The 144,179-nt window shown below is 44.3% G+C and overlaps 1 protein-coding gene across 2 annotated transcripts; it reads right to left on the bottom strand.

Moving 5' to 3' along the window:
- Positions 1-25,213: 25,213 nt before the first annotated feature.
- FBXL16 (F-box and leucine rich repeat protein 16) lies at positions 25,214-97,657 on the bottom strand. 2 transcript variants are annotated; one of them, XM_066576736.1, is made up of 6 exons: positions 97,128-97,657; positions 40,787-41,485; positions 30,754-31,262; positions 28,992-29,076; positions 27,117-27,180; positions 25,214-26,992 (listed from the first exon to the last, which is right to left on the bottom strand). In XM_066576736.1, the coding sequence occupies exons 2-6, from the start codon at positions 41,471-41,473 to the stop codon at positions 26,844-26,846; spliced, it is 1,494 nt and encodes a 497-aa protein (XP_066432833.1). In that variant the 5' UTR covers positions 41,474-41,485; positions 97,128-97,657; the 3' UTR covers positions 25,214-26,843. The 2 variants fall into 2 exon arrangements, with proteins under 2 accessions (XP_066432833.1, XP_066432834.1); XM_066576737.1 differs by lacking the exon at positions 28,992-29,076 and having other exon boundaries at positions 26,906-26,992.
- Between the last annotated feature and the right edge of the window lie 46,522 nt (positions 97,658-144,179).

Below are 144,179 nucleotides of genomic sequence, written 5' to 3'. Positions count from 1 at the left end.
TATCTATTATCTATCTATCTCATATCTATCTATCTAATATCTATCATCTATCTCATATCTATCTATCTATCTCATATCTATCCCATATCTATCTATCTATCTATCTATCTATCTATCTATCTATCTATCTATCTATCTATCTCATATCTATCTCATCTATCTATCTATCACATATCTATCTATCTATCTATCTTATATCTATCTATCTATCTATCTATCTATCTATCTATCTATCACATATCTATCTAATATCTATCTATCTATCTATCACATATCTATCTAATATCTATCTATCTAATATCTATCATCTATCTATCTCATATCTATCTATCTATCTCATATCTATCTATCTATCTATCTATCTATCATCTATCTGGCAGCACTTAAGCGGACATGATATCACGTTCATGTGAAGATAGCGGTGAAGGACTATGCATCAATGTTGTTGGTCAGTATGCACTGCCAGCTATGTATGTGGACATACAAAATTACATACAATATAACAATAAAAAGTTTTAAAAGTCTTTAAAAAAATCGTAAAAAAAATTTCCTTCTTTACCATGTAAAAAAAAAGTTAAAAAAATCATATATGTGGTATCTTTGCATTCGTGATGATCCAGAAAAAAATATAGAAAAAACATGGCGCAAATAGCTGTTTTTGCCTTTCTCACCTTACAGAAAACAGGATAGAAATTGATCAAAACGTCGCATGAATCAACAAATGGGACTATTAAAAAGTACAAGTCATCCTAAAGAGAAAATAACCCTTTCACAGCAGCGCTGACAAATAAAGAAAAATGTTAGGGATCTTTGCATGCAGCGATAAACAGAAAATACACTCTTTTATATGTTGAGGGAACAGTAATAATAAAAAGCCGTCATATTGTTCGCTGGTGCCGCAGATACATCGCTGACTCGTTTACACCAGAAATCCTTCAGTTTTTCACCCTCGCTGTATAAATGAGAATGACTGAATGATCGCTGTTTAAAACCAACGATTAGTGAACGAGGAGCCAACGAGTGTTTATGTCTGCATGAAAGGACCAACCAATAGAGATGAGCGAGCACGCTCGGATAAAGCAGTTACTTGAGCGAGCATTGCACTTCTCGAGTAACTGCTTACTGGTCCGAGCAGGCTCGGGGGGCGGCGGGGGTGACCTGGACTCGGCTGCGTGCGTCCCTCTGGGAGGGAGCGTGGTAAATGCCAACGTGACAAGCCAGCATCTTGCCCTATCAGCCCCTCAGAGTATGCCATGTGTCCGGGGTCACCCTACGGGATGCTGCATATGGTAGATTGACCCTGAAATGTGAGGTGATGACTGGGCATTGGAGGGAGGGTGAGGGGGGCTCCATGATACATGTTGTGACTATTATTTGAGAAGGGTTGATGGTGGTGGTCCGAGGTCTCCCGTCTGTTCTCGCACATCATCGTTGGAAGATCCTGTTTTTTATCTTCTGATATTATCTCTTTGTGAAGAATTACGCCTCCCGGAGTCGGAAGAGTTTAGTTTCTGAGTCTTCTTAGTTCAAGGATGGACCTTTACGTTCTGCCGGTCAAACCAGTTTATCTGGGTGCAGCACCAGTATACGACTGCGGGAAGGGAGGGGGATAAGCGGTCAGAGGTGAAAGGTCTATACAGGATTCAGTCAATGGAGGGGATAGTTGCCTCCATAACACTGCCTACCACAATCATTGCCCCCACAACACTCCCAGCTATAATCACTACCCTATAATACTGCCAACCACTGTCACTGCCGCCATAACACTGCCAACCACAATCACTATCCCCATAACACTGCCAACCACAGTCACTGACCCCACAACACTGCCAGCTATAATCACTACCCTATAATACTGCCAACCACTGTCACTGCCGCTATAACACTGCCTACCACAATCATTGCCCCCACAACACTCCCAGCTATAATCATTACCATATAATACTGCCAACCACTGTCACTGCCGCCATAACACTGCCAACCACAATCACTATCCCCATAACACTGCCAACCACAGTCACTGACCCCACAACACTGCCAGCTATAATCACTACCCTATAATACTGCCAACCATAATCACTACCCCCATAACACTGCCAGCTGCATTCACTGCCCCTATAACATTGCCAACCACAGTCACTGCCAACTACGATCATTGTCCCCATAACACTGCCAATCACAGTTCATTTGTTCATACATATTCTGCATGCGCATTTTGGTTGCGACAAAAAATTTGAACATGTTCTATTTTTCTGCATATTTGCGCACCGAATGTTCCCATAGAAATCAATGGAGATGTGCAGTAAGCAAGGAGATGTGTAATACACTGCGTAATTGCACAGGTAAAAGAACACGCATACGACCTGCATCCACAGAGCGACCACTGCTCCTGTGTACAGCACTGAGGCAGTCATCTAGCGGTAGTCCGTGGGACGCCTGTCGGGCGCCTATATGCTTGACAGTTGTCCTGTGTAAAAGGACCTTATGGCACAATTATAGGCAACTGGAATGCAACCCTAACTGTACGTAAAATGTCACATTTCAGTGAAAAGACCCCCGTGTACCCCTGTCTGCTGCTCTCCTGACCCTGCAGATGACCCCCATCCTGAGAGTCCCTGCTATTTTGGGAAGGCTTCCTGGGTGGTATCCTGTATATAGAGACTTCCAAAGGCATCGGAAGGAGACAGAAGATGTTTCCTTCTATCACCTGCTGTCTGTAATGAAGGGTCAGTGGTCCCCGGATTATTCTGGTTGCCAGATTGGAGTCAGGAAGGAATTTTTTTTCCCTTGAATCATGAAAGCAGGTAAGAAGAAAAGAGTTTGGTACCGTGTTAGCCAGTAGACCAAAATGGGATTGTTCTCAGCAAGAGAAACCAAGTGATCTTGTAGATATGATACCTTTTAATGGCCAACAAAAAGAAATTACGTAATAGAAAGCTCTCTGACCGAATTTAGTATTGCTTTAAGTGCAAATTAATCCCACTGTGTCCGTGCCTTGTCATATGTATGTCTGTATATATATGCATGCCTCTTCGGATCTATTCCATTATGCCTGAGGAAGGATCCTGAGTAGAGATGAGCGAGTATACTCGCTAAAGGCAATTGCTCGAGACTGAAGGTTCGGGTACCCTAATATATCATGTAACTATGTGCTCTCCAATATCTATCTATCTATCTATCTATCTATCTATCTATCTATCTATCTATCTAATATCTATCATTCTATCTATCACATATCTATCTATGTATCACATATCTATCTATCTCATATCTATCTATCTATCTATCTCATATCTATCTATCTATCTCATATCTATCTATCTATCTATCTATCATTCTATCTATCCCATATCTATCTATCTCATATCTATCCCATATCTATCTATCTATCCCATATCTATCTATCTATTTATCTATCTATCTATCTATCTATCTATCTATCTATCTATCTATCTATCCCATATCTATCTATCTATCTATCCCATATCTATCTATCTATCCCATATCTATCTATCTATCTATCTATCTATCTATCTATCTATCTATCTATCTATCTATCTATCTATCTATCTATCTCATATCTATCTATCATTCTATCTATCACATATCTATCTATCTATCTATCTCCCCCATTGGGACATACAGATTAGCTGTCCTTATAAGCAGTGATTTATGTTGGTGGCCGTGGCTGCCAGGGCCCGGTGCCATATAACATAAATAGCTTATTAAATGCCTGTAGAATGACTGCTGCACTCGCTTCCTTTGGGGTGATGACAGCTGAGAGAAACCATAGTGTGAATCCACTTCCTAAAATAAAGCCATTAAGGGGCACATGATACCCCTGGCAGGTGTGTGCCCGCTGAGTAAACAGCAGAGAAGGGGATGGCCATTACCTAAGACCGAAGAAGAGAATGCCTGCTTTCTGGTTGTCAGTTGTCTATGTTCCTGCAGATCTCAGTGTCCCCTTTATTAGAGATATGTTCTGCCCTTTCCTGATTGCTTCTTCTCTCTACGGATCAGTTTAGGTGTGAATCCACATTAGATGGGAAGATCCAGTGATTTGAGTGACCCCCAACGAGGCCCGGTCATCGGTGCTAGACTAGCCGGGGCTGGCATGTCACTGCCAACCGCGGAGGGTTTTCGGTGTGGAGAGTATACAGTGAATGGCATGATCAAGGAAAACATCCAGCAAAATGGGATTCTGGGGTGAGAAACAACTCATCACCGAAAGGGGTCAAAGGAAGATGTCAAGAATCATTCCAACAGGTTCCGTACAGTCAGGAGCAGCCGTATACAATGCTGGGGCTCCAGCGAACATGTCCGAATGTAGAACTCATCGTTTCCTAGCACTGATGGGCTATAACAGCAGACGACCAGTTCCAGCATCATTGTGCATAAGAGACAGAAATTCGAGACTCCGGGGGGCCAAAGAGTGCACAAATTATATCACTGAGCAGCGGAAAAACACCTCTTGGTCAGATGGGTCCAGATTTCTGTTGCACCGTGCTGGTGTGGGGGGGGGAGGGGGTCAGAATTTGGCGCAAGCAGCACAAATTGATAACCCCTTCCTGTCAGCTGGTCAGAACATGTCAGCACCTCCATCTAATCTGCAGCAACTACAAGAAGCTTCCTGTCCGCAGGGGCCGGTATTCCTGCAGAACGATTTCATCACCTCGTCGAATCTATGCCACAATGAGCTTCTGCAGCTCCAAAGAACTCCAATGCACCACTAGATGGGGGTCTCTAATAAAGAGGCCAATCATTGTTTGTTCTAATGTAAGTTCTTCAGTCGTCAACGTCTGTCCATGGGGGCCAAGTTATGAAAACTTTCATTTTACAAGATCACCATCAGAAATGAAAGCTGCCCTGTGATTGGTTGTTACGGGCAACAAAGACAGTTTTCACATTGATGACAACCAATATGGCCGCCATTACAGCTTCTACAGGGTTTGTCAGACAGCTTTTCCAGAAGTAGACCAGTCATAGCAGATGAGGCTGGTTACTGCTACTAAGTAACTGCACCGGATGGTGGGATACGTTTGACCCCCTTTGGACATTCGTCTGTGTAGATGGCAGCTTTGATCTTATCTGTGGGGTGATTGTGATCTGGGTGTGTAGGAGGGGAAGGGTCTCTATCTCTCCATTGATCTTAACCCCATCCATGCTTCCAACATAGAGACTGTCCTTGAGAACTGAGACGCCTTTGTTAGCATCTTAAGATATACTGATGTAGAGGGACGGCTGGGGAGTAATAAAATCTCGGCACATCTACGATCTACGATCCAAGTGTGATGTGTAGACGACTGGTCAGAGCAGTCTTGTGAGGTGTTCTTGGTACGTAGTGGTTGGTACCTACCAAAGGTGGTCAAAGGAAAGACAACCAATGACCAGGTACAGGGTCATTGATGTGTGTGGGGTGAAGCTCACCCGTCGGGTCCGATCCCACTGTAGGACATATTACTGCTAAGGTTTCTGCTACAAGGATACAGAGGTGTCACACGGAATATCGCAACTCACCGTATATGACGTTGGCTAGCTGCAGACAGGTCAGAGTACCCATGTGACCCTTGAATACTGCCAGTATGAAGTGCATGATCATCAGAACTGAGCTATGGAGTAATGGAAGAAGATGCCTGGTCTGATTAATCGCATTTACATCATGTGGACGGTCAGGTGCATCACTTACCTGTAGGAGAGATGGCACCAGGATGGGCAGAAGACAAGCTGGTGGAGACACAGATGGGAAATGTTTTGCTGCGTACTTGAGTCCTGGCATCATGTGGATGTGACACGTAGCACCTACCTGACATTACACAGACAAGTACCCTGTTCCTGGTGCAGCAGGCAAGGAGCTGGGCCCACGGCCAAGGAGATGGCGGGGATAGAGATGTCACTTGTCACGGTGGCTCTACCTTCCCCTACCCCGTAAGGGATGAACGAGACCTGTCTAGGCCACTGTTTATGGGGAGACCTCAGAAATACAATGAACCGAGCTGCGGTTCAGAACTTACAGTTCGATGTCTCGCGACGCCACCGTTCCTTCCTCTGCGGTGAAGCCGAATGATGGAATGATAGTCCACACACATAGAGTATAGTTGAAAATAAAGCCAGGAATGGTCAGCAATGTTGCTTTACTTGAAACGCCAACACTAAACAGTTCAACAGTACATAGGTCAGAGCAAAACACTGATGCAGGCAAAGTTGGTGGTGAGGCAAAACCAAGGATGAATATTGGGCCCACAGTCCTAGTTATCTGTGCAGCTCCGCTCCTGGAAAACGCACTCCTTACTCCTCCGGACTTTCAGCCTGTCAACACTCACACTTTCAGCCGCTCTCAGCGTTGCATGGCGATCCCCTCTCCTCTGCTTAGTGGGAAGAACTCCTGGGGGTAGTAGTCCCAGGGCAACTCTCGGGAAATTGCTCAGCCTCTTTCATTATCCACGCACCGACCGATCAGCATCTCTCTCTCTTGCATTCTTGCTAACTGCTCAGTCTTGCTGGACTAGAGTTGACTCTTTTGCATTCCACCTTGCAAACACATATATGCAGCATGGTCACATTATGGAGTGACCCTAGTGACTTTGGGCCATTATAATGGTAGCGGTGTTTCCTAATGGAGGTGCCCATCGCAGCGGGATGACTGATCCATCAACCATCGGACGTATCAGAATTTTTTACTATGAAACGTAATTTTGCCCGTTCCTAAGTAGACCCCACAATGACCACTGCGCCCTCCTTTCCAGGACCCACAGGAGTTGTCGCCCAACATTCCCAGTCTGCTGAGTGGTATATCAGTTCCCACACCCCATCATAGTTTGGTAGACTTACCGCTCGGGGGTCTGGGAGAGCTGGGTAATATCCTCCAGCGGAGCGGCCGCCGAGGGTTGTTGCCACGGTCCGGGGCTCTGAATAGAATCCATATTTCTTTTCCCAGCTCCCCCATCTCTAAATAAACACAAATACGTGGAACGAATCTTCAGGATGAATGTGATGTTTCAATCCGGCTTGTCAGCTGCCGCCAGCGCTAATATGGAGGGAGAAGCCTGGCGCAGTATTGTGTGCAGACAACGCCGCCAGTAATTACCTCTTATAATGACTTTGTCTTACAGCGGGGCCCTAATGATATAAGCTTGTGGAACTAATGGCTGCATATGGGACCTGCCACTGGCGGAGCGGGCACCGGGGGATTATCAGACAGAGGCAGCAGGGGGGCCGCACTGACAGACTGGACGAGGGGGGGGGGGGGCGTCCATCAATGGGGGGTTATACAGAGACAGACCCCTCCTTATACACATGGCTACTCAGTAACAGTCATTTAATATGATACAGGAACAATACCAGAGACTAGCGGCACAAAGGGGACCCTACCTGGTCACATGGTATATTAAAGGGATGCTTCACCTTAAGGGTGCATCCCCACATAGCAAGTACCGGCTTACGGCTGTGATTCCACCCAGCCGTGGTTACCAATGGAAGCGTGATCTTGTTGATGAGGTCAGCAGGATGGTACAGTTATTGGCAGCTACGGCTCGGTCGGAGTCTCAACCACAAGCCGCTACCTCTTACGTGGGAATGTACCCTAAAAATAAAGTAATGGAATTGCACGGTGAGCGATTGTGTAATGTAATGTCATTAGAACTGGTTTCTTTAGGCTGGGTTCACACGGGGCAGATTTGCCGTGGAAATTCCGTGCAGAATTTCGCTGCGGCAAATCCGCATGCGGCCGCTAATCCCAGGATTAGCCAGCCATGTGGACGAGATTTCTCAGAAATCTCGCCCACACGGGACGGCAAATCCGCTGCGGCCAAGCCGGCAGAAGCCGCCACTGCGGTGCGGATTTGCCGACCGCAGCATGTCCATTTTTATTTTCTGCTGCGGACGCGCTCTCCTCTATGGGAGCACCGTCCGCAGCGGAAGAGAGAGCGGCCGGGATTTTGCTTCAAAGCCGCCGCAGGTTTTGCAGCGGCAGTTCTCCTGGCGGAAAATTTCACGGTTTTTCGCTGCGGCCAAACCGCAGGATTTCCACCGAGAATCCACCCTGTGAGAACCCAGCCTTACAAGCAGGAACGATGCAATAATAACCCTGCAGGACCCGTCACCGATTGACATCTTTCCTAGGCTCATGCGAGGCATTGTTGGCGATGATGTGGGATCATCAGAAGCACTCTTATCAGTCTTCTGCTATTGAACTCCAGTCGACACAAGGTCCTCCACATGGTCATGGTGGAAATTTGTCTAACTTCCCCGCTGTTGTCCTGTTGGGTCAGTTGGTTCACTGTGGAATGTCGTTGCTGAGATACCAGACGTACCACCCAACACTCACCTCTTTGATCAACCACACATGACCTGCCGATGTGTGATCCTCTGTTGGATGTCAGTCCATGGTTCATCCATTCTTGGTATACTCTTGATAGAATGGCCAACAGGTGCCACTGTTTCAGAAATACTGGCACTACATCTCCGGGCACCAACAATCTGTCCGCAGTCAAAGTCACACCAGTCACCACATTTACCCATGACTGCCAAATGTCAGCACATTATACGAGAAGACATCATGACATGCCCATCACGTTGTCCAACATTACCGATCACAGGATGCCACGCGCCAGCTGTTCCTAATGCAGTGATCGTTCACCTCTATACTGTTAGTGAACAAGGTGCACAATACAAAGACCAATACTATCAGTGATGCCACCATACAAGGCCCAAATTGTAGTGCCACACCGTTACCACTGCATAATATTACCCCAGTGTTACTGAATAGACCTCACCGGCTCTATTAGTGCCCCTGCTGTGTGGTCCGGTGCCCTCAAATACTGTTCTTCAGACATAATGTTGTCATAGCTACAGTCAACCCCCTAAAATAGTACCACACAGGCAGTACCCCTAAGAGCAATAGTTGGAGATGATTATGAGCTAACTGGAGCCTCTGTGGGGGAAGGGAACTGACAACCGCCCTGAGCCTATTCCAGCTACAGAAAAAGGTTGTCAACCTATCGTACGGACTACATTAGTGCGCCACTTTTTACTGCAGGATCAGTTTTCCTTTAACCCTTAGGGCTCCTTTAGACCAGCATATGTGCAATTGTGCACACGATGAATGAGGTAGATTTGTGCGCATATAGGTGCATTTTCATGCACGTTTTGCGCACACAGGGCAGGGTTTTTTGCACATGGGACACAACCATGCCCCGATTTGAAAGGCTATTTAGCCTAAAGAGCTTTAGACGTATTCTTTTCCCTACAGTTTTGCACTGTATTTCATGGATCCCATTGCGTATTGCGCGCTCATTTGCGCCCCCCCCCCCCCCCCATAGACTTCTATGGGGACCCTTGAGGTGCAAAAAAAAAAGGAAATGTGTATGATGACAGTTTTGGATGCAGAACTCCTGTTTCTCCTTGTGGAGACATCCGAAGTGGTGTAGGGAGATTTATAGGCCATGCAATGCTCTCTGGGAAATAAGGTATGCAAATAGGAATGGTACAATTCCTCTGCAGCGCCACCTATTGGAAGGTAGCTTTCCTCTAAGTCATTGTCTAACCTTTTGCTGGATTTGTCAGCATTCTGCACATGAAATTGACGACCATCTTTACGCCATTTATTTGCGGTTTACAGTACAACATATCACGGCGTCCCATATACACCCTGAGTTCCATATTACATCACATCGGCGCAACTGGATCTAGTTTTTTCCACCACTATGATGGACACGACACAAACATATTTATACGAGAGCTGTAAAAGTCTGTATTGTGACCGTGACCCGGGCGGTCAGCCATCTCATTGTGATCAGGTCTCGGGGTGAAGTCTACGATACAATAAAATGGCTGCTGATCTGATTGGAGCCTGCGCCCCATTCATACATCCTCGTCAGTCAAGCCGCAGTGAATGGAGCTCGTTGCTCTCCTTTCATGTGCTGGTCTGTGAGTCTCTGCATATCTGGAGGATGACGTTATCCGCAGGAAAGACAAGAGGGGAGCGGAGGAGGGGGCGCCGGGGGTCGGTTACCATCACGCTGTCTCTTTAGTGATGGAATCTCAATTACATTCACATGGGGATTGTTCAAATATTGACCCCCCCGCCCCGTCCCGCAGTGTGAACGTCTGAGCGTGAAGCTTCACATATAGGAAATATCCCTCATTATTCCGAGATTTGCCCCCACCATAGTCCTTCCAGTCAGGAATCTCAGAGTATGCAAATGACGCCGCGCCAAATATGTTATAATGAGACACTTCCCATTGGTCTGTCTGCTACGGACCTAGACGGTGGTTGTGGGGTCATTCTGAGAGTCACTTTGAGGTAGTGACTCCAGATCGATTCTCTAAGATGGTCATCTGCTTTAGACGGTTCCTCTTCGGGGTCTTTTACACGGGACGATTATCGGCGGGAACGTGAACGCAAACGTTTGATTGCCTGATAATCGGCCGCTGCTGAGACTCGTTCGCCGGGTGATCGCATCTTTTATGCGCACAAAGAGTCATCGTTGTGGCCAGCGCATTCCACCATATTTACACGCGCAATATTTGTGTATGCAATATGCAAAGAATAGAACCCATAGATGTCAATGGGTTTGCAGTTATTTCCTTTTTTTGGCGTGCGCATGCAAAAAAATAGGACCTGCTCTAATTTGTACGCATTTGCGCACCAAAGGTCCCCATAGAGGTTTATGGCAGGAGCGCAAATGCACGCACAAAACGAAAACAACTGCGCAACGCAATTCCGTAAAAAACACGAAACATCTTGAACTTATTACACGGAATATCCATTTAAATCAGGGCGTGAGTGCGTAGCGCATATGAACAGGCCCTGCGAGCGCAAAAAATACAATGCGCACACATGCGCACAAACCGACCTTGTTCATAGTGTAAATACGTTGCGCCGCAGTGTGTGCATTTGCGCATATGTTCGTTTGAAAAGGCCTTAAACGCCATTTTATGTGGGCCAATGCAGGTAATTGAGGGGCGTCAGACACGATGATTGGACCTCGTTTACATGACCTCCTACGCGGGCCAAAACAGGCTCTCGGGAAACGGCCATTGTTCATATGATCGTTTATTCCCCATTCACCTCCGTCGCTGTCGGCGGCCCGTCTCCCAATCTACAATGATGGATTTTTCGGGCTGCACAAAACATGCGATCAGATGACGAAACAAGTATTTTCTCATCTGCCGGCTGATCACATGGGGCAGTGATAGGGTGAAGGAGTGGTCTAACGAAGGCTGGTTCATGACTATTTGCCCATGGTGAAGGGCGTTAAAGGGGGTGTCACTGAGCGGCTGGTGCCGGTTACTTTTGCGTCTAGGGTTCAATTCCAGGCTGCCGTCACAATGTTGCTTGCCGGCGTATTCATGTTTCATTCGGTCCTGGACATCAAGGGTTTAACCTCTACCTCCTGCTGTTCAGCTGAAGGGCTGGCTGGGATGATTGACAGTTTAGTCAGCCAGTCAGCAAAGTTACATCAGCCCCATCAGGACTCTTTATCAGTTTTGTACTCTCTGCGTATCTCTCAGATTGTCTCTTTGTCTGTGTCCTGCACTGTACATCCAATCCTTTCGTAGTTCCTGGCCTAGATGTTGGACCTTGTCATGTGCAAGCAGTAGGGTCGCCCTTCTCAGGGTGGGTGCTTCAGCAGGGGGTTCCATTCTGTCCTATACTTTGTTCTTTCCCATCACCTGTCTAGTTCTGCATCTAACAACCCTTACTCCTCCACCTACATCAGTATTCGTTGGCAGTCCAGGAGAGATATGACATGGGCAATGTGCTGCCAACAATGATGATACTCTATAGGGACAAACGATGGTGTGAATGATTGTTAGTCCCCTAGTAGTCTGAATCGGCCTATGTGAAGACCAGGCAGACGAGTGCCATTCTTGTTTATTGGCGCTTATCATCACCGGCAGATCTTCTGATATAAAAGGACTCTTAGGTGGTCGTTCAGTGATGGTCAGTATGAAATGATGACACTAAGACACCTGCTAGCAGTGAGGTTACTTAGATGTGGTCCTTCTGAGATAATTATTTTAGAGGGAATGTCTATGTGATTTTTTTTTAACTCAATTAAAATCTGTTCAAACAATAAAACCAGTGGTCCTTACCCAATCTCTGCATGATGGTGATCAGTGCTGCAGCCCTATCGGTCTTTGTTTTGGAGCAGCTGCCACCTGACTGCTACAGCCAATCAGAGGCTGCAGCGGTCAGGTACTGTTCTCCTGGTATCACGAACCAGATGCTGGGAGCCATGATGTCAGGAGAAAGGCACCTGACCGCTGCATGCTAATTGGCTGCAGAAGTCAGGTGGTAGCTGTTCCAAAACAAAGAGTGGGAGGACCGCGGGGCTGCAGCGCTGGGGAAGAGGACGGCTAAGTGCCGCTGCTTTTATTATTTTAACTAATTTAAATTGAGTTTTTACCAAATACATATGAAACCCGAACATCCCCTTTAAAACCGTAGAATTCAAAATAAGGGCTTGTTAACATAAGCATATTTGCACAGCGTAATAAGCGCATAATTTTTGAGCCTGCAGTAGACAGCGAGCTTTTCTTCATGTGATGCTCGACTGCTGGAAAAAATATGCAGCATGTCCTATTTTGGAGTTTATTACGCACCTCAATAGGCCATTGAAGCAAATAGGCCACACATATAAGTAGTGCATACACCAGAAACTTGCGTATTCACTGCGTCTTTGCGTGGCAAATACATGGGTCTTTCTACGTATTTTTTTGCGTGTGCAAATATGCAGTGTATTTACACATACAAAAACCTGCAGGAACGGGCAGAATACGTGGGTGGAAGCGGTTTTCGATCCTGTAAATATGTGGACGGGCCGTGGATTCCACGGGAAAGCAGGAGTTTACAAAGAAAAAACTCCACTGCGCATATGCGGCGGCGCGACAGCTGATGCTTCATCACACATCGGCAGGGAAGAAAATGAAGATCGGACGGGTCAGTAGAAGACCTGCATGCGGAATCCGATCCGCCCGTGGACATGAGGCCATACTGTTCCTCTTTTCACCAAGGGCCACATCAGCATTATGGTTGCCAACAAAGAGCTGTTTATAAGGGCTCATTTACACGCGATTGTGTAAACACGCAGGTAATATGCGTGTGTATTCACGGCATATTTACACATAGGGCAGGAGAAATCTATGGGACCTTTTTCATTTTTTTTGCACAGAAAAGCAAGAAGATTCCAATAGACCGTGCGTATGCACAGTATTGGTCTGCGAAAACGTGGCGTATTTAACGGACCAAAGCTACATACGCCCGTGTGAATGAGCCCTAGATGTTAGTATTCCTTAACATGGCTATGAAGCTCTCAGCACTATGATGGAGTTTCCCCACCTCCAACTCTTTAGTATTGACCTTGCAGGATGGCTAGGTTGCCCGGGTAGGGCTGTCAGAGCTGCCCCACTACCCGTGGGAGGTGTAGAGGTGCACGCTGGAGCTCAGAATCCAAGATGGCACCTGCGTCCTGTGCTGGAGCCACCCCTTCTGCCAAACAGTGGCTGCGTCCTCCAGGGAAAGTGGGGAGACGGTACTTCTGCGTCTGGACCTTGAGGGTCACATAAAATGATGTTTCGGGTCGGTTTTGGCCTGTGGGCCTTAAGTTTGACACGTGCTCTAAGATGTTCACTTTGACAGGGTCAAGATAAAACAATTACTCCAAGACAATTGCTCTGTGATAGTCACAATGTAGAAGTCACTTTTAGGTGGTTGCTCAGAGATGGTCATTCTGAGACCAAACGCTCGTTCATTGGGTGATCGAATCCTTTATGCACCACAAAACATTGTCATTGTTGGTGGCACCTCAACCTATGTGAACTGTCCAACAGTGATGAAGCTCTGTGGGTGATGAATGATTGTTCGTCCCCCATAGAGTCTAAATTGGCCGGTGTAGAAGCCCGGTAGACAAGTACCAATGTTGTTCATTGGCGCTCTTCTTCTGTCCCGAATTGCATTGTGTAAAAGGGCCCTTAGATGGTTTGACTTGAACCGTTGCTCTAGGATAGCCAAAGTAAGATGGTTGCACTGAGATGTTTTGGCTGAGATTGTCAAGCTACATGGAGACAATTGCTCCGACATATTCATGATGGGATGGACTCTCTCAGATGGTCAGAGATGGTTGCACCGTGACGGTCACTTGAAGACAGTTGCTCTGAGATGGTTGCTCTTAAATTGGTCATGCACATTAAATTTTGCTCAACCTCAAGGTGACCAATGACTTGTCCTTGGGATCATTCGTATGATCGATCCCACCAGCAACATGCCAGGCAAATCTGACCCACGAGGGATGCTGTTTAACCCTTTAGTGGCGAGCTTATTTTTTGCCGTAAAGGACCCAAGGTTTTTCATTGTTGCATTGCAAGATCCATAATTCGTTTACCTAACCATATGAGGGCTGGCTTTTTTGGGGACAATTTGTATATTTTAATAGCCCCGCTCTGGGGTCCATATAATGTGTTGTAGACCTTTTATTACATTTTTTGTGTGGAGATGGACACCCCCCCCCCCCCCTAGAAATTCTGCCATTGTTTTTGGGTTTTGTTTTTACGATGTTCACCGTTTGGTAAAAATAACGTGATAACTTTCTGCGATTCCAAGGTTATAGAGATTTTTTATATTTTTTTTACTACTTATGCACAATAAAAAATGTGTTGTTAGGAAAAACAATTGAATCTGCATCGTTGCATTCTAGGGGCGGCTTCAGACGACCATATACGCAATGGCGCACGCCTCAGCACAATGTATTTGCACAGTGAAGGAGGTTTGATGAGGTCGATTTGCGTGCGTATCGGCACATAGCGTTGTACATTGTGCGCCACATGGCCTGTTTACACGCACAAGATCCTCCGAGCCGTGATTAAAAAGGCTATTTAGCCTAAGGAGGTCCAGATGTGTTCTTTTTTATCATATAATTGTGTAGCATATTGCGCATTTGCACGCATATTGACCGCGCACCTCCCATAGACGTCTATAGGGCCCGTGGTGTGCAAGTACGCAGGAAAATAGAGCAGCTCATATTTTTTTGCGCATACCAGAATGAGATTTAACCCATTGAAATCAATGGGTTCTATTCCTTGCATATTGCGCAGGCAAATTGTGTGCGCACAAATACGGTCGTCTGAAGAAGCCCGAAGATTCGTAGCATTTTAATTTTCCCGGCAGCAGAGCTCTGGGGGCTTGTTTTTTGCAGGAAGAGTTGTAGTTTTTACTGGCTTTTTATTGAGTTTTTTGGGGGGCAAACAAAAGAAGAAGAGCGATTGTGGAATGACCCTTTTTGATCATTGTTTCGGTCATTCCGAATGCACTAATACCGGTTAGGTGTTACTCTTTTACATTTTTTTATTCATTTCATCCATTTAGCCCAGTGATGGTGAACCTTTTAGAGTCCGAGTGCCCAAACTGCAACCCAAAACCTACTTATTTACCACAAAGTGCCAACATATCAGGCGGGGCTTATCACCACGTATGATTTTACCCCCGTCGTTCTAAAAAGGACAGGGCCGCTTCAAACTAAACAGGGTGCAGATTTTAACTGCTTTTTGGATGCGGAAATACTGCAGAATGTCCTCAGCGGAAATTTCGGTGGAAAATTCTGCAGCATTTCCACATCCAAAAAGCAGTCAGAATCTGCACCCTGTCTATTTTGAAACAGCCCTGCCCATTTCTGCCACATGTAAACATACCCCAGCAATAATAGCGACACCCCCAGCGGTCCCCCAGCAGTGATAATGCCCCCCCCCCTCTCCCAGCAGTACCCCAGCATTGATAATCCCCCCCCCCCCCCCCAGCGGTCCCTTAGCAGTGCTAATGCCCTCCCCCAGCGGTCCCACAGCAGTGATAATGCCCCCCCCAGCAGTCCCACAGCAGTGATAATGCCCGCCCCCGGGACCCACATACTTACCCCTCCTCCTCGTTGTAGCGCCGCTCCTCTTCTGCCCAATTGCTGGTGCACACTGACGTCACTGTGCTGCTTGATGCCTCCTCCCCCTGCTCTCGCGGAACCAAGTAGGAGACGTCAGTGTGCACCGGGATCAGTGCAGATAGCAACGCTGATGGCAGCGTGCTGATGAGTGAATGCCGACAGGGGAGCCGTGACCCCCGCAGGCATTCACTAATGTTGTGAGCGGCCGATGGTGACGCGTGCCAGCAGGGAGGGCTCTGCGTGCCGCCTCTGGCACGGGTGCCATAGGCTCGCCACCACTGATTTAGCCCCTTAACTCCCCAGGAGGAACAGTTACATCAGGGGGGTTCGGGGTTTGTATGGAGGGGGATCAGGAGTCGGTCCCGCTCCCTACAATGTGGGTGCCTACTGTATCTGACAGCTGACATCCGCCCATAACTGTTGCGATCAGTGTGAACGCTGATTGCGGCTGTTAACACTTTAAATGCTGCTGTCAGTTCTGTACTGTACTGCGCTCCATGATCGCAAGTTCAAGTCCCTTCGGTGGACTAAAAAATGAGTAAAAACAGTTTTATTAATTATTAGGAAAAAAAGGTATTAAAAGTTAAGAAAAAAACCCTTTTCCATATTTATAATAAAAACAGCAAAAAAAAAAGCACATTTGGTATTACTGCATCCATAGAGGTTTAATCTATAAAAGCAACACGTTATTTACCCCGCACCGTAAACGTTGTAAAAAAATGTACGCAATGTTAAAATTGCGCTTTTTTTGGTCACCCTGTCTCTAAGTAAAAAATGCAATGAAAAGAGATACAAAAGACATATCTACTCCATAATGGTACCAATAGAAACTACAGGACGACCCTGTGCCCGGCCGGCGTCCGCACGTACTTCTTCACTTCTGTACTATGGATGGTCCACACAGCTCACCATCAGACATGCGCAGTATAGATTTTTTTAAATTCCTTCTGTTCCCGTGTCATTGCCTAGTGATGATGTGTAATCTGCAACCTTTCCGCAATATCCTTGTGATAGGGCCACGGGTCGGGTGGCTTCCATTGACCTCAATTGAAGCCATCTGCTCGGAATCTGTTCAAAAATGGAGCATGCTGTGATTAGAGTGCTCAGGGGATCGTTCTGACCGCCTATATTCACTGTAAACAGGAGACGTTCATAGACTGAGTGGCTCCTGTTCACACCAAGCGACAGTAGCTGAAACAGAACGGCTAGCAACAAGTGTGCGACTTCTCACTGAGTGCCCCGTTCGTTGCCGTGGCGACTATTCGCCTGTGTAAGGGTATCTTTACGGTTAAACAGCCAGGATCTGAGGTTTCTCTGCTCCTGGCTGTTAGAGCAGGAGCCGGGCTGTCAGTAGTTTCATGGCTGTTAATGAGGGCAGTAAAAAGGTGTATTTGCTGTCACTGAAGGGTTAAAAAGCGGGGAAAAAACTATGCTTGTGCAAAGTGGCAAGTGATCGGCTGAATATGGCCACAGCTTGATGAGTCACATTGTGGAGTTCGCTGCCCGTCTTCCGCTTGTTCGCAGGGCTGTTATAAAATGATGGTCGCCTGAAGTCGGCCATTGTGGGGGAGTTTAATCCCCTGTTAGGGCACTTTTAGAGGGTTGCAGAGATGTGATCGATGAGTCTATATCCTCCTGGTAACCATCTAATATCGAATACAGCGCCCCTCCCCCGCAGCGCATTACGCAAATTTAGCTCATGAGATTATTAAAAAGGTTTAGAGCCCAAATCCAGAATTTGTGGATTATCGGACAACAGAGTCCAGAAATCTCTAATGGCCCCCCTAACAGTGAATTATACGACATTGGAGACATCCCAGGATTTGGCGCCGCTTCTCCCCCTGATATTGATTTTCCTTCACACCAAGATGCATTAAGTGCTTTACTGCTGGTCATCAAGGTGATTTAACGGACGCCCCGGGGTCAGTCCAGAGAGGTGAAAGGTCAGGCTTCATTTAGACTCAGGGCCCATCCTCCCCGGGGAGCACGGTTGCCGTGGTGACACACAATATGAGACAGGACAAGATGGCTGACTGGTCACTGCAGCTGTGTCCGGCCGCCCCACAATGCTGCACTGACCCAGAACAGCCAAACACAGCTGTGGCGGGGGAGGGGGGAATGCGGATAATGACCCCCTCGAAGACTAATAGCTAATCCCTGCTGATCCTCCTCTGTCCACTGCAGGGCAGCAGATAACTGACCCCAGGGATGGGCGGCATACACAGGGCAGATATCTGGTATAATCTCCATATTCCTCCGCTCCCCATATAATATTCTGTTCTCCTAGGACCGGCGGGCGCTATCTACCTCAGGGAGGATATTCCACGGATGTACTTGTGGTGTAAGCGTCACGCGGTCATGTGATCACGCTAATAATCTGTATATATCACTCTGTAAGAGCACAGTAAATGTACGGCTCGGCGGAGACCCCAGATATAGGGGCTGCAGGTGATTATAGCCTCTGTGCCCCCTCTATACACAGACATGGCGGCAGGAGGTCGCAGCCAGACGTGATCCTGCGCCACGTGACGTGCGCATTATATATATATATATATGATAAACGCACGTACGGATGACTTCACCTGTGCATATAAATATATATATATACTGTATATGCGAATATTTGCTGAGCCCTCATGTGGTAGTAGAGTGCGGGACTGCGTGGAACATGGCTGGCGTCCGATAGACCCTCACAAGGGTTAAAGGACTCTGCCACCATGTTTTTGCAGCCATCACTGAGAGCGGTATAAGGGCTTATACACACAGGCAGGATTTCACCGGCCGCGATGTACGAATGCGTGATATGCGGTGAATGGAGTCGATGAAAGTATATAGATTCTCATTGATCCATTCACATTGGGGTGTAGATACGTGTGTGAAAAATATCCAGTATGCGCTATTTCACCGCGTATCACGCAGCGTGAGCCCTAAACTTTTCTATGGGCAGCGTATGCAACGCTGTTGATGCGCAATACATTGTATACGGGCGACGATTCATACGCAATCTGTATGAGACAGAGCGGGGAATTAAAAAAAAGAAGCCAGACTGCGCCTGTCCATGTGCGTGAGATATGCGGGCATGCGTGGTACACTTACTGCCATACACTCATCGCCAATCTACAGGCTGGTGATCCATACAGCATTATATGCGTGCGGCCGTGTGAATGAGCCCCCAGATAGTGCCGGTCACCATGATTTCTCCCAAATTCCTGCACAGATCCACCCAGCAGGCATATCAATATAATCCGTGTGCCTGTCACTACCCTGTGCTGCCCTCAGAGGGGGCTATAAGATGGTGACAGGTTCCCTTTAAGTAAGTGTATGTGCATGTATGTACTTTGTATGTATATTTATGTATGTCTGTGTATTTAATTGCATGTGTATAAGTAGGATTGTATGTGTATGTATGATGTGTTATGTATAGAGATGAGTGAGTATACTCGCTCATCTCTAGTTACGTATGATTGTGCATATATCTGTGTAGGTATGTATATATGGTTGCAGGTATGCATGTGTTTTGTATGGCAGTATGTGTGTTTTTGTATATTTTGTATGTATATGTATGATATGTACGGTTGTATGTGTATCTCGTATATGTGTGCATGTATGATTGCAGGTATGCATGTGTTATGTAGCTATGACTGTATGTATATGCATGTGTCTGTATGTATGATTGCATGTGTATAGATGTATAATTACATGTGTATGATTGCGTGTGTATATATGTATAATTACACGTGTATGTGCGGTATGTATCTGTACATATATGTGTATATTAATGTGTGTGTATGAGCTCTCTCACACAAGCATTTTTACCGTATATTACCTGCGCGGGTTTTCACGCATAATACACGGTAATTTTACATTATTTTCAGTGGCGCCTCTCACATACAACAATGCGAGTATAAAATAGAACGTGCCATGCACTATCTTGGGGTGTATTACATGCAGATACATGCCAAGACGATGTCATCACGCGATGCATTGCGTACTGCTGCGCGGCAGATACACCCACAGCACCCAGGAGAGAACGCTTGCATGAGAGATCCCTATGTATGATTGTATACTCCTATATATGCAGGTCTATGATGCTATATGTATATGTCTACTTGTGAATCTCCCCTTCCCCTACACCCCCCTACACCACCGCCGGCGCCATCACTTTATCCGTCTCCACATTTCCAGTTCTGAATCCTGTAAGAAGCCAGATAAGACTCTTCCTGCAGGATGGAGCATCTTCCTGGCACCTCTGGGGTTAATAATGAGGTCCCCTTCCTGGGACTGAGTCCATTCTGAAGTCTTTCCCACCATCAGCCTTTCCCAGTGTAAACTCATCTCCTCCAGCACAGCAGACAGTGCAACAGCTGAGCGCAGCAGGCTCCTGACGACCTGGGGCCGCCAGGAGGAGGCAAGGCGACCTCTACTGGACACAGCTTGTACATGGAAACCACACCACCTGCTGGTCACTCAGGGGAATCACATGATTTTTTTTTTTTAGAACTTCTTGCTAAATGTGTGTAGTGGCCCGGAACAATAGGGCCCCTCAGAAATGCATGCTATATGTAGTCTGTATTGTCTTGTATATTGTGTTTGAATGTTGTATGATTCAGCAAAATGTGTATTGGTGTTTGCAGGAATGAAAGGGTTAAAGTCTGCAAATGAGCTGTCTCTGTCTGGAAATGTATCGTTTTATGTTGTGAGTTTGTGGTCACCTGACCATGCTTTATATTAATGTTTGCAGAATGGGAGTAAAGGGGAGTGCAAGTTAGTTAGCAAGTGAGTTAGTAAGGAGTGCGAGTCAGTCTATGCAAGGTGCAGCGAAGAAAAGTCTGTCTGGAGTTCTGCAGAGGAGGGCATGAGCGAGTCTGCCATGTTTTAGGAGAAACCGTGCCTTACCTTACTGAGGCCCAGAATGGAAGAGGCCGAGAGGATGGCCTGATGGCTGCTTGAGGACTACTACCCTCAGGAGTTCACAGCCTGGAGAGAGAGAGGAAAGAGAGGAGTTGCCAGCCAAAACAGAGTGCAAAGGGACTTGTGAGTGTATACCGATAGAGAGCTGAAGAGCTTTAATTGTTGCTGGATGTAAAGTGTTTATGGACTGTTTTACTAAGTTTGTTCCGTAAACAAGCTTTGCCGCCCGTTCCCGGTTCTGCTCCTTAAAAGTTATCCCTGTGACTGGACTGTTTTCTTAACAACATTGTCTAGATCCACCGCAGCAGATGGAACGTTGGCGTCACACGTGACAAAAGACTCAAGGTAAACCAATTGGGTTGCCCCCCATTTAATAGCCTGCCTTCAGTTCCTTGGTTGGGTCCCCTTGCTACCTTCATGGTGGGAGACGGTAGAGCCCCGTGACAAGGCCCAAACTCTACCCCGCTGTCTCCTAGACTGAGGACCCACTCCTCAAACGCTGCATGTGGACTATAGTACTGTACATAGGCAAGGGCGTAGCTAAAGGCTCATGGGCCCTGGTGCAAAAGTTTATCTTGGGGCCCCTTAACTTCTCTTAATGCAGAGGTGTAAGTTGAAGCTCCTGGTCCCCAATTGAAAACCTGTAACAGGGTCCCCAACTATAACGCTTTATTCATAGTATTAGGCTTCCTCTATGGAGAAGAGAGGCCTTATGGGCCCCCTAAGGCTCCTGGGCCTGGGTGCAATCACACCCTCTATAGTTACACCAGTGTACATAGGCAAAACTAATCTGTCACGCTAATGCACCTTCTCGAATGGGAGTACTCTCGCACCCTCTAATACTCCCATCGCAAGCATTAGTTATATACACAAATGACATACCAAACAGTCCTCTAATAATATTGCCACATACTGTTCAAATACCCCCAAACAGTATGCAAGAAATAACACCAGATAACCGTGCCATACAATCCAAAAATAATAGTGCCATATATGTATATGGACCCTGAACAATACTCCTATTCAGTCCAAATAATGGCACCAAACAGTGACAAAACAACAATACCACGCTCACCAGAGAAGACAGTGTCAACCAACACAATAGCTTTTTCTTCGCACTAATTAAAAGCTTCCTGCCTAGAGATTCTTCACATAAACACCCACCACCTGAGCAAACAACATATACAATTTTTACATAGCTAATGAGGAAAATAGTGAGGATGTCACACGATTATCTTTATGTGTAAACGCTCAACATTTGAAAGCAAAAAAGTCATTGAGTCGTTCATTCGTTCAAACGACAATCGTTGAGTGTAAATGGGCCTTTAGACTTTTTGAACGAGCCTTGTAACAATGACTGGGAATTGTAAGCCAAAGCCTCTGAAGGACCCTCACTAGCCAAGCCAGAAACCTACTACACACTGATGAGGGGCAGTCACCCCGACACAGCTGTCTGTGTATGGTATTCTGGCTTTGGCTCACAATTCCCAGTTATTGTTATAAGGCTTGTTCAAACAGTCTAACACTGACTTGCAGGAATGCTGCCTTCCAATAGGTGGCGCTGCAGAGGTATTGTTCCATCTTCTCTATTTGCAACCAGCTCCTAGATAACACTACCATGCAATTTCTATATAATAGTGCCATATGGAACCTGAATAAGAGTGGCACATAGTTCCCAGATAATACCACTATACACTGCAGTGCTTAAATAATAGCACCAAACAGTCCACAAGAGAATGCCATAGTCACCAAACAACACCGGCATACTATCCCACAATGCAAATCCGTTCATGTGCAGGCGGTCTTAGGATATAAGCCAAACCAGAGTCTTCTCCATCCTTAGTCATATTACAAGGCCAATAGGGGGCGCTGTAGAGGCATTATACCATCTTCCATTTGCACAACAAATTTCCCAGGGAGCATTGCATGGCCTATAAATCTCCCTATGTCTACTTAGCACTCTCCTCAAGGAGAAACAGTACCCCTTCCAACTTAAATAATACAGACATACAGTCCTGTCATAATAGTACCGCAGTTCCCAATTTATACTGCCATTTAATCCTTATACTATCCCAGAAGTCTTCAAAAAAATACTTCTGCAATGTCATGCAGTGCTCAAATAATAGTTCATAAAGACAACCAAAAAATACTGCTGCGGCCCCGAAATATTAGTACCATATAGTCTTCAGATTATACCGCCATGTACAGTGCTGTGCAAACATTTTAGGCAAGTGTGGAAAAAATGCTGCAAAATAAGAATGCTTTCAAAAATAGAAGCGTCAACAGTTTTTTTTTTCTGCCAATTAACAAGATGCAAAATGAAAGAACAAAATAGGAATGTAAATCACATCAATGCTTGGGGTGACCGCACTTTACCTTCACAACAGCACCAATTCTTCTAGGTGCACTCCCACAACATCAGGGATTTTGTATGATTATAGTCAGGTGTATGATTAACCAATTGAACCAAATAGGTGATAATGATCATCACTTTCATATGTAGGCTGAAATACAGTCATTAACTGAAACTGAAACAGCTGTGCAGGAGGCTTAAAAATGGGTGAGGAACAGCCAAACACTGCTACAAAGGTGAGGTTGTGGAAGACAGTTTCATGTCACAGGTCATACACCATGATAAGACTGAGCACAGCCACACGATACAAGATAGTTATACTGCATCAGCAAGGTCTCTCCCTGGTAAAGATTTCACAGCAGACCGGGGGTCTCAGGTTGTGCTGTTCTAGTCCTTTTGAAGAAGTACAAAAAGGCGGGCAACATTGAGAAACATAGACGCAGCAGTCGGCCAAGGAAACTTAGTGCATCATGCTTACATCCCTTCGAAACTACAAGATGTTCAGCAGTGCCATCAGCTCAAAACTGGCAGAAACCAGGACTCAGGTACTCCCAACTACTGTTCAGAGAAGTCTGTCCCCCACTCCGATCTCATCACTATCCAGTCTGTCTGGGACTACATAAAGAGCCAGAAGGACTGGAGCGAGCCGTCATCCACAGAAGATCTGTGCTAAGTCCTCCAAGATCTCTGGAACAACCTCCCTGCCGAGTTCCCTCAAAAATCTTGTGCAATTGTACCTACCGTGTTTTCCCGAAAATAAAACAGTGTCTTATATTAATTTTTGTTCAAAAAGGTTTAAAGGGGTTCTGACATGAATAATGTTTTTATGCTTTAGCAGCCATTGTTCCCTGGTCTGCCTAATGGACCCAGGGAACCCATGGTTTAATGGCTGCTAAAGCATAAAAAGATAATGCTTACCTTTTCTTCTGTTGTTGTTGACATCGGGGGGTCATCTCCCGGCAGGCGCTGCTCCTCCTCTTCTGTCTGCACGAGCCGCGCCGCTCCGGGATCGCGCGCATGCGCAGTGGAGAGGTGCCCTCTGACAGGAGTCAGGACAGGCTGCGTCTCCACTGCGCATGCGCAGCACTCCGGAGTTCAGCCGGTCGGACGGGCCGCCCACAGCAAGCACTGCTTGTGACGTGCTTGCTGTGGCGGTCCGTCCGTTGACCTCGGAAGTGCCTGACGGACGGACCAGAGCAGGAAGCGGTCTTTTTGACCGCTCCTGCTCTGCTTTAAAGGCACAGAAGAAGATGCCGGCTGGAGGGGACATGCCTGGCGATCGGGCCAGGCCAGGCAAGGTGAGTACAATTTTTTTTTTTTTGATGTCAGAACCCCTTTAACTTTTTTTACATGTATAGCTGCCTGGACACTATTTAAATTGACTTTTTAAATTAGCTGTTAGCAGGGCTTAATTTTGGAGTAGGGCTTATATTTCAAGCATCCTCAAAAAGCCTGAAAAATCATTTTGCATCCTCAAAAATTCTGGAAAATCATGCTATGTCTTATTTTCAGGGTATGTCTTATTTTCAGGGAAACAGGGTAGAAGAACTGATGCTGCTGTGGAGGTAAAGGGCGGTCACACAAAGTATTGATGGGTTTTACATTTCTCTTTTGTTCAGTCACTTTGTATTTTGTTAAATGACCAAAAACTATTAACACTATTAATGCATTTTTACAGCATTTTTTCCACACTTGCCTAAAACTTTTTGCCCAATAAAGTCTACCAATAAGCGACGGTCAAAGGGATGGACTCCTCTTGTCTGATATTGCTGAGTGGCTTAGAACATTGCAGGTGGCACAGAGCCCCATTAAGGGTGCGTTCACACGTTGTTGATTTGCGGTGGACTTTGTTGCAGATTTTGGTGTAGATTGGTGGATTTCACTCTTTCAAATGAATTCAAATTTTTTACTACCTTTGAAATCAATAGAATAAGCGAATGAATTGATCAGACGGAGACGAGCGGTCATGTTCCTCTGGATGAGAACTTGGAATTCTTATATATTTTAATATATTTAAAGCATGGTGAAAAAACAGCACGAGATTGTTCCATAGACAGTGCTCTCCAGAAATGAGAAGAGTCCGAAGAAGAGACAGCAGGAAAGAAACATGCAGGGGATGGGCCAGAACATGGGACACGCATACATAGAGACATGTGTCATATGGGATATGAGAAAGAGAGAGGTGAAGAGAAGATGAGAGGGGTGATACCTAGATAGAAAGAGACCCTGTGGATGAACAGAGACAGTACGAGACGGCGAGAGAGAACAGAAAAGGAATATCTGATTGTATGTTAACCCCTGAAGCTTCCTTTTTACTATCACGTCATCCAAGTGACATCTCACAGTTCTCGTGAACTCAGAACAAAGGTGTCAAAAAGCAGAAATGTCATAAGAAAAAAAAACACCGCACTGCTTCTCCCTGGTCTTCTGGGGGGGCAGGTCATGGAGGGAAGAGATGAACAATAATGTCCTCCATATTGATGAAAGCAGTGAATCGAGCAACAGCATCAATGTACAGGCACTAGGGCAAGCCGGGAAGATGTACGAGGGATGGAACCCCTCCCGATCCACGCAAAAGGTTTATACAAAGCCTGATGTCCCTCTGGTCAGTGTCACCACATTATACAGACTACCCTACATGTCCGGTGGCCATGAGATCAATCCAAAGGCGGCACAATGACTACAGAATGCCAACCAACATCTTCTCCTGTGTGGTCATACTGCAGGTAATCAACTCAACATAATGGACCTTTTGCGGTCCTCCATCATTTTATTTCTAATGCCATGGCCAAATCGAAGGATTCTCTAGATGTGCCGCCACCACCACAACTGCCGCTGGACACTCATGGCTACAAAACCATCTTGAGGGTGGTTCCTCTAGGACAAGATATCGAAACGTTGAGCGAGAAGTAGCAACAAGCAGATGTTGGAAACATCCATACTATATATAGAGAGACCGGAGATCAACAAAATGTAAAAAAAAAAAATGGCGACGCGAGATTGTGGGACAGGATGGATCTTTCCAACTACTCCATCTGAATGAGAACCATAAAACCGAGTTAGGACATTTCAACAGGCCATAGGCCATAGGCCATAAAGAACCTTTCCATCATGATAAGAAACCCTGTGCCCCTGCAGAAACTCTTCATGTCGCCGGTTATCTTTGATCTTTCCAATGTTAAGATACAAAAAAAAATCCAGAACCAATTAATATCCACGAGTAAAGGACCAAAAATAATCATCTTCGAAAGCATTAGGAACCAAACTATGGAGGACCACCACTGGAACTGGAAGCAACACTCCACAATGTGCTGTACTCCACCTCACACCATAGAATCCTTGCAGAGAGAACGTCGATGGGGTTTTTTCGAATGGGAGCCGGCTCTACTTGTTGTGAGTATCAATCCACGACAGAGAAGACAAGAGATGAGGCGTGGGAAATAATACAACCCTGACTTCGGGACATGGAATGAGGTCTTCACAAACCGGAGTGTGAAATATCTCCCAGGATCTTGCTCTCTTTTTGCTTTGTCAGCAAATCAATGACTTGGGAGTCAAACACCCACAGTCAAAGTCTCCGATCGGATGGTCAGTGCTGGGAATGGTTTCGGAGGATACGGCTCGAATATTTTTGAACTCTTGGCTCCTGCTGGCTACTCGATCACCACGCAACGAGGCAGGTGCTGGGAGAAGTATTTGAAGAGCTCAGGAGTGGCACCGGGACAGTTGGTTAGTTCCAGTTCTTCCAGGTCTTGAAGTTGAACGAGACCCGAAAGACCGGTGGTGGTGAGTAGAGGACAACCTGGTGGAAGACATGACGAATGGTGAGAATCTTCAAAGAAATTGCTATTAGGCAAGTAGAACAACCACAAACATCCAGTCTTCTACACTGGGACAACCAATAGGGTGATAGATTATAAACTCACCGGCCAGTGATAAGAGACGTAAACTTTTCATTCCCAGGAGATGCTTCAGACCGAAATCTTGTACCTGCAACAAAAGTTAAGACTTTAGTACTCATGATTGTCTTAAGGCCTTTTACATGGGCCGGTGGTCATCAAGGAATGGTCGTAAGGACCTTTGTTCACCTGATCATTGATTGCCCCATGTAAACAGAGCAGTGATCAGCCAATGACAATTGTACGCTTGTTCGACAGCTGATCGCATCTTTCGCGCAGCCTGAAAATGTATCATTTTCAACGCCAGTGCAAACAAGTCATGTGCCGCCGACAGCAATGGTACCCAATGAGGAAGGAAAGACCATATGAATGATCGTACATCCCCATCGAGTCTGAATCCGTGTGTGTGAAGGGACTGTAAATGAGCACCACTATAGATGACTGGTGCTTATCCAACGCCGGATTTCAGTCCGTGTAAAACCGCCTTCAGTGCTTATTAACATGAACATATTTGCGTTCGCAATATGCAGAGAATAGACGCCATTGATTTCAATGGGTTCATTCTCCTTTTCCTTTTTTGTGCGAAAAGAAAATGCAGCATATTAGTCTATGGAGAGTGCGCACGAAATACATGCGCAAATACGCTGTGCGATTCCGTGAAAAAAAAGAACACACCTCATTAGGCTATATAGCCTTTTAAAGTTCGGCAGGGGTGCACCCTGCGACCATGTGAACTGGCCCTACAAGTGCAAAAAAACCCCGTAATATGCGCGCAAAAGTACGTTATTTACAGCGCAAATGTGTTGTGCTTAGGCCAGTGTTTTTGCGCATGCACTCGTGTGAAGGGGCGTCACATATGATAGGCTTAGATACAGCATCTCAGCCGACAGTACGACATATGTCAGGCTGTTTCACATGGGTAATTATTCCGTGTGAGCGCTGTCCAAGTCCGAGATAGACAGAACTCGCACGGAAAATGAACCCATGCAGTTGAATGATTTTTGACTTGGACCATTAGCCCAGCTTGTACTATGAATGATGCTTTTTTGCACGTGTGTTGGCATACTGTACTGTACTTTTTGCATACACACAGGATGTTCATTTGCGCGCGGCAGACGAACACACGCCAATTTGAAAGGACATTTAGCCTAATGAGTTACAGATGTGTGTTTTTTTTTTCATGGAATTGCGTAGCGTTTTGACTTGGATGTAATTAGAACACGCAAATTTGCAATGTCCTGCACATGGGACAGCACGGGGATGGGGTGTCCGTGTGCTGTCTGATGCGAGTTGCACTCAAGAATCCACAGTATCACAGATAGGGCTCATGTCCACGGGCCACTTTGAATTCCGGGATCCGCGTGGGACACCTGCGTGGATGGATCTGGAGTTCAAGCCGCCTATAGGCAATTCATGGGCGCCTGCAGCTTAATTAAAGCATGCGGGTTTGTTTTTTGGACTACCCAGTCTGGAAAACAAATCGCAGCATACTGCGTATTGCCGCGGGTCCCGCAGGGGCGGCTTCCATTGAAGTCAATGGAAGCCGTCCGATCTGCGGCACACCCAGAACTGTCATTCCGAGTGTGCTGCGGATCCCGCGGGAAAGCAGAAGATTAAAAAAAAAAAAATCCCCACTGCACATGTGCAGGGGGCATGCCAGACGGCAGGCCTGCCCACATGCTGGCGCGCTCACCCACATGAACGGAGGAGACGCCGGGCGACCCGCACGCGTCTGGAATGTCCTCATGCCGCAGGCAGCTTGGGGCTCCCGCCCACGGAACCCAGCCCACTTGGGGACATGAGGCCATAATTGGCTTGATACATGACTCAGCAGCAGACAGTATGGCACATAGTACATTACTTAGGTAACAATACACCGCCGCATGCTTGCTCTGGCTTTACCTGACAGCACCAACGTAGGTAGAGGCTGCGGAGCGATGACATTGTGGACAGGTAGCTGAGCCCGGTGTCCGTGATCCGTACACACCTGGGGAGAGCAACAGAGTTGAGCTCAAATCTATGGAGTACATATACCCTCCATTCTGTACGGGCATGGTGCCAGTCACCCATACCCGCACTCCTCCTGGGCTTGTAGAGCTGGCATGATTCACTCACCCTATTACATTTTACTATTAGTGTTTTACTTGAAGCAGATTATATTCTAGAAATCACTACTGGGGGCGCTATTACATGGATTCCAATGAACATTTATCACTAGTGGTGGAAAGTGTTACTGCAAGTCCCAGAGTAAAGGCCCATTTACACTGGACGATTATCGCTAAAACTTCGCTCATCGGCGATCTTTTTAGCAATAATCGGTGCATGTAAATGGGCGCAGGGCACCCGCATTTCGGGCACCTTTCGCTGATCGTTAAAATCAAGCTCACTTGATTTAAGCAATCAGTTTTATCAGTCGTTCTCCACGGGGGAGTTCTGATTCTGGCTTGGCTAGCGAGAGGCGTATGATGTGGGTCTGCCTTCCAGTAGGTGGCACTGCAGAGGTGGTATTCCTTCTCTCTTATTTGCATATTACCCAGAGGAGCATGAATTGCCTTACAAGTCTCCTCACTCACTTACCTTCTAAGTGCTCTCCCTAAGGAGAAAAGATAGCGTTCCTGACTCAAATTGTACCCAAGAGGTTCAGGTGCCGCTCAAATTGGACACCACACGGACACCTGTCTGTGTGTCTGATACACATTGAGGTGCGTTTCAATGTCCTAAGTCTCGTCCATGACACAGGCAAGAATAGGACATGTGGTGAGTTTTTTCACGTGGACCATCCGTCTGCACGAAAAAAATGGAGGTGTGCAGAGCCACATAGGCTATAATGTGTCCATGCGCTGACAGTGAATTAACACAGACAGCACACGGGTCCAATTACGCCATTTTGTCAGTGGCCTAAGGATAAGACTGTGGGGGATCAGAGAAGGATTAGTGTGACGGATCCAGAGAATCCAAATTCTGCTCTCCTTTGTAGATCCATCCAAAGGTCCCAGATGAAATAGCAAAGCATGCTAGGGTATTTTGTCCTGGATCATGATGGACATGATTACGGGAACCCGGACAGACCCCATTATAGTCAATGCTCAATTCCATTACAGTACCGAACTGTTCAAACACAGAATTTGTTTTCCTGCTCCCATAAAGCAGCGGGAAAATGGAAACCCGAATGGACCCGTCAACAATGGTGTGAACCCGACCTAGGTAGGATGTCACTACAGTGCGCCAACATAGTCCGGGTTCTCACCAGCACTTGTATACTCCAATATTCAAGTCCATTTTAGGAGATGAACATCTGAAAAAACGGATATGCTGGATTTGGCACCAGGTATATCCCAGTGATGTGGTCATCCAGCTTCCAGTGTTCCCTCTGGTATTTTACTGGACAATGTGGTTACGCTATGTTGTCCGGCATTTTGTTCTGATTTGCGCTAGAGGGTCCAAACAAAGCTTCCAGTGCAGACCTGAACATGGCCCTACAGGAACCGTAGGGAGTTCTGACATGACGCTTAGGGTTTGGGCACCATCTTGGAAGAAAACGATCGCTCATATGGCTAGGGTACTACTTAAGCTCTCTGTTCAGCACCTCCACAGGGCCTCTAGCATAAGGTTCCTTATACTAAAACAGATTGAGAAGGACTATTCCACCAGTCTGACCACCCACCTATCCAGGACGAGCTCCTCCAGCTTGTGCAGGTCGCAGGCAATATACTCCAGTGCGGTGTCCGTGAGTCTGGGGCACCATGACAGGTCCAGTCCTCGTAGTCTTCTCAGGTTTTCAGCCACCAGCTCCACTCCATCATCTGTCACTTTGGAGCACCCAGAAAGGCTGAGGACAGTTAGGTTGGGCAGACTGTGGACCACGTTGACCACCCCATGGTTGGTGATCTCCCAGCAGGAGTGGAGGCGCAGTGTATGTGTGGCTCGGCCCTGTTTGGCAGTAAAGTACGCCAGCGCTGTGTCCGTTACGTGGTAGGCCTGCAGGTTCAGCTCCCCCAGGTTAGGAAGGAGCTGGGAGATGGCCGCTACGGCGTCATCCGCCACGTTGATACAGTCACTGACACTCAGAGAAGTGATGCGTCCATGTAAACTGGACCACAAGCCCGCCTCCGTGAAGTCATTACAACCGGACAGCTCCAACCGGACTACTCCTTGCATCTGCTCCAGCATCACCTGCCAAAACAGCAAACATGTCAGTCATGGCCGAAGGAAACCCTATCATCATAGCCTTCAATAAACATCCTGTTATGTTTGTTTCAATGTATCCAGTCCACACAATCCACTTCTGATAGTTTGTTACAACATATCAGTGCAGATAACCTGTATCAGTCTGAAGACCACGGAAGATTGTCTAGACCTAGGGTGTCAAACTGATTTTCACCAAGGGCCACGTCAGCATTCTGGTTGCCTTCAAAAGGACGATTGTAAATGTAAGACTATTTTAAAGGATATATTAAAAGGAGAAGAGTGGGGCAGACAGACTAAAGCAAGATTCTAGTCCAAATAAATTGGGGCACAAGTCCCCCAACAGACTCTAAACTGCCAGGTAGTCAGAGAAAAAGGAAAAACCATGGGAGTTAGCAGAACCTGGTAAAAAGGTTCCCAAAACATTCCTTAGGTCAGAGCCCTTACTCACTGAGTCAAGCAACTGTATAACACAACCTCCTCTCTAATCCAGGCAGGGGGCTCACAGAATAGGGACAGGCAAGCTGGAACAGACTGTCCTCTGCAGGATGGTAACGAGGACCAACCAAGATGTACAAGCCGCTTCACAGTCTGAGCCCCGACAAGTAGAGGAGTGCACACCAAAGGTCCAAGGGCTGCAGTAACTATCTTCCTCTGTCCCATACAAGTGAATGGAGCGGTGGTCACATGTGCCCTTCCATCTCTAATCATGTAGGGCATTTCAGGCACCAATCTCAGGATTGTTAGGGGTGCCAGTGGTCGGACCCCCAGTGATGAGACATTTTTCCCCTGTCCTGTAGATAGGGAATAAATGTATTTCATGGTGAAGCCCCTTTAAACTAAACTTCTGGTTTCGGGACAAAATTCTGACCCGGAATGAAAGGAGGAGAGGGAAATATTACCGGCAGTTGTTCTTCTCTGCTGTCCCTCCATCCGCAAGTTCTGGGTCTTATTTTTAGCCATCCAAGATGACTAATGAAATCTTCAGACTACCTATAATCCTCCACCGTGCATTAGTAGTGCTAGACTAGCAATGTACTATACCTGCTCTCTCATTGTCCAGTGCTGCTCACATGATCAGCACTGGCCAATCAGAGAGCAGTGCACAGTCTATATTAGATAGTTAGAAAATTGCTGCAGCCATCTTGAATGGATGAAAAGAGGGCGTCAAACCAGCGGATTGGAGGGGTGACAGAGGAGAACAACTTCACATAATATACCCCCTCCACCACTGAGACCCCCACCAATTTCAAGAATGGGTGTCTCTGTGTCCCCGATCCTTCTTACTGCGGGGTGAGAAGACTGATCTGAGCTCGGGTCGCGACAGCACACCAGCACTTCATTCACATTCAGTGGGACTGTCAAGTACCTGAGCGCCATTCTTATCACTCCCATTGAAATGAATGGAGCGCTGACTGTGCATGCTCGGCCAGCGCTCCAATCCAGTGACATCACTGCGGGGGGAGAAGCAACCCCTGCAGTGACAGAAGAATTGGACACAGGAGTCCCATTTTCCAGATTGGCAGGGGGCTCAGTAGTGAGACCAGCACCAATCAGCATGTTACCCCTACCCTGTGGGTAGGGATATTGAGGTACAACCCCATTAAGTATCTTGTGTATAAGTAGACAGCGGTTCCTTTATACATTTCGAAAGTGAAATAAGTGCCGATCGACGAAATAAGCATCTGCATATCTAGCCTTTATGAGGCTAATTTAGCAGGACTGCCTTTTGTCCTACTTTTGGGACGTCTGTCCCACTTTTGTCTCACTTTCAGGACGCAGGGTCAACATGAAGGTGATTATTAGTCAGGGTGCCGCGGCTCCCTGGCTGGTAATCACTCACTGCCGCTACTGCAGGGCGCACACACTGACGGCAGGAGGAAGGGACAGTGGAGGAGGAGTCTGGATGCACACACTTCCACCCGCAGCAGCGCCGAGAAGGGAGTAGCAGCATTCTGAAGACTGAGGCATATCGGTCCCAGGAGTGGCTCTATTACTACTGGGGCTGCTGTGGAGGTTACTATTACTACTGGGACCGATATAGGGGATACTATTACTACTGAGGCCACTGTGGGGTTCACTATTGCTACTGAGGCAAATATAGGGGACACTAATTCACTGAGGCCACTGTGGGGGTCACTATTACTACTGAGGCCACTGTGGGAGTCACTATTACTACTGAATCCAATATAAGGGACACTATTACAACTGAAGCCAATATAGGGAACACTATAACTACTGAGGACACTGTGGTGTTCACTATTACTACTGGGGCTGATTTAGGGGACACTATTACTTCAGTGGTCTATTTAGGGGACACTATTACTACTGAGGTCACTGTGCAGGTCACTATTACTACTGGGGCTGATATAGGGGACACTATTCCTACTGAGGCCACTGTGGGGGTCACTATTACTACTGGGGCCAAAATAGGGGATACTATTACTACTGAGGTCACTGTGGGGGTCACTATTATTACTGAGTCCACTGTAAGGGTCACTATTACTAGTGAGGCCAATATATGGGACACTATTACTACTGAGGCCACTGTGGGGGTCACTATTACTACTGGAGCCAAAATAGGGGACACTATTACTAATGAGGCCACTGTGGGTGTCACTATTACTAATGAGGCCACTGTGGGGGGACACTATTTCTACTGAGGACACCGTGTGTGTGGGGGGGGGGGTCACTATTTCTACTGAGGCAACTGTGGGGGCATTATTACTACTGGGGTCAATATGAGTACACTATTAATACTGAGACCACTGGGGGGGGGCACTATTACTTCTGAGGCCACTGTGGGGGTCATTACTACTGGGGCCAATATAGGGGACACTATTACTACTGAGGCCACTGTGGAGGTCACTATTGCTACTGAGGCTACTGTGAGGGGCACTATTACTACTGAGGCCACTGTGGGGGTCATTATTACTACTGAGGCTAATGCGGGGGACACTATCACTATTGAGGCCACTGTGGGAGACACTATTACTACTGAAGCCACTATGGAGGTGACTATTACTACTGAGGCTGCTGTGGGGGGCACTATTACTACTGGGGCAACTGTGGGGGGTCACTATTTCTACTGAGGCAACTGTGGGGGGCAGTATTATCCTTGGGGCCGATATAGTGGACACTATTACCACTGAGGCCAATGTGGGGGGTCACTATTACTACTAAGGCTAGTGTGGGAGAGGTAACTATTACTACAAGAGCTACTGTGGGGGACACTATTACTACTAAGGCTAATATGGGGGTGAGTATTACAACTGAGGCCACTGTAGGGGGGGGGGGGCACTATTACTAGTGGTGTTGATATAGGAGACTCTGTTACTACTGAGGCCACTGTGGGGCTCACTATTACTAGTGGGGTTGATATAGGGGACGTCTCTTTACTACTGAGGCTACTGTGGGGGACACTATTGCTATCTAGGCCACTGAGGGGGCTGATATAGGGGATACTGATACTAGTGAGGCCACTCTGGCGGGCACTATTACTACTGAGGCCAATATAAAGGATACTATTGCTACTGAGGCCAATATAGCGGATACTATTACTACTGAGGCCACTATGGGGGGCACTATTACTACTGAGGCTAATGTGGGGGGCATTATTACTATTGAGGCCACTGTGGGAGACACTATTACTACTGAAGCCACTTTGGGGAACACTATTACTACAGAGGCTACTACGGGGATCACTATTGCTACTGAGGCAAATATAAGGGACGCTATTACTACTGAGGCCACTGTGGGGGAGTCACTGTTACTACTGAGGCTACTATTGGGGACACTATTTCAATTGAGGCCACTGTGGGGATCACTATTACTACTGAGGCAACTGTGGGGGGAGTCACTATTACTACTGAGGCCACTGTTGGGGTCACTATTACTACTGGGGCTGATATAGGGGATACTTTTACTATGTAGGCCAATGTGGAGGTCACTATTATTACTGAGGCCAGCGTGGGAAAGGGTCACTATTACTACTAAAGCTACTGTGCAGGACACTATTACTACTGAGGCCACTAAGGAGGTCACTATTACTACTGAGACCACTGTGGAGGTCACTATTACTAGTGGGGTTGACATAGGAGACACTATTACTACTGAGGCAACTGTGGGGGGCACTATTACTACTGAGACCACTGTGGGGGACACTATTACTACTGGCGCCCATATAGGGGACACTGATACTAGTTAGGCCACTGTGGGGGTCATTATTACTACTGAGGCCAATATAACGGGCACTATTACTACTGAGGCCAATATAGGGGAAACTATTACTACTGAGGCCACTAGGGGGTCACTATTGCTACTGAAGCCAATATAGGGGATACTTTTACTACTGAGCCCACTGTGGCGGTAACATACTACCGAAGCTTCTGTGGGGGTCACTACTACTACTAAGGGCCACTGTGGGGGACACTATTACTACTGGGGCCAATATAGGGGACACTGATACTAGTGAGGCCACTGTGGGGGTCACTATTACCACTGAGGCCAATATAAGGGACACTTACTACTGAGGCCACTGTGGTAGTTTCTACTGCAACTGAGGCCAATATAGGGGATACTATTACTACTGAGGTCACTGTGGGGGTCACTATTACTACTGAGGCTGCTATGGGAGGCACTATTACTACAGTTGCAACTGTGGGGGGGGTCACTATTTCTACTGACACCACTGTGGGGGTCACTATTACTGCTGAGGCGACTGTGGGAGACACTGTTTCAACTGGAGCTGCTGTGGGAGTCACTATTACTACTGATGCCACTGTCTGGGACACTATTACTACTGAGGCCAATGTGGGGGTCACTAATACTACTGAGAACACTGTGGGGGTCACTAATTATACTGTGCCCAATATATAGGATACTATTACTACTGGGGCCACTGTGGGGGTCACTATTACTACTGAGAACACTGTGGGGGTCACTAATTATACTGTGCCCAATATATAGGATACTATTACTACTGGGGCCACTGTGGGGGACACAATTACTACTGGGGCCTACTGCATATGGCAGTGTACCTTAAGCTGAATTACGGTAAGTTTACGCATAACAGAAATGCTGCGCAATGTCCGTGGTGGATATCTCTCTGTGGCAAATTCCACAGCATTTCTGCATTCAAAAAACAGTCAAAATCCATACCATTGCTCCGGGTTTAGACTGGAAATCAGTGATGATTTCATACTACGCGGCACTCCACCTCGCTCTTACAATGGCTTCTCGCTATCAGTGCTCCCCGGCTTCCGGCTCCAAGAGGCTTGCTCAGGTGAGGCCACTATAGGCCGCTGGGAACCGGAAGGCGGGGAGCGCTGACAGTAGGAAGCCCTCGGAGGAGGTAAGCGGGAGCGCCGCGTTGTATGAAATCAGCTGCAGGTTTTTTTGATGCAGAGATGCAGCAGAGTGTGCTCCATGTCTTTTTTAAAGATCTTATGAGGTAAGATCATACATTGTGATAAGCGCGGGGCTTATCACACCCCTTTGTCCCACTTTACCCTTGGGAAATCTGGTCACCTTACTGGATGGTGTCTTAAGTGTCTTAGGCAGAACATTCTTCCGTGGACAGTTCTGCACCAAAGCCTGTATGTTTTACATGCAGATTTTTCAGTGGATTTGCCACGAATTTTGTAGTAAAATGCAGATGTAAGAAATGGAAGTGAATCTCTGCAGCTCGAATAATATGTTGCTGCTGTAGAAGCAACCGGAAGTAGTGAAGCAGTATAAGCACCAAAACAAAAGCATAACACTACGGCAGTACTGTAGATGAACACCAGAGGGCAGCAGGAGCTTCCAAGAGCAGTACAGGACCTGGAAATCACAGCAGCTTACATTTATCAAGTTAGAAAAATAGCAGGAGTGACGAGTGCCGCCTTGTATCCTCCATCTCCGAGTGCAATTTGTACCGCAGAACTAATAGAATGTAGCTGCTTCTAATACTATCCTTCCCATTATTACTTTAACATTTTTGTAATTCCTCTCTAAATGCCTGTCTCCACCACTAGGGGGCAATCTATATGTGACATTTCACATGCTAAACAGAGCCATATCTCCCCTTAAAGGTTATGACAGGCAGCTGACATTCTGAAGGCTCTGTATGGAGCAAATGGGCAGTATTATAGTAGTTATATTCTTGTATATAGGGGGAAGTATTATAGTAGTTATATTCTTGTACATAGGGGGCAGTATTATAGTAGTTATATTCTTGTACATAGGAGGCAGTATTATAGTAGTTATATTCTTGTACATAGGGAGCAGTATTATAGTAGTTATATTCTTGTATATAGGGGGCAGTATTATAGTAGTTATATTCTTGTACATAGGGGGCAGTATTATAGTAGTTATATTCTTGTACATAGGGAGCAGTATTATAGTAGTTATATTCTTGTACATAGGGGGCAGTATTATAGTAGTTATATTCTTGTACATAGGGGCAGTATTATAGTAGTTATATTCTTGTACATTGGGGCAGTATTATAGTAGTTATATTCTTGTACATAGGGAGCAGTATTATAGTAGGTATATTCTTGTACATAGGGGCAGTATTATAGTAGTTATATTCTTGTACATTGGGGCAGTATTATAGTAGTTATATTCTTGTACATAGGGGGCAGTATTATAGTAGTTATATTCTTGTACATAGGAGCACTATTATAATAGTTATATTCTTGTACATAGGGGGCAGTATTATAGTAGTTATATTCTTGTACATAGGAGCAGCATTATAGTAGTTATATTCTTGTACATAGAGAGCAGTATTATAGTAGTTATATTCTTGTACATAGGGGGCAGTATTATAGTACTTATATTCCTGTACATAATTAGCAGTATTATAGTACTTATATTCCTGTACATAATTGGCAGTATTATAATAGTTATATTCTTGTACATAGGGGGCAGTATTATAGTAGTTATATCCTTGTACATAGGAGGCAGTATTATAGTAGTTATATTCTTGTACATAGGGAGCAGTATTATAGTAGTTATATTCTTGTACATAGGGGCAGTATTATAGTAGTTATATTCTTGTACATAGGGGCAGTATTATAGTAGTTATATTCTTGTACATACGGGGCAGTATTATAGTAGTTATATTCTTGTACATAGCAGCAGTATTATAGTAGGTATATTCTTGTACATAGGGGCAGTATTATAGTAGTTATATTCTTGTACATAGGAGCAGTATTATAGTAGTTATATTCTTGTACATAGGGGGCAGTATTATAGTAGTTATATTCTTGTACATAGGGGGGCAGTATTATAGTAGTTATATTCTTGTACATACGGGGCAGTATTATAGTAGTTATATTCTTATACATAGGGAGCAGTATTATAGTAGTTATATTCTTGTACATAGGGAGCAGTATTATAGTAGTTATATTCTTGTACATAGGAGCAGTATTAGAGTAGTTATATTTCTTGTACATAGGAAACAGTATTATAGTAGTTATATTCTTATACATAGGGAGCAGTATTAGAGTAGTTATATTCTTGTACATAGGAGCAGTATTATAGTAGTTATATTCTTGTACATAGGAGCAGTATTATAGTAGTTATATTCTTGTACATAGGGAGCAGTATTATAGTAGTTATATTCTTATACATAGGGAGCAGTATTAGAGTAGTTATATTCTTGTACATAGGAGCAGTATTATAGTAGTTATATTCTTGTACATAGGAGCAGTATTATAGTAGTTATATTCTTGTACATAGGGGTCAGTATTATAGTAGTTATATTCTTGTACATAGGGAGCAGTATTATAGTAGTTATAGTCTTGTACATAGGAGGCAGTATTATAGTAGTTATATTCTTGTATATAGGGGCAGTATTATAGTAGTTATATTCTTGTACATAGGGGACAGTATTATAGTAGTTATATTCTTGTACATAGGAGCAGTATTATAGTAGTTTTATTCTTGTACATGAGGAGCAGTATTATAGTAGTTATATTCTTGTACATAGGGGGCAGTATTATAGTAGTTATATTCTTGTACATAGGAGCAGTATTATAGTAGTTAAATTCTTGTACATAGGGGGCAGTATTATAGTAGTTATATTCTTCTACATAGGAGGGCAGTATTATAGTAGTTATATGCTTGTACATAAGGGCAGTAGTATAGTAGTTATATTCTTGTATATAGGGGAGCAGTATTATAGTAGTTATATTCTTGTACATAGGGGGCAGTATTAAAGTAGTTATATACTTGTACATAGGGGCAGTATTATAGTAGTTATATTCTTGTACATAGGGGGCGGTACTATAGTAGTTATATTCTTGTACATAGGAGGCAGTATTATAGTAGTTATATTCTTGTACATAGTGGGCAGTATTATAGTAGTTATATCCTTGTAAATAGGGGGCAGTATTATAGTAGTTATATTCTTGTACATAGGGGGCAGTGTTATAGTAGTTATATTATTGTACATAGGGGCAGTATTATAGTAGTTATATTCTTGTACATAGCAGCAGTATTATAGTAGGTATATTCTTGTACATAGGGGCAGTATTATAGTAGTTATATTCTTGTACATAGCGGGCATTATTATAGTAGTTATATTCTTGTACATAGGGGGCAGTATTATAGTAGTTATATTCTTGTACATAGAGGACAGTATTATAGTAGTTATATTCTTGTACATAGGGGGCAGTATTATAGTAGTTATATTATTGTACATAGGAGCAGTATTATAGTAGTTATATTCTTGTATATAGGAGGCAGTATTATAGTAGTTATATTCGTGTATATAGAGGGCAGTATTATAGTAGTTATATTCTTGTACATAGCAGCAGTATTATAGTAGGTATATTCTTGTACATAGGGGGCAGTATTGTAGTAGTTCTATTCTTGTACATAGGAGACAGTATAATAGTAGTTATATTCTTGTACATAGGAGCAGTATTATAGTAGCTATATTCTTGTACACAGGCAGGTAGTATTAAAGTAGTTATATTCTTGTACATAGGGGGCAGTATTATAGTAGTTATATTCTTGTACATAGGAGGCAGTATTATAGTAGGTATATTCTTGTACATAGCAGCAGTATTATAGTAGGTATATTCTTGTACATAGCAGCAGTATTATAGTAGGTATATTCTTGTACATAGGAGGCAGTATTATAGTAGTTATATTCTTGTACATGGTAGCAGTATTATAGTAGTTATATTCTTGTACATAGAGGGTAGTATTATAGTAGTTATATTCTTGTAAATAGGAGACAGTATTATAGTAGTTATATTCTTGTACATAGGGGGCAGTATTATAGTAGTTATATTTTGTACATAGGGGGCAGTATTATAGTAGTTATATTCTTGTACATAGGAGGCAGTATTATAGTAGTTATATTCTTGTACATAGGGGGCAGTATTATAGTAGGTATATTCTTGTACATAGGGGGCAGTATTATAGTAGGTATATTCTTGTCCATAGAGGGCACAGAGACAGTAGGAAACCCTACTTAAAAAAACATTATTACCAGTCTGATTTTATGTTCTCATTACCTCCAAGCCGGCATCAGTGATTGTTGATCGCTTCAAGCTCACAGACTTCACCCCTTTTTTGGACAAAGGATAGTTGTCAATGAATTCACAGATATCCAAATCCGACACTCCGACCAAACAGAATGAATCAAAACCGCGTACAGCAAAACCCTGCAGACTGACAAACTCCTTCTCCCCTGTAGGTAGGATATTGTATAGTTCCTTGGCATGTAGTACAGGCGACAAGCTTACCCAGAACCTTGGTTGGTATAGAACTCGCCTCCATGTCTTGCAAACCTGCGCAAGAACACATTTTTCGCAAGCTGAGAAATAACAAAACAGCCGGTTTAGAATCTTTTCGTCAAGGGCTAGGTGACAATCCATTCCCTGACCCAGAACTCTGTCCAGCGATGGCCCACACGGGATTGGTGGATTCTCTTCTCCAGGGCTAAGGCCCAAAGGGATACTGTGGGTCGGAGGAGGCGGAAGGATTGGTAACACTGAAGGGGTGACATGCTCTTGGTGCTTGGGAAAGGCTTGACTTAAGATGGATGGCACAGAGGGTGGCTGGCAAATGCGGTTTTTGACAGCTGGAGTCCCTTTGGTGATGCTGGCGGAGCCCAGGCCATTGGTCGGACCAGGGATTTTCACCAGCCCATTCCGCGGCAAACATTGCGCCTTGGTGTCTCTGTTTGTTGTATTCGACATGTTTTCAACTCACTGCAAGGAAAAAACAGTAAGATTTAGGTTAGTTTCAAGAAAATCCCCATAAAATATCAATATAAGTAATTGCAATGGAATGTATTACATGGCAGGAGGGGATAATGAGTACATGACAAAGCTCCTCCCAGAGTAAGGAGGATATGTAATCTGTGTTCTGTCCCCAGACATGAAGAGGGACATTCAGAACAGCCATAAATGGATTCACTAAAATAGAATTTCTAAAATATTCTAACTTTGTAACTCAGGAATGATCCGTGCATCAGTCATGTTAATATCCATTATGTCTGGAGTTTCCCTTTAAAGCCCTGGAAGGCCTCTTTAAAGCTGCAGAGTAGCCAACAGCAGGGACACAGACAGCAGAGACATTCCTGCAACCTGGTGGCTGCTCTCCATGGTGCTGAAATCCTCTTACCAATACACAGGGTGATTGAAACGTTATGGCCACCTGACATATCTTCTAAACAAAAAGAGATAGAAGTAGGAAACTTTGTAAACCTGTAGATGGGTGGAGGAAACCATTTTGGCACTATGGTGGTGCCTGTTGGCCATCTTGGATTCAACCCAAAAACCTTCAATGGAAAGGGGGTGATGAGATACATGATTTAAGGGTAGCATTTCATCAGAAATCGATAAATGCAGTTATTTTTTCAATACCTGCAACTGTTGTCGATTTATGGATTCATGTTGAGTATTAATAAACTTGGTATGTTGGATTATGTGGTATTGAAACCACCAATCACGTCTTTTCAGGTACCAGAAGATGCCGTTAACAGGACAGAACTGAGATCATCCTGATAGTCGGTAAGAGAGGTTCATGTGCGTGAACCACCAGGAAACTGACTCAGAAGTTTGGGCAAACTGTTGGTGTCCAGGACAAACTGGTGGTCCGAGCAGTGTCCCTAATCCCCAGATATTGACAGCTCTGCTAGCTGTTTTCATGAAGAGTCCACAGTAAAGTACCAGGAGACGGGCATTGGAGTATGGTGCAAGTCAACCAACTGGCATAAGGATCCTCAAGACACACAAGTGGTGACCATGCAACATGGGTTTGGCCTCATGCACACGGGCTGATTTTTGCTGCAGAATCCGGAGCAGGTGTCTGCCTCTGGATTCCGCAGCAATAATCCTCCATAGCATACTATGGAAAAACGATTCTTCATGTACACAAGCAGAAACCCATTATGCTCATGGATGAAAATCACAGTATGGTGGATTTTACTGCAGATCCCGCATGAACAGCTTGTGTTGAAGTCAATGGCAGCTGTCCGACCCGCAGCCCATCCGCAATTGACACTACGTGTTAAGAGCGGGAGATTACATTTAAAAAAAAGAAAGATCTGTACTGCGCACGTGTGCCGACCGGCACGTCCACACACATCCGCATAGAAGAAAGAAGACACAGACAGGTACACGGGGTCGCTGGCCGCGGGCACAGGTGGTTTCCGTGCGAGAATCCCCATGCGGAATCTGCGTGTGCCATGGACATGGGGCCTTACCCTCTTATCCAGATGACCTCAATTCTGTCCTGGATTGTTTGTGATGAGTGTTTTCCATTCCACATAATTCACCACAACACCTTTATTAATACTCCACAGGACATCATCCATAACTTGAAAATAGTTGCAGATACTGAAAAAAATGGCTTCACTTTTCAATTCCTGATGAAATTCTACCCCTAAATCATCTACCTCATAACCCCATTCCCATTGTAGTTCTTTTGGCTGAATCCAAGATGTCTGCCAACAATATGGCTGACAGGCATCACCACAGTGCCAAAAAGTTTTCCTCCATCCATCGAAGTGTTTTACAAAGTCCCTACTTGTATCTCTACGTTCAGAAGATATTCTGGGTGGCCCTCACTTCAGAATCACCCAATACTTCTGCTTACTGTTCATACTAGTAGTCTGTAGCCTGTGTAATCTTATGTTTGTCACATAGGCCCTTCTGGTTGGTGACTCCTCTTAGCCATTCAGCAGAGGCAATAAGTGTCACATGACCCTACAGCTGTGACTACTATGAAACAGTAAGTTTCTAAGGAGTTGGAGGGACACCGTTGAGTTCTCATGGTCCCGATTGGCACTTTGGGCAGATGTAGCGGTCGCAGTTGCCCCCCACTGGTTGTGCTTTGATGGGTCGTTGTACAGATAAAGGAATCCTGTTCTGAAGATACATTTCCCTTAAGACACTTCAGAGCGCATTATGTTTACATGTGAAATCCTTGGGGAGTCCAACAACTCTGCCAACGGTATCGGAGCAGTAATTTGCATCTCCATGACGATGATCCTTTTGATTTGGCCCAATGGGAATTTTTCTCGCTCATTCTCACTAATGTTGAGAATTTCCTATTGCAGAAAGGATGGGCACCGTCAGAATGACTGCAAAATGCTACATTTTTGGTGATTGTTCCAAAATTTTCTTACAATTGGGTCGTGAATGGGGAGGGGTGTGGGGGGGGTGTCAATTTTAAAGTGGCAGTAAAAATTATGAAGGTGCAGCTAGAGATCTATTTTCAGTATAAGCCCTGGAGTAGCGAGATGACGGATCAATACTGCTACCTCCAGACATGTTAAATAATGTATACTCTACTATTACAGGGAAGCTGAACAGACATGTCAGCGCCATTCATTCATGAAGGGTCATAAAGCAGATGCTCTAGGTAGAATTAATGCTTTCATAACTACATTTCTCTATGGAATGCTCATAGGCATCACACCTGCATGCTTAGGGCCTAGGAGACTGAAAGAGAAGGGGCTCATCAGATATTTCCCCAGACTGAAACCATTGACTCTTTATCCCCCCCCCCCCCCCCCTCAGGGCTCAAAGCCTAAAGAGGACTTAATCTATGAAATTGGGTCCCAGCAAGGAAAGCTCCACCACTAAGATGTGTACTAATGGTAGCCCATGTAAAGCTACTAGTGAGTTAAAGGAGTTGGACCACGAGCTTTGTAGAACATTAATCTTTGTAGATCTCATTTAAATGATGAAAATGTTGGGTCTCTCATTTCTGGGAGACACTTCATTCAAATCTTATTACATTTCAAAGATCAACGTTTTGACCATGTTAGATTTAAATGAGAATTAGGAGGAAGAGGCGGAGCTGCTGCATTGGTGTTTGTGCCACAGCTCTTTGCGGACACCGGTGGTCAAAAATGGTACTGCATGCTGCTTACCTATTTGCAGTATGTTTTGAAGGAAATATCTCACAGGGATGGTGAATGTCTTATTTTAATCAGCTGGATGAGGTCTACAGTAGGGGGTATACTGTATATTAGGTCACAAAAAGGCAATAGTAAATAAAAGTTATCATAAAAAATAGATGGAGATGATTTCCACCTCCAATATAGAAGATGACCAGTGATAGATCTTATCACCCCAAGAATGGATACAGGATCCTTCCCATCACAGTGTAACAGGGCAGCCTGCAGACTACACCCTTACCCACACAAGTCACAAGTACCTCAACTTTCCACCTGTCGGTACACATGGCCGTCCCAGCACCATCCTCGGGATTAGAGGTGAAGAGATCGCCAGACTCCAATGCACATTACAGTGTGCCGCTCTGCAGCTAAGTCTGCTAGGAGAGGTTAGCTGAGCCTATGACGTGTAAGACAGTTTTCTAATTCAGGATATCTAAGCCTATAATACAGCCCCCTGAGCCTGTGTATCTCAGCATATCTCATGAGCAGGTGTATCATGCCTGCTCACTGTATCTAAGCCAACAGTGTGTTATACTGTCTGCTGAGATGCTGTATCTAAGGACTCGTTCCCATGAGTGTATTTACGCAGCATATTACATATGTAATACACAGTGAATAGCACCCATGGATTTCAGTGGGTTCATCATTGTGGTGCGTATTATGCACTGTAATAGCCCATAGAAGTGAATGAGCGTGCAGAAATATGCAGGAAACCTGGGTACTAGCTGCGTATTTACGCAAGGAATCTATGGGATTTTCAGTGTTTTTTTCCCGCATGTAAACACGCCGTGTATTTCCGCACATATAAACCTGCTAATATGTAGAAACATGCAGGGAGTCGGCAGATCCATTACTACACCGCATATCCACCGACCGCAATACAGCTGTGTGAATGAGCCCTAAGACTATCATGTGATAATGTGCTGCTTAGTATGACATGAGATGGTCTGCTAAAGTGCTGTATCTAAGTCTATAAGGTGTGATATGTTATGCTGATCTGTGTATCTAATCCTATCATGTACATTTCTGTTTGCTGAGCTACTGTATCTAATCTTATAACATGTGATACTGTCTGCTGAGATGCTTTATCCAAAATTGTCATGTGTGATACTGTCTGCTGAGCTCCTGTATCTAATCCTATCATGTGTTACACTATCACCAGAGCCTTGTATCTAATCTTATAACATGTGATACTGTCTGCTGAGCTGCTTTATCTAAGCTTGTCATGTTTGATACTGTCTGCTGAGCCCCTGTATCTAATCCTACCATTTGTGATACTGTCTGCTGAGCTGCTGTATCTAATCCTATCATGTGTTACACTATCACCAGAGCCTTGTATCTAATCTTATAACATGTGATACTGTCTGCTGAGCTGCTTTATCTAAGCTTGTCATGTGTGATACTGTCTGCTGAGCTGCTGTATCTAAGCTTGTCATGTGTGATACTGTCTGCTGAGCTGCTGTATCTAATCCTATCATGTGTGATACTGTCTGCTGAGCTGCTTTATCTAAGCTTGTCATGTGTGATACTGTCTGCTGAGCCATGTTTCTAATCCCATCATACATGATACGGTCTGCTGATTCATGAATCCTATCCTAATATGTGTGATACTCTTCCCTGCACCTGTATTTAATCCATTGTGTGTGATACTGTTTGCTGCGCCATGTATCTAATCCTATTAAGTGTGATGCTGTCTGCTGAGCTGCTGTATCTAATCCTTTTATGTGTGATACCGTCTGCTTAGCCACGGTATCTAATCCCATCATGTGTGATATTGTCTGTTGATCTGTGTATCTAAGCTGGCCATGTGTGACACAACATACACTGGCCATATAATTAGGGTTACACGTCCGTCCATCACGCTGAGCCTCATTAGACTCTTAAGCACTGAGCTGGACGTATGAATGGCAGCTGCTCGTTCACTGCTGAGCGACTATTCACTGGCATCAGCCACCCTGCAGCAGCAGCACTGACGTGTGGGAGCTTCTTCCCAGAAGATGGTGGAAGCTGTGGGAGGAGAGCAGGAAGAGAATGAAGAACGTGACAGTGAACACTATGTGGGACTGGGAGCCGATAATAGGACGGATGATGCAAGAACGCAGGCAGGGAGGCGAGGTTGTGCCTTTCCTCTGGGGGTTTGGAGGTAGCTGGCGCCGCTCCATCCTATTCTAAGAAACGTTTCACAGTGTAACGCTCGCAGCCATATTCATATGTCACGTGCTGGGCTCCATTATCATTCACGCCATCCGCTCAGTGCTCGCCACATGCACCGAAGCACGGAGCTAAGACAACTGGAAGATGTAGACAAGACCATGTCCCACTCAATGGGGCAGTAAGCTTTCCTGCACCCTGGGCAAAGAGTCAGTCTGCTGCCCTTCCCTGTGTCTAAACAGCAGGGCACTGGCACTCAGGACCCAGGGCACATGCCCCCTAGCCCTCCTTGGCTACACCCCTGCAATAGTTGGGGTATGTGAGCTGTCACCCCTAAACATATCAGTTCAGACAGGATCATGATTCAAAGAGGCAAAGCTTTACATTCATATATAATTGCAAGAAAAAGTAAGTGAACCCTTTGGAATAACCTGGATTTCTCCATTGATTACTAATGCACGGTGGTCTAATTGTATCTGAGTCACAATTGGAGACAAACACAATATAACTAATAACACACAAGTAGCTGTAGTAGCATTCATGTATTTTATTATAATCATTCACTATGCAAGAAGCCTTGAATGTATTATAAGTCTTTCACGCGGGCTACAAAATCATTGCTACAAAACGCATGTATGTGAAGCTCATGGTTACCAATGGGTTCTTTCGGGCTACGAAACATCCCTCATGTGAAAGAACCCATTGGAAACAATGAGCCTCACATACATGCGTTTTGTAGCAATGATTTTGTAGCCCATGTGATAGAGGCCTTAACCTATAAATCCCCCTTTAGCAGTGATCACCTCCACCAAATGTTTTCTGTACCTGCAAATAAGATTTGCACAACATTTAAAAGGCGTTTTGGGCTATTCCTCCCTGCAAATGGGTTTCAGTTCATCAGTATTTCTGGGATGCCTTCTGTGCACAGCCCTTTTCAGGTCATACCACAACATCCCCACCTGGTTAAGGTCAGGACACTGACTCAGCCATTCCAAAACATAAATCCCCTTTTCCCACCATCCTGTACATGATTTACTTGTATGCTTAGGGTAATTGTTTTGTTGTATCAACAAAACTCTCTTCAGCTTGAGTTCATGAATGGCTGTCCCTATATTGTCCTGTAAGATGTTCTGATCCACCTTAGAATTCATTGTTTTCTCAATGATCACAAGCTGCCAGGCTATGACGAACAAAGCAGTTCCAAACTATGATCCCTCTTCTACCATAGTCCCAAACCATAATATCCCATCCTCTATAGCCCTAAACCATGATGCCTCCTCTACCATAGTCCCAAACCATAATATCCCATCCCCTAAAGCCCTAGACCATGATGCCTCTTCTACCATAGTCCCAAACCATAATATCCCATCCTCTATAGCCCTAAACCATGATGCCTCCTCTACCATAGTCCCAAACCATAATATCCCATCCTCTATAGCCCTAGACTATGATGCCTCCTCTACCATAGTCCCAAACCAGGATGTCCCATCCTCTATAGCCCTAGACCATGATGCCTCCTCTATCATAGTCCCAAATCATGATGTCCCATCCTCTATAGACCAGTGATAGTGAACCTTTTAAAGACCGAGTGCCCAAACTGCAACCCAAAACCCACTTATTTATTGCAAAGTGCCAACATGTCAGGGGGCGTGGCTCATCACGATGTATGATTTTACCCCCGTCGTTCTAAAAAGGACCGGGCCACTTCAAAATAGACAGGGTACAGATTTTGCATCCAGAAAAGCAGACAAAATCCACACGCTGTCTATTTTGAAACAGCCCTACTCATTTCCACCACATGTAAACATACTCCAGCGGTAATAGTGACCCGCCCACCAACCCCAGCGATAATAGTGACCCCCACCCCAGCGATAATAGTGACCCCCACCCCAGCGATAATAGTGACACCCCCCCAGCGGCCCCAGCGATAATAGTGCCACCACCCAAGTATAACAGTGACACCCCCCCCCCAGTTTAATAGTGAGACCCCACAGCGGCCTCCAGTATAATAGTGAGACCCCACAGCGGCCCCCAGTATATTAGTGAGACCCCACAGCGGCGCCCAGTATAATAGTGAGACCCCACAGCGGCCCCCAGTATATTAGTGAGACCCCACAGCGGTCCCCAGTATATTAGTGACCCCTACAGTGGCCCCAAACATAACAGTGACCCACCACAGCGGCCCCCCAGCGCATTAGTGACCCCTCGCAGCGGCCCCCAGCGTATTAGTGACCCCCCACAGTGGCCCCCAGCATACAAGTGACCCCCACAGCGACCCTCAGCGTATTAGTGACCCCCCACAGCGGGCCCCAGCGTATTAGTGACCCCCCACAGCAGCCCCCAGCATAATAGTGACACCCCACAGCGGCCCACAGCATATTACTCCTCACCAGCATGGGTTCATGAAGGGTCGATCATGTCAGACCAATTTGATCAGCTTCTACAATGAAGTAAGTTCTAAGCTAGATCTGGGAGAGTCTATTGATCTCGGATATCTGGACTTCTCTAAAGCATTTGACACCGTGCCACATAATAGGCTAATATACAAAATGAGGCAGCTCGGACTGGGTGAAAATGTGTGTAATTGGGTAAAGAATTGGCTCATAGAAAGGAAGTAGAGGATATGGTTATGCGGTGAATTTGAGCCAATGAGACTATCACCCATTCCTAGTGATGAGACCAAAGGGTATAAGATCCCATGTAATCTGTAATAAAGTGCGCAGTTATGTCCCCGTGTGAGGAACTATACCAGACCTCCGTGTGTGGTGTCTCTTCTTTACCGCCGGCAGCGGGGCATTGGGGTGGGCCTGATTGGTGCTGTACGCAGAAATTTCCCTGACAAATGGCACCCAACAAAGTGGGGCGGTAAAACCGGAGCCGTGCCGCCCTGTCCACCCGGATCCACGCCACGGGGAAGCCGTCCTGCTGCAAACCGAGCCTGATCAACTCACAGAACTCCAGGTAAGACCGGCATATATTTATGTTGTGTTTTACGCTGAGAGTCTTGCAGCAGGAGGGACTATCTGTGTTTGGTGACCGGACGGGTTGGGTTAAGAGTTCTACATGGTAACTCGTGGGCTTCGGGTTTGCCGTCACGGACCACTGACCGTGATAAGGGCACAAATCGCTCACCCAGAAACTAGTCTGTAGTCTATTTGTACTTTGAAGTCCGTAGCATTTTAGCAATAGTGAAGGTTGTTTGTTGTATCTGCAGAATTTTGTTTTTTCTCTTTTTCTTTTCATTTGGTCTCACAGACGAAGGAGCCCTCAGTTGTTTTAGTTGTTGATGGTTTAGTTGAGAGGGATGCACTCTGTGAGATAGGTCCCATAGACGAAGGAACCCTCCGTTTTAGTTTAGTTAGTTGTTGATGGTTTAGCTGAAGAGGGATGCACTCTATGGGACTGGTTCCATAGAAGGAGATACCTTCGGTTGTTTTGCCGTATATAAGGGGCTAACAATTTGGGTCAGAAGGATGCACTCTATGGAGCGTGTTATTATTATTGTTGTTGTTGTTCTAATATGCGTAAGACCTTATTAAAGAAGACGGAGCCCCTCAAGGGCCGCTGCCGTGCGGATGAATTGGTGGAGGAGAGACAAGGGTCCCAATCTGTAAAATGTAAGAAAACTCTTATGAAAATGTGTGACATGGACCCGCACGGTAGATTACAATATGGGGACTGGGAGGAGGTTCTTAGGACCAAGAAGGGCGCCTTAAAAGACAAAGGTTTACTAGAAGGTGCTGAAGTGAGGAGCAGAGGGACAGTCAGAGAAAGTTAAGTATGTACACGTATTAAGAAAATATCCGTAAGTGAAATGTTGGAAAGTACAGTAAGTGATCAAGAGGGTGTTGGGAGAGTGTCTATTGAAGGTTACATTGGCAGTTAGGTAGGAAGAGGAATATGGGGAACAAGCAAAGTTGAAAGAAAGATTACTAGCATGTGATTTGTTGGCAGAGAGGAAAAGGTGTATAATACTATATATATATATATATATATATATATATATATATATATATGTGTGTGTGTGTGTGCAAATGGTTAACTGAGCTTGCTTTTAGTGGGAGAAGGATTGTTTACTTGAAGCTGCAGCCTGTGTCTAGGTTCCAAGGTCAAGAGATAACAAAGCAGAGAGAATGCAATACTAACCCTGGAAAGTAGCCTTGCTTGCTTAAATAGAATGAAAGCTTGAAATTAATCTAATAAATTATACCTTCTTAGAAGGCAGGAAATATAGCAATTTCTAAGGTATATTCTTACTGGGTTCTGAGGTCACAAATGGACACGTCTTGGTCTCTTTCATACAGGTGTAAGAAAGTTATAGTAAGAAAGTTATACCCCACTCACATCCTGTGGGGGGCTTTTAAGAATACAGGGGTTGAAAATGCAGAACATGTTGCACTGTCAGAAGGTCCCAGCATATGTGTTATTTATGAGTTCAAATGCAGGGAATAGTTAAACTAAAACAACTCTGTTCAGCCGGTGAATGCATATTCGTAGAGAGATAACAGTTATTTTGCAAAGGTGGGGGCTTTCAGACTTCACTTTTTGTTCAGGGTCACAGACCGAGAAGGAAAGGCAAGGGGGCTGAAAGATACCCACGCATTCTAAAATATATCAGCATTCAATATAGCATATAATAGCTTCAGTAGATAAGAAAGATAGAATGTCTCAGTCACTCTAACTTTTTCACATAATTTGTCATAAATAGCGCTCATTCACAATCTCATCTCAATAGAATCATGTACTTTATAACATTATAGCACTCACCTCAATTTTTTTTAAACTGATGTATGTTTGTTTGTCAAACTTTTTATCTGTGCATCTGTATGTACTGGTACACCTTCAATGGGGGGGGGGGCGTGACGGGGCAGACTTGAGCACATGGATGGATGAGAGTTAATGACCAGTGTTCAGACTGTGATGAATGTAAAAAGTGTGATGCGGATATTGACTGGGGATAAAAGTCCCCCCCCCCCCCCCACCCATGCATAAGACTTTACTTGTTTGAGATGTGGAGGCTTAGACTGTGGAGCTTAAATGAAGGTGTGAAGAAAGACGCAAGCAACCAGTATCGAGGGGGTGGAGCTAGATGATGTAAAAGTCTTGTCCACAAAGGAGGGGGTAAGAATCTTGAGCAGCTAGTAAAAGTTTTTTTTTTTCTCTCTCAAATTTGATAAGACATTGCAGGCAGGATCAGATTAATAATGAATTTGCTTACGGGATATCACATTTCAAATATGGATAGATGTTTTGTAGAATATTCTGCCCCGATGTAACTCATGTCTCTGTTATTGGTGCTAACATTTTACAGGCCTTATCTGCATCCATCAAATCTTTTTACAATGTTGTACTACCTTAAACCCGGCTACTCTTCTTACAATTGAGTACCCTGGTTCAAAGGGGGGGAGGAGAAGGCATAGGTGATCTAGGTATTGCAAATCAGCCATTTTTAATTTTTGTGCAACAAGATTCTGATCTTTTTGAAATAGAGTACCAGCCTGATTGTCTAGCATTGATGCAACAAGAAAATTTAAATTTTAAAAAGTTACTGAAAGCCCTTGTTAACAATGCATATTTTGAGTTGTTTTTTATAGATGGTACCAGGGTGATTGACGACTCAACACTGGATAGGCAGTCGTCACACAACAAGATGTCCTAAAAGCAGAATGCCTGCGCATGTCTCAGCACAAGAAGCAGAACTAAAGGCCCTCACTGAGGCGTGTAGAGTGGCAGAAGGTAAGACGGCAATCCTTTACACTGACTCCCGGTATGCATTTGGCATAGCTCATGATTACGGCCCAATATGGAAGGCCAGACAGTTTTTTACCTCAGCAGGACAGCCAATTAAGAATGGTGCAGCGGTGCAGAGTCTCACAGAGGCCCTACTTCTACCTGACAAAGTGGAAAGCTCACACCAATTCCTACACCGGAGAAGCAAGAGGCAACGCCATCACAGACCACACAGCAAAGGCAGCGGCCCTCAAGCCGTGGAAGAACAGAAGAAAAGAAGAATTTGACAATAACTTTGGACTTTGACTACACTTTGGACTTTGATAAAAACTTGGACTTTGATAAAAACTTTGGACTTTGATATGCTAAAGACTTTACAGTTACAAGCCAGCAAGGAAGAAAAGGAAAAATGGACTAAAAAGGGACGGCTTATGGCGAACAGTCAACAGAACTTGCCTACCACGGTCCCTGTGCCCCATGATGGCCCAGCTGACGCACGGAAAGACGCACCTCTCAAAGCAGCAATAAAGTCAACGCTTGAACAAGGACGGGTGGCTCCTGGGTTTTCTGTAGCTGCTGCATCATTTGTCCAATTTTGCATGATCTTTGCCTTAAGCAACAGGGCAGAAGTAAAATTTGCCACATAACACTTGCCTGGACCACTGTACCCATTTCAGGGATTGCAAATTGGCTACATTCAGCTCCCACTTGTTGGGAAGTATGAATATGTGCTTGTTCTTTTCAGGTTGGAAAGACCTACCCTGTTACCAAAGTAAATAAGCAGGTAACCGCACAGAAGCTCATGAATGAGGTAATCTGCAGATATGGGGTACCGGAAGTGATTGAGTCAAACAAAGGTACACACTTCACAGGTGAAATAATGCAATACATCATGTCTGCTTTAGGTATATTCCAGGCTTTTCACACACCCTACCATCCACGGAGTAGTGGGAAAGTAGATCCAAAAGGCAATGGAGAAAATGGGCAAATCTTGAATTGAGTGTCTTCCATTAGTTTTTCTTTTTCTCCGGAGGGTACATGCCTCAGTAACTGAGTTTGGGGAATGATTTTCTTGTTAATTTTGTCATAGGCCTCTCCAAGGAATTGTCAATAACGCATTCCGCAGTCTCTGCTTTTCTCCCAGGTCACAATCTGAAACCAGATGACAGGGTCTATGTAAAAAGGTTTGAGAGAGAAACCCGGTTTGAAGGTCCCTACCAGATGCTGTTCACCACCCCAACTGCAGTCAAGCTCGAAGGAAAGCCCACTTGGATCCACACCTCGCACTGCAAAAAGACCCTGGGTCCTGGAGCACAGAACTCATGATCCTGCATATCCTTTACATGCTATAATGTGGTACAATTCCTCTAACACACACCTTTGACTACTGTACACTAGCCCCCTGTTTCAGGGATCAGAACAAATTAATACAGTCAAATGTGCAATATGAAGACTACACTGAGGGTGAGAATCCAACACCGCATCGTGCTAAGAGAGAAGTTGACGCTCCAGGTGGTAACTTTAATCCACATGTATACATAGATGCAAGAGGAGTGCCAAGGGGGGTGCCAGACTAATTTAATTCTAGAGATCAGGTTAAAGCAGGTTTTGAGTCCTTATTTGCTATTGTCACTGTTAATAATAATGTAAACTACACCAGAGATGCTTTGCAAGGGTTAGCTGACCAGTTAGGGCCCACTGCATCCATGGCATTCCAAAATAGAGTGGCCCTCCGTGTGTGGTGTCTCTTCTTTACCGCCGGCAGCGGGGCATTGGAGTGGGCCTGATTGGTGCTGTACGCAGAAATTTCCCTGACAGTAGTGAGGGCTCTGCGTGCTGCCTCCGGCATGCGTGCCAAACGTTTGCCAACACTACCCTAGACCATAGTCCCGAACCATGATGTCCTATCCTCTATAGCCCTAGACCATGATGCCTCCTCTACCATAGTCCCAAACCATGATGTCTCATCCCCTAAAGCCCTAGACCATGATGCCTCCTCTACCTTAGTCCCAAACCATGATGTCCCATCCTCTATAGTCCTAGACCATGATGCCTCCTCTACCATAGTCCCAAACCATGATGTCCCATCCTCTATAGCCCTAGACCATGATGCCTCCTCCACCATAGTCCCAAACCATGATGTCCCATCCTCTATAGCCCTAGACCAGTGATGGGCAACCTTTTGAGCTCGGTGTGCCAAAGTCGCCAAAAAACCAAGCATAACTCGGGTGGTGTGTCACTTCGAGAAAAAAAAACATATATTTGCAATATTTATCGTTTAAATAACAGAAATGTATAATTGTAATATATAGCTATATTTAGTAAACCCAAACCCCCCATAGCACAGGCTCTCGCCTCTCCCAGCCTCCCCCTCACATATCTTAGTAATGATGAGCCCCCATCAGTGACAGTGACCCCCGCAGCAGCCCCCAGCAGTGACAGTGCCCCCCACAGCAGCCCCCAGCAGTGACAGTGCCCCCCCACAGCAGCCCCCAGCAGTGATAGTGCCCCCCACAGCAGCCCCCAGCAGTGACAGTGCCCCCCACTGCTTCTGCGTCAAAACCGCTTCAAAGGTTATTTTTGTCTTGCGAGTTTTCTTGCGGATTTTCCGCGCGGAAAATCTGCAAGCGTTTTTTTCGGCAGCGCTTTTTTACTTTTGCAGTGTATTTTGGTGCGGATTTTGGGGCATCCATAGGGGTCTATGGACAAAAAAGCGCTGTGGAAAAGTCAAAAGAATTGACATGCTGCGTCTTGAAAAACCGCGCCGCAGTTGCATTTCCGCACTGCGGCTGTGCGGAAAAAATCCATCATGTGAGAACAGCTTTTTGCCTAAACACATTTGTGCTGCATTGCACTGCAAACGCAGCGATTTTGCCGCAGTGCGGATATGCAACGGCAATCCGCGGCAGAACCGCGGCAAATCCGCCCTGTGTGGACCCAGGCTTACACAGTGTTTGTTTATAATTGGGACTTAGATACAGGCAGACATTTTATTAGTAATCAATGCTGAAATCCAGGGAATTCTAAAGGGTTCACTTACTTTTTCTCTATTATTGTTCTTTTACTCTTGAGCAGGGGAAGGGATGAGATGATGATTTTGAGATATTATTGATGTGAGCTGCTCATATGACCGCCATGACATTTTCTGATCTGTACTCTAGTGCTTTAGCCTTGTCATGGGGCCAATGTATGGATCTAAGTCACCATCCACACCATTGGCCACTTACTAGCTGTCTTAAAAGTGGACGTTCGCATCAATGGTGATGGCAAATGGAATCCATACAATGTTCTTCTGACAAGGCAGACCTGTCATGGGCATACTGAAGTTTAGGCCGGGAGCTTACCACCATATTATGACTGCTATTTTGCATGCTTAATACAGAAGTGCGTTCCGACCTGATGGCAAATATGCGGACCCAAATCATATATTCCTAAGATGCTCCGATTTCGGGTCAGGCCGGAACGCACTACCGTATTATGGATGCAAAATGGCAGACAATATACGATGGTGTGTTTGTGATCTGAAGACGATTTTGATCTCCTATCACACTATAACGTGCGGCGGCTGTGAACTTGTCGCTTGCTTCTGACTACAGAACACCACAAGGACTCATTTGACAGCTTTTTTCGCAGTTTCTTAGTGTGAGAGCTGCAGCGAGAGGCTCTGACGTCTACTCTGCACTTTTACATAACACACACCTGCCGGACATCTTTTTTTAGGTGCGGTTAAGAAACTTTTTGCACCCGACAACATTTGGACTAACAAGTACTGAAAGTACAAAGTGATGACAATGTACCCCAAAATATAGGTTCCTTGCTAACCTCAGCAACTGGAACGTTTTATATAAGGAGTGGCCGCTTTAAAACCAAAGTCCACCTTTTATCATCAAGTCGTCATTTGTTCATGCTGCGCTGATTTATTTCTTAATACATCTTTAGGTTACGTTCACATGTAGCAGAATTGGTTCAGATATTCTGCAAGGGAAAATCCGCACCAACATCCAGCGTCAAAGGGTGAAGATAGGCTTTTTCTTTATCCCCTTCATGACCGAGGATGTACATGTACGCTGTCAGCTGCCAGTGTGGATATAGAACGGGTAGTGACTGTCATCTCTTTCATACAGCAATAGCTTGGATCGTAGCTGTTCAACTACTTAGATGCCGTGGTGAATCCTGACTGCTGCATGTAAGGGCCCTTTTACATGGGGCAATTGTTGGGTGCAGATGCCTCACAGGTCGTCCCAGAAATGATCATTCTTGTGATTTTACCCCCTGGAAAGAGCATTGCTAGTAAATGGAGGCGGAGTGACCCGGGGATCGTTCCAGTCCACCCGCCTCCATTCACAGTAAACAGGAGGTCATTCATAGATAAACAACTGCCTGTTTACACAGGCCAAGCATTGACCAGTTTTTATGCATACAGAAACTGAACAACGAATGATAAGAGAATGAATTATCATTCACTGTTCAGTCAGTGCATGCATTCACATGGAGCAATCATTGTTAAGATTCTCGCTGGATCACGGGAAGTTGCCTGTGTAAAAGGGCTCTAAGCCGTTAGCCAATACCCCATCAACCCCTGTGATGTCTAGTGAAGTTTCCCAGGGCTGCCATGGATCCTAACCTGCTAAGTCCTGTTTGTGGCAAAGTAATAAAACGTGGTAAACTTAATATCACTATAATTGTAATGACCCAAAAAATAAAGGAAGCAAGTCATTATTATTGCATTGTAAACAACATGAAAATGAAACGTAAAGAACAATAACGCAGTCTCGTTTTTCCATTTTCCTCGGTTTTTCAGTACTTCAGTTGAAAAAGTACAGCTATGTTGACGGAAAAATAAAAAAAAACTGATAGCTCCTCAAAAAAAATGACACTGAATGAATAAAATGGCTTGGGAATAAAAGGGTTAAAGGGACTATTTAAAAACATAGTTGCTTTAATTAAAAAAAAAACAAAACAGCACTACCCCGCTCCACAGGTGATGCGTGGTATTGCAGCTCTGCTCCGTTCACTTCTATATAGCTGAGTGCCAATGCCAGATCCAACCTGCGGACAGGCAGGATCTTGTTTTTTAAAGAAAGCAGCCATGGGTTTCCAACTCTTTGTATTTGTCCTTTGACTTGATAAGGTCTTGCTGAATCTACTGACAGAGTAACAATGAACTCTGGGTAATGGCTGTTTTAAAATTAGTTTTATATTGAACGATCCAATTCCCAGCGGGAGCCTTTGGCAGAGAACGAGCTCATAGTTATCTAATATCGATAATATCATAAACACTTATTTCTGGTCTTTACGGTGGAATAGAAAGCTCTAAAGAAAATGATGTAGATATGATAACAATACTTCAAGACATGAGACTCAACTTGATATCATGTAACCTCATAGTCCCACAGCTGTGGCTTCCCAGAACGACATCTCATTGTGAATCCACACTAAATGGGAAAATCCAGCAATCTGAGTTCCAGTAAACTTACAACGAGGTCTGGTCATCGGTGCTAGACTAGCCTGGGGCAGGATTTCACAATGCTACTTGTGAGGTTTTCTCGTGTAATGGTGTGTATCCGAAAGGAGCGCCTGTGGAAGGAAACAATTCAGCATTGAAAGGGATCAGAAGAGGATGTCAGGAATCACTCTGACCAATGGGTGCTGCGCAGTCATGTGCAGCCGAATACAACACTGGTGCTCCAACTAATATGTCCAAATACACAATTTGCTACCTGTAAGGACTGGTGGTTCGCAGGTCCGTCGTGCCAGCACCGCCGGTCCTGTCACACGTGCGGCACAGGGGGGCCCCGATCCTCGTCACCTCCCCTGGCCGCCAAGTTCCTCCTCGCTGCCGGGTTGCTAGGGACACGGTAGGTGTTGCCCCGCGTCGTGTCCTCGGTATTATGGCAACCAGGCATGTGTCTCCTTTCCTGCCTCCTGCTGCTGGGGCGGGAGCTCTGACAACATTTAAACCTGCTTGTGTCTGCAGACCAATGCCAGTGTTAGTTTGGTTTTCCTGCTACACCAGCGTACTCCATGTTTTGACTCCTGATATTGACTCTCTGCTTTTGACCCAACGTTCTCTTTGTTTGACCCTCTTGTACTGCGCTCCCTCTCATTGCTGACCTGGATTGTCTGACTCTCCTTGTTGTTGTTTGTTCCAGTGTCTGTCCATTTGTTAGTCCCAGTGTTCCCCTTCCTTGGTGAGTGTAGGGACCGTCGCCCAGTTCTCGCCCTGGGACTTAGCCCAGGGGGGCAAGTAGGTAGGGACAGGGGTTGCGGGTATTTTCAGGAACTTCCAGTTTCCCGGACCCCGTGTCCTGACACTACCATTCCTTAGAATGGATGGGCTTTAACAGAAGACTTCAAGGCATCACTGGGCAGTGGAAAACATCGCCAGGTCAAATGGATCCAGATTTCTGTTGCACCATGCTGATGGGAGGTCAGAATTTGGCGCAAGCAGCATGAATCGATGACCCCTTGCTGCCAACTGGCAAGACCTGCATCTAATGTGCAGTAACTAGAAGAAGCTCCCTGTCCGCGGGGGCTGATAATCCTGGAGAACAATTTCATCACCTAGTGGAATCCATGCCATAATGGATTGCTGCGGTTCTGAAGTCCAAAGGAGGTCCAACACTCTACTAGATGGGGGCTCTAATAAAGGGATTATTCAGTGTATCCTAAAATAAGACTAAATTTCTTCTAGGTGTGATGTTGGTCATCAAATTCCTAAAAGTCGTAGGATTTATAGAACTCGTCTAATGGACAGTAGAACCAGAAGACCCCAATGTTCTGAGAAGGACATGGAGGTGTGATGGTGGTTCCACAGTTGAAGGACCTTGCCTTCTAGACAGTGAACTAGAAATCTCTCACAGACGTCAATGTCTTGAGATAATGTTGAGTTCTGTTTAAGTGTGGTGCTAATGGTTAAGGCCTCTTTCACACAACAGAATTTTGCTTCAGTATTTGTAAGCCAAAACCAAGAGTGGGTTCAAAATACACAAGAAGTACACATCTTTCCATTATACTTTCTTCTATCTAGGTGCCATCTGTAAGAAGAATGTATATGTTTACCAAGGAGAAGACAATCCCAGATCTCGTGTAGAAGTCTGAGCCCAGGAGAAATACAAATCACACCAGCCTGTTGAGGTATCAAATGATTTCTAATTTTTTCTAAGGTGTATGTGGTTTATATACCATAAATGACATCACAGGAAAAGTACATACCTCCAAGATTAATAATAATACATGATAGGGTACAACTAAAATGTTTAACATAAGTTACACCTTTTAAGGTGCAACTATAATATACAATGAAACCGTTATGAATTCAGTGAAAAGGAATTTTAAGGGGGGGGGGGGGCTGGGAGACTCTTATCTTCTGTTCGTCTCTATCCGTACCATTCACTGGTATAGAAAAAGTTTCATTTAACCCCTTCACTACTTATACTAGCATCATGCTGTATCTTTCTAGTCTACTATCTAATAGAAAAACAATTAACTGATACATTGATCTACAATTTTCTTAACACCATCCTTGGTTTTGGTTTCCAAATACTGATGCAAAACACTCACTAGGAGGTTGTCATGTGAAAGTAGCCCAATTCCCTACTGGAGCTCAAAAATCAATCTTGTAACTTGTCCCAGAGGATTCAAATGTCCTGAGAACATGGGACAGGTAACAGCCAATAGGATGTAAGATAGTCAGTTAGAGTCAGTAAGTATGCCTTCATACTTACCTTAAACTCAGTAACTGACTATCATACATCCTATTGGCTGTTACCTGTCCCCCATATGGCTATTATTCTATGTACAGTATGTCCAGCAAATACTGATGAAGAGGTTTGGTAGCCTCGAAACGTGTATATATGCTGGTTTTACAATAAACAGAGAAGTTCAGCAAAAATATACTTTGTGTATTCATATATTTTCCCAGGTTGCACCTTATACCCAATTTTTTAACCTTTAAATGTTTATTTTGGCCAGCAGCAGATTCTATCATAGTCTCCTTCTATGATCACCATTCTTGGTCAGGGTTTCTCTAGTAGAGGACACATGAACAGAGGTCTCTGCAATTAGTAGAGTCTTCTCCAGGTCTTCTGCTGTTCCTCTTGGGTTCTTACTTGTTTCAGGAATTGTGCTCTTGGAGTAATGTAACAGGATGCTTCTGGGGAGAGTAGAACATTCTTGAATGTTCTGCATTACTATATAATTATGGATTGATGTACATCTAGGTCTTTAGCCGTTATAGCCTTTCCTGGCTTTATGCATCTCTATAACATCTCTTCTGAGGTCTTCTGACAGTTGCTTAGATCAACGTGTGGTTCAACCTAACCAATTTTTTTTGAGAAGAACAGATCTGTCATTAACCTGGTTTTGTGTTTCTTTATTAAATGGGCAAAGCACCTGTGAAACCTGCACTTCCACTCTCATCTCCTTTACTGAAGCACCTTTTGCTAGTTAGTCCTTGGACTAATGTGGATGATTAATCATTGTGCTCAGTAAAAGACAAACGATACAACTCTCTCCATGTTATTAGTTCCATTGTGTTCATCTATTATTATGACTTAGATACGAACAGACCACATTGTATTAATGCAGAAATCCAGTGAATTCCAAAGGGTTCACTTACTTTTTCTTGCAACTGCAAATATTTTGAAAATAGGAAAAATTTCAGTCGACTTCACAAACCGCTGGGGTCTGTGATAGATTTTATAAGTAGCCACCGGAGCGACCGTTTTCATCCTATCTCCTTATGAGCAGCGGCGATGGACAGCATCTGGGGTCTATAATTTTGGAGGCCATAGTGCAGGCGGTTTCCTAGCAACTGCTTTTAACTTCCCCCATAAGCACTGCGCTGTCATAAATTTTTGTCAAGAGGATGAAACCACTTACAGCGATGCTGAGCTCTTCCTGGGTAACAGCGCAACACTAATAATTATTTTGATTTAATTGTAACTTCCTTCCTCCATCTAAGTAAGGAGAGAACAGTCCCCGAATGCCTCCTGTAACATGTTCTGCTGAAAAGCATCACACTTGCTGCAAAATTACCGTCACTTCCACAAGCAGAGTGCGATATAGAGGCGCGCAGCTGTATGAGACCAACGGCATCGGCAAACCATCTCCATCCTGCAGTACTTGGACTTCTTTTCATTTTCTTCATCTACACTTAGGCCAGATTCCAACAGGCGTATTTGTGCAATACGCAGAGCATAGAACTGTTACGGTATCCTACCCGATCATACGCCAGCCTGGGTTGCCCTAGAACTACCCGCAACCCCTGTCCCTGCCTACACTCCTGGCTAACCCCAGGCGGGCAACTGGGCGGCGGTCCCTACACTCACTAGGGACCGAAAGGGAGGACTGGCGTACCAAGATGGAACAGGGAAGAATATCGGCAGTAAGGGCAGATGAACCAACCCAGCAGTAAATAACCGCAGACCCAGGCAGATGGGATGACCTGGCAGAACTAGCAAACAAGCTGACAAAGAGGAGACTGACAGAGGCAGGATGCAAGCACGCTGACAGAAACCAATAACTGGCAGTGGATGGACCTCACTGCCAGCCTTATAAACAGAACCCTCCGCTCAGGGGCGGAGAGAGGGAGGTGCTACCTCCCAGCGGGATCTAATACACAGGAGCTCGTGCATGGATCCGCAATCACAGGTGCGCACACGGCGCTGGCCGGACCCACGAGCACGCGCACCGCGCCGACCAGCCACCCGCGCCCCCGGATAATAAGACAGGGGACACATCACGATCGCAGGACCCAGCACCCGGAAGGACCCGCAGCTGCATGGTAACAACAACTCATTAAATTCAATGGGCTCTTTTACTAGCGCATTTCGGTCGTGCAAAAAACCCCACAGCAGGCCCTATTTTCCAGCACACTTGCGCACCAAAAGTCCCCATAGAAGTCAATGTGGATGCACAAAATACGCTAGGAGATGTGTGAAACACTGCGTAATTGTGCAGGAAAAAGAAAACATGTGGAACTCATAAGACTAATTAGCCATTTTAATCGGTGTATATTTTTCTTGCCATGCGCAAATGCATATGCCTTGTCTGTGGAAAAAGTACAGTAAAATACGCTGATGCATGCGCCAAAAAAGCATAGTTCATTCCGCAAAAATGCTACATTCACACATGCACAAACACATATATGCTCGTGCCTGAGGAATACCGCCATCAAGAACTATCCCCCTCACCCCATATTCCTGTCTATAGGGGACGCTATTATAGTAGTTATATTCTTGTACATAGGAGCAGTATTATAATAGTTATATTCTTGTACATAGGAGCAGTATTATAGTAGTTATATTCTTGTACATGGGGGCAGTATTATAGTAGTTATATTCTTGTACATAGGGGGCAGTATTATAGTAGTTATATTCTTGTACATAGGGGCAGTATTATAGTAGTTATATTCTTGTACATAGGGGCAGTATTATAGTAGTTATATTCTTGTACATAGGGGCAGTATTATAGTAGTTATATTCTTGTACATAGGGGCAGTATTATAGTAGTTATATTCTTGTACATAGGAGGCAGTATTATAGTAGTTATATTCTTGTACATAGGGGCAGTATTATAGTAGTTATATTCTTGTACATAGGGGCAGTATTATAGTAGGTATATTCTTGTACATAGGAGCAGTATTATAGTAGTTATATTCTTGTACATAGGGGAAGTATTATAGTAGTTATATTCTTGTACATAGGACAGTATTATAGTAGTTATATTCTTGTACATAGAGGACAGTATTATAGTAGTTATATTCTTGTACATAGGGGGCAGTATTATAGTAGTTATATCCTTGTACATAGGGGTAGTATTATAGTAGTTATATTCTTGTACATAGGGAGCAGTATTATAGTAGTTATATGCTTGTACATAGGAGGGAGTATTATAGTAGTTATATTCTTGTATAGGGGGCAGTATTATAGTAGTTATATTCTTGTACATAGGGAGCAGTATTATAGTAGTTATATGCTTGTACATAGGGGGCAGTATTATAGTAGTTATATTATTGTATATAGGAGGCAGTATTATAGTAGTTATATTCTTGTACATAGGGAGCAGTATTATAGTAGTTATATTCTTGTACATAGGACAGTATTATAGTAGTTATATTCTTGTACATAGAGCACAGTATTATAGTAGTTATATTCTTGTACATAGGAGGCTGTATTATAGTAGTTATATTCTTATACATAGGGACAGTATTATAGTAGTTATATTCTTGTACATAGGGGTAGTATTATAGTAGTTATATTCTTGTACATAGGGAGCAGTAATATAGTAGTTATATGCTTGTACATAGGGGGTAGTATTATAGTAGTTATATTCTTGTACATAGGGAGCAGTATTATAGTAGTTATATGCTTGTACATAGGGGGCAGTATTATAGTAGTTATATTATTGTATATAGGAGGCAGTATTATAGTAGTTATATTCTTGTACATAGGGAGCAGTATTATAGTAGTTATATTCTTGTACATAGGACAGTATTATAGTAGTTATATTCTTGTACATAGAGGACAGTATTATAGTAGTTATATTCTTGTACATAGGAGGCTGTATTATAGTAGTTATATTCTTATACATAGGGACAGTATTATAGTAGTTATATTCTTGTACATAGGGGTAGTATTATAGTAGTTATATTCTTGTACATAGGGAGCAGTATTATAGTAGTTATATGCTTGTACATAGGGGGTAGTATTATAGTAGTTATATTCTTGTACATAGGGAGCAGTATTATAGTAGTTATATGCTTGTACATAGGGGGCAGTATTATAGTAGTTATATTATTGTATATAGGAGGCAGTATTATAGTAGTTATATTCTTGTACATAGGGAGCAGTATTATAGTAGTTATATTCTTGTACATAGAGGGTAGTATTATAGTAGTTATATCGTTGTACATAGGGGGCAGTATTATAGTAGTTATATTCTTGTACATAGGGGCAGTATTATAGTAGTTATATTCTTGTACATAGGGGGCAGTATTATAGTAGTTCTATTCGTGTAGATAGGGGGCAGTATTATAGTAGTTATATTCTTGTACATAGGAGGCTGTATTATAGTAGTTATATTCTTATACATAGGGACAGTATTATAGTAGTTATATTCTTGTACATAGGGGTAGTATTATAGTAGTTATATTCTTGTACATAGGGAGCAGTAATATAGTAGTTATATGCTTGTACATAGGGGGTAGTATTATAGTAGTTATATTCTTGTACATAGGGAGCAGTATTATAGTAGTTATATGCTTGTACATAGGGGGCAGTATTATAGTAGTTATATTATTGTATATAGGAGGCAGTATTATAGTAGTTATATTCTTGTACATAGGGAGCAGTATTATAGTAGTTATATTCTTGTACATAGGACAGTATTATAGTAGTTATATTCTTGTACATAGAGGACAGTATTATAGTAGTTATATTCTTGTACATAGGAGGCTGTATTATAGTAGTTATATTCTTATACATAGGGACAGTATTATAGTAGTTATATTCTTGTACATAGGGGTAGTATTATAGTAGTTATATTCTTGTACATAGGGAGCAGTATTATAGTAGTTATATGCTTGTACATAGGGGGTAGTATTATAGTAGTTATATTCTTGTACATAGGGAGCAGTATTATAGTAGTTATATGCTTGTACATAGGGGGCAGTATTATAGTAGTTATATTATTGTATATAGGAGGCAGTATTATAGTAGTTATATTCTTGTACATAGGGAGCAGTATTATAGTAGTTATATTCTTGTACATAGAGGGTAGTATTATAGTAGTTATATCGTTGTACATAGGGGGCAGTATTATAGTAGTTATATTCTTGTACATAGGGGCAGTATTATAGTAGTTATATTCTTGTACATAGGGGGCAGTATTATAGTAGTTCTATTCGTGTAGATAGGGGGCAGTATTATAGTAGTTATATTCTTGTACATAGGGGGCAGTATTATAGTAGTTATATTATTGTATATAGGAGGCAGTATTATAGTAGTTATATTCTTGTACATAGGGGGCAGTATTATAGTAGTTCTATTCGTGTAGATAGGGGGCAGTATTATAGTAGTTATATTCTTGTACATAGGGTACAGTATTATAGTAGTTACATTCTTGTACATAGGGGGCAGAATTATAGTACTTATATTCTTTTACATAGGAGCAGTATTATAGTAGTTATATTCTTGTACATAGAGGGCAGTATTATAGTAGTTATATTCTTGTACATAGGAGGCAGTATTATAGTAGTTATATTCTTGTACATAGGAGCAGTATTATAGTAGTTATATTCTTGTACATAGGAGGCAGTATTATAGTTACTATATTCTTGTACATGGGGGCAGTATTATAGTAGTTATATTCTTGTACATAGGAGGCAGTATTATAGTAGTTATATTCTTGTACATAGGAGCAGTATTATAGTAGTTATATTCTTGTACATAGAGGGCAGTATTATAGTAGTTATATTCTTGTACATAGGAGGCAGTATTATAGTAGTTATATTCTTGTACATAGGGGAGCAGTATTATAGTAGTTATATTCTTGTACATAGGGGACGCTATTATAGTAGTTACATTCTTGTACATAGGGGGCAGTATTATAGTAGTTACATTCTTGTACATAGGGGACGGTATTATAGTAGTTATATTTTTGTAAATAGGAGCAGTATTATAGTAGTTATATTCTTGTACATAGGGGGCAGTATTATAGTAGTTATATTCTTGTACATAGGGGGCAGTATTATAGTAGTTATATTCTTGTACATAGGGGGCAGTATTATAGTAGTTATATTCTTGTACATAGGGGGCAGTATTATACTAGTTATATTTTTGTACATTGGAGGCAGTATTATAGTAGTTATATTCTTGTACATAGGAGCAGTATTATGGTAGGTTTATTGTACATAGGGGGCAGTATTATAGTAGTTATATTTTTGTACATTGGAGGCAGTATTATAGTAGTTATATTCTTGTACATAGGAGCAGTATTATAGTAGTTATATTCAGGTACATAGGGGGGCGTATTATAGTAGTTGTATTCTGGTACCTAGGGGTCAGTATTATGGTAGTTACATTCTTGTACATAGGGGACAGTACTATAGTAGTTATATTCTGTACAGAGGATGCAGTATTATATGAGTTATATTCTGCTACATAGGAGGTAGTATTATAGTAGTTATACTCTAGTACATAGGGGCAGTATTATCCTATATTCTTGTACATAGGGGGCAGTATTATTGTATTTATATTCTTGTATGTAGGAGGCAACGTTATAGTAGTTGTATTCTTGTACATAGAGGGCAGTATTATAATAGTTATAGTCTTCTACATAGGGGGCAGTATTATAGTAGTTATATTCTTGTACATAGGAGCAGTATTATAGTAGTTAGATTCTTGTACATAGGGGGCAGTATTATAGTAATTATATTCTTGTACATAGGGGACAGTATTATAGTAGTTATATTCTTCTACATAGGGAGCAGTATTATAGTAGCTATTTTCTTGTACATAGGGGGCAGTATTATAGTAGTTATATTATTGTACATAGGGGCAGTATTATAGTAGTTATATTCTTGTACATAGGAGGAAGTTTTATAGTAGTTATACTCTTGTACATAGGAGGCAGTATTATAGTAGTTATACTCTTGTACATAGGTAGCAGTATTATAGTAGTTATATTCTTGTACATAGAGAGCAGTATTATAGTAGTTATATTCTTGTACATAGGGGGCAGTATTATAGTAATTATATTCTTGTACATAGGGAGCAGTATTATAGTAGTTATATTCTTGTACATAGGGGGCAGTATTATAGTAATTATATTCTTGTACATAGGGGGCAGTAATATAGTAGTTATATTCTTGTACATAGGAGCAGTATTATAGTAGTTATTTTCTTGTACATAGGAGGCAGTATTATAGTAGTTATATTTTTGTACATAGGAAGCTGTATTATAGTAGTTATATTCTTGTACATAGGGGGCAGTATTATAGTAGTTATATTCTTGTACATAGGGGGCAGTATTATAGTAGTTATATTCCTATACATAGGAGGCAGTATTATAGTAGTTATATTCCTGTACATAGGAGGTAGTATTATAGTAGCTATACTCTTGTACATAGGAAAATTATAGGATTTCTAAACTTTAATGTCGTCAGATTGTAAGCAGGATGGACGAACTAGACATCATTGATTTTAATTGCTTCTGCTTGTTCATTAAATAACCCTGAAATGCTTATTACCAATAATGAAGTCCCTGTAGCCGCAGTATTCAAAACTGTGTTTTTTATTGAGGGTTTGTACCGTGTGTTATTAGGTTGTAGTTAGGCCTCGTTCACACGGGCGACACGCTATCGTCGTAAGAAAATCGCAGAGATTTTGCATCGCTGGTCCGTGTGATATCGCGGCGTCTTCTCGCAGCAAATCCTCAATTTGTAGCACTACAAAGACACATATGATGCTATAAAGTCGCGCAACTTTGTAGCATCACATGCGTGGATTTTTAGAGGAGGCTTGAAATGTAAGCCCTACCGGGAAAATAAGCTGTAGCTGAAGAAGAGAAAAAAATACACATACATCACCTTGGTTTAATCATAGCCATTCATCCAGTGCTGGCTGTGATTGGCTAAGCTTAAGCCAATCACAGTTAGCGATTCCAGAAGGCATGGAGTTTTCACTCCCCGGCCAGAACAGAAGAAGAAGATCAGTCGCGGGACCTGGGGAGAAGCTGCACCCGGGCTGACAGTGCATTTAAGGTGATGTATGTGAATTTTTAATTTTTTTCTGCAGTTAGGGCTTAGTTTAGGCTTTGACAGTAGGATTTCCTATTGTCAAAGTTGCATCACACCGCACGAAAACCATGTTTTCATGCGATGCAACAGAGAGGAAGGCTCCATAGGGAAACATGTGCTACAAAACCTCTGGAGTCGCGTGTATATCGCCGGACCCCCGAGGTTTTTGTATCTGGTTGTTGCATGCTACAAAACATTGCATGTGTGAAGTAACCCATAGGAAAGCATGGGCTGCTCATACATGTGTTTTGTAACATTGTAGCAACGCTACAAAATCGCGTGACTTTGTCATCCGTGTGAACTAGGCCTTACTCACATGCCAGTCCACACCTAAGTTACTGCCCTTCCGGCTGCCTATGACAGAGCCCCATATACATATAGTATGCTACACTTCGTGTCCAGGGCTACACTTGGATTAGAAGCTGGGGTAAGACACAAACCCACCAACCCACATACATTATTACCCCCTCAACTATTGCAGAGAACTAGTGGTGCACAATGCATGCTGCAACAAATTTTGCTTTACTCTTTGACAGGAAAGTATCATTGGCTGCTATCTATTCAGTAAATCCAATAGATCAGGACTTCTCAAAAGTGTTCTACTCAGATTTCACCAGTCTGCACAGAAAGGCAATGTTAGGACTATCAGGAGGAGCTACTTGCAGAGGTGACATTCAATTTTTTTTACAACAGGCTCACTACATTACTGACTAAAGTATGAATGCGAGGTGCCTGCAAAAAATATCCATAAACTAATAATCAAATAAAACAATTACAATACTCCAAATACATATCATTGCAATCATTAATAAGTCAGTTAATTACATAAATACAGCCCCAAACTTATCTTGTAACATAAATACAGCACCAAACCCAAGCTCATAACATCCATACAGAACTGGAACCAAGCTCATAACAAGAATACAGTACCCTAACCAAACCCCTAATAAAGTATAGCATCAGAATCAAGATAATAACTAGAGATGAGCGAGCACCAAAATGCTCGGGTGTTCATTACTCGAGCCGAGTTTTTTGTAATGCTCGACAGCTCGTTTCAAGTGACGAACCTCATTGAAGTCAATGGGAGACCCGAGCATTTTTCAATGCTGCTGCCGGTGGCTCCCCTGAAAACAATGGTCTGCCGGCACCTTGCATTGTTTTTCAGGGAAGGGCTTTACATATAAGCCCTTCCCTGAAAAACAAGGATTTTAGTGTAAAAAAAAACTAAAATAAAAAAAAACAACTTACCTATCTGCCGCTGCTGTGTCCCCCGCGGGGATGAAGAACACATCTGCCACATGCGGCAGATGTTTCCTTCACCCCCGCTAGTAAAAAGAATTCTCTGCTGCTACATCTGCCACATCTGTGACAGATGCAGCAGAGAAATTCCTCAATTCCCTACCGTAGCTGTCACACATGCCAGCTGCGGTAGAGGATTCTGCTGCCGACACCCCATCAATGGATTTCAGGGAAGGGCTTTAAATATAAGCCCTTCCCTGAAAATGCAGTAAAAGTAGTGTATAAAACAAAAAAAAATAGATACTCGTCTCCCTTCAGCTGCTGGGGCTCAGCCGCGTCTTCTTTGCACTGTCACTGGCTCTGTAGTGCTGTTTTATCAGCAGGCGGTGATTTAAAATCTTTGGCTCCATTGGAAACAATTTAGTGTGGAGAGGGTAAAATGCTCTCGAGCACCCAAGCACCGCGTGGTGCTCGCTCAAGTAATGAGTACTATCGAGTATGTTAATGCTCAGACGAGCATGCTCGCTCATCTTTAATAATAACATAAATATAGCAACAGAACCAACCCCAGTACATAAAATTAGTCCCACAACCAAGTTCATAACATAAATATATCCCTAGAACCAAGCTCTAGACATAAATACAGCACTGCACTAGAACAAAGTTCATAACACAAATGCAGCCCGAGAACCATTTTGAGGATAAGGATATGATTGTCTAGTAGACTACTGGCATCGGGGGCGTAACTATAGGGGATGTGGTTGCACACGGGCCCAGAAGCCTTAGGGGGCCCAGAAGGCCTCTCCTCTCCATATAGGGAGGCCAATACTATGAATTAAGCATTATAGTTGGGGGCCCTGTTACAGGTTTTGCATTGGGGCCCAGGAGCTTCAAGTTACGCCTCTGGCTGGCATCATGAGCCTGCGTTTCCACAAGGCATTTTTATGGCACTTAGCTATAAAAAACTGTGTGGCTCTCAACAGTGTTTTCAACTCACATGCAAATCAAAAACAAAATGTGATTGTCCCCAGGAAGAGAAACCAAGTAATCTTGTAGATATGATACCTTTTAATGGCTAACAAAAATACATGATGTAATAGCGAGCTTGCGAACCTCTCGGGCTCTTCGTCAGGCTGACAATGGAATAGATCTGAAGAGGCATGAATATTTCTACACACTTATAATATATACTTATGACAGGGCACAGATATGGATGGAATTGGTTCGCCATAATCTAAAACAGCTGTAGTGGGCCAGCAGTCTATTGATCAGCCCAGGAGTCCACTAATTGGGACTAGTGAGCAGATTAGTGGACTGTTAGCCACTAATGGGAACTGGTGGGCTCATTAATTGCCTGCTGTGCTAATTAGTGCACTTTTGGCCAGCAGTCCCTTAATTGACACTAGTGAACCAATTGGTGGACTATTAGCCACTAATCGGCATAGATGAGCCCATTAGTGGGCTGCAGGGCTGATTATTAGTCTACTAAGCAGCCCAGAAGCCCACTAAATAGCCTTGAGTGCTCATGCAGCCCAGACAGTACCGCCGGTGAGGTAGTCGTCATGAGGTGGAGCTCGTTAGCCGCCCACAAGGAGAGGAAGCACACAGCATTAGTGATGGGTGACCACACGCAGGCCGGCCCACTGTCTGTGTAGCGTGGCCCACCAGGAATCAGATTTTTAGAGCAGGCCTCAATGTGTCCTATCAGCACAAACATTATAATGAAAGGAAACCTGTACACTTCTACTATATTGACTCTGTATACCATAGTCAAGGCCATTAACCGCTTCAAGACCAAGCCAGTTTGCGCCTGAATGACCAAGACAAATTTTGGAAATCTGGCATGAGACTGAATAGGCTGCACAACACACCGCAAGCCGCGGTAAATTCTGTAGGCTACCTGCGGATGTGCATGCAGAATTGAAAATGGTTTAAAGCCCTCCTGTAATTCTGCATCAAAATCCATAGCTAGACCTGCAGATTTGGAATTGGAATTACGCAGCCGTGGATTTGCTATGTCCTGCAGCGTAGTTCTGTCTCGTGTGAAAGGTCCCTCACAGAGAATAACCCTGTAAACGCTTTACATATCCAAGTGAGGGCTTACTCACACGAGTGTATATTGGCCGTGTTTTCATGGCCGACAGATATACGCTACCCGGCTGATGCATTGGCTTTCAATGCATCAGTTCAGATGGGCATATTTTCGATGCGTAAAAACGTCCGGCCGGCAAAGATGGCGCGCATTCCGGAATTATCTTCAGCCGGAATACATCGGTGGATGCATAGACTCCTATGAGAGTCTATGACAGCTGCCAGAGAAGGGAGGTGGGAGGGAGTTAAGCAGAGTGACTGCTAAACTCCCCCCCCTTACCTCCCCCTCTCCGCCCATTGCCGGCAGTCTGCAATGGGAGGTGCCGGGATGGGGAAGGAGCTAGTGTGCTAAAGTCCGTCCCCTCCCTTGCCAGCAGCTACTATAGGCTAGAGCGGAGAGGGACTCGATCTGCTAAGCTCCCGACCCCTTTCCTTGTCATAAGCCGGCAAGTACGGAGAGCGAGCAGAAAGGGGGTGGGAGTTTAGGAGAGCTAAACACCCACCCCCTAGGCCAATGGTATTCTGGGTGCGGCGTATAAGCTCCGCAGCCTCAGTTGTCTAAACAGGTGTTAAAACGAGAGCTGCAGCCATGACTTGGTCATGGCTGCCCCTTGTTCACGCAATTTTTGGCCACGCTGTGGCCGTTACACAGCTGGCCGACAATCTTTGCACCCGTCTGAATGAAGCCTAATCCTAACATAGTTCTTTTGTCACACATGGTACTTTATTTAGGTAGTAAAAGTGGGCTGATAACAATTTGCATATATTATTGAAAAACAGCAAAATTGAGGAAAATTTTAAAATGATACTTTTTTCATTTTCTCACTGCAGTGAGTCACGCGAGGACAACTCATTTTTCATCACATATTTTTTCATTTCTTTATTTTGGAAGCACATTTGAAAAATTTTACGTTTCTGAGCAATTTAGGACAATCACTAAATATTCTTTAAGAATTTGAAATATATTGTTTTCCCTTATAAAATGGTATTGGCGATTAATGTTATAACTAATTAGTGTAATAAATAAATGTAAGGGCACTTCACATGTAGAAAAATTGGTTCGGGGTGGAGGGGGGGGGAGGACACACACTATTACAGCGGCTCAAATGCCAGGAAAATTCTGTACTACAAGTAACTTTCGCAGCCACTCTGATGATTGTTCTGGTCCTGGGGACGGCACCACAACCACGGGCTGTAAATAATAGCCTGTTTGGGGAGTTTCACCTGCTCCAGGGATGTGATTGGATGCCGAGAGAAGGACATAAATTTACATCATTGCTGCAGAGCCCAGCAAGCAGCAAGGTATATTTACAGTGGGCCGAGCTTCTGTTAAAGAAAAAAAATCTGTGTGTTTTCTTTTGCCCCTAGAAATCAGGACTATGATGCTTTGCAGTGAGGAAATTAAGATGGGAGCTACATATATGTAGTGGCCCAGAATTAGTGGGGCCCCTCCATCAGTGTGAATGTATTTGTCTTGTGCTTATTGTATGTGTATGAATATGATGTGTATTGCCTAGCTGCAGCACTGAATGGGTTACTGTCTGGGTTATGTCTGGAAATGTATCTTTTGTGTGTCATGTGACCTTGTGATATATATGTGTTTGCAAGGTGCATGAAAGAAAAAAAAGAAGAGAGTTGTCAAAAGTTGTAGTGTACTGCTTGTGAGTAGGAGAGACTTTAGTCAGTAGAGGAGCACCAGGATGGAAGAGATGCCTTGTGAATGCCCTGGGGCAAATGTACCCAGACCTTTACGTTGATGGATGGGAAGGACTGAGAGAGAATGAGGAGCCGCCATGCAACGCACCCACTTTCCAAATGTGAGTGATGACCAGTAGAGAGCTGGGTAGAGAGAAGGAAATGTGTTGCTGGGACCAGGACCCACAGATAACAGGACTGTGGTTTCTCCTGCCTATCTATGGATCCTCCCTGTCACACCACTTTGTGTTTTGTACTGCTTTCCAGGTGGCGTGTATTGCTGAACTGTACAAAAGTTGTTCCAGTAAACGAGCTTCACCGACCGTTCCCGGTTTGGCTCTGAAAGTTAAATCCCTGTGTGTGGACTCTTTATTGCTAACAACTGGATGGAACGGTGGCGTCACGAGTGACAAAAGGACTAGAGTAAGCCACCAGCGGGTTAACCTATTTAATAACCTGCCCTCAGCCCTGTGGACGTGTCCCTGGTTACTCTATGGGTGGGAGACGGTAGTGCCCGTGTGACAAGGCCCAAACTCTACCACTCTGTCTCCTAGGCAAGGGCCCGGTCCTCGGATGCTGCATATACACTCATTGTCAGAACCAATCCTCCTCTAGTTTGGATACAAGATGTGATACAGGAGGGCATGGAGTCTCTAGTACCCTGTTGTACTGCCTCTAGCTTGGATACAAGATGCTCGACATTTGCTGTAACTGAGCCTCTAGATCGTGCTAACATGTAGGTTGTGTAAGTTGGTGACCGAGATGGTCCAATACATGTTCTATTGGTGATAAATCTGGTGACCGGGCAGCCATGGAAGTGTGACAATGTTCTGTGGGCTTCCTGTGACCTCCTTGTGTGTGCGGCCGAGCATTATCCTGCTGCCTCCTGAAAGCAGCCATGAGAGGAACACATGTGGCTGCAGGATGTCCTGAACATATCGCCGAGCTGTCATTGTCCTCGTACCACTGCTAGAGGTGACTGACTGTTGTATGCAATGGCCTCCCAGACCATCACACCAGCAGGGGGCAGTGTGCCACTCCATAGCAAAGGCAGGATTGAGGCGCTCACCCCGATGTCTCCAGACACCACCAAGGTTGCCATCACCACCCAAACTCAACCTAGGTTCATTGCTGAAGACGACCCGGTTCCACTTAGTAGCAATCTAGTTTCGTTGTTTACGATACCACTGTAGAAGAAGGTGACGGTCAGTGCGTATCAAAGTGCACTTAGTCGGCAGTGTGAGACCAAATCTCCTAAAGGCAAGTGCCTCTAAATGGTTCCAAGAGACACAGGGGTGTAACGATGGCGCACCCTGTCTCTGGATGACGGACAACGAAACAGTTGGAGCTGCTCGTGCTTGACCGGATGATCAGACGATTCTCTCTACTGGTCCCAACACCTAACAGTCTGGTCAGAACGGCGCAGGGGACGGGAATTCATCGATATGACCATCCAGCTTCTCACATCCCAATAACGCGCCCCTCTCAGACTCTGGTAATGGGGTGAAATCTCTTCTCTGCGTCATACAGGTGTCTAGTGGTCAACAAGCTCTACACAAGCGGAAGAAGAGGTGACTACATACAAGGAGCCTCCGAGAGCCTCTTATAGGCCAAGGGGAGAACCACTTTTAGGGTCTCGGGTGACATCTAATCTTCACAACTCTCCTCATTTGTATATCTGTCTGAGATGGAACTGCATGCCGAATTTTGCAGCAAAACGACAACTTCTTCTAGGGGCGCGATTGTTTTGGACAAAGTAGTTTCTGATCACCTGGTTTGTAATCTATTTTGCATATAGCAAGAAGCCTTAAGAGATATGCAAGAATATCCTAGAAGGCGATGCTACAATTTTCCATGACCGATCAGTGTAGTAGTAGGAACAGTTAAAAGCCATGAAGGAAAATGAATTGCCATTAATGTTGTGAGCCAATGAGATCGATTCCGAATTAGTTTGATCCAGAGAGAAATCAGCTGGTGACGGTTTACGGACCGCCCATCCTCAGGAGAGTTGGCTGAGTGAGGCAGCCTTGTAATTAGTCATGTTAAATGAGGAAGACCTGACAGGGGCTGCGGTTTATAGTAATGACACACTTCCTGCTCGGGGCTCAATGGAGACAAAGCTATGAATGAAAGGGGAGATGAGGTCATAGTGGAGCAGAATCATCTCTGGTGATGCCACCATGCACTGAGCGGCTGGCGCCTCGCTGCTTCCACTACCAGAGCTGAGCATTGCAGCATTGTCAGGGGACCAAGGCAGTGGAAATATAACGAGGCTTTTCAAGGCTTAACACGGAGCACTTGGTTATTTCTTGCAAGGCAGCAGTTTTCTCCACTGTAGAAAGGAGATAAGCAGACCAAATAATCCAGCAGGGCTCCATTGGATGTGGGGAGATGTTTTGTACACATAAGATGAACTTGATGGTGGTTTCACACGGCAATAAAATTTGCAATGCTTTCACTGATGCGATGTTGCGAGAAAAAAAATTGCGACATGCTCTGTCTTTCTGCAATGTGCGATATTCCATCTCCCATGTTTCCTTATGGAGCTTCCTTTTTATCGCATCGCAACTCACAAACTTGTGATTTTCGTGCGGTGCGTTTTTCGCATTAGAAAATCCTATTGACTTTCATGATAAAAAAACGCACGGTTTTATCGTTTAGCTATGCAATATTATTATTATTTAGATGGTGATGTCATTAGGGGTGTAACAGGGTAACCTCTGATCCGATAATGATGTCGTGATGGGAGCAGTGAGGTCACAGAGTCAATGTAGCAGTTGGTCTATGATTGGATGTTGATGTAATATTGGGAGCAGGGAGGTCACACGACCCATAAAAAGGGGGTTGTATTTAATTGGAGGTTGATTTCATAACGAGTGTAGTGATGTCACAGTCTATATAGCAGACTAGTCTGTGATTGGATGATGATGTCATAATGAGAATATTAAGGTAGCAGCCTATATATATGAAGCCGATCTGTAACTGGATGATAATGTCATAATGAGTATATTTTGGTCACATATTCTGTTTCAGACTAGTTAGTGATTGGATGGTGATGTCATCAATAGTATTGAGATTGCAGTTTATGTATCAGGCCAGTCTGTGCATGGATAGTGATATCATCCTAAGAACACTGAGGTCACAGTCTATGTATCAGGCCAATCTGTGATTGGATGGTGATGTCATAAGGAGTATAGTATAGTCACACAGTTTATGGGGCAGACTAGAAAGTCAGGGGATGGTGATGTCCTCATGAGAATACTGAGGTCACAACTCTTTGTATCAGGCCACTCTGTGATTGGATGGTGATGTCATCCTGAGAGTATGAGGTCACATTTGATGTTTCAGGCCAGTCTGGGGTCACATAGTCCAAAAAGTGGGGAGGTCTTTGACGGGATGATTATTTCATAATGAGCATCGTGTGCTTACACAGCCTACAGTCAGGGAAAAAGAAAGTACACCCTCTTTGAATTATATGGTTTTCCATATCAGGACATGATAACATAAACATCTGGTTCTTAAGGGCCATATACACAGGACGATTATCACAAAATGTGCTGAAAATAACAAAAATGTGTGAATCGTTATGCCTAAATGCAAAGCCATTGTTTACTATTCGCTTACTTTTCATTTGTCGCTCACTTTCAACCACCATAAAACTCATCATTGATTCGCTCACTTCTCTCTGTGTGTAAATGCTCCCTGCTCAGCACTTCACATAGAATGTAAAGCGGTAGGTGAGAAGTGAGCGATACTTCAGCAGTAATCTGCCTGCACGAGCGCTAACAACTAGCGGTGATGTTCCCCGCTCGTGCAGTCTTTTAGCCGACAGCCATCCGTGTAAATTAAGCATTAGAAGGTCTTAAAATTAGGTCAATACAACCTCCGAAGAACAGTAACGCACAACAAATTACACCGTCATTGGTTAACAAAAACTAGGCTAAAATGCAGAAGCAGTGTGTGAAAAATGGAGTTCACCCCATTAATTAAGAGCTTGCAGGACCACATTTAACAGCACTAACTTGACGTATCGTTTTCTGCCTCTCACGCCGTTTTGGAGAATTTTCGGCCCACTCTTTACAACATTGTTTCAGTTTATTGAAGTTTGTGGGCACCTGTTTATACACTCTCTCTTAGGCCGCCTGCAGATAGGCGGGTCGGATCTGTCAGCGAGGATTCTCGCCGCGGGACCCGACCCAAGCACCTGCAGGGACCAGCATGCACTTGCCCGCAGCTCCGGCTGTTTGATGTGCCGGCTTGCCGCGCAGCCGGCGCATGCGCAGACCGGAGCCGGCGGCTAGAAATAGAACACTCCGCGGCCGTCAGCATAGGATTGCGTTTGTTAACGCAATCCTATGCAGGCTTTCAGTGGCGGAAATCCTGCCGCGGAATTTCCGCTTGTGTGCAGGCGCCCTTAGGGTGGGTAATTCCATGGCAGATCGACGCGATGTTCGAACGGTAGTCTGCGAAGCCCCAATGGAGCATTTTACAGCGTTTAGTGCGGTGTTTGAAACACCCTGCTAAATGCTATAAAAAGTGTTGTGTGTGAAATGGCCTAACAATTGCTTCTCTAAGATCACTGCAGGTGTTTTTCCTCCTCAGCATTGTTTTAACAGACGCCTGAGTGCTCCAGACCAGCAAACTGCCAAAACGTCAACTTTTACACACACTTGCTGATGCTCACGTAAATCAAGGCCATTTCATTAGCAGCAGGTGCAGGTGAAGCCTGGTAATCAACACTATTACCTAAGTGTTATGGGGACCTATGTAATAGCACCATAGGGGTATACTAAGGCCGTTCTTACACCACATGTGAATTGCGGATTCCGTGAGCACATGATCCGCGTTAATACACGGGCAATCAAATGCATTGACTTACACAATTCCGATCACATTAGCGTGTTGGAATTGCGTAATACGCGAGAGGAAAATAAAATACAGCATGTTCTATTTTATAGCGGATATATGCGACAGAGCACATTATTGTCTATGGTTGCGTATTTACCCGGAGCGCATGCGCAATTACATTGCTTAGGTGAAGGGAAGAGGTCAGTGTGCTAATATCTGTGTATTAGGAGAAGGGGAGAGGTCAGTGTCCTGATATCTGTGTATTAGGAGGGGAGAGGTTAGTGTCCTGATATCTGTGTATTTGGAGAAGGGGAGAGGTCAGTGTCCTGATATCTGTGTATTAGGGTTAGGAGAGAGGTCAGTGTCCTGATATCTGTGCATTAGGAGGAGGGAAGGGGGTCAGTGTCCTCATATCTGTGTATTAGGAGGAGAGAAAGGTCAGTGTCCTGATATCTGTGTATTAGGAGGGGAGAGGTTAGTGTCCTGATATCTGTGTATTAGGAGAAGGGGAGAGGTCAGTGTCCTGATATCTGTACATTAGGAGGAGGGAAGGGGGTCAGTGTCCTCATATCTGTGTATTAGGAGGAGAGAAAGGTCAGTGTCCTGATATCTGTGTATTAGGAGGGGAGAGGTTAGTGTCCTGATATCTGTGTATTAGGAGAAGGGGAGAGGTCAGTGTCCTGATATCTGTGTATTAGGAGGGGAGAGGTTAGTGTCCTGATATCTGTGTATTCGGAGGAGGGGAAAGGTCAGTGTCCTCATATCTGTGTATTAGGAGGAGAGAAAGGTCAGTGTCCTGATATCTGTGTATTAGTAATGTAGAGGTCAATGTCCTGATATCTTTGTATTAGGAGAGACAGGTCAGTGTCCTGATATCTGTGTATTAGGAGGAGAGGAGAGGTCAGTGTCCAGATATCTCCGTAACAGGAAGAGAGGAATGTCAGTGTCCTGCTATCTGTGTGTTAGGATGAGTGCAGAGGTCAGTGTCCTGATCTCTCTCTATTAGGAGGCAGAGAGGTTAGTGTCCTGATATCTGTGTACTAAAAGGAGGGCAGAGGTCATTGTCTTGAAATCTGTGTATTGGGAGGAAGAAAGAGGTCAGTGTCCTGATACCTGCGTATTAGTAGGGGAGAGGTCAGTGTCCTCATATCTGTGTATTAGGAGGAAGGGAGAGGTCAGTGTCCTTATATTTATGTATTAGGAGGGGAAAGGTCAGTGTCCTGATATCTGGGTATTAGGAGGAGGGGAGGGGTCAGTGTCTTGATATCTGTGTATTAGGAGAGGTCACTGTCCTGATACCTGTGTATTAGGAGGGGAGTGGTCGGTGTCCTGATTACTGAGTATTAGGAGGAGGGGAGAGGTCAGTGTCCTGATATCTGTGTATTAGGCGAAGGGGAGAAGTCAGTGTCCTTACACCTGAATATTAGGAGGGGAGAGTTCAGTGGCTTGATATCTGTATATTGGGAGAAGTCACTGTCCTGATACCTGTGTATTCGTAGGAGAGGAGAGGTCAGTGTCCTGATATCTGTGTATTAGGAGGGTAGAGGTTAGTGTCCAGATATTTGTGTATTAGGACGACGGGGAAGGCCAGTGTCCTGACATCTTTTTATTAGGAGGGAGAGGTCAGTGTCCTCATATCTGTGTATTAGGAGGAGCGAAGGTCAGTGTCCTCATATCTGTGTATTAGGAGGAGCGAAGGTCAGTGTCCTGATATCTGCTTATTAGTAAGGAAGAGATCCTAGTCCTGATATCTGTGTATTAGGAGGAGGGAAGAGGTTAGTGTCTTGATATCTGCATATAAGTAGAGGAGTAGTCAGTGTCCTATTATCTTTGTATTAGGAGGGGGAGCTGTTAATGTCCTCAAATCTGTGTTTAGGGAGGAGGGAAGAGGTCAGTGAGACGATATCTGTGTATTAGTAGGGGTGAGGTCAGTATCCTGATGTCTGCGCGTTAGTAGGGGAAACGTCAGTTTCCTCATATCTGTGTATTAGTAGGGAAGAGGTCAGTGTCCTGATATCTGTGTATTAGGAGGAGCAGAGTTCAGTGTCCTGATATCTGCTTATTAGTAGTAGTGAGGTCAGTGTCCTGATATCTCTGTATTAAGAGGGGGAGAGGACAGTGTCGTGATATCTGTGTATTAGGAGGGGGAGAGGACAGTGTCGTGATATCTGTGTATTAGGAGGAGGGGAGAGGTCAGTGTCTTGATATCTGTGTATTAGGAGAAGGGTCATTGTTCTGATACCTGTTTATTAGTAGAAGGGAAGAGGTAATTGTCCTGATATCTGTGTATTAGTAGGGGGAGTGGTCAGTGTTCTGATATCTGTGTATTTGTAGGGGAGTGGTCAGTGTCCTGATATCTGTGTATTAGTAGGGGAGTGGTCAGTGTCCTGATATCTGTGTATTAGTAGGGGAGAGGTCAGTGTCCTGATATCTGTGTATTAGTAGGGGAGTGGTCAGTGTCCTGATATCTGCGTATTAGGAGAGGAGAGGTCAGTGTCCTGATATCTGTGTATTAGTAGGGGAGAGGTCAGTGTCCTGATATCTGTGTATTAGGAGGAGGGAAGAAGTCAGTGTCTTGATATCTGTGCATTAGGCGTAGGGAGATGTCAGTGTCCTGATATCTGTGTAATAGGAGGAGTGGAAAAGTCAGTGTCCTGATATCTGTATATTAGGAAAACTGTAGAGGTTAGTGTCCTGATATCTTTGTATTAGGCCTCCTTCCCACGAGCGTGACGGGCTCCGCAGCGTAATATTCCGCTGCGAAGCCCGTCACGGCGCCCCCCAGAGCCCCTATACTTACCTGCGGGAGATAGCGTGAAATCGCTTCCCCGCCCACCGCCGCGCGTCACCGCCCGTCACCGCCCACCGCCCTCGCGTCACCAGCCGTGTCACGTGCACGGCCGGCCGTGTCACGTGACGCGGCCGGACCGCGTCATTTGGCGTCATATGACGCGCGGCGGTGGGCGGGAAAGCGTTTTTTCACGCTATCTCCCGCTGGTTACAGCGGGAGATAGCGTGAATGGACGGCTTCCATTGACTGCAATGGAAGCCGTCAGTGCGTACAGCCCGTCCTCACCCGCAGAAAATAGAGCATGCTGCGGGTGAGGACGGGAGAAATCGCGGTGCGTAATTCCGCGGTGGAATTACGCATCGTGAGCATTGTGCTATTAGGTTCAATAGAACCTAATAGCTGCGGGCAACGCAGCGGATTTTCGCCGCGAATTACGCGGCGGAAATCCGTTCGTGGGAAGGAGGCCTTAGGAGGGAGAGAGGTCAAATCCCTGATATCTGTGCATTAGGAGGAGGGAAGAGGTCTGTGTCCTTATATCTGAGTATTAGGAGGGAAAGGGAGATTATTAGTGTCCTGATATCTGTGTATTAGTAGGGGAGATGTCAATGTCATTATATCTTTGCATTAAGAGGGGGAATGATTAGGGAGGATGAAAAAGGTCAGTGTCCTGATATCTGTGTATTAGGGGGGAGAGGTCAGTGTCTTGATATCTGTGTATTAGGGGGGAGAGGTCAGTGTCCTGATATCTGTGTATTTAGAAGACGGGAGAGGTCAGTGTCCTGATATCTGCGTATTAGTAGGGGAGAGGTCAGTGTCCTGATATCTGTGTATTAGGAGGAGTAGAGAGTTCAGTGGCTTGATATCTGTATATTAGGAGAAGTCATTGTCCTGATACCTGTGTATTAGTAGTTGGGGAGAGGTAATTGTCCTGATATCTGTGTATTAGTAGGGTAGTGGTCAGTGTCCTGATACTTGTATATTAGAAGGAGGTGAGAAGTGAGTGTCCTGATATATGTGTATTAGGAGGAGTGGAGAGGTCATTGTCCTGATATCTTTGTATTAGGAGGGAGAGAGGTCAATTCCTTGATATCTATGTATTAGGAGATGTCAGTGTCTTGAAATCTGTGTATTGGGAGGAGGGAAGAGATCTGTGTCTTGATATCTGTGTATTAGGAGGGAGAGGTCAGTGTCCTGATATCTGTGTATTGGGAGGAGAGGAGAGGTCAGTGTCTTGATATTGGCGTATTAGTAGTGGACAGGTCAGTGTCTTGATATCTGTGTATTGGGAGGAGTGGAGAGGTCAGTGTCATGATATCTGTGTATTAGGAGGAGGGGAGAGGTCAGTGTCCTGATATATGTATATTTGGAGGAGGGCAGAGGTCATTGTCCCTGTATCTTTGTATTGGGAGGGAGAGTGGTCAGTGTCTTGATATCTGTATATCAGGAAGGCAGAGGTCAGTGTCTTGAAATATGAGTATTAGGAGCGGGAGGTCAGTGTCCTGATATCTGTGTATTAGGAGCGGAGAGGTCAGTGTCCTGATATCTGTGTATTAGGAGCGGACAGGTCAATGTCCTGATATCTGTGTATTAGGAGAAGGGGAGAGGTTTGTGTCCTGATATCTGTGTATTAGGTGGAGGGGAGAGGTCAGTGTCCTGATATCTGTGTATTAGAAGGAGGAGAGAGGTCAGTGTCCTTTACCTGAATATTAGGAGAGAAGAGATCAGTGGCTTGTTATCTTTTTATTAGCAGAGGTCAGTGTCCTGATATATGTGTATTAGTTGGAGGGCAGAGTTAACTTTCCTGATATCTGGGTATTAGTACAGGAGAGGTCAGTGTCCTGATATCTGTACATTAGGAGGAGGGGAGGGGTCAGTGTCCTCATATCTGTGTATTAGGAGGAGTGGAGAGGTCAGTTCCCTGATATTGGTGTATCATTGTGTGCTACATTGCGTTGTGTAGGCGACATTTATGAATCAGGCAATCAATGCCGTGCTTCGGAGCTCCGAGGATAAGACCTAGTGCCTCTTTTGGGGAAAAATTAATATAAGACAGGGTCTTATTTTCGGGGAAACACGATAAGAGGAGGGAGAGGTCAGTGCCCTGATATGTGTGTATTAGGAAGGCAGAGGTCAGTGTCTTGAAATATGAGTATTAGGAGCGGGAGGTCAGTGTCCTGATATCTGGGTATTAGGAGAGGAGAGGTCAGTGTCCTGATACCTGTGTATCAGGAGGAGGGAGAGGTCAGTGCCCAGATATCTGGGTATTAGAAGAAGAGATGTCAGTGTCCTGATATATGTGTATTAGGGAGGGAGAGGTCAGTGTCCTGATATCTGGGTATTAGGAAAGGAGAGGTCAGTTTCCTGATATCTGTGTATTAGGAAGGGACAGCTCATTGTCCTGATATCTGGGTATTAGAAGGAGCGTGCAGGTCATTGTCCTGATATCTGTGTATTAGGAGGAGGGAAGAGGTCAGTGTCATGATATCTGTGTATTAGTAGGTGGGGATAGCTAATGGTCTTGATATCTGTGAATTAGGAGGAAGGGAGAGGTCAGTGTTCTTATATTTATGTATTAGGAGGAGGGAAGATCAGTGTCCTGATATCTATGTATTAGTAGGGAGAGGTCAGTGTCCTGATATCTGTGTATGAAGAGGAGGAGAGGTCAGTGTCCTGATATCTGTGTATTAGGAGTAGAGAGGTCAGTGTAGTGATATCTGGGTATTAGGAGGAGGGGAGAGATCAGTGTCTTGATATCTGTGTATTAGGAGAGGTCAGTGTCCTGATATCTGTGTATTAGTAGGGAGAGGTCAGTGTCCTGATATCTGTGTATTAGTAGGGAGAGGTCAGTGTCCTGATATCTGTGTATTAAGAGTAGGGGAGGTCAGTGTCCTGATATCTGTGTATTAGGAGGAGGGAAGGTCAGTGTCCTGATATCTGTGTATTAGGAGGAGGGGAGGTTAGTTTCCTGATGTCTGTGTGTTAGGAGGGGAGAGGTCAGTGTCCTGATATAGGTGTATAAGGAGGAGGAGAGGTCAGTGTCCTGATATCTGTGTATTAGTTGGAGGGGAGAGGTCAGTGTCCTGATATAGGTGTATGAGGAGGAGGAGAGGTCAGTGTCCTGATATCTGTGTATTAGTTGGAGGGGAGACGTCAGTGTCCTGATATCTGTGTATTAGGAGGAGGGGAGACGTCAGTGTCCTGTTATTTGGGTATCAGTGTAGTGATCCAGTACTTAATCCTGGTTCCTGTATATAAGGAGTAAGGTAAAAGGTTTGTGTATTAGGAGTAGTTGTAGGTGAGTGGGCTCTATATAATATTATGGTAAGAGGTCTCTGTATTAGGAGTAGATAAATGGCCTGTATATAAAAGCAAGGTAAGAGGTCTGTGTATTAAGAGTAGGTGAGTGGACGGTATATATGAGTACGGGAAAAAAACTCTGTATTAGGAGCAGGTGAGTGTCCTGCATAAAGCGTTAAGGTAAGGTCTCTGTATTAGGAGTAGGTTAGCGGCCTGTATTTAACAGTAGGGTAAGAGTTCTCTGTATTAGTAGTAGGTGAGTGGCGTGTATATAACAGTAGGGTAAGAGGTCTCTGTATTAGTAGTAGGGTAGTGGCCTGTGATCTCTGTATCAGGAGTAGGTGAGTGACCTGTATATAACAGAAGGCAAGAGGTCTGCGTATTAAGAGTAGGTGAGTTGCCTGTAGATGACATTAAGGTAAGAGGTCTGTGTATTAGGAGTAGGTGAGTGGACGGTATATATCAGTACGAGAAAAAGTCTCTGTATTAGGAGCAGTTGAGTGTCCTGCATAAAGCAGTAAGGTAAGAGGTCTCTGTATTAGAAAATAGGAGAGTGTCCTGTATATAACAGTACGGTGAAAGGTTTCTTTTTTAGAAAAAGGTGAGTATCCTGTATATTACAGTAAGGTAAGAGGTCTGTGTATTAGGAGTAGGTGAACGGCCCCTATATAACAGTAAGCTAAGAGGTCTCTGTATTAGTAGTAGCTGAGCAGCCAGTATATAACAATAAGGTAAGAGGTCTCTGTATTTGAAGCATGTGAATGGCTCGTATATAACAGTAAAGTAAAAGATCTCTGCATTAGGCCTAAGTTAGTGTCCTGTATATAAGAGTAAGGTGAGAAGTCTCTGTATTAGTAGTAGGTAAGAGGCCTGTATATAAGAGTAAGTTAGGATATCTCTGTATTAGGAGTAGGTGAGTGTCCTGAATATAACAGTAGGTAAGAGGTCTCTGTATTAGTAGTAGGTGATTGGCCTGTATATAACAGTAGGTTAAGAGGTCTCTATATTAGGAGTAGGTGAGTGGCTTGTATATAACATAAACATAAAAGGTCTTTGTATGAGGAGTAGATGAATGGCCTTTATATAACAGCAAGGTAAGAGGTCTCTGTATTAGGAGTAGGTGAGTGTCCTGCATAAAGCAGTAAGGTAAAAGGTCTCTGTATTAGGAGTAGGTGAGTGTCCTGTATATAACAGTAGGGTAAGATGTCTCTGTATTAGGAGTAGGTGAGTGTCCTGTATATAACAGTAAGGTAAGATGTCTCTGTATTAGGAGTAGGTGAGTGTCCTGTATATAACAGTAGGGTAAGATGTCTCTGTATTAGGAGTAGGTGAGTGTCCTGTATATAACAGTAAGGTAAGAGGTCTCCAAATTAGGAGTAGGTGAGTGTCCTGTTATATAGGAGTAAGGTAGGAGTTGTCTGTATTAGGAGTTGGTGAGTGTCCTGTATATAATAGTAAGGTAAGTGTTCTCTGTATTAGTAGTAGATGAGTGGCCTGTATATAAAAGTAGGTTAAGAGGTCTGTGTATTAGGAGTGGGTGAGTGGCCTGTATATAACAGTAAGGTAAGAGGTCTCTGTATTAGGAGTAGGTGAGTGTCCTGTATATAACAGTAGGGTAAGAGGTCTGTGTATTAGGAGTGGGTGAGTGGCCTGTATTTAAGAGTAAGTTAAGATATCTCTGTATTAGGAGCAGGTGAGTGGCCTGTATATATCCGTACAGGAAGAGGTATTTGTATTAAGGTCAGGTGAGCCGCCTGTATATAAAAGTAAGGTAAGAGGTCCCTGTATTAGGAGTAGGTGAGTGGCCTGTATATAACATGAAGATAAGAGGTCTCTGTATTAGGAGTAGGTGAGTGGACAGTATATATCAGTATGGGAAAAAGTCTCTGCATTAGGAGCATGTGAATGTCCTGTATATAAGAGTAAGGTAAGAGGTCTCTGTATTAGGAGTAGGTGAGTGTCCTGTATATAAGAGTAAGGTAAGAGTTCTCCATATTAGGAGTAGGTGAGTGTACTGTTATATAGAAGTAAAGTAAGAGGTGTCTGTATTAGGAGTTGGTGGGTGTACTGTATATAACAGTAAGGTAAGAGATCCCTGTCTTAGTAGTAGGTAAGCAGCCTGTATATAACAGTAAGGTAAAAGGTCTGTGTATTAGGAGTAGGTGAGTGGTAAGAGTAAGTTAGGGTCCTGTATATAAAAGTAAGGTAAGAGGTCCCTGTAGTAGAAGTAGGGAAGTGGCCTGCATATAACAGTAAGTTAAGAGGTCTGTGTATTAGAAGTAGATGAGTGTACTGTGTATAACAGTAATATAAGAGATCTGTGTATTATGAGTAGGTGAGTGTCCTGTATATAGCAGCAAGGTAAGAGGTCTTTGTATTAGGAGTAGGTGAGTGAACGGAATATATCTGCACGGGAAAAAGTCTCTGTATTAGGAGCACATGAGTGTCCTGCATAAAGCAGCAAGGTAAGAAGTCTCTGTATTAGGAGTAGGTTAGTGGCCTGTATATAACAGTAAGGTAAGAGGTCTCTGTATTAGGAGTAGGTTAGTGGCCTGTATATAACAGTAAGGTAAGAGGTCTCTGTATTAGGAGTAGGTTAGTGGCCTGTATATAACAGTAAGGTAAGAGGTCTCTGTATTAGGAGTAGGTTAGTGGCCTGTATATAACAGTAAGGTAAGAGGTCTGTGTATTATTAGTAGGTTAGCAGCCTGTATATATCAGTAAGGTCAAAGGGCTCTGTATTGGGAGTAGGTGAGTGGCCTGTATATAACAGTAATGTAAGAGATCTCTGTATTAGGAGTAGGTGAGTGGCCTGTATATATCAGTAAGGTCAAAGGGCTCTGTATTGGGAGTAGGTGAGTGGCCTGTATATAACAGTAATGTAAGAGATCTCTGTATTAGGAGTAGGTGAGTGGCCTGTATATAAAAGTAGGGTAAGATGTCTCTGTATTAGCAGTAGGTGAGTGTCCTGTATATAACAGTAAGGTAAGAGGTCTCTGTATTAGGAGTTAGTTAGTGTCCTGTATATAACAGTTATGTAAGGGGTCCCTGTATTAGTAGTAGGTGAGTGTCCTATATATAACAGTAATGTAAGAGATCTCTGTATTAGGAGTAGGTTAGTGTCCTGTATATAAGATTAAGGTAAGAGGTCTCTGTATTAGGAGTGGGTGAGTGTCCTGTATATAAGATTAAGGTAAGAGGTCTCTGTATTAGGAGTGGGTGAGTGTCCTGTATTTAAGAGTAAGGTAAGTGGTCTCTGTATTAGGAGTAGGTGAGTGGCCTGTATATAAGATTAAGGTAAGAGGTCTCTGTATTAGGAGTGGGTGAGTGTCCTGTATATAAGAGTAAGGTAAGAGGCCTCTGTATTAGTAATCGGTGAGTGGCCTGTATATATATAAGAGTCAGATAAGAGGTCTGTGAATAAGGAGCAGGTGAGTGGCCTGTATATAGGAAGAAGGTAACAGGTCTCTATAACAGTAAGGTAAGACTTTCCTGTATTAGTAGTAGGGGAATGTCCTGTATATAAGAGTAAGGTAAGAGGTCTCTGTATTAGGAGTAGATGATTGGCCTGTGTATAACAGTAAGGTAAGAGGTCTCTGTATTAGGAGTAGATGAATGGCCTGTATATAACAGTATGTTTTGAGGTCTCTGTAATAGGAATCAGTGAGTGGCCTGCATATAGGAGTAAGGTAAGAGGTCTCTGTTTCAGGAGCAGGTTAGTGTCCTGTATATAACAGTAAGGTAAGATGTCTCCGTATTAGTAGTAGGTGAGTGTCCTATATATAACAGTAAGGTAAGAGGTCTCTGTATTAGGAGAAGGCGAGTGGCCTGTATATAAGAGTAAGGTAAGAGGTCTCTGTATTAGGAGTAGATGATTGGCCTGTGTATAACAGTAAGGTAAGAGGTCTCTGTATTAGGAGTAGATGAATGGCCTGTATATAACAGTATGTTTTGAGGTCTCTGTAATAGGAATCAGTGAGTGGCCTGCATATAGGAGTAAGGTAAGAGGTCTCTGTTTCAGGAGCAGGTTAGTGTCCTGTATATAACAGTAAGGTAAGATGTCTCTGTATTATTAGTAGGTGAGTGTCCTATATATAACAGTTATGTAAGAGGTCCCTGTATTAGGAGTAGGTGAGTGTCCTGTATATAACAGTAAGGTAAGATGTCTCTGTATTAGGAGTAGGTGAGTGTCCTGTATATAACAGTAAGGTAAGATGTCTCTGTATTATTAGTAGGTGAGTGTCCTATATATAACAGTTATGTAAGAGGTCCCTGTATTAGGAGTAGGTGAGTGTCCTGTATATAACAGTAGGGTAAGAGGTCTGTGTATTAGGAGTGGGTGAGTGTCCTGTATATAACAGTAAGGTAAGATGTCTCTGTATTATTAGTAGGTGAGTGTCCTATATATAACAGTTATGTAAGAGGTCCCTGTATTAGGAGTAGGTGAGTGTCCTGTATATAACAGTAGGGTAAGAGGTCTGTGTATTAGGAGTGGGTGAGTGTCCTGTATATAACAGTAAGGTAAGATGTCTCTGTATTATTAGTAGGTAAGTGTCCTGTATATAACAGTTATGTAAGGGGTTCCTGTATTAGTAGTAGGTGAGTGTCCTATATATAACAGTAAGGTAAGAGGTCTCTGTATTAGGAGTTAGTGTCCTGTATATAACAGTAGGGTAAGAGGTCTCTGTATTAGTAGTAGGTGAGTGTCCTATATATAACAGTAATGTAAGAGATCTCTGTATTAGGAGTAGGTGAGTGTCCTGTATATAAGATTAAGGTAAGAGGTCTCTGTATTAGGAGTGGGTGAGTGCCTGTATTTAAGAGTAAGGTAAGAGGTCTCTGTATTAGGAGTAGGTGAGTGTCCTGTATATAACAGTAGGGTAAGAGGTCTCTGTATTAGGAGTGGGTGAGTGCCTGTATTTAAGAGTAAGGTAAGAGGTCTCTGTATTAGGAGTAGGTGAGTGGCCTGTATATAAAAGTAGGGTAAGAGGTCTCTGTATTAGGAGTAGGTGAGTGTCCTGTATATAATAGTAAGGTAAGAGGTCTCTGTATTAGGAGTGAGTGTCCTGTATATAACAGTTATGTAAGGGGTTCCTGTATTAGTAGTAGGTGAGTGTCCTGTATATAAGAGTAAGGTAAGAGGTCTCTGTATTAGTAGTAGGTGAGTGTCCTATATATAACAGTACTGTAAGAGGTCTCTGTATTAGGAGTAGGTGAGTGGCCTGTATATAATAGTAAGGTAAGAGGTCTCTGTATTAGGAGTTAGTGTCCTGTATATAACAGTTATGTAAGGGGTTCCTGTATTAGTAGTAGGTGAGTGTCCTATATATAACAGTAATGTAAGAGGTCTCTGTATTAGGAGTAGGTGAGTGTCTTGTATATAAGAGTAAGGTAAGAGGTCTCTGTATTAGGAGTAGGTGAGTGTCCTGTATATAAGAGTAAGGTAAGAGGTCTCTGTATTAGGAGTAGGTGAGTGTCCTGTATATAAGAGTAAGGTAAGAGGTCTCTGTATTAGGAGTAGGTGAGTGTCCTGTATATAAGAGTAAGGTAAGAGGTCTCTGTATTAGGGTGACTACCCACTAGCGTTTTTTTTTCTGCTGCAAATTTGCTCCTATTTTTATTTCCAATTGTCAATGGGACTTTCTAATGTTAAAAACGCAAAGTTGTGTCGTCATGCGTTGCGTCGTCATGCGTTGCGTCGTCATGCGTTGCGTCGTCATGCGTTGCGTCGTCATGCGTTGCGTCGTCATGCGTTGCGTCGCGTTTTTAACATTAGAAAGTCCCATTGACAATTGGAAATAAAAATAGGAACAAATTTGAAGCAGAAAAAAAACGCTAGTGGGTAGTCACCCTTAGAAGCAGGCCATTGGCCAGTATAAAACAGTAGGGTTTGAGGTCTCTGTATTAGCAGCAGGTGAGTGGCCTGTATATAAGTGTAAGGTAAGATGTCTCTATATTACGGGTAGGTAAGTGGCCTGTATATAACAGTAGGGTAAGATGTCTCTGTATTAGGAGTGGGTGAGTGTCCTGTATATAACAGTAAGGTAAGATGTCTCTGTATTAGGAGTAGGTGAGTGTCCTGTATATAACAGTAAGGTAAGATGTCTCTGTATTAGGAGTAGGTGAGTGTCCTGTATATAACAGTAAGGTAAGATGTCTCTGTATTAGGAGTAGGTGAGTGTCCTGTATATAACAGTAAGGTAAGATGTCTCTGTATTAGGAGTAGGTGAGTGTCCTGTATATAACAGTAAGGTAAGATGTCTCTGTATTAGGAGTAGGTGAGTGGCCTATATATAAAAGTAGGGTAAGAGGTCTCTGTATTAGTAGTAGGTGAGTGGCCTATATATAAAAGTCGGGTAAGAGGTCTCTGTATTAGGAGTAGGTGAGTGTCCTGTATATAACAGTAGGGTAAGAGGTCTCTGTATTAGGAGTAGGTGAGTGTCCTGGATATAAGATTAAGGTAAGAGGTCTCTGTATTAGGAGTAGGTGAGTGTCCTGTATATAACAGTAGGGTAAGAGGTCTCTGTATTAGGAGTAGGTGAGTGTCCTGTATATAACAGTAGGGTAAGAGGTCTCTGTATTAGGAGTAGATCAGTGTCCTGTATATAACAGTAAGGTAAGATGTCTCTGTATTAGGAGTAGGTGAGTGGCCTATATATAAAAGTAGGGTAAGAGGTCTCTGTATTAGTAGTAGGTGAGTGGCCTATATATAAAAGTCGGGTAAGAGGTCTCTGTATTAGGAGTAGGTGAGTGTCCTGTATATAACAGTAGGGTAAGAGGTCTCTGTATTAGGAGTAGGTGAGTGGCCTGTATATAACAGTAGGGTAAGAGGTCTCTGTATTAGGAGTAGGTGAGTGTCCTGGATATAAGATTAAGGTAAGAGGTCTCTGTATTAGGAGTAGGTGAGTGTCCTGTATATAACAGTAGGGTAAGAGGTCTCTGTATTAGGAGTGGGTGAGTGTCCTGTATATAACAGTAGGGTAAGAGGTCTCTGTATTAGGAGTAGATCAGTGTCCTGTATATAACAGTAAGGTAAGATGTCTCTGTATTAGGAGTAGGTGAGTGGCCTATATATAAAAGTAGGGTAAGAGGTCTCTGTATTAGTAGTAGGTGAGTGGCCTATATATAAAAGTCGGGTAAGAGGTCTCTGTATTAGGAGTAGGTGAGTGTCCTGTATATAACAGTAGGGTAAGAGGTCTCTGTATTAGGAGTAGGTGAGTGTCCTGTATATAACAGTAGGGTAAGAGGTCTCTGTATTAGGAGTAGGTGAGTGTCCTGTATATAAGAGTAAGGTAAGAGGTCTCTGTATTAGGAGTAGGTGAGTGTCCTGTATATAACAGTAGGGTAAGAGGTCTCTGTATTAGGAGTAGATCAGTGTCCTGTATATAACAGTAAGGTAAGAGGTCTCTGTATTAGTAGTAGGTGAGTGGCCTATATATAAAAGTCGGGTAAGAGGTCTCTGTATTAGGAGTAGGTGAGTGTCCTGTATATAACAGTAGGGTAAGAGGTCTCTGTATTAGGAGTAGGTGAGTGTCCTGTATATAACAGTAGGGTAAGAGGTCTCTGTATTAGGAATAGGTGAGTGTCCTGTATATAAGAGTAAGGTAAGAGGTCTCTGTATTAGGAGTAGGTGAGTGTCCTGTATATAACAGTAGGGTAAGAGGTCTCTGTATTAGGAGTAGGTGAGTGTCCTGTATATAAGAGTAAGGTAAGAGGTCTCTGTATTAGGAGTAGGTGAGTGTCCTGTATATAACAGTAGGGTAAGAGGTCTCTGTATTAGGAGTAGGTGAGTGTCCTGTATATAACAGTAGGGTAAGAGGTCTCTGTATTAGGAGTAGATCAGAGTCCTGTACAGAGGCGTAACTTGAAGCCTCTGGGCCCCGATTTAAAACCTGTAACAGGGCCCCAACTATAATGCTTTATTCATAGTACTGGGCTCCCTATATGGAGAAGAGAGGCCTTATGGGCCCCCCAAGGCTCCTGGGCCCGGGGGCAACCGCATCCCCTGCACCCACTATAGTTACGCCTCTGGTCCTGTATATAACTGTTATGTAAGAGATCTCTGTATTAGTAGTAGGTGAGTGTCCTGTATATGGGAGTTAGGTAAGACATCTCTGTATTAGAAGTAGATGAATGGTCTGTATATATGAGTAGGGTAAGAGGTCTCTGTATTACGTGTAGGGGAGTGTCCTGTATATAGCAGTCTGGTGAAAGGTCTCTGTATTAGGAGTAGGTGAGTGTCCTGTATATTACAGCAAGGTAAGATATTTCTGTATTAGGAGTAGATAGGTATCTTGTATACCTATAACAGTAAGGGAAGAGGTCTCTGTATTAGGGGTTGGTGAGTGGCCTGTATATAACAGTAATACTAGAGCTCTCTGTATTAAGGGCAGGTGAGTGGCCTGCATATAACAGAAATATAAGAGGTCTGTGTATTAGGAGGTGGTTAGTATCCTGTATATATCCATTATGTAAGAGGTCTCTTTATTAGCAGTAGGTGAATGGCCTGTATATAACAGTAAGCTAAGAGGTTTCTGTATTATGGGTAGGTGGGTGCCCTGTGTATAACAGTATGGTAAGAGGTCTCTGTATTAGGAGTAGGTAAGTATCCTGTATATAACAGTAAGGTAAGAGGTCTCTGTATTAGTAGTAGATTAATGGCTTATGTATAACAGTAAGGGAGGAGGTCTCTATATTAGGAGTAGCCAGTCCACGGGTGGGTTTACATTGTGCTCCTTGCGGCGATAATCCGCATGCTGCGAATTGCCAGATTGGTCAGCCTGTATATAGGAGTAAGGTAAGACATCTCTGTATTAGGAGTAGATGAGTATCCTGTATATAACAGTAAGGTAAGACATCTCTGTATTAGGAGCAGGTGAGTGTTCTGCATATAACAGTATGGGTGTATTGAGAGCTGGTGAGTGTCATGTTTATAACAGCACGGGTCTCTGTATTGGGAGCAGGTGAATGTCCTGTATATAACAGTATGGGTGTATTGGGAGCAGGCGAGTGTCCTGTATATAACAGCACGGGTCTCTGTATTGGGAGCAGGTAAGTGTCCTGTATATAACAGTACGGGTGCATTGGGAGCAGGTGTGTGCCCTGTATATAACAGTATGGCTCTCTGTATTGGGAGCAGGCGAGTGTCCTGTATATAACAGCACAGGTCTCTGTATTGGGAGCAGGTAAGTGTCCTGTATATAACAGTATGGGTGTATTGGGAGCAGGTGAGTGTCCTGTATATAACAGCACGGGTCTCTGTATTGGGAGCAGGTAAGTGTCCTGTATATAACAGTACGGGTGTATTGGGAGCAGGTGAGTGTCCTGTATATAACAGCACGGGTCTCTGTATTGGGAGCAGGTAAGTGTCCTGTATATAACAGTACGGGTGTATTGGGAGCAGGTGAGTGTCCTGTATATAACAGCACGGGTCTCTGTATTGGGAGCAGGTAAGTGTCCTGTATATAACAGTACGGGTGTATTGGGAGCAGGTGAGTGTCCTGTATATAACAGCACGGGTCTCTGTATTGGGAGCAGGTAAGTGTCCTGTATATAACAGTACGGGTGCATTGGGAGCAGGTGTGTGCCCTGTATATAACAGTATGGCTCTCTGTATTGGGAGCAGGCGAGTGTCCTGTATATAACAGCACAGGTCTCTGTATTGGGAGCAGGTGAGTGTGCTGTATATAACAGTACGGGTGTATTGGGAGCAGGTGAATGTCCTGTATATAACAGTATGGGTCTCTGTATTGGGAGCAGGTGAGTGTCCTGTATATAACAGTATGGCTCTCTGTATTGGGAGCAGGTAAGTGTCCTGTATATAACAGTATGTGTGTCTGTATTGGGAGCAGGTGAGTGTCTTGTATATAACAGTTTGTGTCTCTGTATTGGGAGCAGGTAAGTGTCCCTAATATAACAGTATGGGTGTATTGGAAGCAGGTGAGGGTCCTGTATATAACAGCACGGGTCTCTGTATTGGAAGCAGGTGAGTGTCCTGTATATAACATTATGGGTCTCTGTATTGGGAGCAGGTTAGTGTCCTGTATATAACAGTATGGGTGTATTGGAAGCAGGTGAGTGTCCTGTATATAACAGTATGGGTGTCTGTATTGGGAGCAGGTGAGTGTCCTGTATATAACAGTATGGGTGTATTGGAAGCAGGTGAATGTCCTGTATATAACAGTATGGGTCTCTGTATTGGGAGCAGGTGAGTGTCCTGTATATAACAGTATGGGTCTCTGCATTGGGAGCAGGTAAGTGTCCTGTATATAACAGTATGGGTCTCTTTATTGGGAGCAGGTAAGTGTCCTGTATATAACAGTATGGGTCTCTGTATTGGGAGCAGGTGAGTGTCCTGTATATAACAGTATGGGTCTCTGTATTGGGAGCAGGTGAGTGTCCTGTATATAACAGTATGTGTGTCTGTATTGGGAGCAGGTGAGGGTCCTGTATATAACAGCATGGGTCTCTGTATTGGGAGCAGGTGAGTGTCCTGTATATAACATTATGGGTCTCTGTATTGGGAGCAGGTGAGGGTCCTGTATATAACAGCATATGTCTCTGTATTGGGAGCAGGTGAGTGTCCTGTATATAACATTCTGGGTTTCTGTATTGGGAGCAGGTGAGTGTCCTGTATATAACAACACGGGTGTCTGTATTGGGAGCAGGTGAGTGTGCTGTTTATAACAGTACGGGTGTATTGGGAGCAGGAGAGTGTCCTGTATATAACAGTATGGGTCTCTGTATTGGGAGCAGGAGAGTGTCCTGTATATAACAGTATGGGTCTCTGTATTGGGAGCAGGTGAGTGTCCTGTATATAGAAGTATAGGTCTTTGTATTGGGAGCAGGTGAGTGTCCTGTATATAACAGTATGGGTCTCTGTATTGGGAGCAGGTTAGTGTCCTGTATATAACAGTATGGGTCTCTTTATTGGGAGCAGGTGAGTGTCCTGTGTATAACAGTGTTGGTCTCTGTATTGGGATCAGCTGAGAGCCCTGTATATAACAGTGTGGGCCTCTGTATTGGGAGCAGGTGAGTTTACTGTATATAACAGCATGGGTCTCTGTATTGGGAGCAGGTAAGTGTCCTGTATATAACAGTATGGGTCTCTGTATTGGGAGCAGGTAAGTGTCCTGTATATAACAGCACGGTTCTCTGTATTGGGAGCAGGTGAGTGTGCTGTATATAACAGTACGGGTGTATTGGGAGCAGGTGATTATCCTGTATATAACAGTATGGGTCTCTGTATTGGGAGCAGGTGAGTGTCCTGTATGTTTCAGTATGGGTCTCTGTATTGGGAGCAGGTGAGTGTCCTATATATAACAGTATCGGTCTCTGTATTGGGAGCAGGTTAGTGTCCTGTGTATAACAGTATGGGTCTCTGAATTGTGAGTAGGTGAGTGTCCTGTACATAACAGTAAGGCTCTCTATTGGGAGCAGGTGAGTGTCCTTTATATAACAGTAAGGCTCTCTATTGGGAGCAGGTGAGTGTCCTTTATATAACAGTGTGGGTCTCTGTATTGGGAGCAGGGGAGTGTCCTGTATATAACAGTAATTGTCTCTCTATTGGGAGCAGGTGAGTGTCCTATATATAACAGTATGGGGCTCTCTATTGGGAGCAGGTAAGTGTCCTGTATATAACAGTATGGGTGTATTAGGAGCAGGTGAGTGTCCTGTATATAACAGTATGGGTCTCTGTATTGGGAGCAGGTAAGTGACCTGTATATAACAGCATGGGTCTCTGTATTGGGAGCAGGTGAGTGTCCTTTATATAACAGCTCAGGTCTCTGTATTTTGAGCAGGTGAGTGTCCTGTATATAACAGCACAGGTCTCTGTATTGGGAGCAGATAGGTGGCCTGTATATAACTGTATGGGTGTAATGGCAGGAGGTGAGTTTCCTGTATATAACAGCATGGGTCTCTGTATTGGGAGCAGGTAGGTAGCTTGTATATAACTGTATGGGTGTAATGGGAGCAGGTGAGTGTCCTGTATATAACAGCATGGGTCTCTGTATTGGGAGCAGGTGAGTGTCCTGTATATAACAGCATGGGTCTCTGTATTGGGAGCAGGTAAGTGGCCTGTATATATCAGTACAGCTGTATTGGGAGCAGGTGAGTGACCTGTATATAACAGCATGGGTCTCTGTATTGGGAGCAGGTGAATGTCCTGTATACAACAGCATGGGTCTCTGTATTAGGAGCAGGTAAGTGTCCTGTATATAGCAGCACAGGTCTCTGTATTGGGAGCAGGTAGGTGGCCTGTATATAACTGTATGGGTGTAATGGGAGCAGGTGAGTGTCCTGTATATAGCAGCACAGGTCTCTGTATTAGGAGCAGGTAAGTGTCCTGTATATAGCAGCACAGGTCTCTGTATTAGGAGCAGGTAAGTGTCCTGTATATAACAGCACGGATCTCTGTATTAGGAGCAGGTAAGTGTCCTGTATATAACAGCACAGATCTCTGTATTAGGAGCAGGTAAGTGTCCTGTATATAACAGCACGGATCTCTGTATTAGGAGCAGGTAAGTGTCCTGTATATAACAGCACAGATCTCTGTATTAGGAGCTGGTGAGTGTCCTGTATATAACAGTACGGGTCTCTGTATTAGGAGCAGGTAAGAGTGCTGTTAATGAGGATCCTGGGGCTCCCAGGCCTGCTCCCTACATATACGGTCCATGTTCCACCCTCTGCCGGCTGCCATGTATCGCCTCTCTATAGTGCGGGGGAGCTCGGCAGCCCCTGCATCATCCGTCATCTTAGTATTACGTTACATCCCATAAAATCAGAGCCATGTCTTACCGTCAGCCCCGCCGCCCGCTCATGGCATCGCTGCCGCCAGGATTATTACGGTCCAGACAGGTGCCAACAATATGCCGGTGACAGCTTCCTAGCACCCCGGCTCTGGCAGAGGAGGGGGCTGCTGGGGGTCTCCTCCGTATACAATCCCGATGTCCACGCTAAACCATCACCGACAGCCACCGCCAAAATAGGTCAGTCCGGCATCGTGTATCCCAGAACGCCTTGCATCCGGCAGAATGACAGTCTGGAACACCGAAATCCACAGGGTTCCCTTCCCGGCTCAGCCTGGGGGAGCCATTCTCCCTAATGCCGGGGGCTTAGGAGGATCTGGGGGGGCGACAGCTGGAGACGCTCGCAGGTGCAAAAACAGAAGCCGGCGGAGAGAAGAAAAAATACAGAATCCTTTAGGATAATGGCTCTAAAAGCAGCAAATCTTCCCTTTGTCAGCGGGAGACGGGTTTAAAGCCCAGGATGACTGTGTATTCCCCACCCTCTGTCACACACGCCGCCGATGCCTGGCTATTATGAGTGCACACACACAGGGTGTCACACACGGCTCCAGTTAAAGAGACATCAGCATTATTATCAATAATTCATGACTCCGGGCTCGCCTCCTCCCTGACTGTCTATCCCTCCTCCTCCTCTCCAGAGTCACCGTCCCCTCCTCCGGAGCCGTGCATGGCTGTAAGGTGCCAGTGACATGAGGAGGTCCATAGCTGCTGCCGCTCCACTTCATACATGAGCAATCCGTGTACATGACATGTAGATGCACTGAATAGTCACTTCACTGCAGACTTCCACTTTATTAGAGACCCCATCTAGAGGCGCATTGGAGCTACTATGGCCTTCAGAACTGCAGCAAATTGTGGTGGAGTTGATTCCACTAGGCAGCAGAGGCCTGGCTAGAGCAAGAACACCTTGCCCACAGCAAGACGTCACCTGTCTGGCAGGAAGGGCTCATCAATTCATGCTTCTTGTGCAAATTCTGACCTCCCATCAGCACGGTGCCATAGGAATCTGGATCTATCTGACCAGGAGATGTTTTTTGCCCCCTGGTGTCTCGCCTGTTTTCTTCTCAGGGTCTTTTTATACAGGACGATTGATGAGCGCAGAATACCCGACAGTTGTCCCAAGACTTATCTCTCCTATGTTTTTATACAAGAATGATAACGTTCAGTGAATGGAGGTGAAGCGCCTGGACATCACTCTGGCCGTCAGCCTTCATTCACTGATTAAAACTAGTTGATCATAGATGAACGACTGCCTGTTTAGATAGGGCAATCGTTGTTAGATTTTTTTGTGCCTGCACAATCCGAATGAGGAATGATAATTGAACAAATTATCATTCATCGATCAGATTGTGCAGGCATGTACACTGAATGATTAGCGTTCAGAATGCTATAATCTAATTTGGAATCATTCCGTGTAAAAGGGCCCTTAGACACAACTGTTATAGCAGAATATACACGAATATGACTCTTATAATGCGGCCCCCTATGTACAAGAATATAACTGCTATAATACTGCCCCCTATGTACAAGAATATAGCTACTATAATACTGCCCCCTATGTACAAGAATATAACTACTATAATACTGCCTCCTATGTACAATAATATAACTACTATAATACTGCCCCCTATGTACAAGAATATAACTACTATAATACTGCCCCTATATACAAGAATATAACTACTATAATACTGCCCCCTATGTACAAGAATATAACTACTATAATACTGCTCCCTGTGTACAAGAATATAACTACTATAATACTGCCCCCCATGTACAGGAATATAACTATTATAATACTGCCTCCTATGTACAAGAATATAACTACTATAATACTGCCCCTATGTACAAGAATATAACTACTATAATACTGGCTCTATGTACAAGAATATAACTACTATAATACTGCCCCTATGTACAAGAATATAACTACTATAATACTGTCCTATGTACAAGAATATAACTACTATAATACTGCTCTTATGTACAAGAATATAACTACTATAATACTGCCTCCTATGTACAAGAATATAACTACTATAATACTGCCCCCTTTGTACAAGAATATAACTACTATAATACTGTCTCCTATGTACTAGAATATAACTACTATAATACTGCCCCCTATGTACAAGAATATAGCTACTATAATACTGCCCCCTATGTACAAGAATATAACTACTATAATACTGCCCCCTATGTACAAGAATATAACTACTATAATACTGTCTCCTATGTACTAGAATATAACTACTATAATACTGCCCCTAATTACAAGAATATAACTACTATAATACTGTCCCTATGTACAAGAAAATAATTACTATAATACTGCCTCCTATGTACAAGAATATAACTACTATAATACTGCCCCCTATGTACAAGAATATAACTACTATAATACTGCTCCCTGTGTACAAGAATATAACTACTATAATACTGCCCCTATGTACAAGAATATAACTACTATAATACTGCACCCTATGTACAAGAATATAACTACTATAATACTGCTCCTATGAACAAGAATATAACTACTATAATACTGCCTCCTATGTACAAGAATATAACTAGTATAATACTGCTCTTATGTACAAGAATATAACTACTATAATACTGTCCCCTATGTAAGAGAATATAACTACTATAATACTGCCTCCTATGTACAAGAATATAACTACTATAATACTGCCCCCTTTGTACAAGAATATAACTACTATAATACTGTCTCTTATGTACTAGAATATAACTACTATAATACTGCCCCCTATGTACAAGAATATAACTACTATAATACTGTCTCCTATGTACAAGAATATAGCTACTATAATACTGCCCCCTATGTACAAGAATATAGCTACTATAATACTGCCCCCTATGTACTAGAATATAACTACTATAATACTGTCTCCTATGTACTAGAATATAACTACTATAATACTGCCCCTAATTACAAGAATATAACTACTATAATACTCTCCCTATGTACAAGAATATAGCTACTATAATACTGCCCCCTATGTACAAGAATATAACTACTATAATACTGCCCCCTATGTACAAGAATATAACTACTATAATACTGTCTCCTATGTACAAGAATATAGCTACTATAATACTGCCCCCTATGTACAAGAATATAGCTACTATAATACTGCCCCCTATGTACAAGAATATAACTACTATAATACTGCCCCCTATGTACAAGAATATAACTACTATAATACTGCCCCTAATTACAAGAATATAACTACTATAATACTCTCCCTATGTACAAGAATTTTGTACCACTATAATACTTCAACTATGTACAAGAATATAATTACTATAATACTGCTCTTATGTACAAGAATATAACTACTATAATACTGCCCCCTATTTACAAGATTATAGCTGATATAATACTGCTCTTATGTACAAAAATATAACTATTGTAATACTGCCCCATATTTACAAGAATATAACTACTAGAATTACATTTTCGCTCGCTTAGGCAATCAGTCTCTCTGCCTCCCCCTTGGCAGTTTTTTTTTTCCCTTATATATTTTGTTTTTTCCCAGTGTGTTTTTAGTGCTTCTTCGCTCCCTTCTTGTTTTAGTAATTTAAACATTTTCTTTTTTTCACTTATTGTCCCCCTTATAGTCTTGTTGAGCCACATTGGTTTCCTTGTAATTGTAGTTTCTTTATTTTTGAAGGGTATGAACTGCTTACATGGGTTATTTAGGATGGTTTTAAACTTCTCCCATTTGTCACCTATACTGCTATTTTTGAGGCCATTGTGCTATGTAATGCTGCCGAGCGTAATTCTACGCTGATCAAATTTTGCTTTGCTAAAGTTTAGGTTTTTTTTTTTGCTCCCTGATGAAGCTTCCTGTTGAATGACAACTCAAAATTAATTACATTGTGGTCACTATTTCCCAAGTGTCCCTCAACCTGCACCCCCGTGATTCTGTCCAGTCTGTTGGTTAGTAATAGGTCCAGAATGTCCCTCTCTCTAGTTGGCTTCTGCACAAGCTGGGTAAGGTAATTATCTTTAATTGTTTTCAAGAACTTATCGCCTTTGTGAGATTTGCAGGTTTTATCTTCCCGCGCTATATATGAATAATTAAAGTCCCCATACTAATTACTTCATTTCGGTTTGTCCCCTCTTATATTTGTCTTAGTAATAAGTTTTCAGTTATTTCTGTTATTTTTGGTGGCCTATAAAAAACTCCTATCAAGATTTTATTAGTCTTCCCTTCCTGTATTTCTACCCATAAAGATTCCATGTTTTCATCTTCTACACCTATATCTTAAGTAGAATTTAACATTAAGACATACCCCTCCCCCTTCCTGGTTTGCACGGTCCCTTCTAAAGAGATTGTAACCCTGTAGATTCATCGCCCAGTCGCATTCGTCATCAAATCATGTATCTGTTTTGCCTACTATTTCGTAGTTTTCTTCAGACATTCTTGCTTCAAGCTCACCCACTTTACTGATCAGACGTCTTGTATTTGTTGCCATACAGTTTATGTGGTTGTTATATTTATTCATTATGCTACTTATGGTTCTATTAGCTACTCTGTCAGTTCTGTCTACCCCTTCTGTCACCCAGCTAGCTGCCTGCTCCTCCTGCTCTCCCGAAATACCATCCACCCCCAAATCTTCCCAAGTGAGCGTCCGCTTGGTAAGAAGTAAACTCCTTTCCATGTTGTCAATGGATCTCAGTGTTGCAAGCTGCTCATTTAGATCCAGGATCTAGGCTTCCAAATGTGCAACGTACTCGCATCTCGTGTAACAGTAAGCACCCTCGACTGGCCGTTTAAAGAAGATTTAATTGGTCCTGGCTTGCTTCTTTTCTCTGGCTCTGGCTTCTGTTTCTTCCTATTGAGCTATTCTCCTCTTCTCTCTATATCTCTTTTTTCTACTAGCTCTCCCAAAGGACTGGTGCTTTGGTGCTCACGCTTTAGATGTTTTCCTTCCCACCGCACTGACTTTGGAGTGAAGATGTTCTCCTGGTTTCTCCCTCGTCTCTATCTCATACTCCCCTGGACTAGACTTTCTCCAGGCCTGGACTAAACTTCCTAAACCCCACCTACTCCCTCTCTTATACCCTCTCTCAAAGTCATGCATGGTTAGGTAGTAGGAACATTTGAAATTAACACCTTAGTGACCATTTAAAGGCACGCACACATAATTAGAATGGAGAAATATGAATAATAACATAACATTTCACACACAATATACATCACATTAACACCTGATTGAAAGGTGGCACACCAAGTGCTGGAGTACCCAATTCTGGGTTACTACAGTTCCCCCCTACTTATGCCAAAGCCGTTCCCGACTTTTATTTTAGTGGAAATAGTAGATGGACAAACGGGCATAATTAAAAAAGAACCCCAAGTTACGAAACGCATTTCTTTTTTGAGCAAAGGTGCCTACTAAAATATGAGAAGGAAACCTGTCCAAGACTTCTTTCAGCTGGTAGTAATGCTACTAAATAAAACACTTCATTACCTTCTTATTAGCGATTGATTCCACAACCCTTGCTCTGGACTAGAGCAAAAAGCGTCCCTTCTAGTACCAGTGAGACAAACGACAGCATGCAATCATAGATCGGCCTACTTTCTTCTGATTTGCTAGACTTAGGAAGGATTTATGCTGGGCCAGGTGGAACCAGGGATGCACCAGCAAGGCTATGGGGCACATACACACTGTTTCACCCTAAAGACATAGAAAACAGAGATAGCACACTGGAACTGATACACAGATGAGTAAGAGTGCTGAGAAGTACTCAAAGATGGAAACAGGTGAAATCTAAATCATTTTCCCCTGTAGCAACCGTGACAACATGGTGATGGGTCAGTGGATAATGCTGATACCCAAGCAGTGAACCTAAATACTGCAGTTAGACTGGTTAAAGGGGAACTCTAAAGTTACACTTCTCTATGACTGACCCACTTACAACTTCCAGACTCTTCTTTCTGCCACCTGCAAAGATATTTGAAACAAATGTTATGAACATGATAAAACAACACCTCACGCCTCCGGCACAGATCTATGTTTCAAACATTATTACGCTGCCTTTAGCAGCAATTATTAGAAACTTTCACACAATAGTCAATCTCATTAGTCCTTGCAGAAATGTTGGTGGACAATGATGGATAACTCGGCTATGAAACCCTAAAAGTGCATGTATTGCTTTGGGTATCATCCCCGGGGCACACAGAGCATAATAAATAACATGGCCTTGGGCTGACTCCATCATCACACAGTCCACATATAAGAAGAACAATGGCTCGGCATGCGGGAGTCCTTGAAAACTGAAAACAAATTGTCTCTAGCGGTGTGGGAGTTCTTTAAACAATAAACAGTTATACACGGAAGGAATACCTCAACCTGAGACAGGAGTCTATGAGGAAAAACAGGAACTAACTGCAGGATTTAATCAGCCTAGAACGGGAAAAGGTGGCATTGTTCATCTGAGTTGCCACTGAGGTAGCTCATCTTCATCAGATGGCTCTGCATGAGTGGTGAACCCAGTAACTGAGCCCATAGAACCAAGCGAGCTTCCTACCCCGGAAGAGAAGGGGGAAGCTTGCCAGTAGTCTCACTCCGGTTCCACGTCACTGCCAAACTAGAGTAGACAGTGTGTTCTGGCACAGAGGTCCGCAGTGGAGGCAATTATTCCACAGCAGTCAACGGGCTAGCATTCTCAGAATGATAAGGCTTCCAAGGCCTACGCAGTGGACGTAGCGGGTATTATTGTATCTTGACGCCACCAGGAATTCCTGGTGGAGTCAAGATTGACAGGGGGTTGACGCCCCCTGTACCTGATTGGCTGCACAGGGTGTTCCCTGGCAGGTCCTGCAAGGGCACTAAAGATTAATAGAAAAGCCATACAGCGGCCGTCACTGCTGCAGCCGCGCACCCCCAGGAGCAAGTGCCTTCCCCGGCTGGGGCTGTGGCGGCCCAGAAGACAGAACGCCCCTCACTGTAGAACTGCTGTGTGCCGTCGGCAGCAGGAATTCCACACCAAAGTGACTGTGCTCTTCCGGGAACAGCCATCACGGAAGACTGATACGACCGTCGCAACGGAGCTCCCAGCCGGCAGCCAGGACGGAGACGTTAGGCGGCGGCGGGGACAAAGGCGTCAGCCGGCAGCCAGGATGGAGAGGTGAGCGGCAGTCCGTGTACCATGCTTGGCTGAAATGGCGGCCAGGATGGACCAGACATGCATCTGCACAGATTTGTCCCAGCGCTGCAGCCTTAGCCTGAGGGTTACTGTAGTTCTTAGCCTTACATTATGACATGTTAATGCTGCCATCTTACAGCGGTACCATGGCAGCATTTACAGGTAATAATGTAAGCCTAAGAACTATAGTAACCCTGAGGGTAAGGCTGTAGCGCTAGAACAAACCTATCCACACTGTGCTGCTCGGACCTTCCAGCCTTCACCCTATCGGGAGCTAGGGGTGTGAGAGGGGCGTTCCTGCTGTCAAACCCCTAGCTTCTGGTGGCGTCAAGATGCAATAATACCGATGTAGCGCAGGTTTCTTCCACACAATGGCATAGCCAGGTCAGGCGGGAACCATTAATATAGCTCATAGGTAGAGTGTACCATTATCTATGGCCATACATATTGCAGAAAATCTAGTCCCTCAGGATGGCAGTTCTCATGAACCACGGCAGAAACTTGAGGTGAATAGCTTGTTCTTTGGTGTGACCGAGGCGCTTGCTCTCCTTCCTTGCGGCCTCCCACTCGGTTACTGCGGCCTTCCATTTAGTGAAGGCCTGCTGGGACAACAGATACTTCCCCATTTTCATAGGAGAAGGAGAGGTTTCTTCTCCTGTCCACTGGTGAGGTAGTGGTGACGTGGCCTGTAGTGGGGTAATCTGTAGAGGGACCGGAGACTGCGGCAGCTGGGACCTCAGTTTTGCTGGACTGAGTAGCGGCAGGAGGGCTGAGGCCTGGAGCAGCAGCGACATCTGTAGTGGTGTTGGAGTCTGCGGGGCAGCGGGTCCTAGCAGGGTTGAAGGAGGCCACTTACTCAGTTGTTTGTCTGATCCCAGGTCAGTAGCGTCCTCAACAGCAGCAGCAGTGGTGGCTACACCGCTGGCAGCAGGAGCATCATGGTGCTCAGCGAAGGAACCACGGCCTCAAGAAGTGTCTTCTAGCTGGTTAGACATCAGTGCGAGGGCCTCCGGTTCATCACCGAACAACCACTGTGGCTGTAGTGGGGGATATCCTTCTGGCACTCCTCGAAAGAACACCATAGGAGAAAAAGCTAGCACGCTTTGCTGGCAAAGATGTGCAGGTGTTGCTCCTTCTCTTGCCAAGACAAGGCTGAACTTGCCCAGTGAGGATTTGGCATCAGTAGAGTGTGTTCCACAGCGGGGGATGGATGCCCCCCTACTTTGACTATAGTTTTCGGTGGCTTTTCTGTTTGCTCTGATTTCGGGGCTTTCTTATGAAGATGATGAAGTAGTTTCCCTGCACTTAGGCGCCATGTTGGGAGACTGTGGCACAGTTAAAATTGAACTTCTGGCCCCCATTTGGAACTTTCTGAGCTGCAGAGTAGTTAAACAGTCCTTAGTTACAGTAATAAACACTTTAAAATACACTTTCACTTGTCTTTCTTCATAGATTGTAAGCTCTTTTGAACAGAACCCTCATAATTATTTCCTCATAGATGGTAAGCTCTTGTGAGCAGAGCCCTCACTCCTATATCCTCATAGGCTGTAAGATCGTGTGATCAGAGCTATGCCCATATTTCCTCATAGATTGTAAGCACTAATGAGCAGCACTCTCACCCTTATATCCATATATTGCGAGCTCTTCTGAGCAGAACCCTCACCTATATTTTTCTATAGATTGTGAGCTCTTGTGAGCAGGACCTTCACTCCCATTTCCTCACAGATTTTAAGCTTTTGTGAGCAGGATGCTCAATTTTATTTCCTCATAGATTGTACGTTCTTGTGAGTAGAAACCTCACACTTATTTTTGCACAGTCTGTAAGCTTTTCTGAGAAGGGCCCTCACCTATATTTTCTCATATATTTAAGCCTCTTATGAGCAGGACCCTCTTCCAAATTTCCTCATAGATTGTAAGCTCTTTTGAGCAGGACAACCACCCCTATTTTCTCCTAGAACATAAGCTCTTATGAGCAGGGCCGTCAATCTCTTTCCTCATAGATTGTAAACTTTTGTGACCATGACCCTCACTTCTATTTTCTGATAGATTGTAAGCTCTTGTGAGCAGGGCCTCCCCCCCCCCCCCCCCCCATTTCCTCATGAGTTGTAAGATCTTGTGAGCAATGCGCTCACCCCTCTTTCCTCATACGTTGTAAACTCTTGTGAGGAGGACCCTGACCTCTATTTCCTTATACATTTTAAAGTATTGTGAGCAGGCCCCTCACTCCTATATCCTCACAGGCTGTAAACTCTGGTGAGCAGGGCCCTCACTTCTATTATCTCATAGATTGTAAGCTCTTGTGACCTGGGTCCTCATCCCAATTTCCTCATAGATTGTAAGCTCTTGTGAGCAGAACCTTCACCCTTATTTCCTTATAGACTATAAACTTTTAAGAGCAGAACCCTCATCTAAATTTCCTCATAGATTGTAAGCTCTTGTGAGTAGGACCCTTACCTATATTTTCCTACAGATTGTAAGCTCTTGTGAACAGGACCCTCACTCGTATTTCGGCCCAATGTCCACTTGCACGAACGGATTCCATTGCTGAATCCCGCAGCAGAATCCGTGCATGCCCATGACCATGGACATAAAAAGGCAGTTTCTTACCTCTCCCGATCCAGCGCGGGTCTCCTCCGTGCCGTCCGGATCTTCTTCCTTCAGCACAATGGATGTGCCCAGAAGCTCCAGACGACGCGCCCGGCACATGTGCAGTGCTTTCTTTTTTGTCTGTAAATCTCTTGTTTTCCCACGGATCGCTGCACATCCACTGTGACAGCTACGGGTGTGGGGCAGATCGGACGGCTTCCATTGACTTCAATGGAAGCTGTCACTGTGGGATCTACAGGAGAATGGAGCATGCTTTAAATTGGCTTGCGCATGCTAATGCATCCCTATGGGTGGCTAAAGGTGCAGGTTTTATAATGAAAATTCGTGGACATTGGGCCTTCCTAATAGATTTTAAGCTTTTGTGAGCAGAATGCTCAATTTTATTTCCTCATAGATTGTAAGCTTTTGTGAGCAGAACCCTTACCCCTATTTCCTCAAAGATTGTAAGCTCCTGTCAGGGCCCTCACCTCTTGTGAGCAGGACCCTCACTCCTATTTCTTCATAGGTTCTAAGCTTTTGTGAGCAAGGCCTTTACCTCTATTACATCTTAGATTGTAAGCTCTTGTGGTTAAGGCCCTTGCCCTTATTTCCTCTTATATTGTAAACTCTTGTGAACAAGACCCTCACCCGTATAATCCTCATAGGCTGTAAGCTCTTGTGAGCAAGGCCTTTACCCCTATTACCTCTTAGGGTGGCTTCACACGAGCATGTTTTTGTGCGTACATAAGTGCGCACCCATGTACGTGCAAAAACACACGTGAGTGCAGGTCTGTGCATTGTTTTAAATGGAGCCGCATCATTCATTCGGTGAGAGCTGCCTGTGATTGGCTGAGCACCGCAGCCAATCACATTCAGCTCTTTCAGTAGGTGGGGATTTTAAATCGCTCCTGCTGATAGATCAGCACTACAATTCAGGGGACAGCAGGAGAAGACGCGGCTGAGCGCCAGCAGCTGAAGCAAGGTGAGTATCTATTTTTTTTGTTTTTTACAGCTTTTTACTGGATTTTTAGGGAAGGACTTATATTTAAAGCCCTTCCCTGAAATCAACTGACGGGGTGCCAGCAGCAGAATCCTCTACCGCAGCTGACATGTGTGACAGCTGCAGTAGAGAATTGAAGAATTCCTCTGCTGCATCTGCCACACATGTGGCAGATGTAGCAGCAGGGAATTCTTTTTACTAGCGGGGATGAAGAAAACATCTGCCGCATGCGGCAGATGTGTTCTTTATCCCCGCGGGGGACACGGCAGTGGCGGAGGGTAAGTTTTATTTTTTTTCTTACACTAAAATTTTTGTTTTTCAGGGAAGTGTTGACAGACCATTGTTTTCAATGGAGGCGCCGGCAGCAGCCGCGGCTCTATTGAAAACAATGCGTGCATTCACTATGGTGCACGCATGTCCTGTCTTTGCAGGCACACGCCTGTAAAGCACGGACATGTGCACACACCATAGGGAATGCATTGGGGCTAATAGACGCGTGTTTTTATGTGTGCGTATGCACGCACAATATACACGCTCGTCTGAAGCCACCCTTAGATTGTGTTCCAGACTGTGAGTGTGGACCCATCATGCCCACCTATCGGTTAGGTTTGGCAGCTAACCCTCGGTGGTCAGAGGGGAAATCTCATCCTTTGCTAGTTGGAAAAGCAGGGGTACCTCTGCCTAAAAGTTGGGTAGGCGCCTTAACAAAGACGGCTCCACGGTCTTTCTCTTGGGCCTGACTATCCCTGACATGACAGAGGACAGGGCGATACAAACCACAGGGCGAGAATGGTGCAGAGACAGGAAGGCAATAAACAAGCGCACACAGGCAAGGACAAGAGACAGAGGGACAGAAAATGAGGACAGAAACAGAATCCAAACAAAGAACGTGAGGCAGCAAACAAATGAATACAGATATGAATCTGGAGTAAGCGCAGACAAAGTAGTCGGAGAGATCACCTATGCTGGGTGTCTGAGACAAACACACATCAACACTGAGGCAATGAGGGAAGATTCCCAACTCAGCTAAATAGGGAGATAAGTGCCCATGCCCTACAGCAGAGCTGGGAGCACTGGAGAAGGTAACCCTTCACGTGCTGGCAAGAAGTATGCAGCAGTTCATGTCATGGAGAAAGCAGGATGATGCCTGCATCTGCCAGAAACAGCAAAGGGAAGGCAAGTGTGAGAAGCTGGCCTAATAGATTGTAAGGTCTTGTAAACAGTGCCCTTGCCCATATTTCCTCATAGAATGTAAGCAGGACCCCCACACTTTTTGCTTGACTTGTTTATTAGTTTGTTAGTCCATAATGTCTGGTTTTAGTAATCCATGTACGGCTTCATTCCCTATGGCCTCATTGCCATGGGCATATGCAATTATGGTCCATGAAAAACGCAGTTTTCACTGTGTGTGTATGTGCTTTTTTAGTACATAATTTTTGCGTATGAGCATTTTTTACATCCATGTTAAGGTCTGTATCCACTGCAATTTTCAAAAAAAAACCCTAAGATGACCGAGTTGTTATCACTTTCTTTTTCCTGCTGTCTCCAGGCAACATGCGTAAAACACGCAGTGCATACGATACATCTGTATTCTTTTACATGATCCCATAGGCTTTACTGTGCGATTTTTGGTCTGTGATATGGACCAATATACGATATGCCGCAATTTTCTTTTCATCCGTGTAAAATTGCGCCTACAAAATGCATGTCTGAATAAATTAATGCAAACTAGAGATGAGCGAGCATACTCGTTAAGGACAATTGCTCGATCTCGCATTGCCCTTAGCGAGTACCTGCCCGCTCAGGAGCAAAGATTCGGCTGCTCACCTGTCACCCACGCCGGCAGCTGAACCTTCTCTGCCGAGCGGGGAGATACTCGCTAAGGACAATGCTCGATCGAGCAATTGTCCTTAACGAGTATGCTCGCTCATCTCTAATGCAAACCAATGGTGTTATATGCTGTCTGTATCACATACGTGAAATAGACAGAATATCTGACTCTGTAAATGGGCCCTAAAATGTAAAATGCTGCAGACTTTGATGACGCTATATTAAGATTATTAATATCCTTGCTCATAGGGGGCAGTATTACAGCTAAACAGCAGTACTCTAATAGGACATAAGATAATTGCAGATTATGAGTATTAACCGGGCAAATGACTGCATAAATCAGGTGCATTGGTGATACATATTCCCTGGAGGCATCGACATCATTACTATTCTGGGTCACTTTCCTTAGTAAGAAGCAGCTTTGCAGTCTGTGAGGTCATCGATAATGCTCCGTAATCAGCTGATTTCTCTACCTTTGAGTTATTTCTTGCTGATATTCCAATTATTACACTTCCCCCATGATTGGAGTCAATATCTTGAAGTTTACCAATTTACAAGTGGTGGCAGCACTGTGCTTACTGCCAGCGCCTATGATGCTGCTACGGTAGAGGGAGGATAAAAAGAGATGTGAAAGTAACCCGAGGACTCTGGTGCATGGCCATAATCATGTGACTGGCTCTTTAACACGACGACTTTGAAAAATCAACAGCACCACGAGTGATGCTGGAGTCATCAGAATCCATGTGGAGGCCACAGGGAGCAGAAGAGCCATGGATGTATCATCTCTTTACACCATTGGAACATACAGTAGGCTGGCTGCTGGGAGAACTTGTGCATATAAAAACAGTAGAAAGCTAAAACTATGTGCACCCCTTTTTAGTTATTGGTGGGTTTGGCCATTTCTGTGCCAAGCATGGCAGGTAGATGCATTAGATACACCATATATGTATACGGCCATGCATTTAGCAGTAGAGCTCAGTCATGCCACCATGATACTGTCATGAGACCAAGAAAAGCCCCAGAAGCCCAAAATGCTAGAACATCGGCGTGCGGAATCTCACCATGTGCAAGAATCAATTGCTCTAGATCGTACCATTTGTTCCTATGTTTTCAATTGTCTCTTGAAGCAAGGTCACCACAAGAACTGTAAGCCCAGGTCTTCAAGAATTCAGTATCCATAGTTGTACAGCTTTACCCCTTTATCAGAGCCCTGGCCCTCTCACAATTGGCGCTTCCATGTATGGAAATTAGGGCTGTTACCCCGGAGTGCAGCATAAAATCACATGAAAAGCTCTCTGTGGATCAGTTTCAATGTGAATCCACATTAGATGGGAAAATATGGCAATCTGAGTGACTTCTAACGAGGCCCGGTCAACGGTGCTAGACTAACCAGGCGAGGATTTCATTGCCAACCTTGTGGGGGGTTTCCTTGTGTAATATTGATGAAAATATAGTCAGCATGGCGTGATTGAGGAGAAATATCCAGCAAAAGGGGATCCTGTGAAGGGAAACTGCTCGTCGCCAAAAGGGGTCAGAGGGGGATGTCAAGAATTGATTTGACCTACAGGTGCTGTACAGTCAAAAGCAGCCAAATACAATGCTGGTGCTCCAGCTGACATGTGCAAAGGCACAACTCTTCATTTCCTAGCATGGATGGGATATAACAGCAGCAACCAGTTCCAGCACCATTGTGTGTAAGAGATAAAGAAAGGCGAGGCTCCGGTGGGCAAAAATGCACAAAAATTGCATCACTGAGCAGCAGAAAAACATGCCATGGTCAGATAAATTCAGATTTCTGTTGTGCCAAATTCTGCCCCCTCCTCATCAGCATGGTGCAAGCAGCATGAATCGATGACCCCTTCCTGTCAGCTGATCAGAACATGTCAGCATCTCCATCTAATTTGTGGTAACTGCAAGAAGCTTCCTGTCCGCAGGGGCCGATCTTCCTGGAGGACAATGTCATCACCTACTGGAATCTACGCCATGATGAATAGCTGCGGCTCTGAATCCCAAAGTAGGTCCAACGTATCACTCTAAAGGCCTTAGTCAGACGGGCGTTTTTTCGCGCGATTTGCGGATCGCATGACGGATGCGCATCCGCAAATCGCGTGACCGGGGCTCGAAAATCTGCTCCTAGCCGCGTTTCATTAGAAACGGGCCGGAGCTGTCCAGCGCATTGCATTCAATGGAGCCGGCAATACAGCCGGCTCAATTGAAAGCAATGTGCTGCGGGCGAGTGTGGGATGAATTGTCGGGAAGGGCTTAAATATATAAGCCCTTCCCTGCAATTCATCCAGAAAAGTGTTAAAATAAAAAATATATACATACTCACCTGCTCCCGGAAGCTGGAGTTCCGCGCGGCCGGCCTGCAGTGGGTGTGAAGGGGGTGTGAGTCAGGCCTGCCTGTGATTGGCTCAGCACTGAGCCAATCAGAGGCAGCTCTCACTCACACCCCGTTCACACCCACTGCAGGCCGGCCGTGCTGAACTCCGGCTGCCGGGATAAGGTGAGTGTATATATATATTTTTTATTTTTACACATTTCTGGATGAATTGCAGGGAAGGGCTTATATATTTAAGCCCTTCCCGACAATTCATCCCGCGCACGCCGGCAGCCTATTGCTTTCAGTGGAACCTGCTGTATTGCCGGCTCCATTGAATTCAATGGGCAAACATCGTTCTTCTCTGCCACAGCTGTTACAGCTGTGGCAGAGAAGAATGATTTGTCTTCTATATGTTCTCAATGGGGTCGGCGCTGCTGCCGCCGGCCCCATTGAGCGCATATAGAGAAGAGAACAGGAATCGCAGATCGCAGATAGGTGCGATCTACGATTTCTGTTCTATAATTTATCGGACGAGCGCATAAAAAGCGCTCATGTGTCCGATACCATTGCAAAGCAATGGTTTTAAAAAATCGCCAGACGCATGCGCAAATCAGGCGAAAAAACGCCCGTCTGACTAAGGCCTAATAAAGTGGTCATTCAGTGTATACAACCCTGAGACCGCTGTGCTCAATGTCAGGTATAGGCTGGAAAGGTATAAAGCCATGCTTTTAGATTCTAGAATACTGGAAATGTGTTTTCTGCAGGGATAATGAAAACAAAGATCTGGTACCGTGTTAGCCAGTAGAGCAAAATGTGATTGTTCTCAGCAAGAGAAATCAGGTACTCTTGTAGATATGATACCTTTTAATGGCTAACAAAATACATGATGTAATAATAGCGAGCTTCTGAACCAACGCAGGGTTCTTCTTCAGGCTAAATATCCATGTCTCTTCAGATCCAATCCATAAGCCTGAAGAAGAACCCTGCGTTGGTTCGGAAGCTCGCTATTATTACATCATGTATTTTTGTTAGCCATTAAAAGCTATCATATCTACAAGATTACTTGGTTTCTCTTGCTGAGAACAATCACATTCTGTAGGGATAAAACACCCTTCAGGATCTGGCAGTCTACTGGATGGACCTAGATGTGGTAGGTTCAAAGAGATCATTGCTGCCCAAACTTGTAGTCCCAATTACAGTGTTTGATGGTCAAGGACAGCTCTCTATGGTTTTGACCCAATGGTTCCAGGAAAAACGTGAATGCTCCAGAATATCACCACAATCAAGAAAGTTGTGGGCTTTTAACTTTATGCACTAGGTGAACAATCCTTTAATCTTCGATGACATACTGGACCTTTCCAGAAGCTCGAGCTGCCACTAATTCTAGCCGACCATTGGATGTGGATGACGCTTTCTATACGCCATTCACACGTATTGTACTATCATTTCCTGAGGATCTTCGGTGTGGAATCCGCACCACGTTTGCCATGTCTGAACACTTTTTTTCACGCCCCTTCGGTTATGCCCACATGGTTTCCACGTTGAAAACTTTGATGCAGAATCAGTGAGGAATTGGCGCACGTGAACATAGCCCAGTGAACCCTGCGGAGTATCTATGCCAGTCACAAAGATTGGGAGGCCACTCACGTCTGAATTTCTGTACTTGTGAGATTTACTTGAAATAGGAAAAAGGACTCCCCCCTCCCAGGCTCGCGAGTATTGCACCACTAATGTGTTCGTGCTTGCCCGCCTTAAAGCGGTACTGCATGGTTTTTTTTCAAGTTTTCAGCCTATCACCAGATGGGTGAAATCTGTTAAACCAGTGGGGGTCTGATGCCTGGGACTCCCCCCAATCCTCGCTGCAGGTTGTGCTTAAGCAGCGCCGCTCAGTTCATACTTATTGGGACTGTTGGAGACAACTGAGTACAAAGCGCTGGACTACTTCCATCAGCCCCGTTGGAGCAGTGACTACGTAAGTGCGACCCATGTGCTTTTCAGTGACGTCAACGTGGAAGTGAGGCAGATGGGCGAAACAGGGCCCCAGTTTCTGGGGATTGTGGGGGTCCCATCAGTCGAAAACTAATTTGTGAGGTCCGTCTATCCAATGGATAAGATGGGTGAAAACTTGAAAAAACAGGCTTAAAATAAAGAAAAATTGAAAACACACCGGTGGCTCCAGCGCTGCAGCGAAGCTCCGATGCCTGCCCAGGGAACCCAGAAGAGGCGGTAGATGGTCACATATTGGCATGGTATACATGGCCTCAGCTGCCATAGAAGTATTGCCGCTGAAGTTCGTGCCCGCTGTCTCTTCTGGATACTGTGTGGTGGGCACCAGGCCTGTGCTGCGACCATCCGGAGAGGTAAGTATTTGGTTTTCCTTCATTTTCAGAGCTCTTTCACGTGGCGTAAATACACCGTGTATTATGCGCGTATTTTTTACGCACACATCCAGTGAAAAGAAGACATTAATCTCAATGAGTTCAATCATGTGTGGATTGCTCACGAGACTTTCGATCGCATGGAGAAAAAAAACATGTCCTATTTTGGTGTATCCTACGGTGTTTCCTCGAAAATAAGACCCTGTCTCATATTAATTTTTGCCCCAAAAGAAGCACTAGGTTTAATTTTTGGGGGGTGTCTTATACTCACCTAGCAGGCTCCGTCTGGGTCCCTCCCGCTGAGCTGCGGTGCTTCGGCGGGCTTCCATGTAGTCCTGAATGCCGACTGAGCATCTCTTGCTGGCAACGGGGCTTGAATACCCCACCTCCAGCAAGCAATTGCTCTAATTGGTTCAGGAGCGCCGCCTCAGCCAATCAAAGCCAACGCTCGATGAACCAATCACAGTCATTCAATGACTACATGATACGCAGCAAGCTCCCATAGACTTCTGTGGCAGCTGAAAAAAGGGAGGGAGAAGGAGTTAACCTGTTTACAACGCAGAGAAAAGAAGACAGCTCGCCCTAATGAGGCATTTAATTACCATTCCAAGCATTTCTTCTGGTCTTTTGCTTGCGCTGCAGCACACGGTGTGAACGGCTTTAAATACACCAATTACGGTCGAGAGTTGAGCTTGGTAAAAATTCATTCATGCCTTAATACGTTCCATAGGGGCGAACATATTTACGTATACGTTCATGTGACTAAGCCCCCATTGTGCAATAAAGCCATAGGACCTGATGTGAATATTTTTTTCGTGCGTTAACACGCTGCGCCAACATGCAAAAAACGGATAAACCCATAGACTTCTATTGGAGTATTCCAATGCGTTTTTCATTTCAGTTGCGTAAATATGCAAGTATCACATGATCGAATACACTGCGCTCGTGTGAGTGAGCCTGTAGCCCATTTAACTTTGTTCTTTACGTGTTAGAAACCCCCTTAAGTACCCCTTTAAGACTTTTTCATGTCACCTATGGCAATACAATTGTTTATATGGCTTAGCCAATGGTTTAAAAAAATGTCAGCACGTGACTGGTTGATGTTGGACCCAACAGGGCCGTCTTCATATACCCCATGTAATGGAATGACACCTCTATGCTCCGTGTCATTGATGAGAACAGGTAGAGATGAGCAGTCCCCTAATAAAACATCCAGGATGAACTCTGCTGTAGAAGACGCTTCCTTCTCGTTATCCCCAAGAATCAGTAATTAAACCTCGCACTCATTTACATTTCAATCCAGTCACCGTCTTCCCTCCCAGTGACTACACACGGATTAAAGCTTAATTAGACTCAAATAAAACAAATCATGCTTTATAATAAAATGCCGCAGATGGTTAAATTATATGCAGAGTGTCAACAATTAATAGCGCAGGGGAAAAAACAGGAGAAACTGTTCAATGTGAGCCCAGTGGAGGCAGCCATACAGAAGCCGCCACCGCCATCATCAAACAAGAGACATAAAGACAAATGTAACATCAAAGGTAACAGTGAGGGATATACACTAGCCCCAGGGTTTAATAAAACCTGACTATAATGTCTCGGGATGATATAGTACAACATACCGGGAATATGCAAACAAATAAATGTTCTCAGCTTTTTGGAGTCATATTCCCAAGGGGGCAGAACAGCATATATATAACTGAACACGAGAGGCAGTATTATAGTAGTTATATTCTTGTACATAGGGGGCAGTATTATAGTAGTTATATTATTGTACATAGGGCACAGTATTATAGTAGTTATATTCTTGTATATAGGAGCAGTATTATAGTAGTTATTTTCTTGTACATAGGGGGCAGTATTATAATAGTTATATTCCTGTACATGGGGGGCAGTATTATAGTAGTTATATTCTTGTACATAGGAGGCAGTATTATAGTAGTTATATTCTTGTACATAGGGGAAGTGTTATAGTAGTTATATTCTTGTACACAGGGGGCAGTATTATAGTAGTTATATTCTTGTACATAGGGGCAGTATTATAGTAGTTATATTCTTGTACATAGGGGGCAGTATTATAGTAGTTATATTCTTGTACATAGGAGGCAGTATTATAGTAGTTATATTCTTGTACATAGGGGGCAGTATTATAGTAGTTATATTCTTGTACATAGGGAGCAGTATTATAGTAGTTATATTCTTGTACATAGAAGGCAGTATTATAGTAGTTATATTCTTGTACATAGGAGGCAGTATTATAGTAATTATATTCTTGTACATAGGGGGCAGTATTATAGTAGTTATATTCTTGTACATAGGGGGCAGTATTATAGTAGTTATATTCTTGTACATAGAGGGCAGTATTATAGTAGTTATATTCTTGTACATAGGGGCAGTATTAGGCCTTAGTCAGACGGGCGTTTTTAGCCGCGATTTGCGCATGCGCATGCATCCGGCGATTTTTTAAAACCATTGCTTTGCAATGGTATCGGACACATGAGCGCTTTTTATGCGCTCGTCCGATAAATTATAGAACAAAAAATCGCAGATCGCACCTATCTGCGATCTGCGATTCCTGTTCTCTTCTGTATATGCGCTCAATGGAGCCGGCGGCAGCAGCGCCGACCCCATTGAGAACATATAGTAGACAAATCATTCTTCTCTGCCACAGCTGTAACAGCTGTGGCAGAGAAGAACGATGTTTGCCCATTGAATTCAATGGAGCGGCAATACAGCCGCTCCATTGAAAGCAATTGGCTGCCGGCGTGCGCGGGGTGAATTGTCGGGAAGGGGTTAAATATATAAGCCCTTCCCTGCAATTCATCCTAAAATGTGTTAAAATAAAAAAAAATTGTATACTCACCTTTCCGCTGCAGCCGGAGTCCAGCCGCGGCCGCTGTCAGTTCTCCTGAACTGCTTCTCGGCACTATTCAGCCGGCGGGGCTTTAAAATCCCCGCCTGCTGAATGATCTGCCTCTGATTGGTCACAGCCCTGACCAATCAGAGGCCGGTTTCACTCACACACCCATTCATGAATTCATGAATGGGTGAGTGACTGCTGCCTCTCAGCGCTGAGCCAATCAGGGGCAGGTCTGACTCACATCCATTCATGAATTCATGAATGGGTGTGAGTGAGGCATGCCTCTGATTGGCTCAGCGCTGAGCCAATCAGGGGGCAGGTCTGACTCACACCCCCTTCATACCCACTGCAGGACGGCCGCGCGGAGCTCCGGCTGCCGGGAGAAGGTGAATATACAATTTTTTTTTATTTTAACACATTTTAGGATGAATTGCAGGGAAGGGCTTATATATTTAAGCCCTTACCGACAATTCATCCCGGGCTCGCCCGCAGCGCATTGCTTTAAATGGAGGCGGCTCTATTGCCGTCTCCATTGAATGCAATGCGCTGGACAGCTCCGGCCCGTTTCTAATGAAACGCGGCTAGGAGCAGATTTTCGGGCGATTTGCGGGCGACTTGCGCGCACCGGTTACGCGATTTGCGGATGCGCATCCGTCATGCGATCCGCAAATCGCGCGAAAAAACGCCCGTCTGACTAAGGCCTCATAGTAGTTATATTCTTGTACATAGGAGAAGTATTATAGTAGTCATATTCTTGTACACAGGGGGCAGTATTATAGTAGTTATATTCTTGTACATAGGGGCAGTATAATAGTAGTTATATTTTTGTACATAGGAGCAGTATTATAGTAGTTATATTCTTGTACATAGGAGGCAATATTATAGTAGCTATATTCTTGTACATTGGGCACAGTATTATAGTAGTTATATTCTTGTACATAGGAGCAGTATTATAGTAGCTATATTCTTGTACATTGGGCACAGTATGAGGCCTCAGTCACACGGGCGCATCACCCCCGCACACCGGCGCCGATGCGACTGACACCAGCAGACGGACGTACCTGAAGACCGCCGTCTCTCTGCAGCGCCGGGAGGAAGAATATGTGAACGCCTCCATTGCCGGTCATGTGTTCTATGATCAGCGCTGGAGAGAGACGGCCGCCTTCTAACTGTCAGTCACACAGGCGCATCGGCACCCGTACGCCGGCGTGTGACTGCGCCCTTATGGTAGTTATATTCTTGTACATAGGAGGCAGTATTACAGTAGCTGTATTCTTGTACCTAAGGGACAGTATTATAGTAGTTATATTCTTGTACATAGGGGGCAGTATTATAGTAGTTATATTCCTGTACATAGGGGCAGTATTGTAGTAGTTTTATCCTTGTACAAAGGAGGTAGTATTAAAGTAGTTATATTCTTGTACAAAGGTGGCAGTATTACAGTAGTTATAGTCTTGTACATAGGGGGCAGTATTATAGTTGTTGTATTCTTGTACATAGGGGGCAGTATTATACTAGTTATATTCTTGTACATATGAGGCAGTATTATAGCACTTATATTCTTGTATATATGGGGCAGTATTATAGCAGTTGTATTCTTGTACATAGGGGACAATATTATAGTAGTTAAATTCTTGTACATAGGGGGCAGTATTATAGCACTTATATTCTTGTATATATGGGGCACTATTATTGTAGTTATACTTCTGTACATAGGGGGCAGTATCATAGTAGTTTTATTTTTGTACACAGGGGGCAGTATTATAGTAGTTATATTTTTGTACACAGGTGGCAATATTATAGTAGTTATTTTCTTGTACATAGAAGCAGTATTGTAGTAGTTATATTTATGTACAATGCAGGCAGTACTTTAGTAGTTATATTATTGTACACAGAGAGCACTATTATAGTAGTTATATTCTTGTACATAGGAGGCAGTATTATAGTAGTTATATTCTTGTACATATGAGGCAGTATTATAGCACTTATATTCTTGTATATTATGGGGCAGTATTGTAGTAGTTTCATTCTTGTACACAGAAGGTAGTATTAAAATAGTCATATTCTTGTACAAAGATGGCAGTATTACAGTAGTTATATTCTTGTACATAAGGGGCAGTACTATAGTAGTTATATTTTTGTACATAGGAGCAGTATTATAGTAGCTATATTCTTGTACTTAGGGGGCAGTATTATAGTAGTTATATTTTGTACATAGGGGGCAGTATTATAGTAGTTATATTCTTGTGCATAGGGGGCAGTATTATAGTAGTTATATTCTCATACATAGCAGGCACTATTATAATAGTTATTTTCTTGTACATAGGGGGCAGTATTATAGTAATTATATTCTTGTACATAGGAGGTATTATTGTAGTGGTTATATTCTTGTACATAGGAGGCATTATTATAGTAGTTATATTTTTCTACATAAGGGCAATATTATAGTAGTTATATTCTTGTACATAGGGGGCAGTATTATAGTATTTGTATTCTTGTACATAGGGGCAGTATTATAGCAATTATATTCTTGTACATAGGGGGCACTATTACATTAGTTATATTCTTGGACATAGGGAGCAGTATTATAGTAGTTATATTCTTGTACATATGGGGCAGTATTATAGTAGTTGTATTCCTGTAGATAGGGTGCAGTATTATATACTAGTTATATTCTTGTACAAATGGAGCATTTTTATACTAGTTATATTCTTGTGCATAGGAGGCAGTATTTTAGTAGTTATATTCTTGTACATACATGGTAGTATTATAGTATATTATTGTACATAGTGGGCAGTTTTATAGTAGTTATATTCTTGTACATAGGGGCAGTATTATAGAAGTTATATTCTTGTACATAGGGGACTGTATTATTGTAGTTTTATTTTTGAACAAAGGAGCAGTATTATAGTAGTCATATTTTGTACATAGGGGGCAGTATTATAGTAGTTATATTCTTGTACATAGGAGGCAGTATTAGAGTAGTTATATTCTTGTACATAGGGGCAATATTATAGTAGTTATATTCTTGTACATAGGGGCAGTATTATAGTAGTTATATTCTTGTACATAGGAGAAGTATTATAGTAGTCATATTCTTGTACACAGGGGGCAGTATTATAGTAGTTATATTCTTGTACATAGGGGCAGTATAATAGTAGTTATATTTTTGTACATAGGAGGCAATATTATAGTAGCTATATTCTTGTACATTGGGCACAGTATTATAGTAGCTATATTCTTGTACATTGGGCACAGTATGAGGCCTCAGTCACACGGGCGCATCAGCCCCCGTACACCGGCGCCGATGCGACTAACACCAGCAGACGGACGTACCTGAAGACAGCCGTCTCTCTGCAGCGCCGGGAGGAAGAACATGTGATCGCCTCCATTGCCGGTCATGTGTTCTATGATCAGCGCTAGAGAGAGACGGCCGTCTTCAGGTACGGCTGCCTTCTAACTGTCAGTCACACAGGCGCATCGGCGCCGGTGTACGGGTGCCGATGAGCCCGTGTGACTGCGCCCTTATGGTAGTTATATTCTTGTACATAGGAGGCAGTATTACAGTAGCTATATTCTTGTACATAAGTTACAGTATTATAGTAGTTATATTCTTGTACATAGGTAGCAGTATTATAGTAGTTATATTCTTGTACATAGAGGGCAGTATTGTAGTAGTTATATTCTTATACATAGGGGGCAGTATTATAGTAGTTATATTCCTGTACATAGGGGCAGTATTATAGTAGTTATATTCTTGTACATAGGGGGCAGTATTATAGTAGTTATATTCTTGTACATAGGGGGCAGTATTATACTAGTTATATTCTTGTACATATGAGGCAGTATTATAGTAGTTGTATTCTTGTACATAGGGGACAATATTATAGTAGTTAAATTCTTGTACATAGGGGGCAGTATTATAGCACTTATATTCTTGTATATATGGGGCACTATTATTGTAGTTATATTTCTGTACATAGGGGGCAGTATCATAGTAGTTATATTTTTGTACACAGGGGGCAGTATTATAGTAGTTATATTTTTGTACACAGGGGGCAATATTATAGTAGTTATTTTCTTGTACATAGAAGCAGTATTGTAGTAGTTATATTTATATACAATGCAGGCAGTACTATAGTAGTTATATTATTGTACACAGAGAGCACTATTATAGTAGTTATATTCTTGTACATAGGGGCAGTATTATAGTAGTTATATTCTTGTACATAGGGGCAGTATTATTGTAGTTATATTCTTGTACATAGGAGGCAGTATTATAGTAGTTATATTCTCGTACATAAGGAGCAGTATTATAGTAGTTATATTCTTGTACATATGAGGCAGTGTTATAGCACTTATATTCTTGTCTATATAAGGGCAGTATTGTAGTAGTTTTATTCTTGTACATAGGGGGCAGTATTATAGCACTTATATTCTTGTATATTATGGGGCAGTATTGCAGTAGTTTCAATCTTGTACACAAAAGGTAATATTAAAATAGTCATATTCTTGTACATAGGAGGCAGTATTATAGTAGTTATAGTCTTGTACATAGGAGCAGTATTATAGTAGTTATATTATTGTACTCAGGGGGCAGTATTATAGTAGTAATATGTTTGTACCTAGGAGCAGTTTTATAGTAGTTATATTCTTGTACATAGGGATCAGTATTATAGCAATTATATTCTTGTTCATAGAGGGCAGTATTATAGTAGTTATATTCTTGTACACAGCAGGCATTATTATAGTAGTTGTATTCTTGTACATAGGGGACAGTATTATAGTAGTTATATTGTTGTACATAGGGGGCAGTATTATAGTATTTCCATTCTTGTACATAGGGGGCAGTATTATAGTAGTTATATTCTTGTACATAGGGGACCATATTATAGTAGTTATATTCTTGGACATAGGGGACCATATTATAGTAGTTACATTCTTGTACATAGGGGGCAGTATTATAGTAGTTATATTCTTGTACATAGGGGACCATATTATAGTAGTTACATTCTTGTACATAGGGGGCAGTATTATAGTAGTTATATTCTTGTACATAGGGGACAGTATTATAGTAGTTATATTCTTGTACATAGGGGGCAGTATTATAGTAGTTATATTCTTGTACATAGGGAGCAGTATTATAGTAGTTATATTTTTGTACATATGGGGCAGTATTATAGTAGTTGTATTCTTGTAGATAGGGGGCAGTATTTTAGTAGTTATGTTCTTTTACATGGAGGGTAGTATTATAGTAGTTATATTCTTGTACATAGGGGCAGTATTATAGTAGTTATATTCTTGTACATAGGAGCAGTATTATAGTAGTTATATTCTTGTACATAGGGGGCAGTAATATAGTAGTTATATTCTTGTACATAGGAGGCTGTATTATAGTAGTTAATTTCTTGTACATAGGAGGCAGTATTATAGTAGTTATATTCTTGTGCATAGGGGGCAGTATTATAGTAGTTATATTCTTGTACATAGGGAGCAGTATTATAGTAGTTATATTCTTGTACATAGGGGGAATTGTTATAGTAATTATATTGTTATATAAAGGAGGCAGTATTTCAATTTTGTCATGGGGACAATATTAATGTATATTTCCTGCACCATAAGGTACGTTTTGTATAATAAAATAATGTAATTATGCAGAACAGTGAAGGGATAACCTGCAGTCTTGGAATGGGTATGTTCCAGCTCACAACCCATACCAGTAAGAGTGTCTTCTGAGAGGTCATGGCTTCAAAGGTGGATTTCCCTTCAAAGGATGACAACATTTTACACCATTCTTAAAATAGCCATCCCATTATATATAATTTATATTGCTCCTTCTGTCTTCCTGCGCTCTTACGTGAAGTGGATTGGGTATTATTATGAGAGCGGCCACATCTGCTCCCCTGCTCAGGAGACACCTTGTATCAGCCCTCTGGATGCGTCCGTCTCTTTCTCTTCCCTGCTCGATTATTTAAGAGTCTGATCAGGTTTCTCTGGTGTAAGGTGATGGGAGGAGGGAGCCAGGCTGAAAATAGAAACACTCTCACACGACACGCTTTCCCGCTCTGCACGCACCTCACTCACCCTGTACTGCCCCCATTGTTATTGTCATATGTGTAGCTCATTGTGCCATCAATACTCAGCCAAAATGCAGCAGAGGCTTCTGGGAGATTGGCAAAAGCAATATTCTAGCTGCCAAGATAGAGATATTTTCCCACCATATTGATATGTGATGCCATCCCTGTATGATCGCTGGCGGTGTACCCACTGAGACGCCCACTCCTGCCGACCACCAAATGTCCGCAGTCATGTCAATTTGGATAAAAAGATGAAGGAGCCTCAGGCTACTCTTTCAAGACATTGATGGGGGTCTCTATTGCAGACGTCTCCACATTGTTTAAATATTGATGCAATATCTAATCAATTTACGGGGGGGGGGGAAATGTCTTAGGCCAATTTCAAATCTGCGTCGGAAACTCTGGACGGACGTTCCATCACAGGAGTCACAGAGACAGGAAATAGTCTATAAGTCACAGAATTACGCCCTTCACAGAAAAGACTGACAAATTAAAACTATATGTTATTAATAATCGTTAAAAAAGATTCCACAGTACAAAAACAAACACAGAAACAAGTCCTATGTGGAAACCTGATGGGGATTGTAGAGTTCGATTGTTTGTCCTAACCCAACTACCTATACCCCAACAAAAGGTACCACAGGAGTAAAGAGGAAAAGAAACTGCTGGATCCTAGGTTCAGGTATAGACCCAATTATCTAGATATTATGTAAGAGGGCCCAAATCCTGCCTCGTTAGTCATTCAACCAATAATGGAATGGCTTTGTCCAATAGTCCGTTAATCACCAAACTATTTCTTAGTTCGTGATAGGTGTTATGTAAGACTCCTTGAATTAACTACGGTGTTATAAAACAAGATGTGGTTCCAGCGCTCAAGATTCAAGATGTACTTTCGGCGTTTCATACCGTTTATTCATTCAAAGAGTGTTATGATTCACTTTATTGTTCGTTCAATTAGTGGTTCTGATACCATTCCATTCATTCATAAAGTCTTATGATTCACTTAGTAGTTTGTTCAACTAATGGATCAACGCGTTTCCCTGATATGACTAGCAGTTCATCAAGATCCCTACTCAGCCTATTATCGCCTAGGTGGCCTTTATTTAACAAATTCCTTGATATGTTCAGAATAAGGGTTCCTGATAACTGCTAGTCATATAGCAGGGAAACGCGTTGATCCATTAGTTGAACCAACTACTAAGTGAATCATAACACTTTATGAATGAATAAAACGGTATCAAGCGCCAGAAATACATCTTGAATCTTGAGCGCTGGAACCATATCTTGTTTTAGAACACCATAGTTAATTCACGGAGTGTTGCATTACACCTATCGTGAACAAAGAAATAGTTTGGTGATTAACGGACTATTGGACCAAGCCATTCCATTATTGGTTGAATGACTAACGAGGCAGGATTTAGGCCCTCTTACATAATATCTAGATAATTGGGTCTATACCTGAACCTTGGATCCAGCAGTTTCTTTCCCCTCTTTACTCCTGTGGTACCATTTGTTGGGGTATAGGTAGTTGGGTTAGGACAAACAATCGCACTCTACACTCCCCATCAGGTTTCCACATAGGACTTGTTTCTGTGTTTGTTTTTGTACTGTCAGCCCGTGTAGAATCTTTAACGATTATTAATAAAAGATAGTTTTAATTTGTTAGTCTATTCTGTGGAGGAGGTTCCATCACAGAAGCAGCTGAAAACATCGGAAGAAAAATCACATCTAGAGCTTTTTCTTCCGCCCCAAGGCCATCTAGAGTGAGGACCCCATGATAGTCAATGTGGCCTGCCGTTGCTGCTTGATTCTGTCCAAAAACTGAACCATTCGGCCGCAGGGATTCCCCTTTCCTGAGCAGGAAAGTGGAATCCCCAGCTTGCAGTTTTATCAGACAGGTTGTGGCTACTGCACTACTTGTATTTTTTTTCAAAGCTATTTAAGGTTTTTAAATTATTTTCTGCCGCCATCTTCCGCGCACAATAGATTTTGTATTTTTCCATTGCCATAGTTGAGCGAGGGCTCATTTTTTGCGGGACGTCCTGTCGTTTGCGTTGGTACCCTTTTGGAATACATATGACTTTTTGATCGCTTTTTATTGCATTTTTTCTTGGAGACAGGATGACCAAAAAAAAATGCATTTTGTTTTTTTTTTCCCCAACAACGTTAGATATGGCAAAAGGGGGGAAGGGGGGTGGGGTGATTTAAACATTTATTTTTTTTGCAATTAGTAAAAATTTATTGGTCTTGTTTTACAGGTTTTTTTAGTCCTCCTAGGGGACCACAACTTGCAATGCTTTGATCGCTCGTGCAGTACGATGAAATGCCAGCGGAATTACTGTCAGGTCCGGTGGCTCTGGGGGTCTCTGCGCCCGCACTACCGGTCCTACTACCCAGGCTGCTGGGGTGCGGCGCAGAGGAGCCCGGGTCATGGTGACCTCTCCTGGCCGCCGTGATCCGGTATGCCAGCGTTAGCCAGGTTGCTGGGGAGGCGGCAGGTTACCGCCCCGCGTCCCTATGACAAACTGCCAAGTTCCTTCTGTCGGTGCCTGTCTTTAGCAGGCACTGGGGGCTGTTCACTCCCGGCGTCCTTGATTGGGTCCTGCTGCTGTCAGGCTCCGCGCCCCATTCAGCTGCTGGGGCGGGAGTTCTGACAGCATTTAAACTGCTCAGTTTTCTGCAGACCTTGCCAGTGTATGTTTGGTCTACACCCGTGTTACCTGTATTTGATTCCCTGTTTTTTGTCTCGCTTGCTTTGGACCTGACTTGCCTTTGCCTGACACCTTGTACCTTGTTCTCTCCTGTTGCCAACCTGGATTGCCTGACCTGCCTTTGTGTTCGTGTGTTTTCCTGTATTTGTCTGTGTGTCTGACCCCTGCCCCGCATCAATAGCTAGCCTAGTGACTGTCGCCCAGTTGTCGCCCTAGGGCCTAGCCTAGGGGGGCAAGTTGGTAGGGACAGGGGTTGCAGGGTAGTTTCAGGGACTTCCAGTTACCCGGACCCCAGCACCCTGAAAATTACATCATATTGCTATCTGACAGGCATTTGTCAAGCCACCCCAGGGAGACTGCTTATTAGGCATTCTGCCATGACAGCCTTGGGGCCTTTCAGAAGGCTTCCCGCTGCCATGACACCCGCACGGCTCCTTGCAATCTTATCGTAGAGGGCTTTTGGGACCCCCGAACATCGTTCGAGGCATTTAAAGGGTTAACAGCCCAGATGAGCCGCTCATCGCAGTTGTTGCCGCCAGGTGTCAGCTGTAAGAAACAGCCAACACCCAGGATGGATGAAGGGAGGTCATACAAGTAAAAACTTTCTATAGGGCCATCACTAAAGGGTTAGGAATCTGAGAAAAGTGTGTGTGTGGGGGGGGGGGGGGATTTTACTTCCTTCCATTTTCACATTTTTTTAGCCCTCACAAGTGTTGTGAACTTGCGATCATCTGATTGCTCATGCATTCTACCAAGTAGGCAATCAGCCATTGCAGAGCTAGGGGTATATCCACAATCCCAAAGTCCCATATTTCGTGATCCGGGGCACAACTGCAATGGTACTTTATTTTATGACTAAAACAAGCCTTGTCAACTTGAAGATAATGATCGGGCCACCAAGCAAAACGGGCGATGACTCACAGTTCTTTTTAATACACTTTCCAGAATATCCATCAGAATATTGGTGATGGGAGATCCAACGCAGCGGTTAATATCAGATTTTACAGTCCTAATTGTTTGCAAGTGAGGCTCTATTCACATTTACATTGGAGACTCCGTTTAGAGCCTCCGGCATGAAATGCCAGACAAAAAAGTCGCGAATACAGGTCTTTTTCGGCCAGCAAAAATGCTGGACAAAGTGCTGGAAAGGAACGGAGTGCATTGTAGTCCATGGGGCCCTTCGGCACAGTTTGTTTCCAATATGAGACAAAAACATTCATCCAAGGGATTCCATTTCCGGCTCCCACTACTCTGATTGGCCAGCGTAGCTCATGTGGGCAGTGCAGTCCAGTCAGCACAATGTGAAGTGCCTGAGATCACTGATGTCACAGGATGGTAAGAGGAGTAAAGCTGCCACCTTGGAAGAAGGAAAAGGGGCCACGGTAACCGATAGATGCGAGGGGCAACGTAACAAAGGAAGTGGTAATATTATTTCCTGCCCCTCCTTACCAGCACTAATTTTGTCAGAGACTGTTGCGTCGCCTTAAAGGGGTTGTCCCGCGAAACAAAGTGGGTCTATACACTCCTGTATGGCCATATTATTGCACTTTGTAATGTACATTGTGCATTAATTATGAGCCATACAGAAGTTATCAGAAATTTTTCACTTACCTGCTCCATTGCTGGCGTCCTCGTTTCCATGGAGCCGTCTAATTTTCAGCGTCTAATCGCCGGATTAGACGCGCTTGCGCAGTCCAGGTCTTCTTCTTTTCTGAATGGGGCCGCTCGTGCCGGAGAGCGACTCCTTGTAGCTCCGCCCCGTCACGTGCCGATTCCAGCCAATCAGGAGGCTGGAATCGGCAATGGAACGCACAGAAGCCCTGCGGTCCACCGAGGGAGAAGATCCCGGCGGCCATCTTCAGCAGGTAAGTAAGAAGTCACCGGAGCGCGGGGATTCAGGTAAGCGCTGTCCGGTGTTCTTGTTTAACCCCTGCATCGGGGTTGTCTCGCGCCGAACGGGGGGGCTGTTGAAAAAAAAAAAAAACGTTTCGGCGCGGGACAACCCCTTTAAGTTAGGTCCAGGGAAAAGATAAAAATGTAAGTTTTGGGATTGTTTGCAAGTAGCCTGAGCATTGTGACCATAATCCTACCCGAGTAAGCAGTGTCTGTAAGGCAGGATATAAGCCTCTGGTTATAACCATACACTAACAGCAAGCAATGATCCTGAAGATAGTGAGGAACAGGAACACAACTCTTCATTATACGAAAGGTAAACCCTGGGTACGTCCATAGTTTTCCATGTGCATTCTCACCTGATGATGTGTGATGTTTCTGCTGCCTCTTGTAGGTTCCTTAAAAAGTAGCAGAATCAAATAAATGTATTTGGACAGTTGTATAGCAGGAATTCAAGAATGCACCAGGTGACAACCAAATATCTGACCTAACCCTGTGCCTATTGCTGTCCTTGCTGATAATACAACGATCTCTGCGGCTTCCTGCAGCGGACTGGAGTTTACCCACTGCCTGTGACATGCGGCGTGCTGCTGCAGCGGGCACAGCCTGCAGCCTCTCCTGGGCCTTACACCTCCAGCCTCCTCTTCACAATCTGAAGTGTTTCATAGAAGTTTAACCAAAGATAAAATCAGAAAGACGGGGCAAGGGGCCCAACTCTGTGAGCAAATAATGGGCTCTCAATACCAGAAATATAACCTCTTCATTAACCAGCACATTTACGTGATTCAGGGGCGCAGCCCCTATCTCAGAATGGCTGGATAGAACACAACTTTGCAAGGATGTAGGGCGTAGTTGTGTCTATTAGGTAACAGCAGTAGTAGATAGGACTTACTCCCACCTAATAAAGTTATATTCCTGGTCTCAAGAGTTTATTATTTGGCCAGTGTTTCTGATTTTCTCTTCGGTTTCACTGATACATCCACTAATTACAGTCTCGGCCAAACATTTTGAAATTGACACAAATTTTGGTTTTTCACAAAGTTTGCTGCTTTAGTGCTCTTCTGGACAGATGTTTCTATGATTACTGAAGTACATTTATAAGCATTTCATAAGTCTTAGGACTCAATATTTACATAGTTGACCCTTATTTTTCTGCACTTCCCCCCAGCATGCTGGATATCAGCTTCTGGGCCAAATACTGACTGATGACAACCCTTTCTTGCCTTATCAGTGCTTAGAGTTTATCACAGTTTCTGTGTGTTTTTGTTTGTCCACCTGCTTTCTGAGGATTGACCACAGGTTTTCAATGGGATTGAGATCTGGGGAGTTTCCAGGTCATGGAGAAAAAATTTCAATGTTTTGTTCGCCGAACCACTTAGTTATCACTTTTGCCTTCTGACATGGTGCTCCATCATGCTGGAAAAAGCATTGTTCTTCTCCAAATTCTTCCTGGATGGTTTAAAAGAAGTTGCTCCAGGATGCTTGGGAGAAGTTGCTCTTGGAGGATTTTTAGATCCCATTCTTTATTCATGGTAGTGTTCTTAGGCAAAATTGTGAGTGAGCCCGCTCCCGTGGATGAAAAGCGACCCCACACATCAATGGTCACAGGATGCGTTAGCATGACACAGAACAAATGGCAGCACTCACCTTTCCTTCTGGCAATCATTTACCAGATGTCCCAAACAGTCTGAAGGGGGCATCATCATAAAAAATAACTTTACCCCCGTTCTGTGTAGTCCAATCCCTGTACAGTATTTTTTCTGATGAAGCCCCCTTAAGACTCAGTCCCATTGAAAATCTGTGGTCAATCCTTGAAACGTGGGTGGACAAACAAACACACAGAAATGGTGATAAACTCCAAGCAGTGATTCGGTAAGAATGGATTACCATTAGAGATGAGCGAACGTACTCGTCCGAGCTTGATACTCGTTCGAGTATTAGTGTGTTCGAGATGCTCGTTACTCGTAACGAGTACCACGCGATGTTCGGGGTACTTTCACTTTCATCTCTCAGACGTTAGCGCGCTTTTCTGGCCAATAGAAAGACAGGGAAGGCATTACAACTTCCCCCTGCGACATTCCAGCCCTATACCACCCCCCTGCAGTGAGTGGCTGGCGAGATCAGGTGTCACCTGAGTATATAAATCGGCCCCTCCCGCGGCTCGCCACAGATGCATTCTGACAGAGATCAGGGACAGTGCTGCTGATGGTGGAGCTGCTATAGGGAGAGCGTTAGGAGTTATTTTAGGCTTCGAGAACCCCAACGGTCCTTCTTAGGGCCACATCTGACCGTGTGCAGTACTGTTGAGGCTGCTTTTAGCAGTGTTGCACAATTTTTTTTTTTGTATATCGGTCGTGCAGAGCATTGCGTCCGCAGTCTGCAGTCATTGTACAGAGTATGGGGCCAGTACTGGTGAGGCAGGGAAAGAGATATTCAGGCTATATAGGCAGTGGGCTTTTTCCAAAAAATTGGGGAAAAATACTATATTTGGGCTGCCTGTGACCATCTTCAGTTTACTGCGTGTCTGCTGGGGGTAGTAGTCCTAATTAATACGCAGCTAAGCGTTACAGCAGGCTGGCGCAAAATTGTTTCCTGGATCTGCTGTCTCTGTTACATGATCGCCGTCATCCCGCCAGAGGGAAAGAGTATACATAATATTATACGCTCCCTACAGTATCTATCTGCTGGGGGTAGTAGTCCTAATTAATACGCAGCTAAGCGTTACAGCAGGCTTGCGCACAATTGTTTCCTGGATCTGCTGTCTCTGTTACATGATCGCTGTCATCCCGCCAGAGGGAAACAGTATACATAATATTATACGCTGCCTACAGTATCTGTCTGCTGTATCAGCTCAGCATTTTAAAAAAATAGAAGCAAAATACTTAAGGCCTACTACTGGCCTTTGGCCACTTGACTGCTTCTGCGCTGTGAATTCCACTAGCTCAGTCATACGCACCTACGTCTCACTACAAGCGTGCGCAAAATTGTTTCCTGGCTCTGCTGTGCGTTCCGTAAGGGAAGTCAGCCTCCAACCACAGGCCAATAAGCGGCACATTTAATTACAGCGTTCTGTTTCTGCACTACTGGTAATACAGCATGCTGAGGGGTAGGGGTAGGCCTAGAGGACGTGGACGCGGGCGAGGACGCGGAGGCCCAAGTCAGGGTGTGGGCACAGGCTGAGCTCCTGATCCAGGTGTATCGCAGCCGGCTGCTGCGGGATTAGGAGAGAGGCACGTTTCTGGTGTCCCCACATTCATCTCACAATTAATGGGTCCACGCGGTAGACCTTTATTAGAAAATGAGCAGTGTGAGCAGGTCCTGTCGTGAATGGCAGAAAGTGCATCCAGCAATCTATCGACCACCCAGACTTCTACGCCGTCCACTGCTGCAACTCTGAATCCTCTGGCTGCTGCTCCTCCTTCCTCCCAGCCTCCTCACTCCATTAAAATGACACATTCTGAGGAGCAGGCAGACTCCCAGGAACTGTTCTCGGGCCCCTGTCCAGAATGGGCAGCAATGGTTCCGAATCCTCTCCCACTGGAGGAGTTTGTCGCGACCGATGCCCAACCTTTGGAAAGTTCCCAGGGTCCGGGGGATGAGGCTGGGGACTTCCGGCAACTGTCTCAAGAGCTTTCAGTGGGTGAGGAGGACGATGACGATGAGACACAGTTGTCTATCACTCAGGTAGTAGTAATTGGAGTAAGTACGAGGGAGGAGCGCACAGAGGATTCGGAGGAAGAGCAGCAGGACGATGAGGTGACTGACCCCACCTGGTTTGCTACGCCTACTGAGGACAGGTCTTCAGAGGGGGAGGCAAGTGCAGCAGCAGGGCAGGTTGGAAGAAGCAGTGCGGTGGCCAGGGGTAGAGGCAGGGCCAGACCGAATAATCCACCAACTGTTTCCCAAAGCGCCCCCTCGCGCCATGCCACCCTGCAGAGGCCGAGGTGCTCAAAGGTCTGGCAGTTTTTCACTGAGAGTGCAGATGACCGACGAACAGTGGTGTGCAACCTTTGTCGCGCCAAGATCAGCCGGGGAGCCACCACCACCAGCCTCACCGCCACCAGCATGCGCAGACATATGATGGCCAAGCACCCCACAAGGTGGGACGAAGGCCGTTCACCGCCTCCGGTTTGCACCGCTGCCTCTCCCCCTGTGCCCCAACCTGCCACTGAGATCCAACCCCCCTCTCAGGACACAGGCACTACCGTCTCCTGGCCTGCACCCACACCCTCACCTCCGCTGTCCTCGGCCCCATCCACCAATTGCGGGCCCCAGCTCGGTGGTGGTATCTGCGGTGGTGTATGCTTCCTCCACTAAACCACCCTCCTCCTCCTCCTCCTACGCAACCTCTGTCTCGCAATCAAGACGTGTCAGCAGCAGCACGTCGCTAGCAGTCGGTGTCGCGCGGCGTGGCAGCACAGCGGTGGGCAAGCGTCAGCAGGCTGTGCTGAAACTACTCAGCTTAGGAGAGAAGAGGCACACGGCCCACGAACTGCTACAGGGTCTGACAGAGCAGACCGACCGCTGGCTTGCGCCGCTGAGCCTCCAACCGGGCATGGTCGTGTGTGACAACGGCCGTAACCTGGTGGCGGCTCTGCAGCTCGGCAGCCTCACGCACGTGCCATGCCTGGCCCACGTCTTTAATTTGGTGGTTCAGCGCTTTCTGAAAAGCTACCCACGCTTGTCAGACCTGCTCGGAAAGGTGCGTCGGCTCTGCGCACATTTCCGCAAGTCCCACACGGACGCTGCCACCCTGCGCACCCTGCAACATCGGTTTCATCTGCCAGTGCACCGACTGCTGTGCGACGTGCCCACACGGTGGAACTCTACGCTCCACATGTTGGCCAGGCTCTATGAGCAGCGTAGAGCTATAGTGGAATACCAACTCCAACATGGGCGGCGCAGTGGGAGTCAGCCTCCTCAATTCTTTGCAGAAGAGTGGGCCTGGTTGGCAGACATCTGCTAGGTCCTTGGAAACTTTGAGGAGTCTACCCAGATGGTGAGCGGCGATGCTGCAATCATTAGCGTCACCATTCCTCTGCTATGCCTCTTGAGAAGTTCCCTGCAAAGCATAAAGGCAGACGCTTTGCGCTCGGAAACAGAGGCGGGGGAAGACAGTATGTCGCTGGATAGTCAGAGCACCCTCCTGTCTATATCTCAGCGCGTTGAGGAGGAGGAGGAGGAGCATGAGGAGGATGAGGAGGAGGGGGAAGAGACAGCTTGGCCCACTGCTGAGGGTACCCATGCTGCTTGCCTGTCATCCTTTCAGCGTGTATGGCCTGAGGAGGAGGAGGAGGATCCTGAAAGTGATCTTCCTAGTGAGGACAGCCATATGTTGCGTACAGGTACCCTGGCACACATGGCTGACTTCATGTTAGGATGCCTTTCTCGTGACCCTCGCGTTACACGCATTCTGGCCACTACGGATTACTGGGTGTACACACTGCTCGACCCACGGTATAAGGAGAACCTTTCCACTCTCATACCCGAAGATGAATGGGGTTCGAGAGTGATGCTATACCACAGGACCCTGGCGGACAAACTGATGGTAAAATTCCCATCCGACAGAGCTAGTGGCCGAAGGTGCAGTTCCGAGGGCCAGGTAGCAGGGAGGCGCAGAGATCAGGCAGCATGTACAGCACAGGCAGGGGAACACTCTCTAAGGCCTTTGATAGCTTTCTGGCTCCCCAGCAAGACTGTGTCACCGCTCCCCAGTCAAGGCTGAGTCGGTGGGAGCACTGTAAAAGGATGGTGAGGGAGTATGTAGCCGATCGCACGACCGTCCTCCTTGACGCCTCTGCCCCCTACAACTACTGGGTGTCGAAGCTGGACACGTGGCCTGAACTCGCGCTGTATGCCCTGGAGGTGCTTGCTTGTCCTGCGGCTAGCGTCTTGTCAGAGAGGGTGTTTATTGCGGCTGGGGGAATCATCACAGATAAGCGTACCCGCCTGTCAACCGACAGTGCCGACAGGCTTACACTCATCAAGATGAACAAAGCTTGGATTTCCCCAGACTTCTCTTCTCCACCAGCGGACAGCAGCGATACCTAAACAATACGTAGGCTGCACCCGCGGATGGAAGCATTGTTCCCTATCACCATCAAAAACGTGGACCTTTTAGCTTCATCAATCTGTGTATTATATTCATCCTCCTCCTGCTCCTCCTCCTGAAACCTGACGTAATCACGCCGAACGGGCAATTTTTCTTAGGCCCACAAGGCTCAGTCATATAATTTTTGTAAACAATTTTTATACGTTTCAATTCTCATTAAAGCGTTGAAACTTGCACCTGAACCAATTTTCATTTTAACTGGGCTGCCTCCAGGCCTAGTTACAAATTAAGCCACATTAACCAAAGCGATTAATGGGTTTCACCTGCCCTCTTGGTTGGGCATGGGCAATTTTTCTGACGTACATTAGTACTGTTGGTACACCAATTTTTTGGGGCCCTCGCCTACAGTGTAATCCAATTAATTTTTTGCCCACCTGCATTAAAGCTGACGTTACATCAGCTGTGTTGGGCACTGCAATGGGATATATTTATGTACCGCCGGTGGGTTTCAGGGAGCCACCAATGCTGTCGGTCCACAGGGAGTTGTAACTGCATGTGTCCACTTCTAAAGAACCCCAGTCTGACTGGGGCATGCAGTGTGGGCCGAAGCCCACCTGCATTAAACATGACATTACCTCAGCTGTGATGGGCAATGCAATGGGATATATTTATGTACCGCCGGTGGCTTCCTGGCACCCACCCATGCTGTGGGTCCACACAGACTTCACAATAGGGAGTTGTACCTGCCTGTGTCTATGAATTAAAAACCCCGGTCAGGTTGGGGCATGCAGTGTGGGCCGAAGCCCACCTGCATTTAATCGGACGTTACCTCAGCTGTGATGGGCACTGCAATGGGATACATTAATGTACCGCCGGTGGATTCCAGGGAGCCACCCATGCTGTGGGTGCACATGGAATTCCCATTGCGGAGTTGTACCTGCCTGTGACTATTTATAAAAAATCACGGTCTGACTGGGGCATGCAGACACCTTGACAGAATGAATAGTGTGTGGCACATAGGTTCCCCATTGCTATGCCTATGTGTGCAGCTCCTGATGGCGGTGGCACAGGATTATATTTTTCATTGCTTCTGTACAGCATTGTGGGCTATCGCCCCGCCCCTTTTAAAGAGGGTCGCTGCCTAGCCGTGCCAACCCTCTGCAGTGTGTGCCTGCGGTTCCTCCTCATGGCAGACGCACTTATAAATAGACATGAGGGTGGCGTGGCATGAGGGCAGCTGAAGGCTGCGCAGGGACACTTTGGTGTGCGCTGTGGACACTGGGCCGTGCGGGGGGGGGGGGGGGGGTTGGGCAGCATGTAACCCAGGAGAAGTGGCAGCGGAGTCTCATGCAGCCAGTGATTGTGCTTTGTTGGAGGTAGTGTGGTGCTTAGCTAAGGTATGCATTGCTAATGAGGGCTTTTCAGAAGTAAAAGTTGTTGGGAGGGGGGGGGGCACTCTTGCCGCTATTGTGGCTTAATAGTGGGACCTGGGAACTTGAGATGCAGCCCAACATGTAGCCCCTCGCCTGCCCTATCTGTTTCTGTGTCGTTCCCATCACTTTCTTGAATTGCCCAGATTTTCACAAATGAAAACCTTAGCGAGCATCGGCGATATACAAAAATGCTCGAGTCGCCCATTGACTTCAATGGGGTTCGTTACTCGAAACGAACCCTCGAGCATCGCGATAATTTCGTCCCGAGTAACGAGCACCCGAGCATTTTGGTGCTCGCTCATCTCTAATTACCATCAATCAGGATTTGGCACAGAAGCTGACATCCATCATATCAGCGCGAACAGAAGTCTTGGAAAAAAAAGGGTCAAGACTGTGAATATTGAGTTTTTGCCTAAACTTGTATTTGTCAATAAAAGTTTAAAAATTTTATAATTGTACTTCAGTAACCATAGAAACATTTGACTAAAAGATCTAAAAACGCTGAAGCAGCAAAGGTTGTGAAAACCAAAATTTGTGTCAGTCTCTTTTGGCCACAGCTATACTGAGGCATCCCCTGGGCTGGCAGCATCTTGCACCCACATTAGTCTTTATTTCCATCTCTATATGATTACACAAAATTGTGCTCTCTTCTTATATAAGATTGGCCTCTGCTAGATGTGATGGGGCCACAAAAACATAAAAGGGTTGTGCAATAATTGAGTTATCCGCTACCCACAGAAAAGGGACCCCCATCCAGAATGGAGTGCAAGCTTTTGGCTGTCTCTGGTGTTCCCATTGAAATGAATAGAGAGGTCAAGTGTGCCACTGCCCTCAGTTCAGAACATGCTGGAGACACATTTTCCGGATCGGTGAGGTCCCAGCAGTAGGACCAATCAGCCAGCCATTCCCTATTGAGTAGCACTCTCAGAGAATCAAATGTGGGAAGAAATGCCAATCAATACAACCTGGACTTCACAGGGGGTCATATACACTCTGTACTATGTGGTACAGAGTGCAAAGGCAGCAGAAATGCAATCCTAAGCTCTTGCTCACAACCTGAAGGTTGTGGGTTCAATCCCTGCTTGATTCAGATAGTCGGCTTAAGGTTGTCTCAGCCTTCCATCCTTCTGAGGTTGGCAAAATGAGTACCCAGCTTGCTGGGGGGTAAAAGATGACTGTTGAAGGCAATGGCCAACCACCCCGTAAAAACAGTCTGCCATGAAAATGTCATGTTGTGATGTCATCCTAGGAGTGGCCATCCACCCCGTAAAAACAGTCTGCCATGAAAATGTCATGTTGTGATGTCACCCTAGGAGTCAGTCATGACTTGATGCTTGCACCAGGGGACTTTACCATATTTCACAATATATATATATATATATATATATCTGTCACTGTTGTTATTTCATACTTTCTTGATAAAGCCCATTATGGTAAAATTAAATGTTGCATGATGGCAGAATAAAGATGCGTTTTTAATGTATGAAAGAAGCGCTCTTCTGGACTTTTTCTTCTATGTCAGAGTGACACATCAGAAGTCTTGATTGCTGAAGGTCCATATGGTGAGACTCGCACTGATTGGCAAAACGGATGGTCAGAGCTGAGCTCGTCTGCCAGTTGCCGACTCTGCTTCTAACGATGTCTGGGCTCTATAGAAGTCTTCAAACAAACGTATCTGCCGGTTTGTTTTAGCGATCGGTGAGAGTCACAGCGCCCCACTGATCAGTATGTCCAACAGGTCACTGTGGCAAGTCAGAAGTTTTAAAAACTTTAGTTACACTTTGAGGCCTCAGTCACATGGGCGTTTTTTCGTGCGATTTGCAGATCGCATAACGGATGCGCATCCGCAAATTGCGTGACCGGGGCTGATGATTCACTGAAAAATCTGCACCTAACAGCGTTTTCAGTGAAATGGCGCCGCTATCCTCTGCCACTGCTGTGGCACAGCTGTGGCAGAGGAGAACGATGTTCGCCCATTGAATTCAATGGAGCCAGAAATACAGCCGGCTCCATTGAAAGCAATGGGCTGCCGGCAAGCGCTGTATGAATTTTCGGGGAAGGGCTTAAAAGATAAGCCCTTCCCTGAAAACCATCCTGAAAATGTGTAAAAAAAAAAAAAAAAAAAAGTATACTCACCTTTTTCCTGCAGCCGGAGTTCAGCCGCGTCTGGCCGGCAGTTCTCCTGAACTGCTCTCTGTAGTATTCAGCAGGCGGGGATTTAAAATCCCTGCCTGCTGAATGGGCTACCTCTGATTGGTCACAGCCCTCACCAATCAGAGGCAGCACTCACTCACCCATTCATGAATTCATGAATGGGTGAGTGCTGCCTCTGATTGGCTGAGCGCAGGGACCAATCAGAGGCAGCTCTCAGCTGTCATTCAATAGCTGTATTTCCTGCTCCATTGAATTCAATGGGCGAACATCGTTCTTCTCTGCCACAGCTGTTACAGCTGTGGCAGAGGAGAACGATCTTTAGTATATGTTCTCAATGGGGCCGGCGCTGCTGCCGCCGGCCCCATTGAGCGCACATATAGAACACAACGATGCGCAGAACGCAGATAGGTGCGTTCTGCGAATGGTTGTGTCCTATAATTTATCGGACATCCGCATAAAAAGCGTCCATGTGACCGATCCCATTGGGATGCATTGGGTCTATAGATCTGCAGATCGCAAGCACGTCTGCAGATCGGACCAAAAACCGCTTGTGTGACCGAGCCCTCACTCTGTGTGGTAAAACAACTTGAAGAATGAATCAAAGATGTAAATGAACTCTTGCATGGTGGCACTAAGGATCCTGATTTTATTCTGTCACAAATCAGAGCTGAGTTGCTAGATTATTAAAAATCCAGAGAAATATAACAGTCTCATTGGTGAGAGAATCTCATTAGAGACAGCCCGAAAATCCTCTGTAAATCCACGGGCACATTTCACCACACTCCACAGCAAAATCCGTACAGCAAAAATAGCGTGATACCGTGTGAGCTGGAAACATCTGCATGATCTTAAATAATGCCATTTACCATCACCAAGATGCCTGGAAAGGGATGAAATCTGCAGCAAAAACTGCCATGCTATGGATTTACATTCCCTTCGACATGTGGATTTGTTAAAATCTCATGCACCTTACTGCTACTGAATTCTGCTGTGAATCTGCAGCGTTTCCATCATGGATGGACGAATGGACAGTCAGACAGATATGTATGAGACAGATAGATAGATATAACATAGATATTTATTACATAGATATGAAATAGATATGACATAGATAGATAGATAGGAGATAGATAGATATGACATAGATAGATAGATAGATAGATAGATAGATAGATAGAAGATAAATATATATTAGAGAGACAGATATGAAATACATTTGACATAGATAGATATAGATAGATATGTATTAGATAGATATAACACATATTTATTAGATAGATATGAAACAGATATGACATAGATAGATAGATAGATACATATGAGATATATATGTATGAGATAGATAGATAGAAGATAAATATATATTAGATAGATAGATATGAAATACATATGACATAGATAGATATAGATATGTATTAGATAGATAGATATAACATAGATATTTATTAGATAGATATGAAATAGATATGACCTAGATAGATAGATAGATAAATAGATAGAAGATAAATATATATTAGATAAATAGATATGAAATGCATATGACATAGATAGATATGGATAGATATGTATGAGATAGATATAAATTAGATTGAGATACACAAATAGAAGATAGAGATAAAAAATCTACCTCATTATCTATCTATCTATCTATCTATCTATCTCATATCTATCTATCTATCTCATATCTATCTATCTATGTCATATCTATCTATGTCATATCTATCTCCATATCTATCTATCTATCTATCTATCTATCTATCTATCTATCTATCTATCTATCTATCTATCTATCTATCTCATATCTATCTATCTATCTATCTCATATCTATCTATCTATCTATCTATCTATCTCATATCTATCTATCTATGTCATATCTATCTATGTCATATCTATCTCCATATCTATCTATCTATCTATCTATCTATCTATCTATCTATCTATCTAATGCATATCTATCTATCTATCTAATAGATAGATATTAGATAGATAATTAGATATCAGATAGATAGATTATTAGATAGATATATACATAAACACCATGAAGGAGATATATACATATACACCATGTAGTATTTCTCCCCCTCACACCGTGCCTGGTTGTTATACATCTACATAGAATCCAATGTCGCTGTAAATTACAAAACATTTACGGAGCCATCCGAGGACATCGATATCATCATCATCATCATTGTCCCATCCTTGACGACGTATTTGGTCCAACTGCACTGCGGATGAGACGGGCCCCTGCTGTCGCCCCGGCAACTGCTGTCGCCTAGCAATGGCCGTCTCCCCCAGTAACAGTCGTTGCCAGGCAACGGGATATTTTTCACAGCTCCCTGGATGGAAGAGAGAGAGGGGGAGGAAGGAGGGGGAGCAGCGAGAGCGTCTACATCTATTTATAGACATGAGGGGGGCCTTGGCGGAGAAAGCTTCTAAGGACAAATAAAGCGGGTCTATAAAATATAGGGGTCATTAGTGATAATCAGGGCACGGCTTTAACCCTGCCACTGCTGGTGGGATGCAGAGCAGGGTCACCCCGGGGCAGGGAGGGGTGAAGAGTGTCAGCACCGCCGTCTTACACTCCTCATATGCCACTTATCAGCGCAGCATTAAATAAACATCAGCCGTGAAATCTGCTCGTCTGTTTCTTGTGGAGATCCGCCGCCGTACGCGGCTTGGACGGGATCCATGTGTTTTCCCCCAGCATATTCGGCGGCGGACGTGAAGAGAATGAGATGATGGGGGGGGATGAGGAAATTCTGGGATGTACTCGATATGGAAGCTTCATAGGAAGATCTGTGATGCGGAATATCATTTAGCTTTTCTGCATCTGGGAAAGCTGAGTGCCAAACAATGCGGCCGACATTACTGTCAGAGCTCATACAGAACCTGTCACCCAGCTTTTCCAAGGCCCTGAAGCAACATGGCTGCCACTACAGCACTCAGCAAACTCTTCCAGAGTTCCCAACTGGTAAGGAGACCACTAACTCTCCCAAGAAGTTGTCATCCAGCTTATCTAGGGTCCTGAACCGATTACAGCATCCAGAAAAGTTGTCACGTAACTTTTCCAGAACCAATAAGACGACAACAAGAACTTCCACGGACGTTGTCACCCAGATTACTCGGAACCAACATGGGAGAGAGAAAGCTGGGTGGCAATAAAAGTGTGAGCCATAATGGTTGTAACACAGCTCTCCCAGTCTTGTTCCTATATAGCCACTAACACAGCATCCCCACACAGTTTTCTTCCTAGAAGGAGAGCTAATTTGCATACCTTTTACCCAGGGAGCATTGCATGGGCTGCAAGACTCCCTAAGCCAACCTGGCGCTCTCCACAAGGAGAAACAGTTTCTCCATATCAGATTCCCCACATGGCAAAGCTGCCAAGTTACTCATTACCTGCTACCGTATTACTGCTGAAGAGTCTGTCACCCAGCTTTCCCAGCAATATAAAGCTATGGTATCATTCAGACGAGCGTGTTCGATTTCAGTCCACAAAAAGACTGATTGTAATCTGTGTGTATGTCCGTGAGCCATTCGTCTTCATGCCTCCATTTTTTACTTCGATTTGCCATCCGTTTGTCATTTATTTTTATTAATACTGCGAGAAAAAAAATGGAAGGAGGCCCAATTTTTATTTTAGCGTTGCTTAGCAATGATCTGTGAAAAACGGAGTATACAGATGTCAAACCGTCTGCTACATTTTTTTTTGCGGACTAGAGTAAGACGCGCTGCGATTCTTTTGTCTGAATAGCCTTACTGATTGTAATGGGTCTGTGCCTTGTTCGTGTTTGGTCAGTTGCATATTTGAATAGCAAACAGATGCCTGTCTGAATAAGCCTTGAAGGGGTTGTCCAGTTGTAAACTAGGGCAGGATAGGCAGTCAGTAATATATCAGCATAGGTTTGTGGCCTAGGACCCCCACCAATAAGCTGTTCACCAGGCCACTACGTTTGTACACTGAACTGATTTCTACAGAAAGTAAACAGCTCTGTTTCCAATGCAGTGGTCACGCTTGGTATTGCAGGCAAATTTCTCATTGAAAGAAAGGTGAATTTTGCCTGTAATACCAAGCTTGGCCACTGCAATGAGAATGCAGCTGTCTGCTTACTGCAGAAATCAGCTCTGTACACAAGCAGAGTGGCCTGACAAACAGCTGATCACTGGGGATCTCAGGTGGTGAACCCATGGCCTACCACATTGGGGGGGGGGGGGCAGAGTTATATATATATTTTTTTCCACTTTGACTAAAATATGCAGAGTACCGTAACAACATTTTTAGGGGGTAGAGGGTGGATGGGCTGAGGGGGCAGGGTGTGATGAGGGGGCCCTGGTTGATATTCTGGGGACCATGGGCGGACTTCCACTGATATACTACTGATGGCCTGTCCTAATGATAGGTCATCACTAGTTTACAACTGGACAACCCCATCAAAAACTGGCTGCGGAATTAATCATACATGTAATTGCTGACCTGGTGGCAGAGTGCAGATTCATATTGGCGTGACCCACCTGGCTATGTGTATGATTGATGGGGCTGGGTTCCAGAGCCAAGCAGAAAGTCTTCATCTGTAAGAAGGAAGAAAAAGAAGTTGTAATATTAGTGCAAGGCTTGGAGATGACGGCTCACCCAACACAGCAAGCCATCATTGTGTGGACCATGGCAGCTCACTATGATGTCCTTACATTCCTGACGCCGAAAGCTTCAAAAAATGCAAAGGGCAAACATTATACACTATAAAGGCAGCTCAATATAGCTAAGGTGACCAGACGCTCAATTTAGGCGGGTTAGTCTCACTTTGGGACCCTGTGTCCCGCCTCCCACTGGGAACCCAGCGGGACACCCATTTGTCCCGCTTTCTGGCGACATCTGGTCACCATTAAAGTGATTACCAGCCATGCCGTAGCTCCCTGACCTGTAATCACTCTGCAGTGCCGTGAGCCGGATACACACAATGACAGCAGTGTGCGCATCCACGATCCTCCTCCCCTGACCTCTCCTCTTTGGTTCCGCAAGAGAGGATAGGATAGGGGAGGAGGTGCTGCTGCGAGCAAACACACTTCCGGCAGCAGCGCTGAGAGGAATGTCAGCGCTGTGAAGACTAGAAGGAAGGTAAGTATATGGGTCACTGTCGGGGTCACTATTATTGCTAGGGCTGGTAGAGGGGAGCACTGATACTACTGGGGTACTGTGGGCGTCACTATTATTGCTGGGCTGGTATAGGGAAGCGATAATACTATTTAGGGCTACTGTGGGGTCACTATTATTGCTGGGGCTGGTAGAGGGGAGCACTAAAACTATTGGGGCTATTGTGGGGGGCACTATTATTGCTGGGCTGGTAGAGGGAAGTACTAATACAATGGGGCTACTGTGGGGGGCACTATTATTGCTGGGCTGGTAGAGGGGAGCACTAATCCTATTGGGACTACTGTGGGGGCACTATTATTGCTCGGTTGGTAAAAGGGGACCGTTAATACTATTGGGGCTACTGTGGGGGAACTATTATTGCTGGGTTGGTATAGGGGAGGGCTAATACTATTGGGGCTACTGTGGGGGGCACTACTATTGCTGGGTTTGTATAGGGCGGGGCTTATACTATAGGGACTACTGTGGGGGGCACTATTATTGTTGGGCTGCTACATGGGAGGGCTAACATAATTGGGGCTACCGTGGGGGTTACTATTATTGCTGGGCTGGTATAGGGGAGCACTATTACTACTATGGCCACTGTGGGGGTCACTATTACTACTGGGGCCAATAAAGGGGCACTATTACTACTGAGGCCACGCTGCACGTGGCAGCATACCTCAAGCTGACTTAGGAGATGTTTACTTAGGAGATGGAAATGCTGCGGAATGTCTGCAGCAAATTCTGCATCTTAAAAAAACAGTTAAAATACGTAGCATTGGTGCAGATTTTGACTGGAAATCATCCGCATACCCACAGCTGATTAAATACTATGTGGCACTCTCCCTCACCTCCTCAGAAGACTTCCCGCTGTCAGCGCTCCCCGGTTTTCGGTTCTTAGTGGCCTGGTCAGGTGAAGCAACGCTGCTCATGTGGGGCCACTACAGCGGGAAGCCTTCGGAGGAGGTAAGGGGGAGCGACGCATAGTATAAAATCAGCTGGGGTACGCATCCGATTTCTAGTCAAAATTTGCACCAATGGTATGTATTTTGACTGTGTTTTGGATGCAGAAATGCAGCGGAATTTGCTGGCTGTCTTTTTTGAATCAGCTTTGTACTTCTTATAATGACGGAGGTATTATCACATGTCGTGATAAGCAGCGCCCCTGACCACACTCCTTTGTCCCACTTTGGGAAAATCTGTAGCGGACATAGAAAGGACAGCGCCAACATAGGTTGGACCCATGTCCATAGATGGTCTGAACCCATTTTAGCCCAAAGATCGAAATGTGATCTTAACACAAATGGAAACAAGGGCTTGCAAAGCAATATACTACCCCCTATGTGCAGATGTAAGCCATAGCCAATAGGGCCTCATTATGATCATGAGGTTTTACAAAATACGTAGCTCACATGTAGAGGACGATATATTAGGT

The sequence above is a fragment of the Eleutherodactylus coqui genome, chromosome 8, assembly GCF_035609145.1.
Source record: "Eleutherodactylus coqui strain aEleCoq1 chromosome 8, aEleCoq1.hap1, whole genome shotgun sequence".
In the NCBI taxonomy this organism is placed as follows: Eukaryota; Metazoa; Chordata; class Amphibia; order Anura; family Eleutherodactylidae; genus Eleutherodactylus; species Eleutherodactylus coqui.
Note: the sequence above shows the minus strand (reverse complement) of the source record. Positions and strands in the feature narration are given on the sequence as shown.

What these genes read in the sequence shown, in the direction of transcription:
- FBXL16 (XM_066576736.1), bottom strand. Translation starts at nt 41,473, where the DNA reads ATGTCGAATACAACAAACAGAGACACCAAGGCGCAATGTTTGCCGCGG. An exon ending in ACCTACGTTGGTGCTGTCAG is followed by an intron (nt 27,181 to 28,991) that starts GTAAAGCCAGAG and finishes CTTTTGTTGCAG; the next exon opens with GTACAAGATTTCGGTCTGAA. An exon ending in ACGTCTCTTATCACTGGCCG is followed by an intron (nt 26,993 to 27,116) that starts GTGAGTTTATAA and finishes GTCTTCCACCAG; the next exon opens with GTTGTCCTCTACTCACCACC.